At 42.0% G+C, this 121,896-nt stretch overlaps 6 protein-coding genes across 7 annotated transcripts; 4 read left to right on the top strand and 2 right to left on the bottom strand.

Annotated features, from left to right (window-relative positions):
* Positions 1-9,598: 9,598 nt before the first annotated feature.
* On the top strand, positions 9,599-21,359 carry ddx46 (DEAD (Asp-Glu-Ala-Asp) box polypeptide 46). Its single transcript, XM_080508374.1, has 23 exons — positions 9,599-9,704; positions 9,939-10,103; positions 10,229-10,351; positions 10,605-10,692; positions 10,804-10,972; positions 11,165-11,409; positions 11,532-11,642; positions 11,796-11,961; positions 12,138-12,258; positions 12,410-12,585; positions 12,893-13,014; positions 13,720-13,798; positions 14,661-14,743; positions 14,910-15,074; positions 15,175-15,337; positions 16,816-17,009; positions 17,162-17,299; positions 17,548-17,697; positions 17,785-18,012; positions 18,108-18,326; positions 20,029-20,173; positions 20,651-20,724; positions 20,854-21,359. The coding sequence occupies exons 1-23, from the start codon at positions 9,688-9,690 to the stop codon at positions 20,899-20,901; spliced, it is 3,189 nt and encodes a 1,062-aa protein (XP_080364500.1). The 5' UTR covers positions 9,599-9,687; the 3' UTR covers positions 20,902-21,359.
* Positions 21,360-25,478: 4,119 nt separating this feature from the next.
* Positions 25,479-26,102, top strand: cUnh5orf24 (chromosome Un C5orf24 homolog; the record flags this gene model as incomplete). The annotated part of the gene is made up of 1 exon (XM_080508303.1): positions 25,479-26,102. One exon carries the CDS (start codon positions 25,479-25,481, stop codon positions 26,100-26,102), a length of 624 nt encoding a protein of 207 aa, XP_080364429.1.
* Positions 26,103-31,804: 5,702 nt separating this feature from the next.
* Positions 31,805-33,457, bottom strand: LOC308139183 (E3 ubiquitin/ISG15 ligase TRIM25-like; the record flags this gene model as incomplete). The annotated part of the gene is made up of 1 exon (XM_080508530.1): positions 31,805-33,457. One exon carries the CDS (start codon positions 33,455-33,457, stop codon positions 31,805-31,807), a length of 1,653 nt encoding a protein of 550 aa, XP_080364656.1.
* Positions 33,458-34,329: 872 nt separating this feature from the next.
* On the top strand, positions 34,330-40,082 carry txndc15 (thioredoxin domain containing 15). 2 transcript variants are annotated; one of them, XM_080509448.1, is made up of 6 exons: positions 34,330-34,494; positions 35,908-36,215; positions 36,996-37,142; positions 37,964-38,127; positions 38,834-38,964; positions 39,087-40,082. In XM_080509448.1, the coding sequence occupies exons 1-6, from the start codon at positions 34,398-34,400 to the stop codon at positions 39,281-39,283; spliced, it is 1,044 nt and encodes a 347-aa protein (XP_080365574.1). In that variant the 5' UTR covers positions 34,330-34,397; the 3' UTR covers positions 39,284-40,082. The 2 variants fall into 2 exon arrangements, with proteins under 2 accessions (XP_080365574.1, XP_080365573.1); XM_080509447.1 differs by having other exon boundaries at positions 38,831-38,964.
* Positions 40,083-41,361: 1,279 nt separating this feature from the next.
* LOC308139407 (pterin-4-alpha-carbinolamine dehydratase 2) lies at positions 41,362-55,621 on the top strand. Its single transcript, XM_080508849.1, has 4 exons — positions 41,362-41,608; positions 42,517-42,648; positions 53,886-53,966; positions 55,398-55,621. Exons 1-4 carry the CDS (start codon positions 41,504-41,506, stop codon positions 55,491-55,493), a joined length of 414 nt encoding a protein of 137 aa, XP_080364975.1. The 5' UTR covers positions 41,362-41,503; the 3' UTR covers positions 55,494-55,621.
* A 19,575-nt stretch (positions 55,622-75,196) lies between these two features.
* On the bottom strand, positions 75,197-84,480 carry pitx1 (paired-like homeodomain 1; the record flags this gene model as incomplete). The annotated part of the gene is made up of 4 exons (XM_080509472.1): positions 75,197-75,745; positions 78,640-78,842; positions 79,928-80,077; positions 84,435-84,480. The coding sequence occupies 4 exons, from the start codon at positions 84,478-84,480 to the stop codon at positions 75,197-75,199; spliced, it is 948 nt and encodes a 315-aa protein (XP_080365598.1).
* Between the last annotated feature and the right edge of the window lie 37,416 nt (positions 84,481-121,896).

The raw sequence follows: 121,896 nt of genomic DNA, 5'->3' as shown, positions 1-121,896 counted from the left end.
GATCACAGAACTATATGAAGGTGTCTCATGCAGCACTTTAAGTGGGATTTCATTGTTTATTTGACTCCCGATACCTGTCATCTTTTAGCTTTTACCAGCGCATCAATATCAGGCGTCACATTCTGAGTGACAGCCAACTTCAGGATGTGATTCAAGTGGCTGTGCGTGAGCCTTGAGCGCAGCTTTGTTTTATTAATGCTCTTTACAGAGAAAACTTGCTCACAAAGATATGTGGTTCCAAACATGGACAACAGCTTTGCAGCGAGGCTGTCAGGCTGGGGGAACCTGGCAAGACGTTATGATAAAATGTGTCCAAGCTGCGGCAGATTTGCCCTTCACATCCGAATCACACTGTAAGTCAATTATTTCAAGTTGGATGTTGACGGGCAGATCAAAAGGATTCACGGTGAATGGCGAGCAAAAGACTTTGAAGTCTTTCTCAAGTTCATCAAGAATCTGAAAACCTTGCTCAAACTCCTGTAACAGTCCCGTTATTTTATCTTTGAAGTGCTTTAAGTCTGCGACACATTGGTTGGCGCACACATGTTCCAGACAGGAAGTGAGCTGCATCACTACCGGCGAGTGGCGTCTCCCACAATGACAGCTTCAACTTAAAATTTTGTATGCTGTCATAATACTGTGTTACAACTTTGTTGCGCCCCTGCAGTTGTTTGTTCAACGTATTCATGTGCTCGGTAACATCCACCAGAAATGCAAGGTCCTGCATCCATTCTCCGGAATGAAATTCTAACACCTGTTTGCCCTTTTCTTCCATGAACAGTTCAATTTCTTCTCGTAAGTCATAGAAACGTCTCAGCACAGCACCTCGGCTTAGCCACCTTACCTCGGTGTGGTATGGCAAGCCATAGATGTGGTCTTTCTCTCTGAGAAGGCTGTCAAACTGACGGTGATTCAGGCTTCTGGATCGGAAGAAATTCACCGTTTGGATGACCACCTTCATGACGTAATCCATTTTTAATGACTTACAACACAAAGCCTCCTGATGCAAAATGCAGTGAAAAGTCAAAAAATCACGTCCTCCATTTGCAGATCGTACTTTCTCTCTGAACTTTGTCACAACACCTGATTTTTCCCCGATCATTGATGGTGCACCATCCGTAGCCAGGCTGACGGCGCGGGACCAGTCCACTCCGACACTGTCGAGGCCTGAAAATATCAGCGGCTGTCGTCAACATCTGTAATGTTCGTGCTTTCATCGATTGCAACTGAAAAGGCAATAAAGGCGTTTACTTTGTTCTTTAACTGGCTGTCCAGATCCACAGAAAGATCGGAATCCTGTCTGCAATAGTGTTTCTTGTCAGGCTGATATTTGCAAAAGTCTGTGGCTTTTCAGGGCACACGATCTCCGCTGCCTTCACCATGCACGTTTTAATGAATTCACCCTCACTGAATGGTTTTGAAGCAACGGCGATGTCGTTAGCAATGATGTAGCTAGCTTCCACCGCAGCGTCACTGACGTCTCGGCTGTGAGTAAAAACACACTGCTGTTTCTTCAGACCCGACAACAGTTCATCCACCTTCTCTTTTCTCCGCCGTCCTTGAAAGTTGTCATATTTGTCGGCATGAAGACTCATATAGTGGTGACGAAGGTTATATTCTTTCAGCACTGCAACATGCTGTGAACACACCAAACATACTGCTTTCCAGTCACTTCTGTGAAAAAATAGGAGGATGACCATTTTTCTTGGAACTCTGCACTCTGCGTCCACGTTTCTCTTTTTTGACAGTGACATATTGGGACAAGGAGGGTGACAAAGCATATAATGCTAAAAGTAGAAGCCGTAATAATTAGGGCGGGCAAAACACAAAGTAGCTCATCCTGATTGGCTGCGCTTGCTTGACCTTGCTTGCTTGACCTTGCTTGCTTGCTCTGCCCCGGAATACACTGGGGGTGTTTGCTTAACACAATTGCTAGTGCACCACCCAGTGGACGCAATTAGAACAGCAGTTTGTTGAAAAATTGCAGCTCCTTTTTATACTTCACATAAACATCTTGCAGGCCGGATCAAACCCGCTTGTGGGCCGGGTCTGGCCCGCGGGCCGTACGTTTGACACCCCTGCTCTATCTCCTTCTCACTCTTTGATTGGTCAGCGTCTCACAGCGCTCCCCCCTGCAGTAATGACATCTACGGTTCCTGATGTGAGTAAAACTCAGCTGGTAAAACGTTGGAGTTACAGCCAACGGATTGTGGAAATGTTCTGGTGTCGATGGCGAAGAGAATATCTTATGGAACTGAGATCTGCACACATCTCCTCTTCAGTAAAAAACCTTCTGACTAAAAGACTGGAGATGTGTTAATCCACGAAGATAAACTGCCAAAGCATCTCTGGAGAATTGGCAGATTCACAGAAGTTTATTTGAGGAGGGATGGAAAAGTTGGCTCATTCCTTGTTATGCTTCCTTCTAGGACGACTTTGAGAAGACCGGTGCAGCTGCTTTACCCTCTTGAACTCTCTTAGTGATGAACTGACTGTAGTCACTCTCATCTGCCGGGAGTGTGTCGCAGCTTTTCTGGTGTTAAAACAAGCGCACCTTTACTAGGGCCTCAGCAGTTCTCAATGGGCTGATTTCCGGCTGGGGGCGTGGCTAAATCTACAAATGTTTGTCATTCATGTTTTCTGTGTCTGTGTGAAAAGAAAATGAAAAAACCCAAATGAAAAAGGAATCCTCGTCTGATTGTCTTCATTGAGAATTTGAGATATAGAAGTTCTGTCATGCAACACCCCTTCCCTTCAGTGTTCCTTCACATGCTCAGACCAAACTCTCAGGCTGACTCATCTGTCACTACGTTGTTTGGTGTGTCTGGAGACGTCAATAAAAAACTCCTGACAGAAAGACTTAGTTTAACCACTTTATTTTAGTGGACCGGAAGGTTTTTTTATTCTGGCCATTCGATCGTTAGGTTAAAGATGATCTCAGGTTCAACTCCTTCCTCTGTTTCAACATTTTCCTCCTCGAACTCCAGTTCAACTTCGTACCTGTGAACACAAAAGAAAAAGTGTTACTCCCAGGCACAGACACGTTTCTTGTTTTCAGAGGTTCACAGTTGTTTAGTTCCTGGTGTCATACAGAAGGTGGAGGAACCGTTAGACAGAGGAGAGGCTTCAGCTCTCTTTCACCCGACTGCTAACTACATTGAAAGTGAGGCCGGCCTCTAGGTGTCACCACCCTGTTGCATTGTGGGTTAGTCCCACACACTCACCAGCTCAAGAGGCCCACAGGTCACATGACCTGGATGGTGAAATCACATGACTGACAATGTGCCAGTGTGGCGTCGCCACGGTGACATAAAAACCTTTAAAACGACTATATAACTAGTAATGAGGTGTGTAAATACTCCAGTTTACTATATGTGAGACAATCCCACATCAGGAGGATTCTCAGTATGGACACTGATTGCAGAGGCTTCAGTATAGAAAGAAAATCTAAATAGAGTAGCAATTGTCACAATATCCTCAGAAATGTATTTACTAAAAGCCACATTTATTATGTTTGTCTGTTTAACTGTGTGCTAAAGAAAAGAGAATCAATGCGTCAACATCTTTCTCTGAATATTCACTGGTGTACTTACTCTTGGTTTTCAAGTTCGGGGTCAGGGTCAGGGAAGTCATCCTGGCTGTCCAGGATCTCCTGTAGCTTCTCACCAGCATCTGTCAAAACACAACGAGGCAGACATGAGACAACTTCACACACAGCAGCATAAAGATATTTAAATACCACAAGTTTTTTTCTTCCAGCATCTAAAGACACAGAGTGTCTAAAGCCAGGACTTTTGTCTCAAGTACATTTGTGTAAACATGTTTAATTTTCACTGTGATTTGTGCGAATGAGAAAACAACTGGAGCTGTGCAGTACAACTACCAGCTTCTATGTGAGTAAAGCAGTAGAAGGCAGTGGGCCTATGTTACATCAACATTGTTCCTCATTGAACAACTTTTATAGGACGTTATTTCCCTTAAAGAAACTGTGACAAACCAGATGAACAGAGTTGCACAAAGCTTCATAACAATTTTTCACATGTGTTAATTTGGCATATAATTATTGTTGTATAAAGTATTCAGTCTACATGAGGTTACATAACTTGAACAGTCTAATGACTTTACCCTGGAGTCCATGTTAACAAAGTCAAGTTGTTTTTCTTCAACGTTCACCCAGAAGGTTGTGATCTAAGCTCAGAATCAGTAAATGTAGATGGACTCACCAGGGTCTGAGGCCCTGAAGGGAACTCCCTCTTCTGTGTAGAAGATGATTTCATCCTGGAAGGGAAACACTCAGTGACCGATGTTCACAAACCAGGACAGGAAATATGTGGCTGAATTTACTTCAGTTGAGAAAATGTAGTGAACCAAAGTGGATACTGACCAAAAGGGGGTCGGGCTCGTTGGTGGGGGTGTCTTCAGGGTTGATGTCTTGGTTGTTGTCATGGCCGTTTTCAGGCGTAGCATCACTGGAAGCTGCATCAGAAGTGATCCTGCCCCAGTCACTAAAGCGTAACTTAAGCAGTTGCAGCAGCATCTGCCTCACGTCTCTGAGGAGAAAATGAAGCCAAACATTCAATTTGTGACCAACCTGCTGATTTATATGAGCACTTTCAGTGTAGATATTAAAAAACATCCTCATATCTAATTAAAGTCTTTGATATATATTATGATGCTTTTTGATGATAAAGGATCATCAAAACATGTTTTTATGTTCATGTCTCAAATGGACTTACTGTGAAGACAATCTAAAAGATGAATGAGAAGCTTCAGCATCAATCCACACAGACGACCATAGTGACGGACACACCTGCTGCAATCGGCCTCCACCAGGACCTTTTCCAGGGTGTGGACCAGCTGGGTCATGTGTGGTTTCCCTCTCTCTCTCCACACCTCCTCCATCACGGACCCTGTCGCCTAGAAGGTTCAGACACATTGTGCTTTACTGCCCAACCTTCAACAGTCATACAAACATTTTAAAGACATATTTGAATGAGTTTTTGCACCTTGATCAGCTCCAGAGCACACGTGACGTTGGCGTCCCCTGGACTGGACAGAAGGCTGTGGAGCACATCCTTCAGTCCAGTCAGGAGGATGTCTGCCGAGAATAAGTCCCATTGGAGCTCTTCACCTTAAAATAACATCAATACATGTGTTTTTTCATGGGGTATCTTTTTGTGACTTTTCCCTTCAATATGAATACATGTAATGGGAACGGCTATGTATTTACAGTGGTGGAAAATGTTTTTAGACGCCCTTAAAATTTTACATAATCTCAAATATCATCATGAAACATTTGCAGAAAATATTTTTTTGTCTTTCAAGCAACGCTCTCATGCAGCCACACCTCTTGTAGAGGTGAAAGATGATGACAACAGGCTCACATACACGGGGCAACCCAGGTGTATTCTTACCTCCAGATGCAGGTAAAGATCTCCCAGGAAGCGCACAAAGTTGTGAAACTTCTCCTGAGTGGCCGCGTCTCCTCGGACCGCCACATCTTGGCCCTCGTACTCCAGTCTGCACCTACATCAAAATAATAAAGAGATAACAAACTAAATGTAAACATTTCATGCTGATGAGGGGTGTCATCAGTCAAAGGTTCTTCTCTGAATTCAAGATAAGCACAGATCAAATCATTAAATTGAACGTACCTTTTCAGGAGCAGCTGCCTGAAGGTCCCGCTTGGTGGACTGAAGGTGAGGTGACGGGACAGGTGGTTGCACAGCTGTGCTCCAGTGGTGGAGAAGCTGGCAGTGCCAGTACACTGCAATTACAACAACAAAACAACTTTAATAAAAAACGATGAGACCTTGGATGTTTCTGTCGGAGGTGACAGTGGTCCAAAAAGGTTTTAAAGGAGGAGCAAGTGTCTCCCAACATGTGCGTAAATCAGCTCCACCACCTCCTCCAACAACTCCTCCGTGGTGACAAACCCGTTGAGGATGGATGTTAATTCCTCGATGTCGGAGTTGAAGGAGGGGGACGAGGACCTGAGGTGTCCCAGGTAGGAGACGACGATGTCGATGACTGGTGGTCATCTTCATCGTCATCGTCAGACGACTCCTAACACACAAGAAGGACAAGAACATAGAGATTGAAATAAAATAAAATAAAATACAGCATGAACAACAGAAATGACTACTGTGTAAGTGTTAAAGAAAAAATTAAGAAAAACAGTGTATATATTCTTACATCACTGAGACTCCCCCCACAGGGGACAAACTCTGGAGCATTAGCCGAGAGACTGAACGATGCAGTGGAATGTTCAGCCTGCTGCTCCGTCTCCTGCTCGGCCTCCTGCACATCAACAAATAAACAAACCCAAAATACAAGATTAAGCAGAAATAAGGACAATAATACTGGTCTAAATTCTGCCTCGACCTAACATACTTGTCATAAGTTGTATTTCCAGGTATTTATTAAGATTCTAAATGCCACTTACCCAGTACAGAGAGGGCTCCGGGCCCCAGTACTGAGGCCCCCAGTCCAGAGTGGGTTGTAAGACCTATTCCTGAGGCTGGGGGATCCAGTACTGAGGCCCCCAGTCCAGAATGGGATGTGGGACCCAGTACACAGGGACGTAGTACTCGGGCGCCATGTCCTGGACAAACTGTGGCTCTTCGAAAGAAAAAGTCCACTGAGTCGTCATCGTCGAATCGCTGATTGTGATAAAGGAGAGTACTGGAGGGCCGTTTTCTTCGCTCGAGGGCAGACAGGGATGAAGTGACAATAGGCTGTAGGTGTGTTTTTGACTCACTTCTCCTCAGTTTGAGACAGCGGTCCAGCTGTCATCTGGACAGTCTAAGGGAAAAACAGCCGAAAAAAATAGTCTAAAATATGTGTATAATGTCCATCACTACTATCGCCAAATTGCCATCAAATAACCACAACAATCACAGACTACAAGCTCTGGTCGAGCTGCATAAGCTACATACACTAGCAGCAAGACAAGTGTGACAATAGACTTATGGAACTAGTGATATATTTAGGTTTATTTTCAGTATCTACCTATAAATTTCTATGTGGTCTGTCTTCTTCTGTGTTTTTGGTGAGTCACAGCGCTCATAAAGGCCTGACATGTGCACTACATGTCCTGAAGCCTCGTGTTGAGCCGTGTTCATATTGAGGTGTGGACAGAATATTATTTTGAGAAGGCTGGGGAGAAAAAAGACGGTTTTATTCGTCATGTGGATGTGGCCTTAGACACCCAATCTCAGCCGCAATCCATGAGCTGGAGGGCTTTATAACAGGAAGATAATATATCCAAATAGTTTACATGTGTTTACTGTGAAGGGTCTTTGGGAAGAGCAAAGGCGATAAAGGTGATGATGACAAGCCGTCGCCTTGAACACTCTTCCTTCCTGTCTGGCATCATGAAAGAAGCTCTTCAGTCATGTTAAAAATTAAAAAAAATAACAACACACTCCATCCACCATGTCACCCTGAGGGAAATGGAGCAGTCCTCGGTGTGGTTGCAGCTCCCGGAGTGGTTGTTTTGCATTTCTTCTCCTTAAATTTCCTCTCATGATAACCTCAGTGTGAAAATAAAACTCAGCTTTAATTGTAGAAAAAGAACTGCAGGTTAATAACAATATTTCTGTTAAAAGGAGAGATGAAATTAATTTGGGCCAGAGAGAGAGAGAGAGAGAGAGAGAGAGAGAGTCTGTGCTTCTTTAAGTCTGATTCATCTTTCTTTTATGAAACATTTACACAGCAGAGGGGCTGGTGATTTTGACTTGGGTGCTAAAACATGGCAGATTTGCCAGCTGTCATTCGGAGAGAGAGAGAGAGAGAGACGGATGTGGTTCTATAATTAAACATTTAGGTTAGTTGATTGTTTGTGTTCATGTGATTTTATTGGCCTGTATATTTAGCAAAAGGTGCTTTAAAAACAGAAGTATTCTGTGACATCTTTGTCTCTGTGTTGCCGCTGGAACAACACACAGCCTGTGTTCCAGGACCTCATGATTTACAAATGAAGCTCTGTTAATAACATCAAAAAAGGCAAATAGCTCTATTGAAATTCAGCGTATCAATATTTGAATCCCACTGTGATACATTTTTTTGTCATCCAGACTTGAACAAGCACTCGATCGAGCGCAGACCTTTGCCAACGTCACATTTGTCACCATGGAAACCAATAGATTACAACGTTTTTTGATCCACCACATCACTCCATCCATCTTTTGTCATGGCCGTTTGAATTGCTTCATGTTTTCATTGTTTCACACTGATTTTACCATTTCTGTGACCCCCCATGACCTTTGATCCCCAACCGCGAACCATGGGAATGATATCACTGCATCATGTGGTATAATAGAGGATGGGAAACTAAAACGGAAAATTTTAGCTTTAGTTTGAGAGTAATCGAATGAAAACAGAACTTACTATGATGAAAATAAGTTTTTGACCTTTTTTTGATGTATGATCTTAACCTTTGACCCATATGCACTTTTGCCTTTTTTTTAACCAAATCACACAAAGCATAGCAAACACATTATTCTTTCACCCTCACCGTACGCCTGTACAAAGGAGAGGACAGAGAGAGGTGTTAATAGGGTAGAAGTTTCTTTCATGCATGCATACATGTCTTCAAAGTTCTGTTTGTGTGTGTATATATATATATACATATATATATATATATCCCATATATATATATATATATCCCATATATATATTAGATCCCATAATTTAATCAACTGGTCCTTTGATAATAACAAATCATCTCAAAAGATTTCATGCAATTTGGGTGAGTAGTTTATTTTTTCTTTCAAAAAGGTGGTCAAATCCATCCATACTTGCATACAAACCAATAAATAAGTACACACAGCCAAAAACAACCTTCGCCCCTACTTTCGTTGGTGAAGGTAAAAATGCAGAAGTTACCAAATACAGTCACTTGGATGTCAGCGGGTTAAGCAGTAGTTCAAATAATCAAGTCAATAAGGCAAAAGTTACAGTACTGGTTAAACTTTTTTAAATTAAAGTAAAAAGGTACAAGTAACGATTAATTTTGAACATTAGTCTCTCTCCCTCTCTCTCTCTCTTGCTCTCTCTCTCTCTCTCTCTCTCTCTCACGCACAAGCATGCGCACACACACTGGGATTCAATTGTCATATTTGAGTCAAAAATGTTATCTTCTAAAGTAAAACAATATTGTATCCTGGAGAGTCATTATATAAAATGTGGTGATATGATCTCACAGTAACACTCCATTACAGCGCCCATAATTCCAGTTAATCCATAAGATTTGACAAAATGAACACTGGGACACACCATTTAATTGTCTGTACACATATATTTTGTTTCTTTTCCTTTTCAATAATTTTGGAAATCTTTAGCATTCAATTCATTTACACAGCAAAAGTTGAATTTACTGAATATAATGGTATTTTTATCCATGTGGTATTATTATTTATTTAAAATGCTGAAAAAACATGTTTTTTTTCTGCATTTGAAACGAACAATCTTCACTTTCACCACCTGTGGCCATATGTTCTATGGCCTTCTGGAATGCATTTCGACTTCCCGCCGCCAGGTGACGCTCTGGTTTCACCCCACGGGTTCGTGACGTGTCACGTGACCGTCGCAGAGTTCCTACGTACAACTTGAACGACATAAACATCCATTGGAGTCATTTTAATCTGGGAATAATTTCACTTCTCTAAACTCCGTGGAGCCACAATGGGACGCGAGTCAAGGTATGTCCGTATTTGTGAGGTCAGTTTGACCTTCTTCTCCTCGATAGACTGGACTTAAACGTCCTGCTGCTCTTAAGAAACTGCTTTCACTTCACAGGCTAATGTTAGCATGTGAGCTAACGAGGCGTTCAACACGCGTCAGCCTGCAGGAGCTCCATGCAGGAGGAGCGAAACATCGACTCGGCATTTTTCATGTGCAGTTATTAGTCAATTAATGCGCTCTTTGTTTCTCAGACATTACAGGAAACGTTCCGCGTCTCGCGGCCGCTCGGGGAGTCGGTCCAAGAGTCGCTCCCCGGACAAACGCTCCAAAAAAGATGACCGAGACCGAAACAGGAGGGAGAGGTCCCGGAGCCGGGATCGACGCAGGTCCCGGTCCAGAGACAGGAAACGAGCCAGGTGGGCTACCCAGAGAAACCCCTTCTACACGGGCTTAACACAGAGAACCCCAGGTTTTTTTTTTTTTTTTTTCCAGAACACCACAGATCTGTGTCTTATCGTGCGATTTGCTCACCTTTGCCCAGGCGCTCCAGGAGCAGAGAAAGGAGGAGATCCAGGAGTCGAGACAGGAGGAGGTCGGGAAGCCGGAGCCGAGCGCGCAGGTCCCGATCTGGAAGTGCCAGCAAAAGCAGGAGGACGGATGAAAAGTGAGACTTTATGAGTGAACGAGAATTCACCCCATCCTTGAATGCTGGTTTTAAAGTGTATTTATCGCATAAGCACATTAGTTGATATTGACTAAGGTTTGGTGTAAACTGTAAACAAGGGACAGCTGAACCATGGCACAGGCTGGATATACACCCAGGGCTGTGGGACCATGCACTAATCGGTGTATTTTTTTTTTTTGTTATAATAACTAATTACTGGTTTATTTTATTTGTCTTCTAATCATTCCCTTAGGCCGAGGAGCAAAGAGAAAGACAGCGTTGATCCTGTGTCCGAGAAGAAAAAGGTTAAAGAGGAAAAGGAAGATGAGAAGGTTGAGGACGTAAGTCGCAAATATTCTTTCTCCCCTTGCCACAGTTCTGGTGTTCTGCCGTGATGATGACGAGACAAACAGAGGGAGACTGTTTTCAATGTTTCTCTTGTTCCCCTGCAGCAAGACTTTGATCAAAACAAGCTGGAGGAGGAGATGAGGAAGAGGAAGGAGCGAGTTGAAAAATGGAGAGAAGAGCAGCGAAAGAAGGCGATCGAAAACATCGGAGAGATCAAAAAAGAGCTGGAGGAAATGAAACAGGGCAAGAAATGGAGCCTGGAGGATGATGAAGGTGAGGAAGCGTCAGTGATGGCACAAACACTTCTAGCACATCGGGGCTGTTTTAATTGTTAATGTCCGTAATAAATATTATTTATTTAGCGTTTGCGATATCGGCCGACTGACGTTTTGTTCCCTAACTGGTAATATAAACAGGCATGAAGTGTTATTTCTACTTGGTCTTGAAATAATGTGTTTATTTCAGATGATGATGAGGAGGGCTCGGCCGTAATGGACGCCGACGACGACGAAGATGTGGATGGAAAGGGGGAGGTTAAAGACAAGGACATAAAGGAGGAGGAGAAAGACGACGAGGAGGAGAAGGAGAAGGAGGAGCCCATGGAGCCGCAGAGCGAGACCGATGACGTGGATCCTCTGGACGCCTACATGGAAGAGGTCAAACAGGAGGTGAAGAAGTTCAACATGGGCGCCATGAAGGGAAATGACAAGGTGAGAACGAGTGGAAAGCCTTTCGGCCAGTAAACTGATAGTGGCGGCAGTGTACATGTTCATATTGACTATTTTATTTCCTGTGTTCGCTTTTAATGTTTGTTTGATTTTGTTTGAATCAGAAAGGAGCAATGACCGTAACCAAAGTGGTGACCGTTGTTAAAACCAAGAAAGGACCGAACACGCACAAAAAGAAGGGTGAACTGATGGAGAATGACCAAGATGCCATGGAGGTGCGACTCTGAGTACCTGCTTCAGTGATGAAATCAAATGTTAACTCTGCACTTGTAAAATGCTCTCAATTTGTTCCCCCCGTCTTGAAATCAATGCATTTAAGGCGTAATTTAAACAGCTTCCCTCTAAATAATCTGTGATGTGTTTGGCAGTACTCATCCGAGGAGGAGGAGGTGGATCTGCAGACCGCTCTGACGGGCTACCAAACAAAACAGAGGAAAGTCCTGGAGCCTGTCGACCACGGGAAGATCCAGTACGAGTCGTACCGCAAAAACTTCTACGTGGAAGTGCCCGAGCTGGCCAGGATGTCCGCAGAAGGTGCGTGAGCGCGACACAAAAGATCTCCGCTCCACTTTGAATAAAGGGGTTTTAGTCATGCTGTGCAGCAACGCGTGTAACTATAAGTTACTACTGTGAACGTTTACAGTAAAACTGCTACTTGTCTCTGTAATCTTCCACTAAACATGACATTTTTTCACTTTTGACAACTGTAGAAGTCAGTTCGTACAGGCTGGAGCTGGAGGGCATTACAGTGAAGGGGAAGGGCTGCCCCAAACCCATCAAGGCCTGGGTGCAGTGTGGGGTGTCCATGAAGATCCTCAGTGCCCTGAAGAGGTGAGCTTGACTCGTGCCGACTGCAGACATGAAAGATAGTTTAGTTTTAGTGTAAGTATGAGGCAGTTGACTTGTATTGGATAAAAGCTGTGTACCACAACTGGTCTGATGGAAAACCCACGGTGACGTCGAATGTTGTGACTGCGTCCAGGCACAGCTATGAGAAGCCCACACCGATCCAGGCGCAGGCCATCCCTGCCATCATGTCGGGTCGAGACCTCATCGGCATCGCCAAGACGGGAAGTGGAAAAACCATCGCCTTCCTTCTCCCAATGTTCCGACACATCATGGACCAGAGGCCCCTGGAGGAGTCCGAGGGCCCCCTCTGTAAGGAAGAGATGGTTTTTCCTTCTTTATTTAGACATTACCTCAACTACTGGCAAAATGTTGTTTTTATGCTTGTTGACCAAAATCAAAAAAGTAAAAACACTATTTGTTCAATTAGTCAATGTCAAATGAAAATGAAACTTTTATTTATTTTTATTTTTTTAACACACTGACTGCTGAACCCATTTGTAATCTTTATAATACCAAAAAAAAATCATTGAAGGATATGTTACTTCTGTGAAATACTCTTAGTAAAACGTCATGCTGCAAACTGAGACGGCCAATATTTCTTCTGTCCTCCCTGCAGCCGTCATCATGACTCCGACCAGAGAGCTGGCTCTGCAGATCACAAAGGAGTGTAAGAAGTTTTCCAAGCCACTGGGGCTCCGGGTGGTGTGTGTGTATGGAGGCACTGGTATCAGTGAACAGGTAAACTGCACACATTGAAGTTGTGTTTGCATGCTTTGTTGAGCTTGTAAAACTGGACACAATGTCTCTCGCTTATAAGCAGATGATGTGTTTCGAACACCTTCCATTGTTTATAGGCCATTGTTTCTACTGCCAGGGAGTTGCACTGATCCATCAGCAGCCGGAAACACACAAAAAGATTTTATTCCTGTTTTGTGGACATTTAATATCACCACAGCTGCTACTTTATGTATAATGTCAACATTATGGTTGACTACAACCATCAAGTACCATCACCAAGACATTTCTAAACCGAAATGGTATTTTAAATGAAAGTATATTGGCAAACATGAACTTGACTAAACCGTCTTTTACTCAAAAAGTTAGTCATTTTTATTGTTCCTAAAGTTCTAATCTTAATCAAGCTATTACATTTAAAAGAGTAATTGAATCTGCAGTCAAAGCGGAAGGATTGAGGGAAGATGGGAAGGAGGCCTTGTGTGGATATTGACACGTAGGTGAATCTGTATGCAGGTGTGAGGGAAAGGGTGAGTGTGTTCATGTACAGGTTGGGAGGTGTGTTGTCAGGCAGAAGGGCGTGTTAGGATTTCATGAGAAACTAGACGAGTGTAATGAAAAGCATCTCCCGAAGTTGTGTGTCACGTCTGTATATCCAATATAAAAAAAAAAAGAGAAGAATAATTGCATCTGACCGTTACGTTTTAGATCGCTGAGCTGAAGCGAGGAGCCGAGATCATCGTGTGCACGCCAGGAAGAATGATTGACATGTTGGGGGCCAACAGTGGTGAGTTAACCCACAGTAATCGTCTTTGTCGTTTTCACAAGAGCTCTGTCATGACTTTGCCTGGAATTAATGTTGCAGTATGATTAAAGCAGACAATAAACCGGACCCAGTCCCCCTTTACTAAACTCTTGACGTTATTTGATCACTTGTGGGATCAACAAGACAAGTGGTGTGTTTCCTGAAGAACAGGGCCGGTACAGGTAGGTGCATCTGGTGCTGATGTTCCTTCATTCCTGAGCTGGAAATGATCGGATTGATTAATGTGCTTGAGCATGAATGTCGGTCGGTCTCATTTTGTAATTGATCTTAAAACGAGTGACACTAAGCCGTGCCTCTATGTTGCTTCTTGAATACTCTGACCCACTTATCGTGGTCTGTTGGATTAATGATTGAAGACTCTGTTTAGAATTTTAGTGTCTGTGTTTTGGCCAGTGATTGTGTTAAGGGCGGGGGAGGGTGCTTTTGTTTCCACACATGCGAGGTAATCTGTAATATGTTTCCCTTGTAGGTGAAAAGACGCTCGGTCACATAATGCTCGAAGGGGCGTCGTCTCTTGTTTTGTATCTTGAGGCTGTTTTCTGACATTTACAGGTCCCCCATGCCCCTGAGATGGTACGCAAGACCAGAGACGAGCAGAGAAATGAGAAAAAAAGTCTATAAAAATCAAACTGTGGCGAATAGAAAATGTGCAGAATTTTGAATTTCTGTCAGCAATGTCAAGTAGCTTTGTATCCTGAAAAGGTTGTAAAAGTTTGTTAGAGTTGTTAAATGTGTGTTTCTAGAAGTCAGTGTGGTTTTGTAGTGAAATCTTTCTCACAGTTTTCCGATTTCCTCTTGCTCCTTCCTGTATGTTGATTTTCAGGTCGTGTCACTAACCTGCGCAGAGCTACGTATGTGGTGCTGGATGAAGCAGACCGGATGTTTGACATGGGCTTTGAACCACAGGTGGGCGTCTCACAGTTCGTCCGCACTACATTGTGCTTTGTACACAAGTTGGTTTATTAGAGTGTTATGTTTGTAAAACTGCGCGCTAATGTGGATCATCTTAAAACCAGGAGCAAGTGATTAAGGGGCAACAACACTTGACCATGTCGTCTGCATTTTCCACCAGGTGATGCGCATTGTGGACAATGTGAGGCCGGACCGTCAGACGGTCATGTTCTCCGCCACCTTCCCCAGAGCGATGGAGGCCCTGGCTCGGAGGATCCTGGCTAAGCCCATCGAGGTCCAGGTCGGGGGCCGCAGCGTCGTGTGCTCCGACGTGGAGCAACATGTGGTAAACCACCACTTTTAACTTCTGTCTCCACAGAAACGTGTTCCGTTGTTAATTTGTTTTGTCCGGTCTGATATTCTTTTGTGTTCTCTCTGTCCTCCAGCTGGTGATCGACGAGGACAAGAAGTTCCTGAAGCTGCTGGAAATTCTGGGTCACTACCAGGAGAAGGGCTCCGTCATCATCTTCGTGGACAAACAGGAGCACGCAGACGCGTTGCTCAAAGACCTGATGAAAGCCTCGTACCCCTGCATGTCTTTACATGGAGGTACCGGCTCACACACTGAATCTGCTTTTCGAAACTATGACGCTCTACTGGGCCATCAAGTGGACTATTAATGTAAAACGGGCAGAAGGAATATTTCAATGGGGCTTTGGTGCGTGAAGCATTGAATCGACTTAATTAACACAGCCAATGCACAATTAATCATAATCCTTAATCATTGGGGACTTAATGCACTACACATCAACATTTGCATGCTTTATTAGATGAGATCAGCTTGTGAGGCTCACAGACAAAGAAAGATCTCCTTTAGTAGATTGCAGACAAATCCGCATTAAAGTCCCAAATCCCCAAAATTGAAGGGAATGTCCATTGTGTTTTTCTGCTTCTTTATATTCCCTTGAATCAGTTGTGTGATACAGAGAACTGCGAGCCACTAAACGTATAGTGGTAGTACCAAGAGCAAATCAACTCCCTCTCTCACGCGGACACAAAATGGCAAAGTGAAATACATGCACACTTTTCCATATCTGGAATTACAAAAGTGAGGCAAGGCATGGATTTACTCCGTCAACAGGGATAATTTCACCCTCAGCCACACAAATGTGCAGGGACTGTCTGCAAATTGCAAAACCGCTAAAACAGGACAGATTCTACAAACCATTGATCACCATCAAACCAAGCAGCAATACCTAACCAGTCATGATATTAGGTATTGTTGTGGTATCGGTCTTAGTTTGTAGACGGCCCATGCACTCTGGTCACACAGTGGGCTGCTCATAGAAAACAATATTGCTTTGACAACAAGGAGCTTGTAGCATATTGTCTAACTCACACCGATGGGAAAGAGGCGCTATTTGTGTGTCTGACCCTACGTTTCTATAAAACTGCCGGAACTTTACCGAGCTGCTCTCAGCAGGTGTAACTATCTGCTATTAATCCACTAATTAACTCTTTCTTCTTCACATACCTCCACTGTGTGGCTTATCTGAAGTGTCTCTATACCCGAGCTTTTGTTTACTTGCCATTGTATGCTCTAACTAGCCCGACCGGCCAAACATGGCCGAGCATCGGCTGTGGAGTGTGTTAACGCTGTGGCTGGACAGCGCAGAGGATTCTGGTCGTTACTTCCCGGGGCTTTGTTTCTATGTTTAGCGTAGTTATACCAAATGTTTCTGTATTTCTGTTCATTTATGGTCCCTTTATTGTTCGCCCATCGTTATCTTGTTCATGCAGGTTTTGTGTTGACCTGTGTAGCGACGAGAGTGAGAAGGATGTTGCGGCCATCGTGCTGAGTGGTGCATTTAAATACAAAAATCTGAACTCTTGAGTTTCACACGAGAGCTATTAATACTGCAGAGCTGCAGTCCGATGATTTCAGTTATGGATCAAAGAGCCGCGGGTCGGCCACTGCTGAATTACATGATTTTTTCCTGCTCCTTCAATACCATGTACATCGGATATCTGTTGGTGTTATGACATTTTTATCTATTCTCACACTTCTCAAAAATACTGTTTTTCAGGAATTGACCAGTATGACAGGGACAGCATCATAAACGATTTTAAGAACGGAGCTTGCCGTCTGATGGTGGCCACCTCGGTGGCGGCCCGAGGCCTGGACGTCAAGCAGCTGATTCTCGTGATCAACTACAACTGTCCCAACCACTATGAGGACTATGTCCACAGGGCCGGACGTACAGGCAGAGCAGGCAATAAGGTCAGTCACTGAAAAAGAACTCCAAGGAGTTGATTATGCCCCCCCCATCTTAAAGCTGAATTGTGTTCGTCTTGGGGTTCAAACATAATCCTGTATATTTAATAGTATCGGATGGAAAAACCTTAACCACCTGGTGTTGTTTGCGGTCTCAGGGCTTCGCCTACACCTTCATCACAGAGGATCAGGTTCGCTATGCCGGCGACATCATCAAAGCCTTGGAGCTGTCGGGCTCTCCGGTCCCACCTGAACTGGAGCGGCTCTGGGCCTCCTTCAAAGACCAGCAGAAAGCGGTGAGATTTAAAAAAAAAAAAAAGACTTTTTTTTTCCTTTTAAGAAAACGATACCATCGGTCCCAATTTTCAATCTTGAACACTGACATAAGCTCTTTGTTTCTCTTTCTCTTTCTACTTTAGTTAGTTAGCTTCCCATTAAATCTAATTGTGATGCGACATAAACTTTGTGACCAGGTTTAATCTAAACAAACATTGCACTGCTCTCCCCCCCCGCTGTTCTCATTCGGCCTATTTCATCAACGCAGGAGGGCAAGTCCATCAAAAGTAGCAGTGGCTTCTCGGGAAAAGGTTTCAAGTTCGATGAGACGGAGCACGCCCTGGCCAACGAGAGGAAGAAGCTGCAGAAAGCTGCTCTCGGACTGCAGGACTCTGACGATGAGGACGGGGCTCTGGATGTCAGTAGCTTTATTGACCGTTTTTAGTCCCCGAGTGCAGTAACGTAGGCGGTGATTAATTCTGTCCACATTATTTGGACTCTTCAGATCGAAGAGCAAATCGAAAGCATGTTCAACTCCAAGAAGAGGGTGAAGGACCTGTCTGCTCCCGGCTCCGGCTCCGGCTCGGCCGGAGCCGTGGCTGCCGCAGCAGCTGCTCTCGGAGGGCTCCCCGGGTTCGGACCGACGTCTGCAGGGAACATCCAGAAGCTGGAGATGGCCAAGAGGCTGGCACTCAAGATCAACGCTCAGAAGAACCTGGGCGCCGAGGCTCAGGTACAGGCTCGGGGTTTCTAAATGTTTGCTTTAGACAGTCGCTCTTTCATGTGTCGTGTCTCCATGGCGTAAACGTGTGCTTCTCCTCTGTGCAGGACGTGATGCAGCAGGCCACCAACGCCATCCTGCGAGGCGGCACCATCATGACGCCGTCCGTGTCGGCCAAGACCATCGCAGAACAGCTGGCTGAGAAGATCAATGCCAAGCTGAACTACACTCCCGTGGAGAAGCTGGAGGAGGAGCGGCAGGCGGCCGAGCAGGCCGAGACCGTCAAGAGATACGAGGAGGAGCTGGAGATCAACGACTTCCCTCAGGTCAGCAGAACAGAGCCACGCTCAAATATGACTTTGTTCATCTCGGGCACTTTTCACTTTCAGGACATCAAACTCTGATAGCATTATGCATAAAACAATGTTAAAAAATTTAAGACTTCTGTTTTTTGGAGCAGATTTTTACATTGATTCATTAAATATTTATGTTTTTCCGTCCTACATTTTTGTGTTCGGCTGTACTGACCAAACGATCTCAAACTGAAATTCCAATTATTTGGCATAAAGGAAATTATCTTTGTTCCTCAATATGTTCAGATACTTGGGATGTTGAGAACATTGCATTATTGTTTTGCAGCTACTACAGTGGTGACCGTATCTTTGTAATTAGTCTTCCTGGCAGAAGTGGGAGACATGCGTTTCACACCACTGTGTTAAGTCTTGGGAAAAATATCCATTACCGTATTTTCCGCCCTATAAGGCGCACCTAAATACCTAAACTTTTCTCTAAAGCTGCCAGTGCGCCTTAAAGCCCGGTGCACCTTATATATGGAAGATTGCTCTACTTGAGACTGCTATTTGACAGCTGAACAACCAGAAGCTTTTATTTTGACAACTCTAACTTCGCAACGGGATCTTCAGAGCGGACGACACTCCACACAACACCTTCATCACTCATGGTTGCACACCAACATTCTAACAAACCAAAATAAACTAGATGAAATAATTACTCCCTAAACTGGGGAACAAAAACACATAAACACAATCAACACAACACCAAGCCCAACAACAACCCACAATATCCTCCAACAACACAAAACATGAATTTGTCGCCGACAAATTCATTCTGAGCTCCTCAGTGCAGCCGATAGAAACTCCCATAATTCATTGCAGCTGTTTGTGGTGTTTTAAATGCAATTATTGGGGGTTATATTTGGTTTGTGGTGTCGGTAATAATTGTGTTGTGTTGTGTTTTTGTTGCTTAGTTCATGTAGTTTAGTTTATTATTATTATTATTATTATTACCGGTAGTTGTAAGTTGTCAACCAGCAGTGAAGAAGGTTTTGTGTGTAGTGTCCTCCTGGCATAGGCTGCAGGTAGGACTATCAAAATAAAGCGTGTGCACCTCTCTGGGTGTTAGAATCAGTGGAAAATGTAACCTAATGGCTTTGAGCTATAAAGGTTGCTGACCACTGGTCTATTCCATGTGCCTTATAGGGCGGTGCGCCTTATGTATGAACAAAGTTGTAAATTATGTCAATCAATGTAGGTGCGCCTTATAATCTGGTGTGCCTTATAGGGCAGAAAATACGGTACTTTAAAACAGAAAATTCAGAATGCAGGCTGCTTTCTGACATCAGAGGATTGATCTATTAAACTTAAGAACGTTCATATTACTGTACGTGTTGCTCCGTCAATCAATTCGAGAAATCTCAACAAGACATTTCAGTTTAAAGTGATTAATAATCTCATCCAAAAAAATACAGTTTGAGTGGCTTCACTCTCTTGTTTACCTTTTTTGAACAATACTTTACAGTAATCACATGCAGTTAATCTAACATCACCCAGTAATTGTAGTCAAAACTATTTTTCAAACCAAAAATACTTTGAATTCTTTGCATTTCAGACCAGTAGGAAGCTCCAGAAATCAATTAAAATTTGTAGCAAAAAATTAGCAATCTGTGTTTGTACTTTGCAACAAAAAAAAAACCTCCAAACAAAAGCTTTTTTCTGTGTTATCCCCCAGACGGCCAGATGGAAGGTGACCTCTAAAGAAGCTTTGCAGAGGATCGGCGAATACTCTGAAGCCGCCATCACCATCAGAGGAACCTATTTCCCACCAGGCAAAGAGCCCAAAGAGGGAGAGCGCAAGATCTATCTGGCTATTGAGAGTACGTATGAAGAGACGCGTGTCCGTACTTCTGTCGGGAAGCGTTTTGTCATCAGTGATCATCTCCTCATGTCAGCATCCGGTACACTTGGCCTGCGTTCATGGAGAATACAGGCTCTTTGTACTTGACTAAAAAGCAGTAGGATTTTCACACTGCTCTGCTTCCGCGATGTTTTATTCATAGTTCCCCCTGCAATGTTTTGATCAATAAGATCATCGAGCATGTGTGGCGTAATTGAAACTACCAGTGGATTAATCAATAAATGTTCCCGTGGGTGCAGAAGTGTGTGAACTTTGGCTTTTTTTTTTCCTTCGAGGTTTCTTCCTGTGACGGCTTGTATTTCTGAGTGGGAACGTCTTAAACTTGTCAAAGTTAACCCGTATTGAATAGATCTGGACATGAGGAGAAAATGCCAGAGATCATGGCAGGACTGCAACCTCAATGTCTTTTTAAACATCAATTCTGTTTGTTTTCCAGGTGCGAATGAGCTGGCTGTGCAGAAAGCCAAAACAGAGATTACACGCTTAATCAAGGAGGAACTCATTAGATTAGTAAGTTCTCACTGCAACCTGTTAATCATCTCTGACATAATTTTTATTGTTTTTCACAAACTATTCAGTAAATATCGGCATGATCACGGCACTAAGTCATTTCCACCCTTTTTTATTTTTGTCTTTTAGCAAAACTCCTACCAGCCAACGAGCAAGGGCCGATACAAAGTGCTGTAGAGGAGGCTCACAGGAGGACACACCGTCGCCTCTGCAGTTTCATCAGCGCCGTTCAAAATCTTCTTGTGTACATTTTTTAATGTCTTTTAGTTTTTCTTTGTTTTTCCTCCATTCGTTTCCCCCGTGCTCCACTCGCCTTGCCTGTGGTCTTTATACAGTTTTTCTTCAGTCATCAAACCTCTGCAATATTTCTTTAAATAAAGAGACACACTTGCTCTGTTGTTATTTGCATAAGAGAGTCCCGTATGAAACCAGTTTTTACTCCACAATAAAACATGTCACAGTAGAAATGAACTCCAAAACCTGTTGGGATACGTTGTATTTGTACCAACTGCTTATTTTAATTATTCAACAGCCTTTCCTTTGTATATTATTCATTGGTGTTGGGAAGTGTTCAGTAAAAAACTAGATCCTGGATCCATTTCATGACAATAAAGGAAGTTCTTGCAGCTTTATTCCCTCTTGTTTCATGGCAATGAGTATTTATTTTATTTTTTTTAAGGAGTTAAGAGTGAAAACGTGTGGATGTGAAAGTGGTGGAAGAGAAGAACAGCCTCGTCCTCCGTTTGCTGCAGTGCGCATGCTCAGACTGCGCTCCCCGTCTTATTAATTTTTAATGGAAAATGGCTGCGTTTCTTATCCAAACCGCTGGAGCTGCGAATTAAAAGCAAAGCCCCTCCAACTGAGCCCACCTCGCCTCTCTCCTCCGTTTTTTATTTATTTATTTATTTTTTTTTTAAACGCGTTGAAAAAGCGATCCGACGCCGTGATCGTGAAGCGACCTTACCGACGTCCTGCGGTGCGGAGAAACATTTGTGGAAATGGATCGACTCGCGCTTTGAGGGATGAAAGATCATTTTTCTCCTTAACCCTTTCTGCACCCAGATCTGCGAAACAATCGAGGTACAGTAAACCTTCGAGCCAGACCGAAAAAGCTCCCCGGACGCACGCGCCCGCACGCGATATTTGCGCACTTTCCGTGCGTCCTGGAACAAAAAAAACCCCGAGTCTCTCTTTTTTTTTCTCCCCCCCTTAAAGCCTGTTATTTGGGCGAAGTGGAGCGCCAATGCTGCACGTTTACACCGGGGAGGTAAAGTGACACCGGGGGCATCGGGTTTGTTTGGTCGTCTCGACGCACAAGATGCTGAATCCATGTGCATATTTTTTATTTTTATTTTTGTGAATGAGTATTCCTACAGACAGTGTAGAGTATGTGGTAGTAAAAGTCCACACCTCCTGCAATCCAGATTCCCTCTGCAGAAAACAAGGAGAGTCTCGTGTTTTTCAGCTGCAGTCTGCCTCTTTGCTTCAACCATCAATAATAAAACGTATAATTTATAAGGTGGGTTATTTATCAGGGCAGGAATACATCATCTCAGCTGAGTGATGGGTGTTGCTGAATAGCACCTCTTGAAAATCACTTTCCCCACAATATTTGTGTTGCATGAAACATTTAGACTCGCCTCAATTAAAATAACATCTGCACAGTTTGACCTACTTTCATGAAATGCCTCAATGTAAACAAAAGGAGGTTTGGGGAAATCCTGCAAATCAATCCTGCAAATCAAATATGTATTTGACCCCAGAGTGTGTTCAGCAGGCAGCCTCATGTCGAAAACAACTGCAAGGAGAAAACAGTATTAGAAACATGTGAATAGGAAAGATCATATGATCAGTGGTTAATGTCTGTCAGGTGAAGCTGGTGTGTCCAGAAAATGTTATTAGAGGTGCAACGTGGAAGATTTTGGTAATGCCCTTTTTGTACTTCAGGGGGTAACTGTGAGTCAATGTTTAATTCGCTACAGCCTCGGTTGTGTGTTAATAATTCAACTTCCCATTTTTCCCTTTAAACTGTGAAAATTTGAACTAAGAGTGGTTGACTAGTTTAAATTAAGGAAGACACTCAGAAAATAGTCCAAATCTGGCACAATCTATCATTTGGTGGTGTGCTATACTTCACATCTCAGCCCAGTGTATTCAGGCTAGAATGACTTCCCGACGCCATTAACGTCTACTGAGGCCCCATTTACCACAACCTCGTCCAGTGAAAACAGAAAACGTCCGTTGGGTTTCGGGGGGCCGTTGACATGATGGCTTCCAAGGGGGGGACTTTTCAGAGATGCTCCGACTCCGTCTTCATGGAAACGGTGGAAACGCTGTTACTGCATGTCCGCACCATGGCCGTCGTAAATAGTTCTTGAGCACATGCATGAGTAGATTAACAATAAGAACAATGTTTTCTCCAGAGTGTCGTGACTCCCAGTCCAGATTCTCATCGGGCTTGGTAGTTTTGTAGTCAACATTCATCGTAATAACAATCCAACTTCATCATCTGTCCACTAGAATGTCCGTGTTCTCCCACTGTTAATGTTCAGAGCGCATGTGTGTGTGGTTTAATTATTGTTTCACTTGAGACGGAGCCACGTAAACCAGGCCTAAGTTATCTAGACGCATATCAATTCGTGAAGAGCTGAGTTATCGTCTATAACCGTTGCTGTCGGCTTGAGGTGGACTGCCGTCTGACGCATTGTGGCTCCAACTAGTGGTGGGGTGGCACATGACCGTTACTAACTGGCGAGTATTTTTGATTAGGTGGCTGTAGTGAGTCAGTTTGTCTTCAGCTCTTTTAAATTTCGGTCAGTATCTTCATCCGACATCTCCAGCAGTTTATTGTGGGTGTGTCACTCAAAATGCTATCATTTAAGTGAGGACTGACTCAATATTGGACTGGCTGGTTTTGGTCTATTTGACACTACTCCTCATCCTCTAACCTGGACGTACAGCTGGAGAAGCAGTCATGAGCCCTTCACAGTCTGATGAAGACCATTGATTTAGCACTTTTCTTAACTTTTCTGCATCTCTGACACCTCAAAGCGTCACATGATTCATTTCCTTATGAACAAATGATGTTATAGCATGTTGACGCCACAAAATAAACAATTGTAGAATCACTATACGATCATATACGATACGATGATATAACCCAACAAGTAAACTCGTTTTCATATTCAGGTTGTACACATGAGTACATGCATATACATACACTAGATGCATTTAAATGTATTTATTTATGTATTCCTTTTTGACTTGGACTCAAAATTATTCAACAAATTCACCAAAATTGACTGATTTGCACATTTCTTACATTTTGATTTAAACACTGTATTTTAATATTTATATTACAGCCACCCTCTCTTCCCATTAACATTTTCTCTATATTGTTATTTCTGGCTTTGTACATAATTTGTGATGTCTTAAATTTAATCAACACCTTTCAATGTGTTTGATGTCACAAGCAATGGGGGGTTGTGTGTTTTCTCTAATATACATATTGTCTGCAGGGTGTTGGACTGTTCCAGTCACGCATATTACCTGAAATTTGCATGTTTTTGTTCCCCCCATGTGGCCATTGAATTGAACATGCTCTGCAAAAGCAGCTGTATCCAGCAGTGATGTACCTCTCAGTGGTTTCACAGCCCTCCAGCCACAGAGGGGCAGTAATGAGCAGATTGTAGGCGTGATGAAGACTGTTGATATCAGAGACACCATGGATGAGACATTTTATTCTGCTAATGGGCTGCAAGTCTCAGGATGCATGTCGTTGTCAGCTCAAACAGGAAGTCTCATCCTGTCACTTTCCTCACTTTATTCAGCAACATGTATCTTCCAATACCAAGTAATGTCAATACAATACAGACACCTTGTTAAATGTTTAGGGAAGTAAGGTTAAAGCAGTCTATTTTGAATTATATCAATGAAATGACACTGAGACAAAGGCTTAATTATTCTTATTCCACATAGTTGCACAAATAGTGTCTTTTCTGGTTTTAGAACAGAGAAAAAAAGCTCAAAATGTGCACATTTCTGTGCTCTGCCCTCCTCAACCTGCTGCTCAGCCCCAGATTAGACGACTCCAGTGCTCCTAGAAGTCGATCCAGAGATAGCGCCTGTGGATAGTAACAAGAGGAAGTACGTTTGGTTGCTGTGTTACCTTTCATTGCTCCTTCTCGGGGTCACCACGGTGGGGTCATGTGATCTACATGCCTGAATGTCCTCAGTGGTGCGATCTGAGCAGCAGGGGTTTAAGGAACTCGCTCAGGGACAGACAGTGGTGACCGGTTGGTAATAGGACTTGAACTAGTCAATTACAAAATACATTTCATTAACCTTAGCCTGTAATTTCTCTGCATTTTGCAACTGAAGGTTTCATTAAAAGTGGCTTCATGTTGAAATTGTAGAAATTTTCTTTGTAATTGTTTGGTTTTGAGAAAATATAGACATTTTCCTCTCGTATACTCTGCATGATCACAACTTAGCAAAACTTTAAAGTTTATTTCTAAAGGTTATTATGGCACTATTTTATCTCTGTGGCCTGTTCAAGGTGAAATTGTTCTGTTTGTGGCCCCTGAATTAAAAATCCCCCACTGATTTAAAGTAAATCTCAGAACCGTTTGCTGTCAGACATTTATCTCGCAAATCTAACCATCTCTTTTTAGATGAATTATATTTAACTGGCACTCACCAGAAAATCAAATTGACTGACTCATTTGTGTGTGGTGTCCATCCCCCAGCAGAAGATGATGCGCCAGGTGACAAGCAGCGACTTCTGCATGAACAGCAGGCCGTCGTGCCTGGCGGAGGACGGCCACCACCCCGCCTCCCACTTCGACCTGTGCACCTCGCAGGCCAGCAAGTTCTACCCTCCGCCCCCCCCAACGTCCCTGCAGATGACGCTGGCTCCCATGACCTTGCCCACCCAGAGCCACAAGTCCATGCTGTGCCAGAGACCGGAGGTCCTGATGGCCGACCCCCGCTCCGCCGGGAAGCTCCCCAGCCTGAAGGGCGGCGAGCAGACACCGGAGGACGGCAAGAAGAAGAGCAAGGCCGCGGGCAAGTCGGGCCGGCGGGGGAGGCCTCTGGGAACCACCAAGCTGGCCGGATACAGAACCAGCACGGGCCGGCCCCTCGGCACCACCAGGGCCGCCGGGTTCAAGACGAGCCCGGGGAGGCCGCTCGGTACGACCCGGGCGGCGGGGTACAAGGTCAGCCCCGGGCGGCCCCCCGGCAGCATCAAGGGCCTCTCGCGCCTCAACAAACTGGCTTACAGTAGCACCTGCAGCGGAGCGGCCTTCCCCTACCCGCTGCCACACAAAGAACTCCTCTGTGAACCTTCCTGCAAAGAGAAGACCACTGATGAGTGAACGCTTCACTCAGTTTCTACTCCATCCTTCACCGCTGGAATAAGACATGCGTATATACAGGTTTCCTGCCACATGTGGAGGGGCGATCCAGATCTTTCTCTACTCCGCGGCTGCGTGGAAGACATTTTCTATTCGACGTGTTTGTGTCATTTGTGTGCCTGCCACCTCATGTAATCACCGTTGGTTCCTCAGTGCTGTTGCTGGAGCTCCGTAATGTGGGGAAGGTTTCATTGCACATTGCTGTGTAAAAAAATACAACATGTTCGTTGATGGAGGGGCTTTATCTTACTGTAGTGGTAGTTGGATTTTTTTTCGTGTGCTATATGTAGCATTTTTACACCGTCACATAATGGCAACGTGGTAAGAAAGATTATTTCCCGCATAAACGCCGTAAACGAAGAGGAAAGGGTTGCTCATAAGATTCATATATCTGCTTGAATGTTCATCACGCCGCCGTCTTCAGGATTAGGAGAACGAGTAGCAACACTGTCGGGAAGGGTTCGCGAACACATGGTGTTTATTTTTGACACCGATCAGAAGTGACTGGCTCGTGTCTGAGTGCTTGGCCCGTTGGCAGTCTGGAGATTAGCCTCCAGCCCCCAAAACTGAAATCTGACTCTGTGGCTCCAGATAATAACTTTATCCAAAGCATAACTCCTCCGAAATACTTGCTAGTAGGTTTTCATATTCTTTGCATGCAGATGCTGACTCATCTTACTGATTGTTGTGAGAAATGACACTCGTCCCCACTGAACCTTTATTTGTAATGCTATTTTTTTTTTTGTAAAAAAAGCCAACAAAAAACACAAGGACCTTCATCTTTTCTTAAAAGTCCCATTTTATACAGTTTTTCAACAATTTCCACAACAATAAGGGACCTTTAACCTTTGCTAATCATTAGTTAATACACATTTGTTTCGCTCTGATTTATGTCACCTTTTGTTGCACCAAGTGTGATTTAGGAATTCTCAGTTGTTTCTGAAATTAGAATCACTTTAACACATCATCCTTGTTTGATGTATTGTTTTCTTAAAGTAGCAAACCAAGGAGAGAATAGATATAACCTTGGAACTTTCAAGTTGGGCAATTCTCAACAGAAGAAAAGCTAAGGAGTTAGCCCCATGAGTATCTGGTAATGAGGCTGTCTTCAATAATATAACCCAACAAATAATTGTCAACCCAACCAATAGCCTACACTTCTACACTTGGAAACACTGCTGGAAATACAGCTGTTTCCGTGTAGTGAGGAAACTTTATACAAAACTCCTAAATTATGGCAATTTTGGCTTTGACTGTGAGACATACTCTTTCTCATGGAGACACACTCGAAATCACAAAGGCAGCACGACATTGAAACACCCTAAATACGAACAATGTTACTTAGAATCCAGATTTATTGCACCAAAGAACAAATCTGATTTTGTTTTCTTGGAGATTCATTGGCTCAGTTTAACACTCAGCCTTTCATTCTGTTCTCATAAGGTTGTCATCTAAAAATGAGATAGATTTAACCAAAAGGCATTGCTTTAAATTGCAATACTTTCAACAAAATCTGTGACTGTTTCATCATGTTTATGTGTTTCTGCATATTCTTATTCGTTCAGGTTGGGGACGTCTATAATCTATTGAATCAGGCCTTTCAGACCAATATAACCCAGTCCACCTAAGGTGTGTGTGTGTGTGTGTGTGTGTGTGTGTGTGTGTGTGTGTGTGTGTGTGTGTGTGTGTGTGTGTGTGTGTGTGTGTGTGTGTCTAGACCTATCAAAAATGAGCACATTGGGTTCTTTTATACTTTGTAATCTTGTGTCATTGTCACATTGTAGGTAAAATCTGTGACCCAAAGAATAACTGTCACCTTTGTTGAAAACTTGGAGTTGCAGCTTTTGATGGAAACAAAAGATTCAAGATTTTTTTTTTCATTTAATTTTATTTAATTTCTTCTTAAAATATATGTTTTGTATGTTTGTTCCAAGACACTGACCAGGTTGAATATCGTGTTATGACTGTGCTGCTGAGTCCACTCACTTTGGTTGGTGTGGCAGGTACAAAAAGAAAACACCTCCTAAATGTTTTAATTTGATGTGGTATTTTGCATGCCAGGCTTTTATCCAAGACTGAAACATGTTATTTATGAGTTTACATCCTGATCAGCAAATACATAAAATGTTGCATTTTGAAACTTAACAAATGAGGTTTTGGAATCAAATCCACCACAACAGACTTGTTGTTGTCATCTTTTCCATTGGGTTTCACCACCTTTCACGCTTGGCGCTAACGCTGCAGATAGAGGGCGCTCTCGAGTGTGCATCCAATAATCTGCTACAAGGCTTTACCCAGGGTGCACCGGGGCAGGTTGTCAGTCCATCACAAGCCAAACTCAGAGCGAAACCAACCACACAGTCGGAGTCACTTAGGAACATCCAGAGAGTACACATAGTCGAAGATACACAGTAATATTAATATTTGCCTTATTTGTTTGCAGTGATTACAGATCACGTCTTTGTATTTATTTTTTTAAGTTTGGTCTTTGAGTCATTTCCTTGTTATTTTGAATATTACCAACGGTCCAATGATGTTAGCAAACATTGATACAAATGTATTTATTTCTCTTTTGTACTAAATGTTATCCTGTGAGGCTGAATAGTAGTGTAGTGGTAAGTCCTCTTGCCTCATGGTGAGACGATCCTCTGAGTTTGCATGTTCTCCATGTGCATGTCTGGGGTTTCCTCCTGGACTCTATGAATCACGTTTGGACTTAGTTCTTGACTCTAAATTGCCCAAAAATCCTCCATAGTCACCCTGAGTTGGATGAAGTGGTGTAGAAGATAGATGGATGTAACGTTTTTTTTTTTCTTCCTTTTTTACCAAATAACCACGTGAAGCACTTGAACCTGACACGTAGGGAACTGATGTTCTGTACAACTGTCTATGAAAATGACTGGTTCTTTAATTATTTGACAACCTGCTCCTCAAATGCAACACAGATCAAATATATTTCATGATGATCCAACAGAAAATACCTGCCAACAGCAGACTTGTTGTTCATGATTGACTCAGATTACGGTCATTGGTCGTCGTCACCCGGAGAGGAGAGAAACAGTCTCATGACAAAACTATGAAACGGCTCGATTTGGTGCAATAATCTGTTGTACGTATCGTACTGTGGAGACTTTGATACTATCACTTTCTATTCTCGTCGTATTTTTAAACACGTGTACAAGGCCTTTTGTCACTTGCTTTTGTTGTGTCGTGTTACCCGAGGTACTTAAAATGTCACACACAGACATCGATTTCACCCTCTTTTACCAAAGATTACACACTTATCTAACCATCAAACACTCCCACATGTCACAGAATAACCAGAGCACGGCAGTTATTGTGCAAAACGTTAAACGAATGGAACAAAAACCAAACCTGCTGTCCAAAGACTGATTTAATTTTTAAACACGTTTCATGGAATTATTGGTTAAAACGACAGCCTCTTAAATGCATTGTAAATGACTTTACACTGACTACTTTCTCAGATCTGATCATTTTTCTACCCATCCGTTACCCTGATTTTAAAGTCGTGTCCTTCTTCACTATGTAGAACTCTGATGTAGCTGCGTTTGATGTTTTTGCTGTCTGACATGGTGCCTGGTCGTCTCTCATTCAGATTCCTTTTTTTTTTGTGTTGGTGATACAAGGTTTATAAAGTTGGTTCTGTTTGTTTTTGTGAAATTATAACTGCGAGCAGGATGTTTTCTCTCTCTTCTTTTATTTTATAACCCACGTCTTCATACGACACTATACGAAAAGTCTAAATAGAAACGATCATAGCTGTTGTGCACATGCTCAGACAAGCAGCTGTATTGACTTTGAATGGTACTATTATGAATTAGTTTTGTTTTTTTTAAATCACAAACTACATGTCTTTTTCTCATATTGGTCCCTCTCATATAAAAGGCGTCAGTTCAGCTTAACACCTAATTGAGGTTGTCGAAAGTTGAAACCCATACAGCAGTGATTTTCTTTTGAAAAACTTAAATCATTTTCAACATGTGAATTTCTTCCCAAGCACATTTGAGACAGTTAAGCTTGTTTAATAGCTTTGAATTACAGAGAACATAAAATGTGATTCTAATGATTTGATTTACCCGAATCCACCAATTTAATCTGTTTGGTACATCATGTAGTGGAACAGTAATGGGCTTTTACACACTCCAGCAATACTGATAATGTATGATAAACGTCTGTTGTAAAACCTGCAATCGTCCAAAAGACCATTTAAAAATTTGGCGGGTTGCGACTTTTATGCAGAAAATTCGTCATGAAGCAAATAATTGACGAAAGTGCAGTTTCAGCCCATTGGTGTGGTTAAGTAGGACTACAAGACCTTGTGGTTTCTTCACTGTGACAGATTATAACCTTCTGTTTCAGATGGAGCCTCAGTTCTTCAGTTCTACATTTCAAAATGTTGGAAACTTATACTTTAGTAAAAACAAATTAGGAATTGTGTTTTTTAACTGACAGGCTTTATTAAGTTGTAATATGTACTACAGTTATTGGTAGATTATTAATTTATCTTAATCCTTATTTATTTTTGAGGGGTTTCCTTTCACTTCATTCAGTCCACACACAGTGTTTCACCAGTGAATTATGATTCAGTGATAATATTACCTCACATCTGAGTGTTTTTGAGAAGACGTGAATCTCAGTTATTCCTGCAGTGTGACTGGCCAAGCCTTCGAAGCTTTGTATAATTCCCATTTTATTCCTGCATGATTGTTGTGGAATGTTCAAACGTTGTGTAATAAATCTGAAAGTAACACTGTTTGACAATGTCTTCATTTGGCGGCTGGAAAGCAATTTATTATGTCTAATTTTCCTGTTTAAATCATGCCATGCTTCACTGTAAAGTTGTGCTCTGTTCAAGGCAGAAGGTAGTAATCTGCCTTTATATGATAATATTTAGAATTATGATGCCAAAACCTTTGCAATGCAGATTCAGTCAGAAAAATATCACATTAATTGGAGACAAACAATGCACATTTATTGGAGTGCAACAGTGAAATATTGTATCGATAAAACCTTGAAAAATGATATGATGTCAGATGATATGAATAACATTATAATCACAAAAGCTTTACAGACCACATACAGACAAGCTTCTTCCCTCAGTCAATTCATCATTTTGTCATGAACAAAGAAAAATTCTTCTGCACATTCCAAAATATTAAGAACAAATCCCAAGCTTCAGAACTTCAGTTTCATACATGACATGACATTTTGCATAAGCAATATTCTATATGGACAATTAATGATGAGCAATTCATAAAGCATATGTTCAGTAAGAATAGAATAGAATAGAATAGAAATACTTTTGTAACATTGCTCCACACAGAATTTAATATTAATATTTATTGGTTAATATCAGTAAATATTTACTAGATGTATACATCATATGCAGCACCTCAACACAGCTGTATTGTACAAATTATTTAACAATGCAAAAATATCACTGATAAGGAATGAAAACGAATGATTATCTGCTTGTAACAAAGGATTTTCCGACAAACGTCGCAATTGTTATTTCTGCCTTCAACTATACCACACATCCCACACAATTAAATTAAATGTGGTGTAATTCCATTCTGTCATGATGAGAAGATCCACTTATCTTTAAGCGGTAGCTTTAGCTTCTCTGGTACCGCCACACGAAGTTAAGCTGAGAATGTGAATTTGGCAGAATCTCCAGTGTCAAGAAGCCAAAAGCCTGGATAGAGAGGCTGCGTGAACTGGGTCTGGACTCTGTGGAGGAGAGTCGTGGTTTCAGTGAGGCTGTAGAAAGACAGAGTCCCTGCACTGTGATCCAGATACACCCCGACTCGGGAGGAATGAGGACCTGAGAGTGGAGTGATGGTGTTTTTATGGTGGAATGAATAGCCACTGCTGACACACCGCAACGCCCAGGATTTTTCAGAATGTCCAAATGCACAATCAGACGCGTTGCCTGCTCTGCCGATGTCTTTGTAGGCCACCGCAATGGAAACCCGGCCGCTCCACTTCACCTCCCAGTAACAACGCCCAGTCAGGCCGTCTGGTCCCAGCACCTGCCACCACTTCAGGAACGTTTCAGGGTAACAAAAAAAGGACTGTTGATTTTTCATTAATGTTGCCTTTCTGTTGTTAGCAGACAGAGCCAGAAATGGGTTTGCAGTCATTGGATCCAGCGAGAGTTGCCAAGCATACTTCAGAAACCCATATCTTGTTTTGGGTTCTTGAACACTCACTTTAGAGGCCCTCTGTCCGTACTTCACCAAATCTTTACCCAGAGTCGCCTGCAGTTCATCTCTCAGGGTCAACACAGCCGGCATCATTCCTTCAATGTTTGGAGATTTTACGCCTTTGCTTGGTACGTGTGAAGAAGCACTCTGAAGTGACAGTGATTGGTAGCTGTTGATGAAATGAAGGTGATCTTCTGTTAATGAGAGCCGTTCTAGTTCAAAGTCTTTCTTCTTCAGCTCCTCAATCTCCTGCCGCACCGTCTCCTGAAGCTTTTTCAACTCACCCACTTCAGTTTTCTGCTGGTTAATGATCTTCTCTGTCACATTGGAGCTTTTTTTCTCAATGAAACCGATCAAATCTTTGAAAACCTTCTTACTGTCCGTCACAGTTTTATCAGCACAACAATTGACAGCTGTTATTTTATTCTGAAGTTTCTTCATGTCTTCCTCTCTGTCCTGGATTGTCTGTCGAATAATTTCCCGATTCCCTGCGAGATCAGTCTGCCTCTCTGCCCTCTCTGCCTCGGCCGAGACAGTCTTGTGACTCTTGTGCTGATCAAGGGAGCAGAGATAGCAGATGCACTTTTGATCAGTGCGGCAGTAGATCTTCATCACCTCGTTGTGGTGAGGGCAGATGTTCTCCTGAAGCTTCGAGGTGGCTTCAACAAGTTTATGCTTCTTTAACGGGGCTACATCATGGTGAGGCTGCAGGTGCCGCTCACAGTAAGAAGCCAAACATACCAAGCAGGACTTGAACGCTTTCAGCTTCCTCCCAGTGCAGAAATCGCAGGCCACATCTTCAGGTCCAGCGTAGAAATGATCAGGTGAGGCAGTGGGAAGCCCCACTTTCTTTAGGTCCTCCACTATCTCTGCTAACATGGTGTTTTTCACCAACACAGGCCTCGGTGTGAAATCCTGTCTGCACTGAGGGCATCTAGTCGTTTTCTTTTCATCCGTGTCCCAGTAGTCTTTGATACAGCTCATGCAGTAGCTGTGTCCACAGGGAATAGTGACCGGATCCTTCAGAAACTCCAGACAGATTGAACAACTCAGTTTTTCTTGCTCCAGCTGAATTACTTGCTGCGCCATCTCTCTTCTTGGTGCCGGTGAATTGATCTAAAAGTTTCCTTTCTGTTTACAGAGAAACGCCTCTCAGTCTTTCCATGACGTGTATGTATAATCTTTATACTCACAGTTCTGTGAATGTGACAAACTGATATGTGAGGGTGGGTTATCTCATCCTGCAGCATCCCTGGAAGAAAAGCAGCTTTAAAGCAGAAGTCTTTTTTGGGTTGTTTTTTTTGTAACATTACACTTTTCCATCTCACCAAACTCTTGGATCATCATATGTGTCTTTTTTGGGTTTTTTACATTTTAGTGACCATCGCCAGCCCTCTGGAATGATTTTCACCCATGCGGGTGGGGCTACCAGAATAGTGCTAAATTCTGGTCCTGGCGTGAGGGAGCCCCACAGACCGACACCAGCCCAAGTCACGGGCCACAGGATGTGACACTGAAGGGTTAATAAAGCAGATAAGTTAACCAGGCTAATATTTATATATGTGTTCCCAATAAAGTATAGCACAATGATGACAGCAATTGATGACTACAATACATTTTGTAACATAATCAATTAGCACAAGCTTCTCACAATATTCAATACACATTATGAATCTAAAGCGCGCACACACACACACACACACACACACACACACACACACACACACACACACACACACACACACACACACACACACACACACACACACACACACACGAATCATAATCACTTCAAGATTTTATTTATTTGTTTATGTTGTTGTTGTTGTTGTTGTTGTTGTTGTTGTTGTTGTTGTTGTAAACGAAACTTGTTCTGTTCTTGGGCGGAAGCAGTCTTTGCTCTGTGTCACATTTGGTTTCGTCCGCCGCGCCTCCTCCTGTTCTTTAGTTCCGAGGACAGAAACAACTAACATCTCATCATGGTGTGACCAACGACAATACTTTTTCCTCAAAAACTATAAAACGAAACATGACGAAGATCGTGACTAAACTCCACGTTCCGTTCGCGTTGGTATTTATCTTACAATGTAGTGATTTGTGGAGGTTTTCGTGCGTCGCTGCTCGAGGTAAGAAACCGGCCGCTGCTCGCTAGCTGAGCTCTGCTAACGTGACAACATCTCTCGAGCTCAAATCATGTTATTGTTTATAGTCGCTGTTTACGTCGTAATATCCATGTATTCGCACACGTTTACAGTCAGCTTGTCATTATTCAAAGGTTTGACAATAAAACCAATTTTCTTCAGGCTGGTTGAAGCGGTTGGTATTGTAGGTGTGCAATTCTGTATTTTTGCAGTTGCAGGTCAGTGTTTTGACAAATGTATGAATGGTTTCAGTTAAAATCCCATTATTGTCACTGTAAAACACAGTAAAACCAGATCTTCATGTACAGTGTCGCAAGACACTATATGTAGCATGATAACAAATAAGGTTAATTGTGTCACAGTAACCTTTCAAAAACGTGAACCAAATCAGAAAAACATCAGGTAATATGGTTCAGTGATCAAATCCAGCTTCAATATCAGATAATCTTGTTCAGGGTCCAATTCCAGCAAACTGTGGGCGAGTGTGGGGTATCAGATACCCATCAGATCACCGGTCTGTCACAGGGCAAAGGCACAGAGACAGAGGACCAATGACATTCTCACCTTGGGGCAAGTTAAGGTCACCAGTCATCCTCACATTCATGCCTTTGGACCGTGGGAGCAAATAGTACCTGGAGGAACACATGGGGGGAACATGCAAACTCCACTCGGAAAGGATCGGCCGGCATTTCAACCCATAACCTTCTTGCTGTGAGGCGGTAGCACTAACCACTACCCAATTGTCCTCAACCATCAAAAACTTTGGAGGACAAAACTGATGTTGTAGTCCTCTTGAAATAAAACCTTAATATAATCTATAGATTGTTTCAAAGCAGTCAATATTGTGTGTGCTGCTATAACGAGCACCATTATCAGACATTTCTTTTTGAAAAACAAAAGAGTTGCATTTACACTGAAATGTTATTTTGCAGTAAATCAGAAAGAATGTAGTCCTGTGGTAATAACGACCTACATGGAAATATAAGATTCCTTTCTCCTGTGAGCGAAACAGTAAAAACAACCACATTTATTCCAAATTACAAACTTTTCTGCCTGGGCAAGGTGAACTATGTAGCTGTTGGAAGCTGAATTCTGATTCATTCATTCATAAATAGACTTATTGACGATATAAATTGCACGTCAGAAGTCTGGAGTCAGTGCAGATCAATGTGGTTGTTGCCACACGCGATGACCACAGAGCATATTTCAAGTAACTTTGAAGACACTGCAATGCTGATGATTCTTTTTTTTTGTGGTCACATTTTTAAATCATTGTATAGAAAATGGCAAAAATTTTATTATTAGCACAGTGATTATATCTATGAAAAGGTAAACATGGAGGAAAATTAGAGAAATGCTTCATATTGAGTTTAACATGCTTTAATTTCCTTCTTTCAGAAAATGATGAATCCATGGAGGTCATCATGTCGGAGGATTTGGAGAACAGCCCAAAGTTTGTGGACTCCGACGACCTGGACTCTCGGCCAAAGAGGCAGTTCAAGACTGCTGAGATCGCGGACGCGGTGATGGGGACGGAAACCCCCATCGACCCGTCTGACATTGAATCCCTTTTCCCCAAAAATGTGAAGGACTACCTGTCGGGCTTCTCGCCGTTCTGCGATGAAAACAGCGAGCGGTGCGGCTCGCCTGCCGTGGCCGATGGCGGAGAATCGGGAGAGGACGGTGATGCCGAAACGTCACAGCAGGTTCGTCGTCACAAACCAGAATCTGTTTTTCTTTTTCTTTTTAATTCACTGCTTTAAGCACTTTAAACATAAATACATTATTAACCAATTCACAAAGAAAATATTAAGTAAGAGTTTAGCCTGACAGCTACTTTTAGCTTTGAGTTTCCTTCAGCACTTTACCATTTGATTGTAAAGAGTGTAACAATACACTATAGTCGTAAGATATGAAGCAGAAACTAAAGCTGCGAGGGCTGCACAATATGTTGAATATTTATGTGAATATTTAGACTGACTGAAATGTGGATTATGCTTCCATGCACCGTTTTGCACATTCAAAATGACAGACTTTTAAATGTGAAAGAAAAATCTGATTAAATGAGAAGTTGTCCAAAAAATGTGCAATTAACTAATTAAGAAAAATAAGTAAAGATTTATTGGCCGCGGAGCTGAAGCCAGAAGCTGAAAAGCACAAATCAAGGATGGAAAATTAACTGATGATGAAAAAAACCCCAGCAGGTGTAAATTATGAGAAAAAGAAAGCATAAAGACACACATCATCTACTTTTTAATCGGGAATCGTGTTATTATTTCAGTCTTCAACATTTTTGCATATTGCACACTAAAACATTTTCATATGGAAGGATTCCATGCGTATCTTTGTTTTAGCAATAACGACATAAAGTTTGGTGTTTTGGTGCATTAATTTATATTGGATGTTTTCACAGACATACTTACTATGATACTATAAAAGTAACTGGCGTGATTCTGGCGACTTCTCACCGGGCTTTTCCCTCCCAGGTCACTCTGGACATCGTGCGCGCCGACTCGGGGGCGACGGACGAGCTGAACGCCACCGACACCGCCAAGCCGTTCAAGGTGAACTGTGACCGCAGGAACGTCACAGGGATGGACGGCTTCACCGTGCAGGTCCTGAACGCCTCGCAGGTACTCGCACCGCCTCAGACGCTCACATGCAACAACTCCCAACTGAGTTTTGCGGGTTTGTGCGCACTTATAATACTTTGTTGTAATAGGACATTAAAGTTCCAATTAGACATGGACCGATATGGTTTTTTAAAGCCGATCTTGATACCGACTATTAGTAGTCAAGGAGGCCGATAACCGATATTAGGAGCTGATTATTTGCTGTAAAAGTGAAAAAAAAAAAAATACAAACTACAACACTTAAATGTGTTTACATGCCTTTGAGCAAATGCTTATTAAACAACTTTTCAGGTTTGCAACATGTTATCGATTTAATTTTTAATCTTAGACAATGGGCGCCTTTGTTTTAACATTCTAATAAAAAGGGCAAGAAGCTCCCAGGCTCAGCAACATGTTCTATAAAGTTAAATGAAAACTTAAACAAATAAATATCTCTCTTAGGTTTTCTACAGTATTTATTGTTTTCTAAAATTTCAGTGTATGAATGTGTATCAATGCTTGAGATCAGAAGTTCGCAGGTTCAATCCCCACGGCCGGGGGGTCAATGTGGAAAAGGAAATTCCCCAAAGAAATTAATATAGTACTATTAGTTCGGGCTTAAGGTCTCCTCTGATGCCTGTATGCGAAAACAATGTGTACTTACTTTCAAACATAATTGGCACAATACAACTAAATTAGCTCAAATACTGGTTCAAGCAAACGATGATCCTCTGGCAGACAGGATTTCTCCACTGTCACCAGCGTCGTGTCAAAGTTCACCGCAGTCTTGTTCTTCTTCTCTCACTGAATCCCGGTCGTCACGTGTTCCTCTCGCCTCCCAGGACTTAATGGAGTTCCTCAACGCCAACAGCACGGAGTGCTCCGTGGTGCTGTTCTTCACTGCCTGGTGCCAGTTCTCAGCCAGCCTGGCTCCTCATTTCAACGCCCTGCCAAGGGTGTTTCCCAGCATGCATTTCCTGGCCCTGGACGCCTCGCAGCACAGCAGGTAGGGGGCATTGGGACGCATCGTGTCGCCAACTTTGGAGGCTCTTCTAAAGTTACACTGTAACTGATCTTACTTGTAGCAGTTAAATTATCATTAGTGATTACTTTGAGGGTATGACACTGTTTTGTATATTAGTTTCACAGTCCTGACTCAGGGGGACGTAGTGGAAAACAAAAGCTGTATGCACTGTAACACTGCCCCCTTGCTCTTCATGCCGACGTATGTTTGTCAGACAGCTTTTCTGTTGCTTTCGTGGGGTGGTTGTGAAAGTATTCTTCATCAAATGTTATCCCAGGTTTTAAAGCAATGCCTCTTGTCTGTAAGTTCTATTATAATATATCATAATGTAGGATGAAAAATGAAGCAAATTTTCCTTTGAGACTCCAGGAAAGTCCCAGTTTGCAAGTTTTTTGGGGGGGGGGAATCAGTGAGACTATTACATATATCGTTGATAAATGATCCGTGTGGCGAGAACGCTGGTTACAGCAAAACGTTGCATTATTCAGCAGAATATCTGAACAGCCACGAGGTCCTGAGGTGGCTCCACAAAGCCATCATTATTACCCAGTGACATGAGTGTTTCACCTCGTCTTCGACTTAAAGCAAGTAAATGAAACCGTATTAGAGCGGATGAGACGGATCTGAATCTCTTGCCACACGCCATCCGTCACCCTCATGTCCCGCCCCTGTCTCGGTCCTCCAGCAGCCTCTCCACCAGGTTCGGCACGGTGGCGGTGCCGAACATCCTGCTGTTCCAGGGGGCCAAACCCATGGCCCGCTTCAACCACACCGACCGGACGCTGGAGACGCTCACCTCCTTCATCTCCAACCAGACAGGTACCCAAGACCACAGCCTGCGGCTTCGCTTGTGCTGAAGACATCCAGCCCCCGAGATTAAAAACTCCCGACTTCCAATCGAAAGCCACCGAAAACCCTTCCTCCTCTCTGCTGTGTTGCAGGGTTTGAGGCTGGCGCCGACGGAAACGTGACGGAGGCGGACCTCCTGGGGCCGCTGCCCAGCGTCCCCGTGAAGGGCATCGACTGGCTGCTGGTCTTCTCCATCCTCTTCATCACCAGCTTCACGATTTACGCCATTCTGCGGACAGACAGCATCCGCTGGCTCATACCCGGACAGGAGCACGAGCATCAGGACTGAAAAAACAAAACAAAACACACAAACTGCAATCGAACCCTTTTCCCCAAAAAAAAGTTGGTACGTGGTGTAAATTATAATAATAATTAAAAAAAAGCAAGGATTTAACAACATGCAATTCTCATGAACCCATGTTTTGTTTTTTTTCTTCTTCATCTTTACAGGAAAACTAAAACAACGTCCTGGTTGTTGAAAATATAACATTTGAGCTCATTTTGAATTTGATGACGGCAAAATGTTTTAAAAAAGTTTGCCCGGGGCAATGTTTACCATTATGTAGGTTAGACTTTACATCAGTCGACTTTAAAATGAGCTCAGTTCCTACGAATAATAACTGATAATGTTCAGGTTCAGCTTCTTGCATCCAGTCGTCACATCACAACACAGTCTTTCTGTCCCCAGTCCTGATTTGATGGGTTTGTTTCAGTGTTCCATGCTCGTCCTGGTTTCTGTTGCCTCTTCCAAATTTTCCGAACATGTGCATCTCCCAGATGTTTTACTTTCTGTTTCTGAGGTGGTTTTTTTGTTTGTTTTCGATCAGCTATGAAATATGGGTCTGTCAATATTGCATGCTGTTTATAATTTAGTCGCTTGAAAATCAGGGTTGTGTGTTTGAATGATTCTAAAGATTTGAGCCAATGTGATTTAAAAAAAAATAAAAATACTAAAGGTTTATTTGTTTAGATGAAGCATTTCAGATCGTGACATGCTGCGTTAGAGAAGAGGGAACTCTCAACACAACAATCCTCCCCCAAAATTTTGCAGCTTAAGTCAAAAATAATTGTAATAAATCATGTGTTTTAAATGTTCCCAAATCTGTGAATAGGTTAAATTTCTTTTCCTGAATAGTAAGTTAACCGAGCCAAAATGGAGACTATGTGGCCATATGATTCTAACCACGGCTTTAATGGCTCATCAACCTCATTTAAAGTGAACTTCATCTGCCAAGCAGGTGGGATTTGAACCATCACCCTGCCCATACCAAAAAAAACACATACTAATGATAGTCACATATATTTTTCTCAAGTAGGGTAGTGCCACCATTTCAATATCAGTTGTAGCCATTGGCTGGTAGAATTTAATGAGCCGTGAGACTCGGACATTAATTAACTGTGTGACGACTCGTGCGAGAAATATGACCTGTTATTAGTTACTAATCTCACAAATTAATAAATCATTACCTACATTTTAAATGTGCTCTGCAGAACAATTCACATTGGACTCACTTTTAGAAATTGTATTTTCATAGGTTATAATTACATCCAGATAACACTATGAGTGTAAGTTATGTAATAGTCTCAATCTGATCTTGATTGAGCACGCTTCACTTGAATATTGTTTTTGCGATGCCCTTAAAACAGGCATATCCAACATAAGGCCCGTGGGTCAAAATCGATGCACTCGATCCAATCTGGCCAAGCCACGGAGCAAATTGTACACATTTCAAAGAAAACACATTTTTTTAGAAACACATTTAGTGGCGACACAACGCTGAGACCCTGCCATCGTTGCAGAAATACAAATGAACATTAACCTCAGTCATTCTGTCAGGTTGACTTTGTAAAAACATGCATAATGCAACAGCTATCGAAGAAGCTTGTTGGACATTTCACTGTGTTTTGCACATTCAAATTGGCTTTATGTTGAGATTGTTGTAATTTTTCGTCGTAATTGAAAATATAGACATTTCAAATATGTTTCCTCTGCAGCACAACAAAGAAAGGTTGGCATTTAAAGGGTTATTGTGGCAGTATTTCACCAGTCCTGCACACTCGAGATGATATTGTGTTGTATGTGGCCCCTGAACTAAAATGTGTTTACTGACTTCAATGTTTCAGGTTGATGTAACTTGTCAACAAAAGGGAGCATCAATTGGGGTCAACTGGAGTCAAACTCACTTAAATCACTTGAACCCATTTAGTTTAAATGAAAAGTGCCGGTTATCTTCAATGTGTGGGATAAAAGTGAACTTTATTTGATTGTATTTCCACGATCGGAGCAGACGCTTCCGGCCTGCAGGTTTGGTTTCACCTCCCCATGACCTCCTCAGGCATTTTAATCAGGCACTAAACTAACCAGCCATGGCGGCATGTGAGCGAGAGGGAAGGTGTGAGTGAGTGAGTGAGTGAGTGAGTGGAGGTCGGATTTGACACGAGCACCAGGGAGTAAAGTGTGTGTGTGTGTGGTGGGGGGGTCACACCGGACGGAAAACAACATTCATTCATGTCTGCGTTAATGTTTAGCCTGCGAACAGGCGGCTCGTGGCCGTGCAGCCTGCTGCCCCGGCTGTGGTCACCTCTTCTCTCCAGGAGCTGCTCCTCCAACATGGTGAGTGTTATTACACCTTTAGCATTAACATCTATAAGCATATTATTGCACTGAAGTGTGTTTCGTGCAATGCACGTGGGGAGTCGTCTCACGAGCCGAGCACCGTGCAAAACACGTCGGCTCCAGATGAGCGCGCGCTTGGGGGAAAAACACGAGCCGAACTCCATTGGAAAAGAGTCCAAATTAATCAAATGTGCTTATATGTTGATTGACACTCGTGAATATCAAAGCGTTTGACTATTTTGTGATTGTTTATGTTGCATTTTTTAATGCGGCGTTAATGTTTTTTTTTATATCGGGATTTATGAGCTCAAATAACAGATCCTTGTTGTGGTCTTATTTCCACGACAGTGTTGTCAACATGACTGACTTTACCTCGTGTTTCCTGTTTAGAATGAAACAAAATGTGAGGTTTTGTAATAACGTTATCTTCTTTTTTTTTTTTTTAAAGCCTTGCCGTATTTCAAAGTGGGCTGCTAAAACTTAAGCTGTAGTCTCTTAATCGTTTATTAGGAGTTACTACACCTGTTACTATAAAAAAGAAGCAATATATTAAATAGCTGTTAGGCATATCTCCATAAAAACGCATGTTTCTGGAATCATGTAGTGCTTGTGGATAATTGCAATCGTGCAGGATTTAGTTTTTGCTTCGTCCTTGTCTTGAATTTTTAAAATTCTCAAGTGGCAGTCATGTTTGGTAGTAGACTGCCTCCTCGTGGGTGAGATGTGTACAACACCCGGTATTTACCATGGCATTTGGAGTTATTCTAGAGAAGAGCATTAAACTGACAATGAAAGGGCTGAATCAGCACCGAAGCACCAAGAGTTGTGAAATCAGATGTGATCTGTCTGTTAAACTGCTAGTTTTTGAGGTGTGATGTTATTAAATGAGGATGATTTTCATGCAGTCGTCAGACTCCCACTGGCTCTCTGCTGCAGACCGAGATCAGCAGCTGACGGAGCTCCGGGCCACAGGCTGGATGGAGGTGGACGACCGAGATGCCATTTTCAAAGAGCTTCACTTTAAAACCTTTAATCAGGTGGGTGATGTTTGTGCGTTTGTTTACAGCCGACTATTGAACTCCATGTTCCTGCTGCTGTGCCCTGTTGAAGCTCTCTGTTAACCGATCACACACTTCAACAAGCACAGATCTACACAGATAAAATGCTCTTGAAGTCTGTGGATAATCAGCTACAGTTAAGTCTGTCTCACTGTGTAGACGTCAACGTCCATGTTTGGTTGTGTGGATTTAGGGCAGAGGGTTGAAAGAAGTGATACTGCATTAATATTGTTATTTGGCCATTCCTTTAACTGGTGTTTGGAGCATGTAAAAATAGATGGTATATTCTTTTTAGCGGAGGTTCTCCAGTGAAATCTAAAGTGCAATGCTGTATTTTCTAATGTGGAGTTGGTGGTTTCATCTTGTCTGTGGGTTAATGTTTCATTTTGTTCAGCTTGGTTGGTTGAACAAAGCACTTGTGAAAGACAATATCAACAATAAATAAAAGGTACTGTGAGATCTGATTGTGCTTTTGTCTGCACACAGAGCCATCCACTTCAATCTCTGTAACGTTTGACTGCACCAAATCTTTAATTCTCTTCCATTATTGTAATAGTGGAAAGTTGCTGCTCTTCCAAGGATGATTATAACTGCATGTTTTCAAACAAAATCAGAGTGAACATTTTCTTGTTGGTTCATCCTGCAGTGAAAGTGGCACAAACATAGATCAGAATTAATGCAGTTAACGAAAAAAAAAGAAGAGTGAAAAACATGACTGAATGCATCCTACTGACTGTATCTTTTCTGTATGTGTGCGTGTGCGTGTGCGTGTGTGTGTGTGTGTGTGTGTGTGTGTGTGTGTGTGTGTGTGTGTGTGTGTGTGTGTGTGTGTGTGTGTGTGTGTGTGTGTGTGTGTGTGTGTGTGTGTGTGTGTGTGTGTGTGACCTGTGTCCTCTACTGCTGTGTGTACTGTATTACTTTAAGAATAACCAGACGGTTTATATCTTTGATTCCCAAAACGAAACTCTCCGTCACTTTCAACCGGTACAACTCCAGCCCCTCTGAGCAAACTCAACCACTAAATCACTTTCACAATCTCCATTTCTAGCCCTTCCATATCAAATTCCACAAGATAATAGTTCATATTATTTATGTTCAGTCTGAGAAGCAAAGTCTGACCATAGATTAAGGCAAAGTGGGGCCCATCCATTTTTTTTTTTTTTTTTGAATGCTGAATTCAGCAACTCAGTGGGCTGCTTCGAGAAGTGAGCTTTTAACTGCAGGTTTGAATCCCACTAAGAACAGGTCACCACTGTGGCACCTTGACGAAGCCCGTTGACCCCAAACTGCTCCGTGAAAAAATACAACACGTAATGTAAAGCTAAATAAACTTTACGTCAGTTCATGTAGAGCTTACCTTCTTACATGTAATACACATGAAACAAAGAAATATACAAATTATTGCATTTCTGCCAAAAAAATGATTGTCATAGAACTACTTGTTATATATGGAACATAACTATGATCACTATTGGGGTATTTTCAAATATCAAATGTAAATATCAAGCATAAAGCCACCCCCCTGATAGAACAAAGGATACTGTAAATTAGACATTTACATCAATGAAATTAAAATGTCGCGTATAAACAGTTGAGATGAACCATGTTTATTTTTTGGGATCCAAAAGACTTTAAGAAGGTTGCATCGGAGTTCCTAAATAAATACAATTTAATGTGAATCTGTGGCAGGGAAAATGATGCGAGGCACAACAATTACCCGTGTACTGCTAATTTAATTTCACGTTTTATCTTATGTTGACCAGATGATGGGAGTTAATTTGGGGGTTTATTATAAAATAATATAACATTCATGTCTAAGATACATTTGTTATTTTGACTCAAGTAAAAAGCAATGGCGCATAACTGTATGTTGTCAACGCCCTGAAATAGTCAAGTATGACCAAATGCTATTCAGAGGAAGTGTTGTACATCTCTGGATTTGATATCACACTTTTTGGAGAAAATTGTGGACACTGTAAAATAAACACAGTCAATGTCCGTTGCCGATGTTTCCAGGTAAAAACTATCATTTATCCTGTCGTACAAAGCTGCCTGGCCCTGTTCTGTTGGATTGTCGGGGGTAAAATTGAACCGAAAAAGTCAATGTAAATGTTTCTTTGTGCAACTTTAGTGCAACGTCTCAAGGCCACTTAGCGGACTTCCTCTAATCCCGTCGTTAGTTGTTTTATCCCCTAGAATAGCCTGTTTTTACACTTCCACGTGTTTGAAGTCGGAGGGCGAGCGCTGACCTCCCCCATCTGCTCGTCCCGGCTCTAAAGCCTCTCCTCTTACCCCGACACGTCAGGCTGCATTACCCTGAGACGCGCCAGGCGGCCCAGTTGGCAGCAATTGGGGTTTTGATCAGAATGATTTCTTTCACAAACAATCAAATTGGTTAAAATGTTTCATCTGGTTCACAAACCACTAACAACCCCATCATTCCTTCTGGTAGATCTACTTTACTCTTTTTTTTTTTCCTTTTCCCCCCTGCTTCTTCTGCTTGTTGCCACCCTCCTTTTTTCTATCTCTGCCTTGCTCTTTGTCTGTCTCTCATTCCCAGTCTGTGCCCCATGTTATTGGGGAATGAGCTCACGTTGTTCCAATTTCGCATGTCGGCCATTCTTTCTGTCCGTCTCCCTGTCGTTCTCCTTCACTCTTTTATTCTCTGTCCAGAAACCCCCCCCCCTCCCTCCCCGGCCAATTCTCTGATGCATTTTCACATACTCGTAGCTCGTTTTTCATGGCTGCTCTTAAAGGGATTTTACAGGAGAGGGAATGGAGATGAGGAGCGACATGCTGGCTGATTTCCATCCCCCACTTATCTGCAAGTGATGGGCTTGGGGAAATCAGATCCCCAGGATTTTTTAATGACAATAACAAAAAAAAAAAAAGAAAGAAAAGCCTGTTGACGCTTCCTCCTGCTTCCTCCAGGGGGCGGCAGAGCTGCACCGACGGCTGCGGGCATCCACTGTTTGTATTGGAGCTGAGAACATGAAGGAGAAGCAGCCACTCAGAGCTGCAAATTAACTTAAAAAGGAACATGACAGCTGGACTTGCTTCTTTGAGTTTATTTTTCTTTGATTACAGCAAGTGGAAAGTGTTATGATGCTGTTGTAACCAGCTCGGTAATCTATCTGTGGTGTGTGGGTACACAGCTTGTTGTTAGTGGCAGTAGTCTGAGAAGTAACTGTGAGTTATTTTCCTTGTCAAGTCTGGGAGATTTAATCAGGTTTGAGAGGTGAAATCCTCTCTCTGGGGCTGCTCTGGTCAGTGAGAATCCCTGCAATCACATGTGGAAACTTCTCTGTATGTGGGTGTGTGTGTGTGTGTGTGTGTGTGTGTGTCTTTAATACTGTAAATTCTGGCCACAGCAGTGCATGTTCTTTAAGTCACTGATATTGTTTACGCGCATGAGCTTTATGCCGTGTATGTTTACGGATGACCATCTGCTCCACATTTTGCTGGATGGAGTGGAAACATCTATGCGACACTAGCGAAATTGGTGGCTTTAGCATGCAGCTCGTGGAAGAGAGGCGAACTGTGCACGCTCAACTGTTGAGCTGCCTCCGCCGAGGATCACAACAACGGCAGGAATCCTTCTGGCCATAAATATTCAGTCCTTAAAATCCCTAAAAATATCCTGTAAAAAGATGCATTTGGGATGGAATCATGTCCAGTTTTAATCCAGTCTATGAGTTAGGCCCGTTTTATTAAAAGAAGGGAAGGTCTATAATGATAAATGTCTGCAACCAGAAGTTAGGTGATTATTATTGGTTGAAGTAAACAAATCTCCACTGAGAGAAGCACTCAATCCAGGTCGTTTACTGACCTTTATTAAAAATGTAAGTTATAAATTGAATACGTGTTGCACGGCTTCATAAGTCAAGCCCTTCCCAAACAACCTGAGTAAACAGGTCACCCCCGGAAAAACCAAAAGCATTTGATCTGATACCTCCCATGTACGGAATGTGTGTTGTTGAACCCGGGCAGAAGGTGGAAGTATTAATTTATCTCTCTTTAATGAGCAGTTCAGAAGCGAACGGGTCAGACTGTGATGTGTTTGAGGTGGCGGATGTTTATTGAGAAAAAAAAAAACTTTTTAACCAAATTTGCCTTCTTGGGATTATTTCTGACTTGCTATTTAGATGAAAGGATGAATTAATTTAAGAATAAGTTTGTTTATATAGCAACATTCAGACACAAGACAATTCACTGTGCTTTACAAAGCAAGAAAAGAAATGCATTACAACAAAGTGAAAAATAAACTCTGAAATAAATGCAAACTATTGGTTGATGGAAAGCTATGGAATGTGCTATTTAATGATAAAATATAAAATATCATCTAAATTACATTAGTGATGAACCAAAGTGTTTACATCAAATTGGCCTGATTGAATATTTTTAGTGTCGTCTGATGAAATCAGTTCCTATGATCAATGAAATACTGTATTTAACTACATGCTGCCATATTTTAACATTATTAGTATATTTCATACATTCAATGATTCTTCTCTGCACTTTCAAATTGGCAAAACATGTGGCAGTAAAACAACTCAAACTTTCAGAAGCGCCCAATGGCATTATTGTAGAAAGATACTTAAAAATAAAGTCTCAAATGTTTACAGTATTCTTAAAATTCTGAACAATCGGCAATTTTTTTTTTTGTGCTGAAAAGAAAATGTCACAAACTTGAGACAAACAACATGCCCAACCGGCGGCTCACCACAGACAATAACCGCATTACAAGCTCCCAGACTGAAGTTCCAGGTTGGAGAGGGAGGCAGCTTGTATGGTTTCTGGAGGAGGCCGTCGCTGTGCTGCCATCGCCGTCTCTGCTCCCACTGCTGCGCCCCCCCCACCCCCACCCACCCACCCCCACCTCCACCCCTCCTTGTGTTTTAAATTCAGTGGGGGTGTTCCCTCTCCTTCAAATCTCCTCGAAGCCTCTGCCTCTCGTTATGGGCCTTGGTCTGCTTGTGTTAAATAAGATGTCCTACAACTAAAACTGAGCCCCTTGGTAAACCACCCCCCCCCCCCCCCCCCCGAGCTTTCCTCCTCCTTCATCATGCCCACGGTACCAGAGCACGAGGACCGGCCCGATAAGCTGCTGGCATTGCTCCCTTTTCATCGTTTTCCCGTCTCATGCAGACGGTCCGCTGTTAATTCTTCCGTTAAGTTTTGATGCCGTCTGTGAATCGTCTGCTCTGCACTTTGGAGTGTCTCTGACTCGTTGACGATGAACGATGTGCTGTGATGAAAGTTGGCCTGCAAACACTCGACGTTAGACAAAAAAATAAGAGCGAAAACAAACAATCTTCCATCGAGAAAATGTTCCAACGGCTCCAAAATTGTTTCACACGAACGTCGGCCAACTCTAATCTGAGCCCTGGTCTGTGTGTGTGTGTGTGTGTGTGTGGGTGTGTGTGTGTGTGTGTGTGTACACACTCTGCTCGCCATATAGAGGTGCTTAGACTGTATCCTCCACTCAGGACGAGACGCCGGTCGAATGGCTCAGAGGTGTTCAGTTCCCACCTCCGTCTCCAAAGCGGAGCTTTCCCTGGGAACTGGAGGCATCCAGCATTCATCCCGGGCCTGTGAAGGACAAAAAAAAAAAAAAAAAAAAAGAAAGGAGGCCGGAGGGACGCGGCGAGGTGTGGCTGCAGAGCGGAGGTGGTTAGATAATCTGGCCATCAGACCTCGGCGAGGCTCAGATGGCCCTGACGTCTGCCGCCTTTCGACGGGCCCGATGTGTCTCTAAGCCCTCGCTGGTCGCCCCGCAGTTAATGAGGGGGTTTGCGTGAGTTGGCCTCAACACCATTACATGACACTTGTTACATAAATAGGGGCTGACGTGCGTGAAGAGGTGCTCCGCACACGCCTCGGTCGCCCAGCGGGTGTTCCCCAGGTGGCAGGGCCCGGGTCTCTGTCAGGGTGTCAAGTTGAAGCTGTTCAATATGTTTCTCGGCTTTAAGAATGTTAATTTGGGAAGATTAATACTCGCTATGTTTGACGTGCCGTCGGTGCCCCCCCCCTACACACACACACACACACACACACACACACATATGAAAGGAGCTCAGTGTTGGCAGCTTCGCTTCATAATTATCGTCAACGTAGTGGGCAGCCCGGTCCGGCCAACTGGAAGCTTGTGAGGAGCTCTTTGGGAAAGAAAAGAAATGAGACATGAGAGGTGTGGTCATCATCATCATCATCATCATCATCATCATCATCACCACAACCACCATCATTCAAATCACAGCAGTGAAGGTTTTCCAGGGGGTGATGATGGAGCTTGCAGGGTAATCATTGGGTGGTAATGGAGGGAGTCTTCAAGTGTGCGTCGGCGGGGAGGTCGCATGTGTTCGTTCGCAATCGGCGCGAACACGTTTCTGTCGGAGGCCAGTAAGCGTAGGCACAATCTGCATGCACTTAGTCCTGGCAAGGCAGAGCAGGCGTTTTTTAAGCCCTTGGACTGCACGGCGGTGGAAAGCCGATCTGTAAATAACAGACACATGTGTTTGAAACTGAGTCCTGTACTCCAGCCCACAGCCGCAATGAGAGAGAGGGGGGGGGTGGGAGTGAGTGAGAGAGAGAGAGAGAGAGGGAGAGAGAGAGAGAGAGAGAGCACCACTCTGCTCCAACGTCAAATTGTCTCATCCAGTGTTGTATGACAATCATGCCGTAATAGCACCAAAATGGCTCCTCAGAAGCGGGTGTGTGTGTGTGTGTGTGTGTGTGTGTGTGTGTGTGGGAGGGGGCGTAGTGGGGGTCTGCCGTCGGGTGTTTCTGATTATTTGAGACGGGGGGGCCTGCGCAATGTCATGTCAAATTATCCGACTCTGACAGCAACAGCTTGTTGGGCCAGTTGGATCGGCCGGCTGAGCGGACGGATATGTTGACTGTCTGGCCGACCCGCCGCGCCGGAGAAGTGTGGCCCGCACAATGCAAATGGTTCAACAAAGCGCTTGGGGAGAGAGAGAGAGAGAGAAAGAGAGAGAGAGCCCTTGACCTCTGCTGACACCAGACCTCGGCAGGGAGTGGAGTGGCTGGTTTCATTTTCTGTCTGGCCCAAGTGGAGGATGTCAAGATGACCCGTGGGTGACGGACACGCCACTTGGCCTGCTTTGTGTCCTGCCGCTTTGCTTACTGCCCCCCAGGGACCACCGCCTGACGCCGGTCCAGAGAGCTCAGGCCTTTTTGGACGTCCAACCCCATTTCACTTGTAGTTGTTAGAGGATGACAGCTCATCTTCTCGTTCTTTTTCTTTTCTTTTCTTTTTTTTTTTAAGTAAAGTCTTTAGTCCGGGTTCAAGTTGCATATCTATCATCTTGTGTTCCACATTCCTCTCTCCTCCTAATAATCACATTCTGCTCTGTGGTTCGTTTATGCATCAGTGAGGTCCAAATGGGCACATACATAATTGTTCTGGAAGTGTGACACTACTCGTGATAAAAGCCGAACAGCCCGCATAATATACAGCACTTTGAAGCTCGGATAACGAGCGTAAGCTCCGTTTGGGGTTTCGACTGGTGCTCTGTCAATTCAACTGATTGAAAATGCAAATGGAAAACACGCTCATTTGGATGCTAATTCAACATTTGTTCTTAATCACCCCCCCCCCGTAAAAACTCCCATCGTGCCACGGGTTGGCTTTTGGAAGAGAAATCTGCTTCTTGAATTAAAAGTGACTTAAAGTGACCAATTACTGGTCCCGCCGAGCTGCTGCCAAACCGTGGAGCTCTGCGGAGACGTATCACGCAGATGTGACCGCACATGTTTGTAGTCGGCGGACCTGTCGCAATGTCAGCGAGTCTGTAAAAGTGTTATTGTGATGCCGCTTGAAAGTGGCGCGACCCAGCTGGCGGTCATGTGGCGTTAAGGGGATCCTCCCCCGCGTTAAACACGGAGCAACACGCGCTTTTCAAAAAAAAAATCTAATGCAACTTTTTGTTTCTTTTACAGTAAGGAAGTCCAGTGGAATGTTGCCAATATATTTTTCCTGCTCATTAAGGTGTGTTGTTCATGTCACTTAAGGGCAGAAGTTTAACAAAACTGACCCGTGATCAGTACAGCACTACGTGTTGTGAAATAAATTACTGCTTTTATGCCACCAATTATTACAAAATGTGTGCTTATAGATATGAACGTTATGTTTGCTTGTATTGTCGTTTGAAAACTTTTCAAATTGCTATTTCTTTCTCTGGCTTCTCGAAGCAGATTGACAATTACAATTTCACTCGACTCCTGTTTCCTGGAGTACTCATTAATGTTAAGTTAATTGAAGTAACTCCGTTCTCCCGGAAAATGAAGGGTTATTCACGTAATGTTAAACCGTATCCATCGTCCCCGTGAGGCATTCGCTGCATTAATTATTTGCTGACTGCTTGTTGTATAAACCCTTTTTCACTTCCACATTTTACATTTTGTAAAACTACTTTGTTCTTATTCAAATGCAAAATGCTCATGATACAATATTGTTTGATTTATAATTTTGGTCAAAGGCAAATTTTGGTTGAGATTGTTTTTCTTTTTAAATAATAAAATGTATTTTACTTTATTATTGCTACTTTATTCAAATTTTTCCAACAATATTAATTTCAAGATTGAACTTGGGACACATGTAAATAAATTGTTATGGGGGTTACCATGGTAACTAAGCATTTGGAGAATCATTGACTGAAACTTATAAATTGTATTGATGTTCTTACCTTTCAAAATGCTAACAGCTCCCTATGAATGTTTTTATTGCCTTCGTTACGAGCTTCCTACGTCTGATTGTCTGCCGACATGTGTTGCTGTGGTAACAGCACACAGAATTTGTTGTACCTGCTACGTTTCCCCCGTAGAGATCTTGAAGGTCTCGAGGAGAATATCTGGTTCCTGCCACTGCACAGTCGCAGCCAAAGGCTGTGGAATTACCTTTTGTTCAGGTTTGAAAGAAAGAAGGACACAAAAAAAAAAATGGTGTTTTGGGAAAAAAGGAACAATGTGCAGGAACCTTCACACACACAGAGAAGCTTTTACCTGTTTTCCTCAGCTGCAAGGCGAGGGTGGGGGAGAAAGAGGACATGTTTGGACAACACCTGACATGACAGGCTGCTTAACCATCCCCATTAGAGCCAATGAAAAGGGAGAAAAAGCAGACCGCCTCAGCCTCCAAATTGGTGCCAGCAGGGTCAAGTTGCAGGAATATGCCAATTACTTAAATTGATCAGGAGACGGTTTCCTTGATAACCAATTTGATCAAGCTGCCGATCGTGTTACACGCGTCGCGCTGCACCGGGAACCCGCCTGCCCCACGGAGAAATTGGCTGCAACTCCACCAAAAAAGGCTAAATGCAATTTCCGCGGAGAGTAATTCTGTTTCGTCATGTCAGGTGGTGGAGGGGGCCGCAGCCACGGCCTGTAAACAATGGCATTTCAGTTGATTTAATTAGGCAGAGAGGAAGCATTTAGGGGCTTAATTGAGATTGCAGTGGGAAATTGCTCTGAAATAGGTCTACCTGATTTTTTTTTTTTTTTTCACTTTGTTCAACAGTGAGCATGACGAGGGATTTCACTCTCCTCTTTGTAGATAATTAGAATAACCGTAATCACTCCCTGTATGGCGCGTGATTGGAGAGAGCCACATGCCCCACTCGCAATATGAAGAGTGTGTGTTGTGCTCAGTGTGTGTGTGTGTGTGTGTGTGTGTGTGTGTGTGTGTGTGCAATACACTGGCCCTTCTGTGGGTGTGCAAGTATGTACAATGTACACGTGCAGTCCAGGGAGTTTTCTGCATGCACAGGGACGCCGCCGCTCCTCAGATGGCAGCATTGAGCCTTGTGCTGTGTGCACATCTGCGGAAACATGGTCTTACTCTTTTATTTGAACCACTTTTACAAGAACTGCTTGCAAGTTTCAATTGATTTTTAAAGCTTTTTTTTTTTTTAATCACACACACACACACACACACGCACGCCCACGCACACGGAGTGGGGGAGTTTTGGTTATGCACAAATATCCATAGATTTTGAATTTTTCATGTTTTATGAATCACGTAAATATTTGATTAACCTTATTAAACATTGTTTTTCTGACATATTAGATTGTGTCCATTATAAGTAATGCTTTGAATAATGATTGACTTTTTGATTTCACACAAAAAAAAAAACAATGTGACATGTCCAAAAAGTTGTAATAAGAGTAGTTGTGTTTTTGTTTGACCCATTTCTCCATTACTCGTCACACAGTAGTCTTCCATGCGGTGTCATATACTGTCCGTTACATATATTAAAATACCTATGTAGTATACATAGTTATATTATTCTTTGTAGAAATTCCACACGGGATACACACATTTACAATTATTCATATCTACTCACAAATGTACGTTTGGCTATTAAGAATCTAAACAAACAACTAAAAAAAGCATGGAAAACTGGAATGACCTCTTTCTTTCAACTTAGTTTTAAATTGTTTGTTCATAGTTCACAGCACCATAAATACTTTAAAGAAGAATCAGACATGAAAACATTAGAAAATGTTTTTGTGTCCAGTGTGAGATTGAATGATTTTGTATCTTGACAATTGGTAAAATATATATTGCAATGTCATTTCTCAGTGGTGCCAGTTATAACACAACCAAAGCACTTTAACATTTTAATGAAATGAAGACAAATTTATTTTAAAGTAAAGAAGATCAACTTCCTTTTACTGAAAAGGAACTTCCAGTAGGTTTCACAGTTTTGCAAACCTAAAGCAGCTCAACCAAGAAAACATAGGTTTTCAACATTCATGGTGAAGGTAAAGTTTTTGATTTGTCCTCCAGAACTGAAACTTCTCGTAAGAGAGGAGAAAACTCTGGAAACTGTAGCAAACTCCAATGAGGCGGCAGTCTTGAGAACAAAATGTGCTGCTGGCAGCTCTTTGAGGTGTGATGCAGCTTGGCGGTTTAAGAATTCTGTGCATTGTGAGGAGAATCTAAGATTCTCTTCCGGATTTTACAAGCCGATATTGAAGAAATGTGATCTTTGTAGCAAATGCTGCCAGTGTGTTCGCTGCTTTTCATCTCAAAACGTCCCGAACTGCTTGTCTCTTTAAGAAGTTAATCATTCTAACAGGTGTTGGTGTACCCACACTTTTATTTAAATGACGCTAAAGACACATTTTCTAGGTCTGCTGTCGCTTCCTGTCGATGTTTAATAACCGAGAGCCGACTGTTTCTCCCCCAACAGGCGTTTGGCTTCATGTCACGTGTGGCCCTGCAGGCGGAGAAGATGAACCACCACCCAGAGTGGTTCAACGTTTACAACAAGGTAACGGCTCCCTCCGCCTTGTTGCTCACACCTTGTCGCCGAGATCCGAGGCGTAATCTGCATGTGTTTAGCATCGATTACAGAAATCACAGCTTGCGGAATCAAACGGCGTTATCCCGGCCACGCGTTTTGATTTACTTCCATATTGACAATGCTACGCCTGGTTTGAAACAAATTGCAGACACGCCGAGATCAATCGACCCCCGGATAAAGTCAGATTTTTTCATGTCAAACAATCATCGCCGGGTCTGGAGAGCTCCCGGCTCCAAAGCCTGAAACGCACTCCGGCTCCGTCGGAGCGACCAGAAGAACTCAATAGCTTCACGCCGTAATCCCGTCGTTTTTCTTGCGAAAAGCTCTGCAAATATCTCCGCCTCCCCCTCCGCGGCCCCACATGCTCTCTCACTTTCTCTGCCTCAAGAATAAAGTAGTGGTTGATATGACAAACCCAGTCCCTGAAAATCTCCGGGCATTAGGCTGCAGCCACTGAGTTACTGTGTGGTGGACCGGGCAGCTCTGAGAGGAATGCTGCTCCTAATCCACTCTTTATTAAAGTGGCTGTAGAACGGTGCTACAGGTCTCTGGGCCCCCGCAGCACTTTCCACCAGACACTTGCACATAAATCCCACACCGACTGAGGTTCAGCCTCGACAAAGTAGATGCTGTATACTGAGCTACTGCTAATGTTCTCTTAAATTCTGTCATTTTCTTGGATGCAAGTTAAATCTGCAAGTTTACAAACATTTTTTTTCTTCCTCGACTTGAGTGGAGCAACACCATTGGCTGATTAAACATTCGTGGGCAGAGATGAAGAAAAGTCACTTCGAACATCAGAGGACATTCTTTACTGTCAAATTACGTATTGATAATAAACACTGCAAAAAAAAAACCAGTTCTCTACGTAATTTTAATGCTATTTTAGGCTTTTCGTTTTCAAGAAAATTACTTTTCTGAAAGTGCTCGGGCTTCCATCCCATTGTGAACGACAGAATTGCTGCTGCTGGACATGTGCACCAAGGTCGTACTAGATGGTTCTTGTGCTCATACACTAGATGGACAATGAGAAGAATGTTTACCTCCAGAGTGTCCATGTTCTCCTGGTTCTTGGTAGTTTAGCTTGGTAGAGTCACCGTAACAACAATCCAACTTGTTCTCCCATTGTTAATGTTTATAGAGTATACCCTGCCCACGTGTCTTTATAGTTTCATTACAAAAACAACCAACAGCACCAGCTAGTGGCCTGGCATGCCATCTACACTGTTTCTAGTGTAAACGGACATCATTTTCAAAACGTTGCCATGCAAAACCTTCCTGAAACGAAAACACAAAAAGGATGCATTTTCACTTGAATGGTCGTGTGGACGAGGCTTAAATCAGTATTGTTCTTTCCATTGTTTCAAATATGCTTTTGTTTGACGTGTTTCCACACAGGTACACGTTACGCTGACCACGCACGATTGTGGAGGGCTCTCCAAACGAGACATCAAAATGGCCAAGTTTATCGACAAGATTGCTGCCTATGCCTAATTGTTGTGCATATATATCAAATTTGAACCTTTTCTAGTGTCCCTGCTTTCATTTTCCACACTGCTGTCAGGAATATATTTGTTCTTTTACATGTATATACACTGTCTCCGTTTTTTCCTTGGAAAATAAAGTCTTTATCACACATTTTGTTGCTTTTTATTGTATTTGTTTTTCATTGTTTCTTTAACAAAGGACTGGCGTTTCAATCACATGGATCTTATAGTGGTGTTTTTGTTGTTTTCAGCCGTGTTTATTAAGTTAAAACGAAGGTGAACGACTCGCCGGTGATCCAGAAGACACTTTACCCCCACAGGCCTCCTCCGGACCACATGTTCCTGTTTTTGGCTTTGGAGAGTGGAGTGAAATGAGGAAGAGGTCAAACTCAGTAGGAAGGGGATTTATTGTGATTTACGATTTGGTAAGGGATGAGTCACATCGGGCTTCTGTGTTTCCCTGACTGCTCTGCAAGCAGGAGAGGAGAAAAACCGTATAAAAGCCAAATCAGTTGGACTGCATCACAAATGGCTTTTGTGTTGGTGCTTTCTTCTAAATACGCTAATTATGCTCTGCAGCACATGTTGAATACCTGAAATGCAGGTTGAGCAGTACAGTCACAATTCAAATGGTGAATAATTATAATTCATTTAAGTTTTCTTAACCTCAAGTGCAGAAAATCCCATAATTAGCGGGCTATCATTACACTTAACAGTTTGGCACTTTTGTAAAATGGACGCATTCACTTTTTAACAACTTGTGGAGTTGTGTCTGATATTGTGTCAGAAACATTTGTAATGAAGACTCTTAAAGCAGAGTCCCATTGAAATATGGACTGTGGAGTTTGAAAGTTAACTTTGCCTTCATTTTGACATATTAATGATGAGAAGCACCAGAATAATTCACTTTAAGAGATGTTTTATATATATATATACATGGAGAAGTTGCTCCTGATTTAGCATTTTATCTTTTTATCATATTAATTTGTCTCCATCCTCTTTTCCAGTTCTAAAAAAAACGTTTTTAAACACAAAAACTCTTTGAAAAACACACATAAATAAGTTTTACAGAACATTTCCCACAGAATCAATACAAACGCAGCCATCGTAGAAAAGGTTTCGCGCTCGAGACAATTCAAGAATAGGTTAAAGAATAAAGAGATTTGCATGTTTATAGGTAGTTTCTGGGCAAATACATTCTGCAGTGGACTGCTAAACTTGACTCCTCATGCTTCTGGTTGGGTTACAAAAAGAACCTTGAAAATCGAGGGTGTGAACAAGCAACCAGCAGAAACTGAAACATTAAGTCGCTCGTCCGTGAAGCAGAAAGTTTCTTCTCTGTTGGTACCTGACCTCAACCTGTAATATATACTCAGTCCAGTGACGGGGGGGAATGATTAAATGGACAGAAAACACCATTCAAAAGAGAAATATACTTTTAACACGCCTGTATTTGTGTTCTTGTCAAATTCTGAAGAATTTATTGTGGTTAATTCCAGTTGGTGTGAAATGTGAAATAAAATGAGAGACTATGTGAGGATGGTGAAGCGGGCATGGGAAATGTACACGTTTCATGGAAAATGTTCCAATACCAGCAACTACTGAACAGTCAAGGCTACTAAAAATACTGCAATGTTTTGCAGTTACTATAATAGTGTTGTTTAATTATTTTGCAGATGGCATTGGAACCCTATACCAACAGAGACATTTAATCTCTAAACTTCTATTGCGTTGTATAATTTGTAAAATGCTCACATTATTTTACTTGTTCAGAGTGAAGGCCATCCAGGCCCACACACACACAAACACACACACACACACACACACACACATTTCCTGCATGTGCTCAAAGTTATACATGTATCATATTGCGAAGACGATTTGTGAGCACTTGACCCCCTGTCCCATCCACCCCATGTGATCGTTCGTCTGTACGGTCAAGTCCACACGTGAATTAGACAACCATCGCATCTGCTGTGTTTCAAATTGTACGCTGAGCCACGCTGCCGACCCTCAGACTGATTTCTGTACAGGAAGATAACAGCAAGGCTGGAAACAATAGTGGTGAATTCAAGTATGGACTGACAGAAACCACATTGCTTCTGAATACACGCTGAACTGCACATGTATCGTCTCGGAGGTAGAGGGTTGTTTAAACTCGTGTATTAAGAGGTGAATCGTCCAGTGTTTGCCAACTGAGGTGGTGGGAAGTGTGTATATTGGTAAGATAGTTAGAAAAAGGTTTATAATAATGTGTCGCCGTTCAGACATAAATAAATGCATTGGGAAATATATAGCATATTGAAAGTTTGGAAGTGTTCTGTGATCCTCTGAAAGCAGTCAGGTTGATCTGAGAGCAGCATGATGGTTCTGCTTCGGGCCAGAGCTCAGAGAGAAACGCCAGAGTGGCCATTTTGGCTCATAAAATATGAGCTACTCTGAGGGGTGGTCTGGTGCAAAGGCATTAAGCACCTTGTAAACCAACCATCCATCCAGTGGTCGCAGCTACTGAAATCCCAACTTTTAGAGAATGTGGAACTTTTTGAAAACAGTCATCATGTAAATGCATGATGGTTGTAGTAAATAGTTCTTCTGCACATGCTCAGTAGATGGACAATAACAACAATGTGCCTTCAGAGTGTCCTGACCCCCAGTCCATAGTCTCCTGGTACTTTGTTGTTTCATAGTTGACAGTCGCCGTAATAACAGTCCAGTTCAGTCATGTGTCCATACGAATGTACTTGAACTCTCATTGTTAATGTTTTTAGCGTGTTTTCCTCTGTTGGCTGTGGTTTCATTACAAAAACGAACAAGTGTGCCCACAAGTGGCCTACCATGAAAACTACATTGTTTTGAGCATTTCTGCCTTCCTCGTGTAAACAGACATCATTTTCAAAACATTGCTGTTCAAGCGCGAGAATTCTCTGAAATGCAAATGCAAAAAATATGCGTTTTGCCGTGAAACGTCGTGTAAAAGGGGGCTGAGAGATGCAGGGAAAAACAATCCAAGAAAACCCTCTGAAGCACAGGGAGAACATGAAGACGCTAAGCAAAGAGGCTGCTGGTTTGATTTTGGTACCGTCCCCTGTAACCACCATGCTGCTTCCTCAAAAACTACTCATAGAAATTGTAAATCAGCACAGAAACTAAGTATTCTCTCTTTTCAGTCATGCAGTTGAAATTCAAATCAACTATTTGGCCAAGTGTCATTAAAAATGTGCTTTTGTCTCTTTGTCTGGATTTTTACATGACACAGTTCAGTAAATGTGACACATTTGGATCGACTGATCTTTATTCATGTACACTGTGTCTCCTCTCAACCGAGAGCACCAACTGATCCTTTCAGAAATCATGTTAAAGACAAGGCAAAAATGCACAAATATTTCTTGTTTCACAACAAGAATTTCGAATGTATGAAAACTTTGATGGCCAATCGATGTTTAATGAAGTCTGATTAATTGATTATTCTCCACGCCAGCAGTAATTATTTGATCAGTACAAGTATCTAATTGCAAAGCAGCGAGTGGAAGCTTTCTTAAGTGACCAGAAAGTGGTTCCTCTGTGCCGAGCCGGGGGCCAGACTGGGCCAGACCGGGCCAGATGTGGCCCCGTCGTATAATTGGCCTCAGCTGATGGCCAGAAGCAGCAGGCAGCCCAGCCAGCCCTCCCATTAGGGAACTCTCTGGATCCTGGCTCCTTAATCCGTTTCCAGCTTCACCTACTAATTCTGCACCGCCAGCAGCCCAGCTTGCACACACACACACACACACACACACACACACACACACACACACACACACACACACACACACACACAGCAGTAGAAGAAGACAGACAGAGAGACCAGCAGGACTAGGAATGGGGGGGGGGGGGGGGGGGGGGGTGCAGAGGTAGTGGGGAGGGCAGCAGATAGAGGAGCGGGGGGGGGGGGGGGCGATTACAGAGGTGGAGGAGAGTAAATGACAAACAGGGAGGAAAGAGTGGGATGAGTCAGGTGGTGGATACCTTCTTTTTTTTTTCGTACAGACAGAGATGGAAAAATAATAATTCTCTTCAGCATAAACGTCTGGAGCCCCCGAGACTAACAAAGGCAGAACGAGAGCAATGGAGTGGCGTTTTAATCAGTGGCGGAGAAAAGAAACCACAAGCATGAGAGAGGCTTTTTGGGATTTTTCCAAGCAGCTGATATTGGTCCGTATTTCTACTGTAGCGTGTGAACTGCAGTTTCCCTCTCCGGCCACGAGGGGCTGAGGTGGAGGGCAGGCTGGTAGTTGCAATCCGATACCAGCAAATAAAGATAACAAGGTCATCGAAAGTCAATCTGGACTTAAGTCTGCTTCGGGAGCCTCCAGGGTTGAGAATATGAGAGCAGGGGCCACTGTTTAGCATGTGAGCGGGTCTGTGCCGGGACTCGCTGCAGACTCACTGCTGATAGTAATCACAGCGTGAGCTCAACGCCAAGAAAGCCACTGGGAGCTTAACATTTGCAGAGACATTTGTATGGCATTCGTTATGTGATCAAATGCGCACCGTCTCTCCATTTCCCATGTGGCTCAGCGGCAGCAACCGGACCATTACTGCCTGTTTTCATCTGTGTGAACAGAAACATATTGTCTGTTTTACCGATAAATGGTGGTGTCACGCTGTCTTACTCCATTCATAAGGCAGGTTGTTGCTACTGTTTTTTGTGCATTTCGAAGACAAGATGGATCGCAGCGAGGGCTGTGGCGTCGACTCCAGACTGATGGAAAGCATCAACAGCAGAAGCTTCCTGATGCTGACGTCCAGTACAAACGCTGCTGTCTTGCGAAAATCATCCACCTCAAAAAGCTGAAAAAAAAGTATTTTATGAGCTGACAGAAACCTTGCTTTTTTAACCTTGCTCTTGTGGATGGACTTTTTAGACAGCTGAGTGGGTTTTAATGCTTTCTGGAAGATCCGAAGTAGAAGAATGTAGTTATTATATATATATTGGGCACCTTCGACCATGTTAGACTGAACATCTTATATTTCTGCTTCATCCAAGTTAAAGTCTCAGGGGCGGAATGCACCTTGTACAGATAGAGAGCCCATTACAGCATCCACACAAAAGATACAGAACACATTCTCTCCTACAGCTCACAAATCCACATTATCGGAGGTAACTAGAGTACGCATAGAAAGAAATAGGGATAGGAAGAAGGAGCAAACCCAACAAAGAGTACAGAACTAACGTTACAACCTAATGTGGCTACCTGAACAAACCCTCCACTCCCAGCCTTTCATGACTTGTATGTTTTATCCACTTATAGTTGTGTTAAGTTCCACAGTGATATGGTTTAAGTTCTGTGTTTCACGTTTCGCCTGAGCATATTTCACGTCTGGTTCTGTTCATGTGTGTGGCGTGCTGGATGGTGCGTTGTTGCGCGACCCTCCATGTCGTCAGTCGTGTCTCGTTCCCTGTGTTTATTTAAGTTCTCACACTTGCCTGTTGATTGTTTGCCTTACTATGTTCCGGGAACAATGCTGGAAGTCGATCCAGTTCTATCTACAGTAGGTCTTACCTTTCTAAGATTGTTTTGTATTGACTTTGCTTGGTTTTGCTTTTAGATTACGCTCTTTGTGCATCGATTAATCGTTTGACTCATTTGTGTATCGAACCCTGCCTGCTTGATTTAGACTGTCACAACTGAAGACCGGTTTGTTGACATGTCAACAATTTCGAGTGAAAAAGCAAAACTTCTGTTTGGTTTATAGGACGATGGTACTTGGAGCCACTGAAAATGCAATTTTCTGAAAATGCTGCCACTGCGCATGCTAACCACAGCTGGAGTAAATAGTTCTTCCGCACATGCGAGAGTCGATGAACAATAACAACAAAAATGTTGGCATCCAGGATCAAACGACTCCCAGTCCATATTCTCCTGAAATGTTGTCTTTTTACAGTTGAGAGTCAACAAAATACCAACTGAACTTCATCGTCTTGGTCTGTTTTCTGCCTCCCATGTTTTATAACACAAACTCATAATTGGTGTTCCTGTTCGTAAAGGGAAGTTTATTGAAGGTGATGGATGATGTAAAGTACTTTGGGACTGCTTAAATGGTGGAATTCACAAAATGAGTAAAATCCATTTACAGCTGTATCCTGTCTATGAATTGTTTTTTTATCGTTCAGCCTTTACATATGCTTCAAATATTTGCTCTTTTTTGCCTTTGGCACAATTTCTCATTGACTCAATGCAAATGCGGATTCAGGTAGGGCCACGGCTTTGTTCAGGAATTTTCTTTTTGATCGGTATCACTGACAGTCACTGCGCCCACACTGCTTTTAAGGACTTAGATGAGTTAAGAAGTCAGATAATTGATTGTCTTTAAAATAAATACAGTCAACTTCATTCTTTACTCAGCCACCCACAGCTTCCTTTTAGTGTGTCTTAGGCGCGCGCGCACACACACACACACACACACACACACACACACACACACACACACACACACACACACACACACACACACACACACACACACACACACACACACACACACAGGCTGTGAAGTCCCTGCAGCTCGACTCAGCACGGCCACTAATCCCAAAATGACTGTCATGTGTCAGCTTTGTCAGAATTACTGCGGCACAGAGGCAGAGTCTTGGCGGTAATAACATCATTTTCTCTGGACACATATAATTAAAGTAATTCATGCTGTTGTACTTGGGCTTGCAACAGCACACACTTATTGGCCAAATGCTCTTCAGGCTGAGTGATACAGTTTTTCATAATAAATCTTCAGCTCCATAAATCAAAGTGTAATTTGCCACACAGCATAAATGGTGGCTCATTATATCACTTATTAGGATCGTCATGTTGACTTTGGAGCGATCAAATCAAAATCTGGGCGTGTGCTAAATGTGGCTGTACAGAACTCATCAGATCTAATCTCCAGTGTTGATGTGGAAAATGCACCGAAATATTCCAGGAGGGAGGAGGTCAGATGAGTTGTCACTGAGCCATTTCAGATATTTGGCTTATCCTCCCTGGAAGTATTGATGGCTTGTTCAAGGTCGCTCAGCTGGAGTCATAATGGGAATTATACAAATTACTACTGTGAGCTTCCACATCCACCCTGCAATCCATATGTCAGCCGTTCTATAGGCAGTATCCCTACATATAGGCCTTGTGTGTTTATATACATCTTTGCTATATTTGACCATTCCCAGTCAAGGGACATTTAACTCACCAAAATAGTCAAAAAACACATTCAAAAAGCCTTCATTGTCCCACTACTTTCAGACTTCCCATACATGCTTGTGGCTCCTTGCCACTAAACATGCAAATCAGTACATACAGCAATAAAATGTATAATTAATTTTTTTCTGAACAGAGGAAACCATTTCCGAGAATGATGTAAAGTATTTAAAGTTTCTTAAATAACTGTATCTCCGATTAATGCCTTTCGGCCTCTGGTGAGCATTTATGGAAGCAGGTGGGATCAGCTCCAAATAGTGTTCTCAAGTTTTTAACATTGATAAAGAAAAATGTCACTCAAGCAGTTATTCTTGACTTGGTTAACATGACTCAATAAAGCAAATATTGCCACTATTGGATGTCCCCATTAATAATGTCAATCATATCATAGCTCTTGAAACAACCTTTTCTGGTGAGCGTATTACCTGAACTGGAGACTATACCACCAGTAGGGGAACTCAACACTACAACACAAACATTATGGGCACATAATTCAAAATTTACATTTTATTTAAAGGTCCCATTCCACAAGAAATACAAGTCGTAAACATCTCTGCAACCACAAGTCTAAAAAGTCCCATTTGATAAACAACAGAACCCCCCCCCCTCTCCCCCAGGAGTGGTTGAAGCAGGAAATGTCAAAACAAAACGAGTGACGCTCATGTGTTTTTATAAGAGGCTCAGAAATAAGTTCAAGGTAAGAGTGTTTCATAGAGAAAACAAGTTTCACTATGCAAAGATATTGACTTTCTTCCATATTTTCCACGAGTCAAAAATCTTCCTGTGTAACACAAACAACATCTCGTCTGCACTGAAAGTGTTCCACGTTTCACATTTCACACTCTGGGAATGTTTGCGTAGATAAAGGTTTATAAAGCTTCGGGGGATGGGGGGGGGGGGGTGCAGTACACCCGTTTACTACAATGTAAAGTAGTCAGTGTGCAGCTTGTATAAGGGGAAATTTACTGTCCCTTCAAAATAATTCAATACACAGCCATTAATGTCTAAACCTCTGGCAACAAAAGTGAATACACCCCTAAGAGAAAATGTCCAAATAGGGCCCAAAGTGTCAATATTTTGTGTGGCCACCAATATTTTCCATCACTGCCTTCACCCTCTTTTGGCCTGGAGTTCAACAGAGCTTTGCAGGTTGCCACTGGAATCCTCTTCCACTCCTCCATGACGACATCATGGTGGAGGTTAGAGACCTTGTACTCCTCCACCTTCCGTCTGAGGCTTCCCCCCACTGAGGCTCAATAGGGTTTAGGTCTGGAGACATGCTTGGCCAGTCCATCACCGTCACCCTCAACCTCTTTGGCAAGGCAGTGGTTGCCTTGGAGGAGTGTTTGGGGTCGTTATCATGTTGGAATACTCCCCTGCGGCCCAGATTCCATCGGGAGGGGATCATGCTCTGCTTCAGGATGTCACAGTACATGTTGGCATTCATGGTTCCCTCAATGAACTGGACCTCTACAGTGTCTGCAGCTCATGCAGCCCCAGACCATGACACTCCCTCCACCATGTTTGACTGTAGACAAGACACATTTGTCTTTGTACTCCTCACCTGGCTACCACTACATACGCTTGACGTGATCTGAATAAAATAAGTTTATCTTGATCTCATCAGACCGCAAGACATGGTTCCAGCAATCCATGTCCTTAGTCTGCTTGTTTTCAGCAAACTGTTTGCGGAGGTTGACTGCATGCTGAGCAACGTGCACTCAACTTCTTTGGACGACCATGGCGAGGCCTGGTCTGAGTGGATTCTGTCCTGTTCAACTACTGTATGGTCTTGGCCACTGTGCTGCTGCTCAGTTTCAGAGTGTTGGCAAACCTCTTCTACTCGAGGCCATCTTTATGAAGAGCAATTATTCGTCTTTTCAGATCCTCAGATGAGTTTTTTGCCATGAGGTGCCATGTTGAACTTCCAGTGACCAGTATGAGAGTGTGTGAGAGTGATAACACCAACATTTAAAACACCTGCTCCCCATTCAAACTTGAGACCTTGTCACACTAACGTGTCACATAACACCAGGGAGGATAAATGGCTATTTGGGCCCAATTTGGACATTTTCTCTTCGGGGTGTATTCACTCCAGTTGCCAACAGTTTAGACATTAATGGCTGTGTATTGAGTTATTTTGAGTGGACACTGTTATACTAGCTGAACACTGACTACTTTACATTGTCCATTGAAAAGATATGATAAAATATTTGCAGAAATGTGAGGGGTGTACTCACATTTGTGACTATCTATCTATCTATCTATCTATCTATCTATCTATCTATCTATCTATCTATCTATCTATCTATCTATCTATCTATCTATCTATCTATCTATCTATCTATCTATCTATCTATCTAGCTAGCTATCTATCTATCTATCTCAAGAAGTATACAAAATAAATAATAAATAAAATTTTACTTCAGAAGCCAGATACATTCCAGTTTAATCATGAGTAGCTGGACTTGTAAAAAAAAATGCTATAATAACCTTTGAATTTACACTTGAAAGTGTTTCTTTGTTGTGGCCACAGTGTACGGGATGAATTTTGTAAGATCACAGAATTAGTACGAGATATCCTATAAATCCTACAGAACCACATTGCTTGGTGGTTTGTGGCGCTGGATTGGAGCTGGTTGTGGCCGGTTTTGGTCCACAGTTTGGTCCAGTCTGGGACTGTTGTGAAGGTGGAGACTTTCAGTGGTGGTGGATTTGCGTCAATTAAAAAAAAAAAGATTTAAGCTTTAACCCATATTAAGCAAAAGTGCAACAGCAACAACAATTTGTAGAACAGAATGCGAAAAATGCCGAAAAACTGATAACAATCATTGTGATATCAAAAGTGTGACAGTATATTCATTTGACCTGCAGTGGAAAAGACAAGAATCTGATCTGGATGCAGCAAAGATGAAGAGGCAGAGATATTCATTGGAGGTCACGGGTGTCAAACTCACTTTAGTTCAGGTGCCACATGCAGCCTATTGTCATTTCAAGCCGACCTCACTGGAAAAAAAGTGCCATAATTGCCTTTAAATGTAAACTTTAAAGTTTTTCTTTGTTGTTGTTCAGTTGAAAATGATTTCATCAAACCAAAGAATTTCTACTGAAAATGACTTCAATCTCAACATAAAGCCAAGTTTAATGGTACAGTGAAATGTACCAGTTATTTCTTCTACAACTGTTGCACTATGTGTGTTTTTACAGACTCACCCTGACAGCATGGCTTTGAGGTCAGTTTAAGAGCAATGAGGTGTCCAGCTTTCACGGCTGCATCACTGTTATCTCAGCTCGGGTCTCATTGTTGTGTTGTGTCCACTATTAAGAAATGAGTAAAAACAAAAAAGGGGTTTTCTTTGGAATCTTTACAATTTGCTTGGTGGCTTGGCAAACCGACCTGGAGCCTCTTGTGGTTTGGTTTTGGCCCACAAACCTTATGTTTGACAATCCTGGGTTAAATGATTGAAATATTGGATGAAGGATGTTGGAAATGTTGCTTCCATGCAGGAGGAGGGGAAGAAGAAGAAGACCTCAGTAAAGATTTGTGGATTCAGTGGATGAGGACAGGGAGATGGTTGGTGTAATAGTAGAGGGTGAGATGGAGGGAGATGATTTGCTGAAGTGACCCCTGAAGGGTCGAGCCGAAAGACGAACAACAGGTTTACAGTGTTCCCATGTGATGACTCAGCAGAAAGTTGCTCTGGATGTTCATTACACATCAAACCACTTGGGTTGAGTGTCGGGACGGGGCCGATCCCATCCAGTATCGGTCTCGGGTTCCGATATGAACGTACTTCCCAGACCGGAAATTTCTGGCTGCTCTGTTCTGCTTGTTGCAAAATGTGGAATGGATGTCCTGAATGGAGGCGGGTCTCAATGAGACGCCGGGTAATGCGTCAGAAAATCCTTTCCACAGTTTGCAGCCAGCTTAGCATGCTAGAGAAGTAGCGCTATCCATGTGATCCAACTTTTCATGACAACATGTCGCTGTTTGGACGGATTTTACACTCAAACACTGCAAAGTATCGACATGAATCTTTGTAAAGGCGTTGTACAGCAAGGCGGAGGCTCGGCAGCCCGACGTCACTGTTTTAAAACGCCAGCTCACAGAAGAGAACAGCTCATTCCTCTGCGCTAGCAGGCAACTCACACCTCCGTGAAACTGCACCCTCCTCCACGCTAAACTCACTGAAAATAGTCCCAATAATTCATGTTGTGTTAGAGCTGGGGAAAAATGCTGCGTTGATAAAGAATTTCTCCAGGGATTAATAAAGTGATTCTGAGGTTTTAAAGATAGAATTACTTTATTATGAGATGATGCCATCATGCAGACCACCACATTGTCCACATGGAACAAAAATAGTTTGTACTCTTTCCTTTTCTGACCTTATACTGACCTCAAGTTGTCTTTTGAGAGAAAACATGCATACATTCATACATTTCATATTTTACTGTAGAGAGGAGTTTATTACTGCCTCATATAAAATCGACAATAATGAGAATAATAATACTAAAGTAAATACAGCTCTGGTATCGGAATAGTATCGGTATCGGCAGATATTCAAATTTGGGTATCGGGATCGGATTAGAAGTGAAAAAACCTGGATCTGCGCTTCCCGAGTTGAATGTGTTAAATACCATCATGTTAGCAATATTATTCAGCAAACACCAAAGATGACTCCACTTCTAGCTATTATCAAATAAACCAGTTTACATTATTAAAAAAATCTTCCCAAATCATTCTAAGGGCAGGCAGTTCACATCAACTCAAAGTGATGTCATTCAAATCATATGAAACAATTCTAGATTTCAGGTTTCAGTCCTAAAGAAAGGCTTTATTCTATTATTAGGAATAACTCCAGTGCAATCCATGCGAGGGATTTTGATGAATTAACCTGTTTGTAACTGGAACAACGGGGCTTTGTCATCTTATAGTTCTTGATGCTGGAGGTGTTCCTACATCTGAGCTTCTAACAGTTGGTTAAACGGAATATGCATGGATGAATGGATGTTAAATCAACTATTTAATACGGTTTAAAGACACAACTTTAGATCTGTATCAGTTTAGATATTAACCAGTCTTCTCTTCAGTGTAGAAATAAACCACGTCAAATTCTTGACAGGTACATTTTGTTTAGTACTGGCAGAGCTTGAGTTGGCTTGTGTGACACCGAAACACAACAGTGCCCGAAAGCTAAACAACTGCTTGAAGGGTCAGTGATTTAATGGCTGCTCTGTCCTTTCAAAACCAACGAGGAAGATGTAATGAAGTGTAAGAATCACAGAGCTATCAGCGGTAAGTCCGCCTGTTGCTTTATTTTGCTCTTAACACATGTTTCTTTCCTCAGGGTCTGACATGTTAAAAACTTCACGTCCTTTAAGTGTATGGAAACACATTATACTGACACAAAAGCTTTTAGATATTTGACTGCACCTGATCGACTGAAGGGTTGCGCATTTATCTATTCTTTGCACACATATTTCAATATTCCGATCTACTGACAGGAGGCAATGACGATTACGTCTGACAGACAAAATAACACATAGTGACCATTTTGCCACTTTTGCCTCCTTGATTATGGAATATTCAGCATGTCTCTCAGATTTGGGGGAAAATTATTCTAATAGATGAAAGGACAATGTGCAGTTTGATTTATTTCCTCAATTGGCTTATTTATTAATGTGTCTGTTTTTAATAAGTTGATTTTAATGATTAAATGACTATTACTGGAAAACTGGGAGCAGGTGTTGCTCTACATGAGTGTTTTATCTTTGCAGGGTGCCTCAGATTCTTCTACCAATGGCAACACACCTTTGTAGAATCTCGAATTTGTTAAAATATTACAGTGAAGCCAACTGCTGGAGGACACATCCACTCTCACCTTCTAAAGCCTCAGAAGTCTGTAACGTCCAGCTCCTGAACCAGAGGTTGAGAACCGATGTTCGATGTCCTGCAGGTCTATGAGCATCCAGTACAATAATGAGACTGCCATAGCATTACATTGTGGAATCAATAGCCCAGTGACAGCATATTTTTAGCCCTAAGGGCCCCATAAGAGGCTCATGTGACTCGAGTGGGAGGGAGAGTGTAGAGGAAAGCTCAAGAGTCACACGAGGTTTGCAGAAATGATTAATGGGAGCAAAAATAAGGAATTGAGTATACACATTCTCCAACATTTCATTCTGGCGGCAATTCAAAATGAGTTACATATAAGTGCAGATTTTACAACAAGGGGACTAAACTTGACTCGACGATTGAAAACCAAAGCTGGTCCATTTAGTATATTTTGAATAAAACTCCATTATGAACCAAGGTCTTCCAACGTTGCCCCACTTCCGTTTGTTTTCTGCCACCTGGTCCCTGCAGCCGCTGAGACCGTCCTGAACCTGAGCGACAGCTGCCGCATCGTATAAACACACCGAGTCCCCACTTTGGATCATAACCCATAGTCTACTTAAAAGCACGGCACCGACTCCACTATAATAAAGCTGACCCTCTCATCCAATAATGGCAGCAAGGGTCCACGGGACAACACGGCAGCACCGGCCGCCGGCGCAAAAAACCAACACGATGTTTATCTCTGAATGCATTGCGACTGGAAAAACAAAACAGCTGTGCACGTAAATTATCTGCTTGAGATCCCCGCTCACTATTCCCCACAAAAGAACACAGGTTTCAAACATTATGAATGCTGAGCGCTCTTGTGGGAGGCCATTAGTTTGGTCTGGAAAAAAAAAAGAAATAAAAACAAAACAAAAAAACCAAAACTGCAAATACCTGAAACATGAGTGAGATGGATCCATTACAATGAACATCTGGCCTCAACATATCAGCAGGCTGTTGACAACAATGAGCTTCCCATCAGTCACTTAAAGCAGATAGATTTTGATGGGCCACACAGTGATGGAGTGCAGAGGTGTCCAAACTAAAACCCGGGGGCCGGCCTCAGCCATTAGTCCGAGCTGAACCGGCCCTGATGTGGCCCACAGGGGATTATAGCTCTTGACAGTATTTTACTTTTCAGTTTTAACACTATCTTTATAAAAGAAGCTTCACAAAAATGTGTTTTTGTGCATTTCTTCCCACGAGAACTCCAGTTTATTACCACATTCCCAAAATGTGCATTTGAGGCTAATTAGCTCCATTTACACATCAACAAAGACTGGAAACCGCATCATTTCATCATTTCATCATTTCATGTGCACATCATGGCGTCGTACATGTTAGTAACCGTGTACTTTGTGAGAGACGTGCTGTTGGATTCAAAAGTAAATCATTACATCCAGTAGGAGGCAGTGCACATTATTGGTTTCATGTAGGAATAATTAAAAAAAAAATCCATGAAACAGGTTCTAAAATACCCCCCCCCCACACACACACACACACATTTACAGTCTTTTCTCGAAGGAATCCTGATTTCTGTTGTCTTTTCTGTCGCTTTCGCTAATCATACATGCGTTATCTGGCTCAACACTGCCCCCACAGGCCAGCAGCTGTATTAGTCAGCTGCTATACATCCGCAAACTCCCTGAAAATGCACCACATTACACATGCAGAAGACGAACAGAAGACGATCCATCTGTGTATTTAGCACAGAGCATATTTGGGCCTCAGCATTTATGACTAAAAAAACTAATAGAAATAAAAATTATTAAAAAAATACAATATGTTAGGCAACCTAGTATAAAGAAAAAAATGTTAGACAACACAGCACTTTTGATAAAATTGTGAAACAAAAGTCTTAACAAGCCAGCAGAGGAAATGACTCCTCTCACAATAATGCGGTATCAGTATCAGTATCAGTATCTCTGAATCGGCTTACATCACCATTTCATACTTTAAGAATAGTGCAATCTAAGAGAATCATCATGATTTTGAAAAGTTTCATTTTGACAGGTGCATATTGAAATAATTTGCAAAACATTAACAATTCAATATTTATAATGTTGTTGCATGTTGAATTGATTTGAGATGTTATTCTTATATGTCACATATGATGAAATCACAGGCGGCGCTCCCTTTGTGCATTACTATAATGTCTAACAAAATAGATAAATTATACTAGTACGACAAATCATAAGGTAACATGAAACATGCATGTATGTAAAGACTTCCATTTTTACTTTTGCGTCTTTAAAATGTCAGTAACCCATCCTAGAATGACCAAGATGAAATCTGTGTCATTTTTGTTCCAGCTTATGAATTTCTCAGGGGATTTATTTAAAAGCCTATACAATCCTGTTGTCATCTCCTATCATATTACAACAACTTAGATTAAAATAAACCCTCTCAATGAGACATCCAATCAGAATGAGCCTACTGTCATGTGTATTTGCTCTATGTACTTGACAAACAAGCGCTACATTTCAATGTTTTTCTATATTTACAATATAAAAGTGTAAATATGGAGCACCAACTCATGTTAAAAATTGCTTTTTCAAAGTAAAATGGCAAAACAATTGTGTTTATATATCATGACGTGAAAAGCAAAGCCAGAGTGGATTCATTTCCATATTTTTTTTAAAAACTTTCTATAAATACTATGTGAACAAATATAAAATTCCAAAGTACATTTTTTTTTTGCCTGATGAGGGGTTAAAGATCATGCACATTTGTTCTCTGTAAGATTTATGTGGATTAAGGATAAACTGCAAGCTTCAATAAAGCACTTGTGTATATTTTCTCTTTTTAACAAGCTGCTGTTGCTTTGACTCTGTGAATAGATTGCTTCAGTGAGAAATACATTATTATTATTATTATTATTATTATTATTATTATTATTATTATTACTACTACATATCCACTTTTGTTTTTAGATTTTCTTGACAGTGTTGCAATAATTGAGATGTGTGTAGTGTTTGTTTGTTTTCTGGAGGGTGTGCACTGGTGGGCCTTATATGAATCGACAAAAGTGCATTTGCATCAAAAACTGGGTCATCCAGTCCCGTTTACTCATTGGGAGGTGAGAAAGATCCTGTTTTTAACATGGTCAGACATGAAGAACTCTCATTGGTGTCTGAGCTATTAAAAGTAAAACTTGGCTCTCCGTGTGATAAAGAGCATTTTCACTGCTATATTACCGAGCACATGGAGGCCATTCAGAGCTCGGCTGGGGTTTGTATGCAAATACATATATTGCAGGTATACACAGTCTGGTATGAGCAATTGCCTGGAGCGTTGAAGTAATCGTAATTCTATTAAAAAGACAGATATGACATTTTGACTTATGTATGCAGTATAATGTGAAAGGATTGTGGATGTTGCTATAATAAATGATCTCGTGTCAGAGTTGGGCTCCTTGCTGATAAATGTCTTGTCCATGGCTTGCCATAAGTGCAGGTTTGACACAATGTGGTAAATTGTTGCACACAGATTGTGATTCCTCTACCTGTGGAAATGTGCACGCGCACTGTCTCAATTAAGGTATTTCTGTGACCCACAATCTACTCAACCCATTCTCTTTCATTCTGTTGTATTTATTCGTCCTATCAATAATACTTAAGGGGCAGAGGGGAATCCCTCACCACAGCAACACGAGTTCAAATATTTACTGACTGTTGAACTTTGCCCCCCCCCCCCCCCCCCCCCCCCCCCCCCCCCCCCCACACACACACACACACACACACACACACCACCATATGCGCTCACGTCGGGTGCATTTTCGTAATTACACTTTTAAATGGGTGTTATCGACAACTCTTACATTGCATATTTTGATTTTGTTATGAAGGCCACTAGCTGTGTGCAATATTTTCAAATCGCAGCGGATTTCTGCAACTCCAGAGCCAGTGCGCATGCCCGCTCCGAGCAAGGGCGCGCTGCCCCGCTGCTGTGCGCGCGGCCGCGCCCAAGGAAAGAATTTGAAGCGGCGCGCTCGTTGTGACTTGTTGTGAATGAAACCTCGACGACCAAATAGCTTCAATAGAGCTGTGACCGAGCAGCAGAGAAACAACGTTCTATTCTATTGTATTCTATTGTATTCTATTGTATTCTATTCTATTCTATTCTATTCTATTCTATTCTATTCTATTCTAAGCAACAGAGCGTGACAATCTGTTCGAACTCTTAGATTTTTCTGAATTATTGCGGTGAGTGCTTCAATGAATATTGATCAAATAGCTACAAATATAAGAATATGAGAATGTGAATGTTAAAGGGAAGTCATTTATTAGTGTGAAACACATGCATGCTCACAGCGTGAGACATTTGCTTAGAACGTTTAATTTCTAATTCTAATTCTAAGAGGAATTCTAGGCACTTCAGTTTAAATAATGACTTGAAATTTAGATGATGAGAATAATACTACAAGATATACACTTCTATAACATTTTGAGTTATATCTTGGAGCATACTGTATTTTTTTATGAATATCAAATAACGTTATGAGTGCTATAAAATATACTTTTGGAATATGTAACATTAAAATTAAAATCTCAGTATCTTGACTAAAGTCCAACACAATGGGACAACAAGCATTTAGTGAGCATGAGAAAATAGCACTAGGGTTTACGTTTAAGTGTGTATTTTTTTTCTCCCTTTAGCTTTCAGATTGTGTAATTAATCTGTTTTACTAGGCCTGTTTTATGTTTGATGGTTTAATAAAGTGTCGCTTCTTAATCCTCGCATTGCGCGCGCACAGACCGCTATCAGATTAAACACACAGTCCTCGGTGCTCCAGTGGGGCAGCACACTAATATCAGTCTAATGGTGAGTAATATAGATATGGGGATTCGTGCAGGTGTCAGAAAACGAGATATGGCGTCGATTGAATTCATTCTGCGCGCACATGTTTTGGAGTTGCGCTGAATCGTGACCTAAAGTGTAAAAAACCTGCCTTTTTTAATCTCGTGAGTGCTATCACTGAAGCAGAAACAAACCCAGGAGATGAATGACTTCAGCTGACACGTGATCCGCGTTTTATCCTCATGTAAATCGTGAGAGAAAATATGCAAGTCGGATATAATTATCAAAAATTGACGCACACCAAACCGCCTGTTTTACGATTCCCTGCAGGCACGTTCACAGAAGCGAATATGTATGCTTTCAATGATACTGCTACTAATAATAGTGATGAATGAAAATGCTATTACCCTGTTATAAATTAGTAAAATGTCGCATTAATTCTTGGAGCGTTTGGACCATTAGAGGGGTGCAGGTACACTTCCGCGCAGGCTTTGGCTCATTTTTAAAATAATCTGTTTGGTGTTACATCATTCTGCGCAGTGAGACTCAAACACCCAAGAAAAGCATTAACAAAAGACGAAAACGCACTTTGCGCTTCAGGGGGAAGTCTATAAGCTTGTGGAAAAGGTGCGCACCTTGCCAAATCGGCCTGAGAGCGCACCTCCTTCCAGACACAAAGTGGAAAATGCAAACGATCAGAGACGTGTTTGTTTTGTTTCCTTCTCTCTCTCTCTTTTTTTAGCTGTTCATTTAAATAAACGAGTCTCCTACAATTCCTAGATATCCTGCAAATCCGAAAGTTTTGAAAAAGTGGAAACACGCTTCAAAATAACCAAAACAAATGAAAAAGTTAAAATAATCCTTAAAATCATTATGTATTTTTTTTTTAGTAGTCCAGTCGTATTTCTCTTCTTGAGGGGGAGCTGGATCTCTGCGGCTTGTCTCCTCACACACAGACTACTCTAAAGTATATACTTGAAATAAACCTCTCTTTTCCTGGAGTTTATTCAAACAAACATGTTACCATAAACACATGAGGACTTTGAATCACCTTTTGTATACAGTTTAGGCTAATGAACGTACTTCTGCAAACTCTTACATTATCGTACAAAACACGTTGCACTCAAGTTTTAAACATGCGGGATTTTTTTTTTTTTCTATTTCAGCAAACAAAGTGAGGAAAAACATTTGAAACTCGAGGCATCATGGAGGCAAAACGGGCCGGTGGCACCCTGCGTAACGCGGTAAATAGAAAGCACACAGAAGCAGTATAAAATATGTACAGTATGGACTAGACGTCTTCCGTTTTTTTTTTTTTTCTCATTGAGTCTCAATACATTATGCTCGACACTTTAATTATTTTTTTTCTTGCTTCTCCTTGTTTTTGGTCGAGTCAATCTTCACATAGCAAGCAAGCGAAAAGAAAAGAAATCGTCTGGTTCTTATGTTTACACCTGTATATATTTACATTCAGATATGTACAATGCAGCAATGTAACACGTCTTCATTATTAAAAAAAAAAAAAAAAAAAAATCCAAAAAACCTGGACCATTTAAATTGCTGTGCAAGTTCATTGGTAAACACATGTAACCCGCATAATCCATTTTTCTTTTTTTTGTGTGTGTTTTTTTTTTTTGAAAAGTGATTGCAACTAATCCAGTTTAGTTGTCTTTGATTTTTTTTTTTTTTTTTTTTACCATCCGCAGGTAGCCCATAAGCCCTGACACCGTGTCCGTTTATCAATTATATATTCAATCTCTATATATTTATTTATCTATATACTTGTAACGTTTGCGTGCGCGGTCAGCTGTTGTACTGACACGCGTTCAGGCTGGACCCGGGGCTCTGCAGGCCGCTGTATCCAAATGTGGGATGCTGTTTGGATTTGAGTCTGAGGGTCGCCAGACTCGAGTTGCAAGTGTCCCGGTAAACGCTGTACGGGGATCCGGGGGGGCCGTACGGACACGCGGTGGACGACATGGCCGAGTTGATGCCGGACGTCCCGATCCCGTTCAGGTTGCTGATGTTGTTGAGGCCCGGGGTGGGCATGCCCGGCACGGCTGAGTGGCCCATCCCGGACGCCATGGTCATGGAGGAGATGGAGTTGGGGGCCGAGAACATGGACTGCGAGGTGAGGGGGCTCATGGAGTTGAAGAAGGTGAAGTTCTTGGTGGTGAGCGGCGCCGGGGTGAGCCCCTTGTTGGTCCAGTTGTTGTAGGTGTACGCCGGGTACATGTCGTCGTACGGCTGCATGAGGCCGCTGAACTGCGGCAGGTAGCTGTTTTTGCACAGGTCCATCTGCTGGTTGCGCTCCCGCTTCCTCCACTTGGCGCGGCGGTTTTTAAACCACACCTGGAGGAGAGACACGCACGTTAAACCACAGCTTGACATAAAGTGTTTCAGCGGTCCAAACACCGCCACAGAACAGTTTAGATTCGCAGCTTCAGCTTCTAATTACCAAATGTTACAAATACACCGTGCGTAAATCGTGTTAGACGTTGATGCCAGGTTAAAAATAAAAAACACAAATTATTTTTTAAATTCGATTCTGATTAGTTTGAGGGCTAATTTCCTTTCAATTCATTTTTTATTTAATAATTGAACATTCCTAAATGTACTAAAAAAAAAACCTTCTATATCGCTACGTGAGTTTTACTTCCACAGAACAATGTTTTTAATGGAATTTTAACATGCGTAACATGCGTATTATATTGGACAAGATACGATCGGTTAAAGCCTTTTTAAAATATTGATTTTGGAGTAGCCAGGTCATTATTGTGGATCTGTTTGGGAACATACTTTTCCTAGGCAAAAACAATAATCTGGATTTGGTGTTGAGGTAACAAAATCCACAAAAATCAGTTTTCTGTATCAAGAGAAGCTGCAGAAATTCATAAAATAAAACATATTAATTAATATAACTACGGAAGCTGAAAAAGTAGCAGATGCTGTATATTATGTATGTTTTATTTAAAAAAAAACATTGATTAGAATTATGGCTGAAGTGAAATAGGACTAAAACACAAACTTAATTAAAAGATCTTCATTATATATATTTTATTAAAAATGTTAATTATTTAGATTTAGGTAAATCTCGTATTTAACTCCATAAATAAAACAAAACTATAATGTTTAATATAAATGTCCTCCGCCTGGTATTAACGTTGATTTTTATTGTTGCACTCAGTGACAAGATGAGGGTGATTTCTGCCTCGTCAGTGTTGTAAACGTGACGCCGGTCTGCATGAGGCTCAAAACCCTTCCCGTTTACACCGGGAAACAAACATCACGGGAGGGATGACTGCAAACGAATCTGGTAATCCTCACGCCTAATCGAAACCTGACAAAATATCCGTTCGTCTTCACTCTGCGCGTCATTTTTAATTCATAGTAGAAACAGTTTACAAGTGGTAACTGCGCGCGGGCGGGAGGAGGCTATTTATAGGCGCACAGGGAGCAGAGTGCTGCAGACAAATTGCCCACAAAGACGTGAAAGATTTGACGGAGGAAACACGGAGTGTCTCTCTGAGGTTCCTGTAATGCGCAATGAGTGTATACTTTGGCTTTTAATGTCACGTTAACAAGACAAAAAACCCCATTAAAACTAATTAAACCATAGACCGTGTCAAAATAGCAAAGCGCGCGAATGTCATTTAATTAAACACGATTCCTGACATGTTTAATTAAACACTTGAGGGTTTGAAATGTCACAGTTCGGTATTTACGCCGCTCCGAGTCCAGCAACTCTCTTTACAAGGTTTCTCTTTTCATCCCGTCTCTTTAAAAGGCTGCACTGTCTGTAGTGCACTTTAGTCCCAGAGATGAAAACCCTGCACTCTAAACTTGTTTTTAACTTCTCCCTCTGCCCTTTAAAAGGCTGTATGCATTTTTTATGCAATTTGAGACGGTGGATTTTCTTTTTTCTTTTTTTTTTTTTTTGCGAGGACAGGCTGTCAGGCGCCAGCTGTAAATGAAAACCAACTGCAATTGTTTTTTGCCCAGCGCACATTTCTTGCGACCCGTTTTCTGAGAGAAAGGAGCAGGAGGCGTCAATACCTGTTTCATTAACGCGGAGGGGAAATTCAAAACGTCGGGAAATATTCAAACTACAACATAAAGTATCAATTTTCCTTCCTGGACAAGCTTTTAGGTCTTAAAGCAGATATTGTTGAAATATCTCCTTTAAGACACAAAACACACACACACACACACACACACACCGCTGAATGAATTCTGAAGTATCCTTAAATAGCTGCAGGTAAATTTGGCGACGTGAGGAGAAACCTCCACGGTGTGAAACAAGGATGCAGAGTGGAAGTGATGCCATCATGAGAAGAAAAAAAAATCCCTGCAATGTCCACACACTCTTTATAAAACATGTCCAATTACCAGGAAGTTTGGAATATTAATTTCAATGTGAAAGTATTGCTATATTATTGCTCAAATGCCTCAATATGTATTAACACAGCTTGTGTTTTTTTTTTTAACGTAATTAAAATTCTTAACTGAGGTGGGAATTATATCTGATTTAATTTCTGACCTATGATGCAGTTCCGGGTTAGATTTCAGTATGTCAGATGAACACCTCTGTAGTTGTTCTATTTTCCAATAGGGAAATAGTATTTATCAAATTGGCAACACACTTTTCAAAACTAGGTACAAATGTAAAACGGTATATTAGGCGTAGGCTACACATCGGTGCCATGTAAAGCGGCCAGTTATCACATGTGGTGATCTCACTATATTCAAAAAGAAGCCTAACTTTAAAAAAAAAAAAAATTATATATATATATATATATATATATATATATATATATATATATATATATATATATATATATATATATATATATATATAGTCTAGAATCTAATTTATTATTCAATTTTATTTGCATACTAGTTTTAAATTTAAAATGTCAATTTTTGTTTTTCTTTGAAATATACATCAACTGCAGTTTTAGTTTAACTTATTAATATTTGCTTATCTTCTGATATTTACCTTAAGATGCCATTTATTTATTTTACGTGTCCTTGCATTATTATTATTATTATTATTATTATTATTATTATTATTATTATTATTATTATTATTATTATTATTATTATTATTATTATTATTATCTCCTCTGCATTATTTGATTGGTCGTCCACAAGCGGAAACGACCCAGAAAATGCCGTTGGTCACAGATTACGCACATATTACGCGCATTTTACGCACGGTCTGTATGCATAGTTTCTCGCCTTACCCGGACTCTGGCCTCGGTCAGATTGGTCCACACTGCGATCTCCTCCCTGGTGCTCATGTCCGGATAGCGGTTCCTCTGGAAAGTGGCTTCCAGCTCCTGCAGCTGCTGGCTGGTGAAGTGAGTCCGCTGCCGTCGCTGCTTCTTCTTCTTGGGGTCGTCGGCGTTTCCGTCATCGCTCCTGTGCTCAGCGGTCCTCTCTTTCTCTGTGGATCACAACTCGTGGTGAAATGACTGTATACAGAAACGTCTACTTTGAATGCTATATGCAAATAAGCAAGTGTTTTGTGTTGAATACCGAAAAATGCAAATCTTTTTCTCACTAGAAAAGAAATTACCCAAAGTCAAAACAAATGCAAAGCAAATTAATGTTTTACTACCCCCTCCCAAAAAAAAAAATCCTTGACCAAAGAGAAGTGACAAATTTAAGCCAAATATTTACAAACATGTCTGCACGTATTACAACGGTTCTTTCAAACAGTGAAATCCCCCTGGGTTTTCAAAGCTAGATCAATATTACTTTCTTTACTACGAGATCAGCATACTGTTATCTCCCAGCGCCTATCGTGTATTCAAGCACTGACAAGATTCTCCCATTAAACTGAAGAGGCCACACGTGCAAAGGTCAGTCACTAAAAGTAACAATATATTAACGGTTAACCCTAAAATAAATGTAATAAAATATCAAAACACTGCGCATGTGAACTAATGCGCCGTAAATGTTGTCGTGTTGAATAAACAAATCCATTACTTTTATCTGCACTTGTTATTTTTCCACATGTGGACAAGTCCATTAAAAAGTGGCGAGGTGAAAGGACAAAAAGCCTCTCCGCGAAATGTTAACACAGACCTTCTGGCTTTTAGTTTAGATAGTTGGACGCAGCCGATATTTATAGTTTGCTTAATGCATTCACTGACTGCAGGCCAGGCTGCTCTGCACATTTTTTCCTGACAGCTCACAGGATCCTGCCAAATGTTTGGTTCAAACCAGCGTAATAAACACAAAAAGTTGTGCAACTGCGCCAAAAAACTCAGGATTTCTTCACATGAACACAGAGAAGACTCAAATAAAAGTTTCTCTTAATGTGTTCTGTTGTGTTTTATCCAGGCGCATGACGGAAGTAAATCGGGCAAACGACGGGGCAAGCAAATCAAATGTTACGTCTCCTTTTTGTATCGTTAAACTGTCGGGGATGCCTGTCTGACAGTCCGCGTGTGTAAACGCAGTAAAAAATAAACGTTTATTGCACTTAGGAGGAATCGAGGTGCGAGAAGCAATCTGACCGTGTACCTGCCAGCTCTGTGTCTGAAGACTCGCTGCTTGAGTTCTCTAAAGTTTCTCGGCTGCTGTTTGAAGTTCTCTGTAAATGAAACGCGGGGGCCGCGTCGCGGGCCGGCGGTGCCCTCACTGCCTCTGCGATTCTGTCCAAATTCATCCCACCTTGAAGAGAAGGATGCGTAAAAAGAGGAAAGTGGGTGAATCCCGGGGCGCACAAAGCTTTCCTCGGCAACTACGCTACAAAACGTCCAACCGCTGTCAGACACCCACGGCGACATGAGAGGATGAAGCGCACATGGAGAACTTCCTCGAGAGTTTTTGTTCTTCCACGGTAAAGTCACTTGAGGCGGGTTAAACACCCCCACCAAAAACAAAAAAGATCTCCCAGCCCAGTTCCCCTCCTCTGCTGCAGTGACAGCACAGCGCGCTCCGCTTCTATCCGCTGCTGGGAAAAGCTTGTGACCGCTGTGAACTGGAGGAGCTCCGACTCCCCAATCCACAACGGAGCCCCTCCCATCTGCTGTCTTAAACCTCCCACCAGCGAGCCAGTCCCACCTACCAAAAGCGCTCCACTACAAGAAAACACCCACTCGGAGTGACGTCAAGCTGAAAAGACAGTCAATCACACATTCAGCCTATGTTCCCTGCACACCAAGAAGCGTCTTACACAAGCGGAGAATAAAATATGAAAAGGAACCAATTTGATCAAATTTAGTCTCCGTAACATTTGAATCTCTGGCAGTGACAGCTTCTTCGTTTTTTCGTTGACTTATTTTTAACAATGTATTTGGATGAGAAACTGCTCACGATATTTTTTTTTGCAGCGTTTTGACCCTCCCGGAGCGCGCAATGAGAGAAACTCGCAATGTAGCGAGCAATTTGCTCTTCTGGAATGAAATGAGCCTTTTATCCGTGAAGGCATGTTTGAAATGTGTCAAGCGCGAGGCAGCTATGTGTACACACTCACGCGCGCGCACACTATATATGTACCGAGCTGGATAAACATTTGCCACATAACAGCGGCCTGTCCAGTTACCGTCTCCCTCTTCATGGTTTTATCGAGCTTATTGTGCGTTTGAAAGAGGAGTAGTGTCAATTAAAGAGAATCACCCTGTCATGCGGCCTATTGAATCCCTTTCACTTCGTGACACACGAACAAAAGAATAGTACATAGGATGCATTTTATGAAGCAAGGCCAACATCACGCAATGAACTGCTGACATGCTGCTGATTTGAATCCGACATGTAATCCAAATTGAACAACCATTGGATTTTGACTAAACGATTAAAATTGTGATTCGAATTTCATCACAGCCAAGCGATCGGCCATCACCTTGACACACACACACAGTCGCCTTCAGTCCGTTTGGTCCTGCGGAGTCTGCAAATGGCAGCCAGCTGTGGCCTGCGTGTTGTCGACGCACGAGCGTCACAGAGTAGGCGGACTTGAACGCGCCGTGTCCGTTAATGCAGCGCGGGGTCCCTGAATTGGTCTTCTGGGATGCAAATTGTTCAGCATGAGTGCGATAAAGGATCGGCTCATGAGAGCAAAACAGTGATGGGATTTCAATGTCACCTCGCACGCACACACAGAGCGCTCGAGCAAAAATCGTTTGAACGTGTGCCTGAGTGAATGGCTGAGTTTCATCCAGATGTGGATTCGCTGAATTCGGTGTGTGCTATGCTGGACTGACATGCCTCGAAGGCTGCAGCTGCAGAAGTTCTGCGTCTGTTGACCTTCAGTGTAGCTGTGCATGCCCGAGGGTTTGAGTATATGGTGCATTTAGTCAAGAGGGGATTAAGATGTATTTTTGTTATATTTTGGACCAAAATAAGCCGCCGTCTCTTTGAGCCTCTTTTTACGCACTACTGTTCAAAGTGGCTCCTCTCAAACACTTAAAATGTTTGACGCTTCATAATGAACTTGGTGCGCTGGTCTCCGTTCAGTTCGACTGGTCAGTAGCTGTTGTTAATGAAATATAGCTAGTGGTTACAATAAATATAAATTTTCCTTTTTGAACTACGACATTGGAAAACAAAATGCCCCCAGGATCTAATTTGCTGGTCAGAAGGCAAGAACAAAAAAAAAAAAAGAAAACGTCCGTTGTGTCTATGCGCAATTACGCAAAGAGTAATTTACCAGCTGAACAAAATCGAGCTTCCCAATTTCATTTTCTCAGGTGATTATTGGATCTTAGTCTTCAGTATCTGCTGCAATATGAGATCCGCTGACCTGCTGACTTGTGGTGGGTCGGTCTCTGATCTACCTGTGTCAGATGAACGCATCGGCTCAGGCCTCGCTGTCTGAGACCTGGACTGTCACCGGCGCCAGTCTCGAGCATTTTCGGCCATTGTATTGCAGTGACTTCTGACATGAGATCCCCGTCCGACCGGAAAACCCCCCCGAAGGCCTTTTCAAAAAGACAATTGTGCAAGCTCCTTAGAATCACTTGGCTTTCCCCCCCCCCCCCCCCCCCCCCCCCCACCTATATGTTCAGCCCATCGGAGCAAAAGGCGGATCACTTTTAGACAGCATGTATTTAAATAAATACACATGGACACACATGGACCGATCAACACGGTGATTTTAAATATGTATAGCAGTGTTGTATCAAGATATGTGATGTTATTATTATTAGATTGTCAAGCTCCATCCCTCACGGAGGCCTGCTGCTGTCATTGTTTACCCGCAGTGGTTTTCTGTGTGCAGTAAACCACCGTCCTCTCCCCACTTTTTTTGCGGACTAAACAGTCACAAAAACGGATGACTCACAGATAAATGATGAGCGATGTTGATCAGCAGGTGGTAATTACTATGCATAGTCCGAAGGTTAAATACACTTTAGGGTCATTGGGTCTCAGCGCTGAAGTGGAACTGAGTTTAGCGTCGCTTTAAATTCCTTTAAAATATATTACAAATATATTAGGTTGTGTTTTATCAAACAAACTGGTTCTTGAAAGTCAATTATAGAACAATAACTACTCACAATAATAATAAACTAACTATAAAAGCCATTTTAGAAATATTTTGTGGCACGTGGAGGTTGTAGCGGTGAAGTCCTGGTGATTTCAGCCGTCTGTTGCCCCGGTACTATACAGCCTGATAGATGGGGGTAATCTAAATACCCAGTCTCCTCAGCCTCCATCCTTTGCCCGCATGATGCTCCTCCTCTGCTCTGGAGGACACTTGCGTGTGATGGATGAGTTAAAAAGCCTTTCCATCCGGCAGGACAGGTTAAAGGCCAGTGGCAATGCAAACACTCATATTTTTCCTCCAAGAAGTGAAAATAAACTCGGCGAGCACCATTAATCAGGCACCAAACACACACGAGAATACAGTCTGGCTGTATTGTTTTCTCCACAAGCACAGCCAGAGCGAACCACGGGGCGAAAAACAAAGCATCTAGAAAATTAAAGCTGGCCAGCAGATTCAAAGGCAGGAGGGCAGAGGAGACGTAACAGGACCCGGTGAGTAACTGGAGAAGGACAGAGCTGATTATTGCCTTGGTGATGGTTTCCCTGCCTGATCCAAGGCCTGTTTGACCTGGAGTCTGACAACCAACAAACAACCGTCCAGAGGGAATGCAGGTGTAAATAAAACATCCTCAGTGGACCAGTTCAAACAATCTGAATGGATTTGAAGCCTTTACAAGAAAGTAAGTGTTGATAATTGAACTGAAATCGGGATGATCCATAAGTGTGAAGACAGAAAGTAAAACAAAATGAGTTTTCCAAAACAAGCAGAAGTCATTTTTATAAATGATGAATAAAGAAGCTCCTCCTTGGGCTAATAAACTATAGGAACAAAGACTGCTGGGCAATTCAAACCGTATGCCACACTGTTTGGAGTCTGACCTTTTAGGCTGAAGCTGGTTTGTTATTATAAATGGTTGTTTCCTGAGTGAAAATTAGGTTAAAATGGATTGCACACAATCAGTCTCAGCCTGACACGCATGTCTGGCATTTAACGTGCCAGAAGCCTCGGATATTTTCAAAAGTTGTCACGTCTCCAATTTAAGGCATTGGCCTTTTTGTTTTGGTCGGATGATTGCATCCAGAAAACGTTGATTTGATCTATTTGTGTAAAAAAAATCTGTCGTTTAAAAAACCCCATAAGATAACATATTCTTTCTATAGCATGCGTCTTGCGTGATTCTTTTATTGTCGTCAGAGGGAAACACAAACATTAAAAACCTGAGAAGGAAGCCATTGACACTGGAAATCAAACAACCAAACTCAAACAAATACACAAATGAATACATTGCCGAATATGTATTTTATTCGAAATTGTACTGCTTTATAAGGTGGCACATTATTTGTGCCACAACCTCAAATTTGCTCCGCATTACGCATAAAACATTGTTTTCATGCGCACGCAGAAAAATGCGAAATATTCAAACAACAGGATCGGACTTTACTCCAAACCAAAACTGTGGCATAATTATACGCCCCACTTGATTTATGTGGTAGTTTTGTCACGAACGGATCAGAAAATTCACATTTCATACAGAGGTCTTACCCGAGTCTCCACAAGAAATCACATTTTTCGTCAGATTCAGTTCCATTCCAGCAGCCTGAAAACCAAGAAGATTCACATCAGAAGAACATTTTCTCAGAAAGTCAATATTTCTAAAAACCGAGCAGAGCTAATTTCTTTTAAATAACACGTTTAGTACTACAATTCTAGTTTAAGTCATATGCTGAACACACAGGAAAAATGTACATTACAATGATACAAGAAAAAAAAAACACTCAAAGGAATGTTCAAGGATAACGAAGCAAATTGAAAGCAAAGAAATAAAAAACAAGTTTCATTGTACAAAACCCCTTCATCCAAGATGTTGTCTTAATTGCGTCACACATATATTTCATATATTTGGTTTATGATCTGAATAACTTCTGCTCCTGTTTTCATGTTGAGGCCCCAGTGCCTCCCTTAACCCATTTATCCGTTTACCTTTGCCGTGACACACACACACACACACACACACACACACACACACACACACACACACACACACACACACACACACACACACACACACACACACACACACACACACACACACACACACACACACACACACACACACACACACACACCTCTTATCTGCAGGAATCCTTTGCTGTGCTGTTTTTACGTCCTCGGTAAATCTTCACTCAGCACCTTTTGGTCACGGTGTGCTTCAGTCTGCACAGAATCCACCACTTATATTAATTTAAGGGTCGGTCCCAGTTCAAAGGACACACTCACTCTAATACGGCATGCTTCATCTGTGTTACATTAATGCTCAGACACTCTGAATAACAGTGATAACGGAGATTAATGAAGGCACGGTTAAATCCGGAGCGCGCAGCTGTGCGTAAAGCTTCTTCAACACAATCTTCGGCCTCTGTACGGCCACTAAAGCCTCTCTGACCATCATCTCACGTGCGTCTACGAATCATTAACGAAGCTACCTTGCAAATATTTAATACCTATTTCACTTGGAACATATGGGGCATGCATAGTTCACATCCACAGATCCCGACACTTAAAACAGCCAAAAAGGAAGACGCGAGATGACCTTCTGCGGATGAAACCCCGCCGAACCCACGGAGAAGGTGCGTATTCTACTCACCAGACGTGTCCCAGCCGACGACAGAAAAAAAAAAGAATGTAGCCTCACAGTTTCCCCATGCAGGTGTTCAGTAAATCCACACTAGCGTCGGCTGCGCGTAAAACGCTGCGTCCGCGGTAATCTGCGCTTTGGTTGTGTCCGATGTGCAGCCTTCGCTTTTCTTCTGCCTCGCTCCGCTGCACGCCTCGGGATGACGTCACGCCACCGCAACCCCCCCCCAGCAGCCGCCAACACCTCCCATCTTCAGTCTGTCAGTCTCCTCATCCTCGTCACCCAGAAACTTCATCACCCACATGAGTCTCTGTTACTGTCTCTTCTCTTATACCCCGCACATTTCTTATCATCGTTTTCAGATAAATTCACCATCCATGGCCGACTTATTTCTGCTTTTCCCTTTGGATCTGTTAATGTTTACATACACTGTTTCTATATTCTTAATTTCACGACACAGATAAATTAAGAATCAGTTGTACTAACTTACTGGATACTTACGTACTTAATAATAGTAATAATAATAATAATAATAATAATAATAATAATAATAATAATAATAATAATAATAATAATAATAATAATAATAATAATAATAATAATAATGGAAATGTTGTTGGCCTGTAATATATTTAAAAAATGGAATTGTTTAATGCGCATGAATACGCAGAAAATTACGTTTACGTTGCTTCAATCCAGGTTTGTCATAACAAGTCATGGGATCCACATCGTTTGATTTGGTACAAGTTTTACAAAGAATTGCCCTTCTTGACGCAACTTCACTAATATTTGCTATTATTAATGATACAGAATATAACAATTTTAAACATAAATACACATGCGTGAAATTATTTCTATATTATTGCATGCGATGTCATCTGGCTGTTGTAAGTCTCCATCAATCCCGCAAAGTTTCATCTGGCTAATGAAACATTTTTTTGAATCCTTAAAACGAGTGTGAACGAGTAGCGTCTCCTTTTTTTTTTTTTTTTTTTTAAATAGTACTTTGGTTAATATTTCCTGAGAAACCCAGACGCACAGAGGAGAACAAAGAGAAAGGACGCAGAGGAAAAACTATGACAACTAAGCAATCCTCAGGCTAAAGCAAATACTCTGCTGGTTTGGATCAGGTAAGCTGTGGCGCTGTTGGACTAATGGAGAGAAGAAAAAAAAAAAAGGCCTAAAAAGGCAAAGTAGCGCCTGGCCGCACAAAACTCAGATTAAAGGATTTAGACTGGAAGATGAGGGCCGATTGCATCTCTGATTAAAACTTAATTAAAGCATTAAAGTCTCAATAAAATCAAAACAAGGCATTAAAAAAATAATTCAATTTAGATTTAAGATATCTTGCGAGTTGTTGGCGTTCTTATCATTGTTGTTGCACAAAACTCGCTTCAGACCTGATTTCAATACAAAGCGGAGACACCAAACCACCGCTGCCACACACACACACACACACACACACACACACACACACACACACACACACACACACACACACACACACACACACACACACACACACACACACACACACACACACACACACACACACACACACACACACACACACACACACACAAAAGAATAATTTCCAGCTCCACATATTCGATTTACAAGCTCCTTCTTTTGGCCTGAGACATGGGAGAAAGTGTGAAATTTGTCCCACCCTTTACACTTTCCTTTTTAACTGGGCCAAGAGCTGCGCACAAAGCAAAGCCGGGCTCTGCGAGCTGAGAGAGGGATCCTGCGGGGATTAGAGGGGAGCTGCGGGCCTCCCTCCAGGACACGGAGCGACAGACCTCCTTCTTCTCAGACTTCCATCACCTCTCCTCACGTCAGCTATTTCTTCTCTTCTCTTCTTTCTTTCTTTCTTTCTTTCTTTCTTTCTTTCTTTCTTTCCTGGTTGGGAGAGCACACCAGGTGAGCTTCGAGTTAAACTGAACTTTTCAATATTTGAACAAAGAAGACTGAGTGATGTGCAGGAAAAAAAAAACAACCCCAATAGATAATTTGGACTTTTACTTCTTCAAGGTGCTTAAACGTAACCCAAACGGAAACATAAAGAGCAGATTTGGTCTAAAACGTGTGTTTAATTTAAGTTTTGTTAGGATAATATCCTCCAAATTAATTTGCATGAAAGTGCATTAATGTCATTGGAATGTCATTAAATGCACTTTCATGCAAATTAATTTACTATTAGGATGGATGGATGAGTTCTTTATGTTAAACATGAGGATTCATGCAAAAATGTTAAAACTGCACCTTTTTTCTTATCAATCAACCAGTATCATTGTATATATATATATATATATATATATATATATATATATATATATATATATATATATATATATATATATATATATATATATATATATAAAAAATATATATATATAAGTATATATACACACACACATATGTGTGTGTGTGTGTGTGTGTGTGTGTGTGTGTGTGTGTGTGTGTGTGTGTGTGTGTGTGTGTGTGTGTGTGTGTGATAGTAATATATTCTTGTTAGATGATTAAATATCAAATTTGCATGTTTTTCTGTTTTGTTGGAGTTACAATATGAGTTCTGGCTCCCGTTGGGGTTCTACAGTGACCCCGGCTAGTCTGTGTGCAACTGTGTACACAAAATAATAATATTCCCTATCAGCCTGTGCAATTGTCAACTTGTGAGGCCTGCATTGTTAAATAATGAGTCTTTCACACTCACACACACACACACACACACATGCACACACACACACACACACACACACACACACACACACACACACACACACACACACACACACACACACACACACACACACACACACACACACACACACGGACACACACTGTAATTAGGCAGTAGGCAGGCAGCAGAATGCTGTGATTACTCAACGAGTGACTCGAGGAGTTAAGTAGCACCCTGAAGGTGAGGCCGAGACCTCTTCTCTCCTGTGCAAATAGGTGGAGGGATTATTTATCCCTTTCAGTGTGTGTGTGTGTGCGTGTGTGTGTGTGTGTGTGTGTGTGTGTGTGTGTGTGTGTGTGTGTATCTGTGGCCAGGGCCTGTCTGATGGTCACCTCCGCAGTGTAAATAGTTATTCCTAAATAACAGAATGGCAGATACAAGCTTGGAAGATGGTAAACAAGCCCACACCCCATCAGGCGAGGGTTTGATTCTGTCAGAGCTCAATGTGTAAGTCAGACTTGGGCAACTGGTGGCTTGTGGCCCACATATGTCTTCATCATATGTGGGCAAACGACCGAGAGAATTAATGTCAATTATATTCTTTAAATACATGCATTGTAAATTGAAAAACATCAACACGTTTTTTCTTAATACAAATATAGACAGTGTTGGTAGTTGTTTGTATTAAGTAGCTGTAATTCTAATTTATCCTTGTGCTGGAGAAGCTCGGTCACAAGTTGGCCTCCCAGTGAAGATGACATAATTGCGGCTCTTTGCTGTGACCGAAGTGTGTATTTAAAGTCGAAATGACCACACGCCCACACGAGTATGTCACATTTGCAGAGTTGGTGTATTTTTATGAATCATGTTTCAGGCTCCTCAAATCTAATTAAACCTCCAAGAAAATGTCTTATTTTTTCTTTGTGTGTGTGTGTGTGTCCTCTTTGCTGTGGGGCTTTCTCTAGTGACTCCCCATGCAGGACAGTCATAATAAGGCAGGGCTGGAGGCTTTAGTGTTTGAGGCCTATTTCCGCTGAGCGAAGAGCAAAAGAAGTGCCATGTTATGAATGTGGTGTCGCCCAGACTCTGTGGAATCAATCAGGAGGGTTTCACGAGCTCCACGTCTGGCGGCCCGACAGGATGGAAACCCTTCGGCTGCTGAGCAGTTCACGAGAGTCTTTCTGCACGTCAGTGAGCCGAACACCCATCCACCCGGCTTCCCCAGATGCTCAGGAAGAGACACAACAACCTGCTGGACAGACGCGGTGCAGGAATATTTACTGCATAAAGTTTCCACTCCTATGGATATCTATCAACTTGAAAACATGTGAGCGGACAAGGATGAAGTCATCTTCTCATCACTGGGGCTATTATGAGGAATGATGCTTCCCAGTAGAGTTTTTTTTTTTTTTTTTTTGTCGTCTTCTTCTTCTTTGAAGCCATCCCCCTTGAAGTGTGTCGAAAACACAGATGTCACAGTTTCCAATCGGCAGTGAAATTAGTGATGTTTTGATTACGCCGGGCTCGGAGATTACCAGCGTAAACAGGGCCGATGCACAGATCATCATTTCAGAAGGAGGCAGCGTCGCTTTTTTTCCACTTTGTCCAAACTCGGCAGCCCTCTTTGGCTTACTGCTGATGAGAGTCGGACATCTCACTTCCAGTTTTTCATCTGAGCATGATCCCGGTGCTGGCTAAAGTGAGATTTCCTCTCTGTGCTCTGTTTAAATGGCCGACCACCAAAACTGGTAGCTCCACCGTCCTGCTGTCTGCACTTTAACTGAACTCCTTCAAGAAATCTTTCCTCTAAAGGCACGCAGCTCTTCAGCTGCTTTGGGATTCTTTTAGAAGGATTTGGTGCAACAGGATGTGATTATTTGCTATTAAGTGCGACTATCTGGTCTTGGAGCCTCTTGTTGTAGTTTGCATGTTTTTCCTTTGCGTTCATTTTGACCAGGAGCTGAGATTTTGTCCCACAGCCCAGAAACGTGCATCTGAGGTTAATTAGTGGCTCTAACTTGCCCTTAGGCGTGTGATTCTGTGTTTGACCTGTGATGGACTGATTCGACAGCAAAGCCCCACAACCCTCAATTATTTAAAGCTCTATGCAAAACCTTTAACAATTCAATTGTAAATGTCAGTAGTATTCAAGAAATGTTTTACAATTTTAACAAATAGTACCTTGTTATCTATTTAAAATTCATATTTTCATCCTCTGCATTGTGACACCTAAATAAAAAAGTTGGAATTATTTAACTTTCTTGTTTTGTTCCAGGAAAGTCTGGTTGAGACAGTTTCCATTTGTGAGAATTGGAAAACTACTAGCAAAGACCAGTGTGATATTTCAAAATAAAGGTTCAATTACAGGTTTACTTTAAGTCAATCACAGTTGACTAAGAATGAGGCTGTAGGAAAAGCTTTTTGCCGAATGCTGCTATTTAAAAATGTCTTCTTTTTTTTTCATATTCAGTGATCTGATTCCCTTTGTGCGGTTGTATTTTAGAATGTACCTGAATTAGGTGTGTATAAATATCGTGGAAGAGCAGCGTTGTAGTTTTTTCAAGAGTTTTCATTTTTAACAGAAGCTCCAAATCCCTAAATGCTATTATTCCTCTGTGGAACATCAGAGGCAATCATGAACCGATCAAGATGTTTTGTTGCAGTCTGAGTCGTCTGCTGTCTTTATTTTGTTTATTGAGGCAACTGAAAGCAGAGAAAAGGCTCAACGGCGGCAACAAGGACATGGGATACAAATGGGTCCCGCACCAGCGGGAGTTCATGTCCAGAGGCAAAGGTCTTAAACAATAAACCATCGCTGTGCTCTGCACAGTAAGATTTTAAGCCTCAGACATTTATTCTACAATGAGGTTCCCATATCTGTTTATCCCTTCAATCCACCTGCATCTATAAATGATAAAAACTAATCCAGAGGAACAGGCCTGTTTTGTATTCAGGAACACCTTGAGCTACAATGAGCCGATGGTGCTATAATATCTGAGCAGCTCCGAATGGGATTAAAGTACTGATTTCAATCACTCAGGGAGCTTCTGTTGGATATAATGTGAATTTTCTTTGTGCTGCACATTGGCTTATATTAATAATCATTAAAGACATGTAGAGAAAGTGCACTCTTCCATCAAGAAGCTTTTGAAGACAAAGTTTTTCTCTCAATTAAAAAAAAAAAAAAAAAAGTAAGAAATTGTTTTATTTACCATCTCTGTGTCTCACATCTGGATTCTGGCCTTTGGCGCAGCACAAAGCACTGAACAAGTTTGGCTCTGGTCGAGCTCTGAGATTTATGGTTCGGGCTTACAGCACTCTGCTGGGTTTGGGACTGCGTTGCCCTGCGCCGTCTCGCCAAGATCGCCGTCCTCTCCCCTCTCCCGCTTCCCCAGCTTCCAACCCAGCCCCTCGCTCAGCAGGCCAACCTGTCCGCCCCCTCTTTCCCCCTCCGTCTGCTTCTGTCCCCAGCGCGGGATGATAAAATCCTCTAGGTCATGTAACTGCTCCAGTTACAGACTGTTAGGTATAAAGTGAAGTGGCTGAACGAGACTTCATTGATTTTTCTTTGTGATTTGACAGATTCCTGAACCGCGCTGTACAAGTTTTGCTGAATAGATGTTGAGAAGCCAAAAACACACTGATGTCAACGAAAACAAAGATGTACCGAAGTTGCTGGTGTGAAATTAATATTGTTTTACAATAGTTTACCGACTTCTTAAGGACGTATCTGGCTCTCTACAAAATGTTGTTTTCATCTGTTGGTTGCTTAGGACTTATAATCTTATGTAGTTGATTGAAATGCTCCCCACGGCTCAGCACTGCAACTTGAAACATGAGCTTAATTTTGTACAGCAGACCATCTTCAAACTATCTTAATCACAGAAATAGGAAAGAAGTAGTAAATCTGAGAGAAAATGGATTCTTTGGTTCAGCTTTCTCATCATATCCACTGATTCTGGAGCCAAACAAATTTGAAAGATGAAACAGAAATGTACACAACTTGAACCCGTATCAATAAAATACTTCCATCTTCTGCGACACTTTAGCTAACTTAGGGTTGCAGGGTGCCGCGGCAATTCTGGGTCCCATTGACATGGGAAAGCTTCAAGTGAAAACACATAGTTTTGGCATTTTCGTTTCTCAGAAAAGGATCTCATTTACACGTTTCGAAAAGGACATTGTTTACCTGTGTTGTTGTTGTTTTGTGATGAAAACACAAACACATGCATACAAAGAACAATACCACCTTGTGGATAGCTGATCCCATCAGATCTGGGAAGCTATAAACTATAAAACTACCAAGTCCCAGGAGAACATGGACTGGCAGTGACGACACTCTGGAGGAAACATTGTTCTTATTGTCCATCTACTGAGCGTGTGCAGAAGAACGTTTTACTACAGCTGTGGTGTGCATGTGCAGTAGTAGTGTTTCTGCTGTCGACCTGGAGCTGGAGCATTTTCAAACAGTTGTATTTCCCTCCGTTTACACAAAGACAGAGAATTTCCAAAAAGTTCCATTTCGGCATTTTCAAAAAGTTGTATTTTCAGTGTCTCAGAGTCGTGCAAACGGACACCTCAAACCCAACAAAGGCTTTATGTTTTCTCTTGTCATGTGAACAGGTCCCCCTTGAGTCCTAAATTAACCTGAGACACGTGTTTGGACCGAGAGAAGAAATGGGAGAAAAAAACTCCCACATGCACAGGGAGAACATGAAAACATGGAAAAACCTCTAAACCCAATCCAGGTTTAAACCTGAGATTATTTCACTGTTATACAAGAATGCCAACTGCTATAATACCCCAGCAATCAAATCCATTTCTGGAGGGTGAAGTGATATTTAACAGTTATTTTCACAATTTTGAACTTGCCTCTAAAAATGACTTTGAGATGCATCACTTTTTACTTTTCATGCACATGCTTGCTGATCAGTTTGGTTTTTATACATTATCCTCTCATCTCTCCATGTGTCCATTTATCATCTACACATACAACCAGCGCTTGGATCATGTGCTACACTTGTGGGGAAGCGGCACGTTTGTATCTCGTCTCTGCTTCATGTTGTATATTTCTGCGGATCCTCAGCACCTTGCGGTGTCTGGTCATGTGAGGGAAGCAAAACCCGGGGCATGAGAACGACCAAAGGTTAGTCAGAAGAAGAAACTGATGCGTCTCCAAAAAAACCTACTGAAAGACGGCAGGCTGGAAAAACAACCTGGCAGAGCGAGAGAATGGAAAGTATAGCAGAGTGTGTGTGTGTGTGTGAGACCCGCCCAGGTTCTGACCTATAGCTCTCTTTGTTCTCCCCTGACACAAAGATTTATTATGCAAACATTACCAATCCCAAAAATACATATTGAAACAATTTTTGGACAAACAGGAGAGACAAAGTGAGCGTCCTGTGCAGTCACGGCAGTTTGGAGCTCAGGGTGGGCCGGCGAGGCGGCGAAAAGAGCAGCAAGTGCATTAGTAGTCTCGCTTCAGGAGCCCTGAAAGGGGAAGCAGGCCGGGGCGGCGATGTGGGCCGTCACACAAGAGCGAAGGACTGTCAGAGGAGAAACAAAAAGGGGGGAGGAATGATTAAGAAGCTGCCACAGCCTCCCTGCCTGTTGCTGCGTACCTGTTCGCTCGGGGGGGGGGGGGGGGGGGGGGGGGGGGGGGAAACACACCAGGCCGAGCGAAGGCTCGAACACGAGTATAAACAGTTATAAACACACTCCCATGTGCACACACACTCACACACACACACCGCTGTTACGAGCTCACTCGTGGCTGGTGATCGATCTTGATTTCCCCCCAATATAATGACTTATTCTGATGCCTGTTCCCTTTTCGCTCAGTGAGTCTGACAGTGAACTTCTCAGTGATGCTGTTTCACAGACAGGTTCGTCAAGCTCACACTGACAGGAAAAAGACAAGCTGCACTGCAAAAAGTCTGCGCTCACCCTGGTCTTTGGTTAAGTATGTAAAAACACTTCATATAAGATAGAATTTCAGTGAAATCAAAATAGTGATTCGTTTGTTTCTAGATTCTGTGGATTTGTTTTTAAACACATACAGTAAATATATAAAGTAAATCTGGACAAATCCACATATTTCACTGAAGTTGTGCTTCTTAAATGAGTCACACCAAATAAAAATAAAAAGCTACACAAATATACATGGTCACCAGATAAGGATCCTTGCAGGACATTTTGCAGTGTAGCTGCACACTCCCAAAAACTAAAAACCCATGCAAGTGTACACAGTTCTCACGAGATGCTGTCATGACTCACTGCAGACCTTTACAGAGTCTTTGACATGGTGCGTTTTATTATCCGCCACAGAGTAAACTGTGATAAGGAACGAGCACAGCTTCAGCTGGTTCGGGTTCCACAGTGACATTCCTCTGCTGCAGGGTTCAATGTTGCAGGAGGATGACTGAGCTTGCTCACTTTTCACACCTTTTGGTAGATAATTGAATTGGTAGAAAACCTCTGCAATGTTTCCATTAGATCCCATCATGTTTTGTCCACCACATGAACTGAACTTGGAGTAAAATGTCTCTTTTTGTGTCTCCATGTACCAAATAGTGCATTTCAAATGAGCCCTGTTCATCCCAACATCGATGATTTGAAGAAATAATCTCTTTTTTTCAAAGAAAAAGGGTGTCTAGACCCTCTGTGTCTTCATAAACCTTGCTATATGATCCATTTTCCCGTCACCCTGACGTGGCGGTCACAGGAGATCCCCGCACGGAGGCATTAGATGCTGCAAGGGGCAAATATTTAGACGTGCACATTACCGTGATAAGATTTGTCCACCAGTATTTAGCTTCACTTTAATGTTTTGACAAATCAGAGATTATTAAGGGGCTCCACAGCTTTTCTAACCTGGTGAAACATTGAAAAACTGTTTGGATTCAGGCCCCGTTCACACGACAGCCCTTCAAGTGAAAACGCATGAAGTTTTCATTCTGGGCCACGATTGTGTGTCGTTGTTTGTGTTTGTATGTGAACCACACGTGCGAGGCAGAGAACAACACGCTACAAACATGGGAGCTGATGTTTTCCGGCTACACACGCATGTATAGAAGAACTATTTACGACGCCCATGGTGTGCGGCAGCAGCTTTTCCACTTTCTACATGTAGACGAAGCGCGAGCGTTTTCAAAAACTTTAAGCACTCTTCCCCGTTTGCACAACAAACACAGTCGTGTAAATGATGAGGTGAGGTAAGGTGAGGTGAGGTGAAATGAGGTGAAGTGAGGTAAGGTAAGGTAAGGTAAGATAGTCCATAATATGTCCTGCAAAGGGGAAATGTACAGCTTTACAGCAGTGGACAGTAAATAAAGACAAGTAAAACAAGAGAGTATGAAAGACAATATCAACAGTAACAATAATATTTTTTCAAGATAATAACTGTGACATTAATGGCATCCTTCTGAAAAATAATGTTGGTATTGATAGATATTATACCAGAGATCATGTTATTAAACGAATAATACATGTATATTGCACAGGAGAACAATACAGGACATTAACAAGTGCAGTGTGTCAAATTCATCATTAACAACTATGTCAGGTACACAACAGATTCAGTGGCGTGCGTCACCTCCTGGGCGAAGCTCACATCAAATACCTACGATTCCCGGGAATGTTTCTGATCTGATCAATAGAATATTTGTGCTCAATAGTCAAATCTGACCCTTGTCAGATATTCACATTTGTTGGGGCTTTGCCATATGTTTGCTTGAATTATGATGATTGAGAAACCTGCAACAACTTTGGAAGGCTAGACGTCTTTTTTTTTTTTTTGTTTCTTTTTGTTCAGAGTTTTAGGGTCACTGAAGACATAAAATTTCAAGTGACTGCTGAAACGGGTCTGAAAGTCATAAACAACGTCAAACGTAGGTCTCGGGTCCAGTAACGATCGCACGCAGCTCTGAGTTACACCTTCTCTTCCAGACCGTGGCGTTGTTTTTTTAAACACGCACCTGCGTATTTGACTCCTTTCCGAGACGTTGATGCATCAGAAGAGCGTCACGGTGGTGACGTGCTCCTGGCACGGTTTGGGCTTCACTTATTGATCTAGTGAAACCGCCGAGGTTGATTAAGCCGATTCCATATTTGCCGTCGGACCTCTGCAGTGTTTGTCCACCAACAAAAGGTCAACCGCACATTTGATTTGTCACAATAGCGCCACGCCGCCTATTCATCTCGTCCTCGACTTTGTTGCATCTGAGAAAGTAGTGCACATATTTACACGCACGCACGTGCTGCTCCACCTCAGACTCACATCCTCCCCTTAAAAGAAGAAAAAAAAAGAAAGAAAGAAATACAAGAAAAAGAGAAAAGTGATGTATGTGTTTTTCAGAAAAAACACGTAGGTGAAACTCAACATGCCTCCTCTCTTGTCTCTCTCTCTCTCAGAGTGAAAGGTATTCAGGAGGGAGAGGACAACGTCGCCCCGCCGGACAATTTACTGCCCTTCTCTGGGAACTCTACATGATCCAGGTATGGGAACGGAGCGAGGGAGAAGCTGCAGGGGCGAACTCACTCTGGCAGTTTTATCTTGATTGCCAGATAAAACAGTATCTGCCGCCCTAAAGCTGCACACCAGAGTCTTTAGCGAGAACCACTTTAGCTCCTTCTCACGATCAGCTTTCTGATTAAAAAAAAAGAAAGAAAATCACAAAAACACTGTCATTAACAAGGCCGGGGGAGTGTGCACGAGGACTGGAGATTCTTTTGAAGACTGCTATTTAAAGCAGCGGCGTACCTTTCTTTAAAGGGCAACAATCAGAAGCTCAAACGCAGAAGGGGTTAAAACGAGCAAAAAATTGAGGATTAAGTAAATATTTAGGGGAATGTAAAAACACCAAAACTAGTCGGCTCATTGTTTTCAAAAGGAGAAACTCGTTCTCCTTGCCTCCATGTTTTTCCCACGGCGGCTCGCCTGAGCCAGACACACAAATGCAGGCGCTGATCGGAACAGGTACAAACACACTAATACACAAGCACACATACAGTAGCCTGACCCGGCAGGCCAGGTTAAAGAGGAGCCGGGGGGGAGGAGGAGGAGGAGGAGGATGAACTGCCGGGACTCTGGTTATCTTCACTCAGTAAAGAGAGTTTTCCCACAGCAGCACACGCAATCGGAGCTTCACATGCTTTTCTCGTGTAACACAGAGTTTAAGTCGGCCGGGTTTTATTGCCCTCCCACTGACAGTTTTATCGAGCGATTGTAGGTTTAAATGAAACGTCGACCTTTGACTTTTACTAATAACAAATACCTCATCTTGAAAAAATGCGCCGTGTTCAAACTGGGTTAAAACACACAGGGATTGGCTAAATGAGTTCACTAATTGATAACCGGGTGCATCACTGTGCTGTAGTTTGACTTGTCGCGGTTCATAGTGACGTCAATACGACATTTGAACCCTTTTGATGTATCACAGAGGTCCCATTGTATTTTCAGGTATTTGAATATTCTTGTTTTATTTACTTGTCTGATCATCATTAGGTTGTATTAGCAGTTTTTCCTGTGCATAGATATACTCTTTTTTTTTTTTTTTAAGTTATTTAACTTCAAATCTTCCTAATCAAACCTTCTAATTTGCCACAACCAAACTAAGCATTGAAAAAACATAAACAAATGTAAAATAATTTTTTTATATAATTTACATTTTGTCCTCCAACAGACTGCAGTTTCCCTGCTCTGAATCTCAACCTCCTCCTCTAACATTGATCAAAGAGTGCATTGATATTTTACGGCTTGTAGACGATCATGTTTTGACCTGAAAATGTTCACATCAGTGCTGCATAGACTGAACAAGCACAACGAAGATCAATATTATCTTAACCCAATGCACATTATCTCCCAATGTTTGCCTTCGTGAACTTATTTTGATCCTGTTTTTGTTCATAGACATATTATCCAAAAGTAGTACCATTCAAGTACATTCAAACTTGTATTTCTTTTCCCAACAAAGAAATGTCACTAAAACCCCACAAAAGTTAATAAAATCAACCATAGTGTCCTAATTGTACATTTGTTTCAGTGTCAACTGAATTCCTCACTGTGTGTTAACCCTGGTGTGCTAAAGACAGTTGGTCATTACACACATATCAAACCACACAATGTCGTCCTCTTGTTGAAATTATTTGTTAATGATGTGATTATTGTTAAAGCTGTGCTTGTGGAGCATGATTCCAACATAAAAGAAAAACCAAAACATTTTACTGGGTCTGCTTCAAATCATTCAGCGTCGCACTGAGAATATCGTTCTTGGGAAGTAAAAAGAAAAAGAAGAAAAATCTCTGAGAGAGAGAAAGAGAATTCCTGGTTTGTTTCATGTGAGACTTCCCCATTAGCTCCAGATGAGCTCTGTGTTTCTGTTCAGATTTATGAAGTACACCAGGACGTTAAGTCAACCGCTGGATGGTTTAAGACACAAAGAGGAGACCCAGGTAGGAGGCCAAACCGCAGACTGGAGCCTGAGATGGTGGGAGGAGGGAGTTCCTGGGTGAGGCTGAGAAGGGCGAGAGCCTTTCTCAGGTAGGTCTGCCCAAACATGACGGCTTGTTTACCTGTCAGGTTGTTGCTTTTGTCTGGGCCTCCCACGGGAGACAAAAGAAAAGAAGCTTTAGCTCTTCCCCAAGCGGGACCACCAGTGTAGCGTCGGTGTGTGTGTGTGTGTGTGTGTGTGTGTGTGTGTGTGTGTGTGTGTGTGTGTGTGTGTGTGTGTGTGTGTGTGTGTGTGTGTGTGTGTGTGTGTGTGTGTGTGCGTTTGAATTGCAGAAGCGTGAATGCGCTCATGTTGGCGTGTTTGTCTTCGGGTGTGTTCCCTTTAACGTCCTCACGTGTTCCACTGACTGCCGCGGTGCACATGCGCGTGAGATGCGAGTGTCTACGTTTGCACATGCGCGTACGACGGCGAAGTCCCTGTTGTGATTGTTGCCGGGGTGTATGTATGTGCAAAAGTCAAAAATGTGTGACTAATTCGTTTTTCAGGACCGACCAGGAGCAAACAAGGTGACGAGTTGGGTCTGGGGTTAGGGGTGTGTGTGTTTGTGCGCGCACGGACTTTAGTTTCATTGTGAGATGTAAAACTTAAGGCATTATTTGGGATTTGTGAACAAAACAAACGGGCGGACTACGCTTTGTTTTAAATGTATACATGGTTAGGGGTTGCAGTTAGTTTAAGGTTAGAGTTAAGATTAGGCACAACGTTATGAGGTCAAAGGCCAAGGAATGCATCGTGTAAGCTTGTGTGTGTGTGTGTGTGTGTGTGTGTGTGTTATGGTCCATGTATGTACCGTAATTTGATCACTGCCATTCAGATACTCACATTTTGATTTCTTAATAAAACCCCTCTATAGAAAGTAATATACATGCCATGAGGATGTGATAAAGAAGGTCATCCACTGTCTTCTTATGAAAACTTAATTTATATCATATCCAATATTCTCCTGCTTCTAGTGTAACTTTAACACATTTGGGAAATAAGAATGTAAATATTTTGTAGTGTTTCAATCATGAAGAATGGGCCTTTAAATGCTGCTGAAGTCAGAATCATCCAGGTGAATCATGCCTCTGATTCACAATGATTGTTATGTTCAGTTTTATTTCAATCAAATGTTAGTTTTTAAGAGTTGGCCTGTATTATTTATGACTTTTCCTAATATTCTGTCCACTTCTTAAATATTCAAGAGAGTATCAGAATTTAAGGGTTTAAGAATAAGAATTTCATCACATTAAATTGTATGAGTGTCTGATAAAGTGGCCTATGAGTGTAAACTTTTAGTTATATATTAAACACACACACACACACACACACACACACACACACACACACACACACACACACACACACACACACACACACACACACACACACTATCTCTCCATTCCCCGCTGATTTTTTCCATTATTGCCTTCATTGATTTTCTTTCTTAATCTGATATAATTACATTTCTCATAGTATGACTTATTTGCAACAAGTATATTTTACAGTCAATCATTTTAATTCAAATATAATCTGTGTTTTTTCCGTTTCTTACATAAAACTTCAAAGTATTTAAAATTATTTCCATGCTTCAAACTCGACACAATGTATATCACCATTAATATGACTTATTTTTTCCTCTCATTCTCCCATTCTGTCACATAAAAGCCATAAAAACACTTATAAAATAAGTTTCAATAATGATGTCTCATTTCCAGACAATAGACTCATATCATAGGCAGAATAACAGAATTCTCCGAGAGGCTCACACGGATGAAATCTACTCATTTATAATAGAATCAATTAAATTCTGCTTCTCTGAATAACCTAACCGGTGAAAATAAATATGTCAAGTAGTCAACAGGTAGTTCTGTTTACTCAAAATGTATATTGTCTGGGAGGCAGTTAAGACTGAACCAACACCGGGATAATCTCAGGACACTTAAAGTCTCAATTTAAAATCCAGACTCATAAAAATCTTGTCGGTGAAGCAGAGTGACCCCACTTCTCCAATAAGAGCAGGAAGGCGGCTGTGAATGAAGACATAACCAACAAGACATTACTCAGCGGTGAAAGAATGAATTAAATGTGAATTATAACGTCGTCGGGCTTCACCGCCTGTTTTCATAAATGTGGTGGAACTTAAATGACACGTTGTATTGCCAGAAAGAAAGAAAAAAACGCCTATGTTTTAGCTTTTCTTCCCTTATTACAGAGATTACATTTTTTAATAATGATTTCCTCTCTAACTGCAGGATGGCTGTTTGCTTAAGTGTTCGGATCATCATTTATGTGGATATAATATGATAATATTAGAGATATTCAACATAGTTTTGGACTCATTTGACTTAAATGGAAGTTTATTGAGTTTGTTAAAAGGAAAAAGGCCAATAAAATCAAGTTTTTTGTCTGTAAGAAACTCTAATAGAGCTTTAAATATTGTAAGATGTTAAAATACATTGTGTCTGTAAATTACCAAAATATCTGGAATGTCAATGTTTTTAATTATACAATGACTAAAGTGATTTCTGACAAAATTTGTAACATCTGTGGTTGGTACACTGCAGTGTTCTGACTCGGCCTTGTGCAATATCTTCTCATATGCAACTGGATAATTTTGATACAGCATTTTAGTGATGCTCGTTTTGAAATTTGAAATGTAATCCTCTTACTCAAGCTGCATATTTAACTTGAAAACCACATATTGGTAAATGCAGTCATGGGACGATGAGATAATACTTTTCATTGATGAGTCTTTGGACGTAACACAGAGGGTTTTTTTTTTAAAGTAGGATTTAAATAGGCTTTAACGCTAAAATGTGAAAATGTAATCAGTAAAACCAAGAATTTAAGTTCTTATTTGTTCGTTAAAACTCCAGTTTAAAATCTCAACATTAGATCTCGGAGCAACGAGTGATCATCATTTCTCTGAGTGATGAAAGTGAGTAAAAAATGGAACTGAGACAAAACCATTGTGGGAAATAACACATTATTATAGGGTGAGTGGGGATTGACACGTAAAAGACACGACGCAACAAGACAAGAAGCAAACACAAACTGATTGTAGTTTTCAGTGGAAATGAAAAGGGAAGTGCACTGGCCGCCAGAAACCTGGAGACTCCACCAATTAACAGTAAAACGAGAAAAAGGAACCAAGACTGCACAAACACTAACGTGATGGACCGTAAAAGACGGACGGCGTCAGTTGAGGTCAACCGTTCCACAACCACGTGTGCCGAATGAAACTGCTTCGTCATGCGATTCATCGGATAGACATGCACGACAAACCGTCACCTTGATGTTGCCCGGCCCAGCGAGGACCTGCAGGTCCAGATGCCCGCCCCGCGTCACAGGAGCACCGAAGGTGCGGCCGCCCTACGCGTCAACCACCGCGGCGCCATGGGCGCTAAGGGCTGGGGGGGTTAAAAAAAAAAAAAAAAGTTACCTTTCTTTTTTCTTTTATGTCAAAAGTCGGCGGCAGTTCAGTAATTGCAACAGTGCAGGATTTGTTTTCGGGCTTTTGGTGCTTGTGCTTAATTGTGTGTATCTTAAGGCTTCAGCCACTGTCTGCCTCTGCGAGTGTGTGTCCTCGAAAGTCCGCGAGTGTGTGTTTGAAAGAGCGTCTACCTGTGTGGCAGCAGTTAAGCTCGGTAATCTCTGTTTGTCTCAGTCTGAGGAGCATAATGCAGTGAGTCATTCCCACAGCGGGCGTGCTAAAACCCAAAGCACTCTATCGATCATCGAAATCAACAGTCGCCTCTGTAATTTAGGAAACTAATCCTCAAATGCCAAATTAATATGTTAAGTATATGTGAGATTGAATGATGTGAAAGGTGCCTGTGTCGACTCCGAGCATTCCCATCTGAGACGAGTGGGGGTGAGTTTGCAGTGGTAATCCTCCAGATCTCGGCTTCTTCTTTCATTCGGGACTGCGTGGGTGATGTCGTTGTGTCTTTTATGTCATGGAATTCACGATGATGAAACGCAGTGCTTTTTGTCTTCGGACTACGTGGTGGTAGTTGTTGTTGTTGGCGACGAGAGTGGAAATCCCATTTTATGGGTGAAGTCACAAAAACGATCGAAATCAAGATGTGAGAAACTTTATACTTGAAGTTTTATAGCTTTTGGTGAAATTTCATTTTTTTTTTTTTTAAATGAATGAAGAGTGAATCCAAATCATAGATCTCGCTCACACACGCCAACACCGTAGTTTGAATGCCGGCCCACGAGTCATTGCTGCGTTTTTCTGTAATACAATCACACCGAGAACAATACAATGTAAACAGTCAACCTTCTTTAATCGGTCTTTTTTTGTTGTATAATCTGACTCTTTAGCGAGTGAATGTGAGAAATGTGTCCGATCCAGATGATGGTGCGTTGAATGACAGTAGAATTGTTTTTCTTTGTTCAAGCGATCTTAATTTGAAAAGACTGAGAAGCACAAAAACACTGTGAAATCCTGCACTGTCATTGTTGTGGCTCGACTCCGTCTTGTGCTCTTCATGGGTGAAGTCATCGTGGACACCAACGGTCAAAACTGAGACAGAAGTTTGCAACTTTTACTTAAAAATGTTGTGTAAATTGGGCCTTATGAGCGACTATTAAGTCTCAAATGAGAGAGAGAGAGAGAGAGAGAGAGAGAGATAGAGAGAGAATTACCCATTACACCACCTTAAATGGGCAGTTGTGGTCTTAAATGTTTTCAGAAATATAGGCATAACAATCTTGAAAATCCAAAGTAACTCAGTAAAACAACCAAAAATGTAGTTTTGTTAATTAGCATACCATAATTGTAATCGAGCTAACTGGTTCCATGTGTATAGTGACAGTATGATCTGCAGTTAATAGAACGACTTGTTCAGGAGAGTCGATGTAAAGTGGGTCTTCACCGCCACTCTGACACACTTCCACTGATCTGCAAACAGCAAAATGGCCTAAACCATCGTTAGAAAGATGAGCAGGGAGGATAATTGTATGTTTGAAAGTTTAAATGCTCTTTTCTTGATGCAATCATGATCTGATGTAAGTTTTCATTAATCTGGACTCGAGATGTGCCGTGTTTACTTTCATATACTTGGAGAGCACAGTAAATGGGTTTCTGCCTACAATTGGCATCACTTGAACTAAAATCTGCATCTTGAACACTTATCTTTATCATGTTTAAGTATTGCTGTCAATATCATGCATATTCTAACCTCTTTTTCCTCTTTGGAGGCCACCTTGGCACACAAACTAAAGACAATCTGGAAAAGCAAGCTTAAAGTTATTCAGTTTCAATCAAATACCAGGACAACAGTAATCAAAGACAAAAGAAAACGAGATTCACTCATGCATGCAGAGAGTCTCCGATCATTTGTAGCAACAAACCATAGAGACACTGTTTATTGGAAATATGGATATATCTGAATGTTTGAACTGGTTAGTGGCCATACGATGCTCTGCAAATGTGAACCATGAGGCTGATTTCAGCCACATGTTGTGTTTGTTGATTCTCCTCTGATTCAGACTGAAGTCTCTCAGCAACTGTCAAGGATCTGTTTAGTCTCCGCAGACAGAGCATGTTGCTATAGACTTATGTTGTGGTGTCACCATGGTGATTATGTGTTATATAAGTCAAATCTATTTAAATTGCTTATAATTATTGCCTTTGTTTGTACCTGAGATCTCGGTCTGACTACTCACTCAATGACAAGACACTTGGAAAATGGTGATTTAAATAGTTTTTCTTGTATTTTGTTGTTAATGTTTTGGCATCAAATTCCCATTCTGCTCCCTGCTCTTCGCCATCAGTCCATCCACAGTTATAAAACAGCCTTCCCAATATTTGAACCTGTAAAATAGCAACAACAACATAGCCGTATAATCGTTGCCAATATTTAAGACTTTGACCCATGACCAGAGGCTACAGTGCTTTTACGTGTAGCCTTTGTTGTCATGTACGTCATACTGGAAAACGCACCTTTAAAAAGGTGAATACGCATCTCACACCGAGCTGACTGAGGCTCAGGTGGTAATCTTCCAATTGTGTGGTTGACAGTTTGATCCCCATCTCCGACTGTTTCCATGCCAAAATGTCTTTAGGCGAGAGTTTAAAGAAGTTGCTCCCAATGGTGATCATATAAAATACTTTGAGACTGCCGAAATGGTGAAAATGCAGAAAAAGTTAACGTATTCAACTGGCAGTATTTCTTCCAAATGTAGGACCATAGCTGTTTCCTGGACATCTTCTTTAAGTTTTCTGCCTCAGTTGGTTTTGTCTTTCATTTAGATAACAGTTAAACTGAAAATAAAATGGCACCTGTCAGTTGGAGGGATATACAGCGCAGGAAGTTCTTGAATCTGAAAAACGGGCAAACGGGAAAATTCCAACCTGCATTATTCAATAATAATCAGAACTGGTCCAACAGAAGGAAATTAGTGATACCAGAAGAGGGTTATAAGAGGTCCACGTTGTTAACTGAGGGTGTCAAACATATGGCCCGTGAGCCAAAACCGGCCTGACATGGCTGAGGTATCGACATGACGGCTCGCAACCTCGTTGTGGAAATGCAAATGAACATTTGTCAGGGTGGGTTTGTAAAAACATAAATAATACAAGAGTCTTTTTGGACATTTCTCTGCATGTTGCACCAGAAAGTATCATTAAAATAGATTTTATGTTGAGATTGGTGTCATTTTCAGTAGAAATTGTTTGATTTTACAGATATAGAGATATTTATCATCACTTATACTCTGTGCCACAATAAAGAAAAACTTTAAATTTGAAGTTTAAAGGGTATTATGGCAGTATTTCACCATTCTGGCCTACTCAAGATGAAATTGGGCTGCATGTGAACCCCTGAACTAAAATGAGTTTGACACCCCTGCTTCCTTAAAACGGAACATTGGAGCCTGGTGTAACACACTGAAGAAGACCCTGAGCTCCTGTCTGAATCTAAATCTCCCTGTTGTAACAGTTGCGTATTTCCTGCATGTGTAGTTTTCTCTCAGTCCCTCTCTCACCCACTGTCACAGTCTCCCGTGTTCTCCCATCTCCCACGCCCCATATCTCTTTCTCCATCTACATCCTCTCCTGTGTAAAACCAGCTGCTTCTGCTTCGCTCTCCTGGAAAAGGCGAGCTGAGAGCTGAGGAGGAAGGAGGAAAGAGCTGAATCCGGCAGCACATATTTCACAGGGACAGACGAAAGGTCGGGGGGGCTGAAATAGGGAGAGGAAACCTGGGAGGACACCTCAGAATTGTGGGGACGGAGGAGATGTCAAGAACCGACTGAGAAATCCCCGAAACCGTGGACAAAAGAGAGCCGGGCACCGAGGCCCGGAGACAAAGTTCAGGCTGCAGCGGGGGTCTGCAGAGGCTGTCAGGCTTTGATCTGGCCTACACATTGTTTTCTAAGTGTGTGTTTGTGTGTGTCTCGTCTGCCAGAGGACTGCCAGAGGCCAGGGCTGCAGAATTAGGGAGCAGTTCTCCTCCTCCGGCTCCAAAAATCAAGAAAAACAGCTCCCTTTCTGGTTTTCTTCCACCTCGCGTTGGTCCGACTCCTCGAAACTTAACAATACAGTTGAAACTGTAAGCAAAAGAGACAAAATGGGTTTTTGGCTCTAACTCATTTATTCAATCAGGCATTTGATCAGGCAGTATACTGCTTATTGTAAAGCTAAAATCATGTTCACAACTCAAATCATCAGCCCATAAAACAGTTTTCATGTTCAGGTTGGTTTACTCATGTTCCTTAATGCTCAGGTTGAATAAACTATTGCACAAGAGCTCATTTGGAATTAGAGGAGCTTTGTGAAGTCTGAAAAAAAAGAATCCCCATTAGGCTGGTTTACATTGTGCTGTTCCTCGTCATTATGGAAAATAAAGGATCCATTGTTTTTTGGGCTAAAAGTCAAGACATGAGCCATCAGTTCAGTTCAGGCTGCTGCAGAGACATTTCCTCTTCACAGCACAGTGACAGACCCGACAACAAGATGGACAGTTGTCGCACACATATCCCAAAAGGAATGTAAAGACGTTTGGTAGAGTCGTACCTGTTGGCGTGAGGTGATGCTGGGCCTCAGTATCTCATGATTTCAGTGACTTCATTTTCAATTCCCTACAAAATCAAACTGCACTATCCCCCAAAATGATTTTTTTTTTTTATAATTCCCCAGACAAATGCGGAAACACAGACAACTTTGTAGTCAGTGACAAGAACAGGCTTTAAATGATTGAGGAACACATCACATAGTAACTGAGATATAGAAGAAGAAGTAGGATCAAACAAGCTTCGCTTCCTCCTTTTCACACATAATTACTATTTGTGGGCAGTTTATGAACAGTATCACTGTAGAGATGATACATAGATTGCGTTATAGTTGTGTATATATTGTATGTACATATGGTTTTAATGACAGTTATGATTTATATGTCTGAAATACAAACATTGCCATTCATTCAATATCTTAGCTTAAGAGAACTATAACATTTTCTTTGAGGCTGCAGCAAATGAATTAATAGAATATAAAATCATTCCTATTTTATTACTATTTATTGTAAACAGCTAAAGAGCCAGCGAGAGAAAAAACTCAGCTAAAAAAGAATGATCACAGCATTTTAGTTGACAGAAGACAGAGGCAGTATTTACACGTATTTAGCTTTCCTGTTCAGTTTATGTTTGGAGGATATTTGTGTTAAACAATATTCTTTTTAAGATATTTATCTCTGAATCCCTCATCCGTTGAACTTTTGCTTTTTGTCTGTTTTTCCACAAAATTCCAAGTTAAATATTTGATTCTTCAATATAATTTGATCTTGAGCCCTTTTTGGCATCCATCCGTCCATCCATCCATCCATCCATTCATCCATCCATCCATCCATCCATCCATCTATCCATCCATCCATCCATCCATCCATCCATCCATCCATCCATCCATCGTCTAATCTCACTCCCTAACATTAGGTAACAACAATCCCTTGTAATCTGAATTGACAACCACAGTGGAAGAAACCCAAAGTTGTTTTTTGCGCGCTTTATGGATTGAGGTGTTTTCATCAAAAAATTGAAAGTTTTTGACAAGTTAGAATTATTTTAGTAAATTTTTGTGCACGAAAACACATTTGTGTTAAAAACAAAAAGGCTGAAGTTGTGCAAGTGATCAATTTAGACTTTAATTAAAATGGAGCTGATTGGGCATAAAAGGGGGATTATTTACTTCCTACATTATCGTTCATCATTAAACTTGTTTTTCTGTTGTATTACCACACTGTGATACTTAACCTGCTATCTTGAGTGCAAACTGCAGCTTTTCTTTAATCCAATAAATGAACGAAAGGAAGGTTTTTCTGGATTTGCGTCTCAGATCATCATTAAGTGGCGACGATGTGTCCCAAACATAGAAAAAGCCACACATACAGGTAATTAAAATTTACAAATGAACCTCATTTGCATGTGTTTTTGGACTGTGGGAGGAAATGAGAGTTCCCATAGAAAAGTGAGGGTTTTTTTTCTTTTCACTTTTGCTTGAGTAAGAATGTTGTTTATTTTTTTTTTACTCTGTGAAAGTACCAAGAGATTAGAATATTTGGTTTTATATAAATAAATCCAGCCAGTAAAGTATAAAGCTCTTCCACATGACAAGTTGATGGATAAGAAGTCCAACAAGAAAGTAAACTGGAAAAGCAAAAACAGTAGCGACGAGACAATGCAAATGAGGAAATTCAAACATACCAGAAGAAATTATTACAAAAAGAAGAAGAAGAAAGCAGAAAGAGTAAAGCAGAAGTACTTAACATACATAGTAGTTAACGAAGAAGAAAAAAAAATAAAGACAAATTGTCAAAATTCCAACTGGGCAGTGAAGAAATAATTCTAAAAATGATAGATAAGGAGGTTGTGGACTTGCAAATGCCAAAAGCCAAATGCACTTCAGTCCACCACAGTGGCAACAAAGCAGAACTTGTGGCACATTCAATGTAAATCCGCTTTTTAACCCTGTAAACATTAGCACTGTGGACAGAAAATTCCCGAGAGTACATCGGAACATGGGCACTTTGTGCTCCTCCACAGGGATGACATGCAAACTGCACCCACATGGTACCAGCCAGTGTGGCAAGGAAAGGGTTAAACAACTGATGTCCTCATCCCATTTCAAAACACCTCAAATATTTCACAACTTGAAAGAAGCACAAAGATGTTACTGTTGGTCTGTTTGGGGGTAATTAATGTTCCTCCAGGTGTTTTCCTCACCAACATCTGTGTGTCCTGGCTGTTCGCTGGCTCTAACCTCTGCTCTGTTTTAATCAGGTAAAGTAGTGCGGCAGTAATCCGCGCCGTGGCGAGTGTGTCTGTGAACGCCTGCTAGTCGGACTCAGGTAGTGTGCAGATTGGAGTGGCCTTGAGGTCAAAGGTCAGATAAACACAGCTGGCACTCTCCTCCTGGCTGGCTTAAAAAAAAAAAGAAAAAAAGCTGTTTTCTCCTGTTTTTCTCCCCTCCCCTCCCCTCCCGTCTCTCTCCTTTATCTTTCGCTTCACTTTTTCTTTCGGATCTTCCTTTCCTTTCCCCCTCTGTCTCTCCTTTCGCTCACTTCAGCGACTCTATCTGACCTCTCCTCATTTCCTTTTGTAATCCCGTCTCTGTTTTGTCAGTTTTCCCCGTTTTCAGCCTCTTATCCTTTTTCTTTGCCCTTTTTAACACACACACACACACACACACACACACACACACACACACACACACACACACACACACACACACACACACACACACACACACACACACACACACACACACACACACACACACACACACACACACACACACACACAACATATATATAATTTCTTTATCGCGTTGATGATCCTCTTTCTTGTTCTTCTCACTTTGACACATTTGCTCGTTGTTTGCTCCGATTCTCCTCCCTCTCTTTTGCTCGACCCCATCGCCACATCTGTTCTCTTTTTGTTTCTCTCTCTGCCTCTTTATCGCGTCTGCTCAGTGAGGAATGCTCCCTCGATGGCCAGATCCATCACATCTCCACGCCGTTGCCAATAAATCAGTCTTTTCCTTCTTTCTATCTCGTTTGTGGAACTGGTCTGCTCTTTCATCTGTGACCTTGTGAAAGGTCTGTCTATCTGGCCCCGCAGTACACAGACACATGAACTTTAAACCGACATTTGATTGCTGAATGTCTCCTTTAAAATCCACTGGTTACGAAAAGTGACTGCAGGGATTTGCTGACAGTATCGGTGAACTTGGCCACTGAATTTGAGGGTCACAGGTGAAGATCCAGTTCATCCTCCAATGCTCTGATCTGATAATTTTCCTGCAGCCAAAGTCACAAAGTCATTATGATTTGCGAGCAGATACATGGAGCAGCGTTCACAGAGTGTGCATCTCTTCAGAAAAGGAGCAAGGCTGTTGTTGCACTGGCTTTTGAAGCTTCATTTGTGAAGAATTCTTCATCAATTAAGGATCCATGAGAAGTTAATAGCGGCAGTGACTTTTTAATCGCAGTTACACAAGTTACTGTCAGTGCAAATAAATATATGCAACATACACACGAGGTTTTAATGTAATACGATCTATTTTTTGACGAAAGGCATTTTATGCATCCATCAGAGACAGCCCAGCACAACGCTAGTATATGTGAACAAAATCTGTCTCATTATCTGTCTTTACAAGCTTTTTGTGGGTAATGTTTTTACAATACCTATTAGTTCCATGCTCAGTGGAAAAGAAGAAGAAGAAGAAGAAGAAACCCCAAATGATCAATCCATCAAGCCATAGTGGAGATCATGTAGTATATTTATGCATCAACTGCTGTAAAAAGATTCGCATTTTTACCATTATCACAGACAACCTTGAAGAAGCTGTTGTTCCAGTAATATCCAGTAATATAGAAGCCAGGACTGAAGTTTGGACCAATATTGTTATATCCTTCTGAGCCTAAGATAAATACAGATTTTCCATGTGTTTACCAGTAGACTTCTTTTACGGTTTACTGAAAACACATGCGCATATGGTCTAATATTAATTTATTTCATTCTCCTGCACCAGTAGCTCCATTTAACTCTTCTGTCATTCAGACTCAGATTTCACTCCTGCATGATAATAGATCCCAAAGTCCTTAATTTACCCATAAATCTTTGTTCTCAGGATCCAACTAAGAATAGACAGCCCGTCATCGTGCTCTTTTGAAGGCTTCACTCTGCATTCAAGAAGATTATGATGTCAGCGCACATGATTTATGCGTCTACGCTCTCCTGTCTCTGCGTGCATGGACATATGGGCAGTAAGAACCTATTTGCTCTTGTATTTGTTTGTGTTCATCGTCTGCAGTGTGTTTAAAGTATCTGTGTAATCTAAACTCCACACACTCTGGTGGAGTTTGCCGAGGGGAGTCGAGTTATCCACTTTGGTGTCTCCTTCCCTCGTCCAGTCAAACGCCTCCTCCGGTTGACAAAAGAGCCTCCACTAGAGTATCTTCCTGGGTTTTGTCAGTTGTTCTGAGTCCATCCATCACTGCGTCTAGTGTGAGAGGCTGGCTCGTCTCATCTCGCGATGAACGAATCATTCACTTGTACATGCGAGAAGGTGTCATGCTTAATATCTCTGCTCTGTTTCATCTGACCAGCTGGGGGACCAGAGACATCCTGACTGCGGTTTGAAGACTGGAGGCTCGAGCGTGCGTACGAAAGTGTAAATCTTTCTCCTTCTTTTAGCAAACAGCATGAAGGCGCCTTTGAACAAAGCCTGACCGGGCCAGCTGCTCCGCAGTCAGCTGCGTACAGTTGCGGTATTCATTCACGTGACGTACACAAGTGAGAAAATATCAACACAAAACGGCGGCGCGCCGCAGATCTCAACAACATGTGTTTGCATTTTATAAATGCTGAAGTGGGGTTAAAGGGAGGCTGCGGCAGCGAGACACTTTCTGCTGTCAGACGCTGACTGACGTTCTTTTCACTGCTGTTGTGGTCTGAAAGGCTGCGGTCTGCGCGGATGTGGTGGTTGTTCTCGGATACATTTCTACAGTAGGTGTGCGCTTTGTCCTCATCTGGGCGTTTTCAACATCTGCTGTAATGAATTGCCGCTCCATTGTCAGCTTTTCAAGCATTTGCTGATGCTTTTTAAGCACAGGATGTGTCACCTGAATGCAATTTTTTTTCCTGTCTCGGGAGGTGCGCCCGGTGTTCGGCACTTCCAGTGGCATTCGTTCCAAGTTTCCCACCTGCCCGTCTTGCCTCGGCTTGGTCTGATGGCGTCGGCGTATGCAGATGTCAACAGCATTCACAAGCATGGTCTGATTAATTCATGTTCACCCCTCCTTTCTGGATCCCTCCACCTCCACCCACGCCTCCGCTACTGATTGTTTTCAACCAGCTCGACCTGCTTAATACGAAGGCTGGCCTGCTTTAAAAGGTATGCTGGCACATCCGCATCGCATGCAAAGGAACTGGTTAGCTCCTGACAAGAGGCCACAGCTGCCAAATGAGAAACAACTTCATCATTGTCTTCATGTTACAGATGGATGGCAGCGCTGACAGACAGGCTGAATAAATTGGCCGGGATATCAAGGAGAGACAAGCTTACGTTTCAGGGCTCTTTTTGCTCCCCACTCCCTTTTGTTCTTGAAGCGTCAAGGTGTATTTTTATTCAAATGCGGAGAGAGGATGTGAAAGACCGTTGGCATGGCGTATATGTTTCATTACGGTGATCGAATGCAAAGCAAGGCATTTGCCTGAACCAGTTCCCTGTGTATACAAGACATCGCCCTCTGCATAACTGGCCTGCAAGTGTTCAGGTGGCTCGCCCTGCTCAGCAGAAAACATGAATTAATATAATGTGCAAAGCTCAAATTTTGCATCACAAATTCATATCTCACATAGGAAGTAATAAATACGTCAATAAAAGACATCCACATATTTCTTTTTATTTTATTTTATTGCTGAATCAGCTGTTTTCTCTTTCATACCAAAACAATGAATGCCTCCAGAAGGATTTCCAAATCTGTATTATACATGCAGAGATTTACAAATATAATTGTCAGTGTGCACAGATGTATGCATGTACAATCAGCAAAAACAAAATCCACATTTGAAAAACTTGATTTTGTACCTGAAAGATTTCTTGTTTCACTGACCTCTATGGTAGAAAAATGTTCCTGGGTTACTTCCAGTGTATTTCTGTACGTCACAAGATGCGACCTGGAAAACCCCTCGTAGCCAATCAGATGCCCCTGCACACTTTCAGCCAATCACAGGAGCACAGGGTGATGGATCAGTTCCAACTTGTCATTTTTCATTACTTCTTTCAGCCACATAGCTGTGGGTTTCTGGGACTAGTTTTCTGTGCTTCAAGCTATTTTTCCTTGGTTCCATGCTTTTATTGTTCAATCCATCACAGAGGACATCGAGTGTTATCGAGTTATTATTGTCATCCAAGTTGCAGTGATAGTTGAAGTCTGTTTGCAGTTCCTCAAAATGAGCCATGAAAAAAAAAAGGGTTAGGGTTAGTTTTTAAAGTTCTACCTTGTTGGTAGACATATATCCATCCATCCATCAATCCAGGTAATTAACTTCAAATGCGTACTTCTGGACTGTGGGAGGAAAATTGAGAAAACCATGTACAGGTAGAACATGCAAACATGATATAAAAAGGAATTTGTAGTGGATATCTTGTTGTTATTGTGCATCTACTCTCCTTTTATAATGAACTCTGAGTTTATTAACTCTTAAATCTAGATTGAATTCTTGCAACACGTGATGAATTCTTCTTGACACGTACTGTAGAAAACCTGACAGGGCAACTGTTGCTCAGCGTGTTATAGCATTGTTCTGTCTTCTGGAATCAGTCCACATGGATTCTTTAGAAAAGCCGCAATCACATGACATTCTTTCCATCATCACAGCTCTGACACTGCAAGATATCACATTATATGTTTATACCCAGCGAGGAACTTTGGTGTCATCTTATATTTCCTGACAATGACAGTGGAGTGTGGCATGAAAGATTAATAGAGTTTTTATCTACTCTCCATCAAGGCTAAATGGTGGATTACAGTATTACAAGAGCTGTTTTGTCAGCTCTGACACCTGTTTTTGTCTATGCGTGCACACTGCAGACAATGTGGTTCGCTACGAAACAAGTTTCCTGTGTATCTTTTATCTATTCAGGCATCCTGTAAACTTCATCTGAGTGGAGGTGAGCCTGTCCCTGCTGGACACATTCCCACATACAACTGATTTAGACTCCCCAGTTAACCAAAGAAAGCCAGATAAATCCACACAGGTAGAACGTTTGCCAGAACATCAACGGCACATCAAAGCCACTGGAAGAAATGTAATTCCAGATCATCTGCCCTCCCGTCCTCCGACTGGGACACTTTCACATGCATCCTTGCACTCGTTGCTGACACATCACATTCCTCAGCCAGACATCAGTCAATCACCTTTAATGTTGAGTTATTTTTCCCAAACTCTCTTTGTCCCCCATACCGAGAGACAGAAAGGACAAGCAGTATATTAAGTCCAATTTCCATAAGCTGGGTCTTAAATTAGACATTTGGTGGTGTTTTAAGTTAAACCTGACTGAGCAGAGGCCCGAGAGGAGCCGGAGAGATCAGGAAGATAAATGGAGACATCAAAGCTGGTCTTAGCACTCGACTCTAGAACCTCAGCAGAATCACAAAATTCCACCGAAGTAGAAAAAAGGTACATGAATTGTCTTTTCCCTATTTCATTAGATTTATTCCTCCAAGCTTTTAGTTTCACCGCGACAAAGGAACGTGTTGATGCACAGAGATGAGAAACACATTGGGGTGTGTTGATGCTTACAGCTCAGTGTGTGTGTGTGTGTGTGTGTGTGTGTGTGCATGCGTGTGGCAGTAGTGAAATGATCCCGATACAGTTACAGTTGTGAGCTAATTATTCTCTCTCTTTAGAGAAATTAATTCTTCAGAGAAAGAAGAGTGTCTGCACCCATTCTGCAGAGTTTCCTTTGAGCCATTTGGCATAAAGGTATAAACATGTCTGCGAGAGATGTGTGTACAGCATATGTCAGGTTGCACCCGTCAAGCTCAGAACCCAACATGCGGTTTTGCAACAGGTCTGGCTTGGTGAGGAGAATAAAAGCTTAATAGCCGCAGAGGTTTTGAGAAGTGAAAGACTTGACATTGGACATGGAGGAAAATAAAAGCTTTGTTTTCTTCACAGCTTACAAAAATTAGAAAGAGGTTCTTTCCATCGCATGGCACCTCAAATTACCTTTGTCAGAATCTTACAGGTGATCCGGGCCTTTTCGGTTACACTGTATTTATGTGCCATTGAGGAACGATAACTCTAAACCTGTTTTCAAAACCACGACGTCATGCGCAGATTATACTTTGATTTCCTGTGCCAATGCTGGCAGTTCTTGGACTGCGGGAGATTGTTGCCCCAAGACAATCGTTTCCTGCCACACATATAATTAAAAGTGATTATATACCGGTATCATTAGCTCTGCCATTCCCTCTGACTTCTTGCTTACTTTTGATGTTACACTGCAGAGGCTTTTGAGAACCATCAGTGTGTGACTTGATCTTGCTTTCGTCTCCTAAAGAGAAAATTGCATGTTATTAAGGAGAAATGTCAGCATTTGTTGCCAGCAGATAACCCTGTGCCACTCTGATACTCTAATAAAAACAGAAATTATGAAGACGCCTCTACAACATAAATTACATTTAAAATGCATCTAAACAAGATTTTATGCGATCAAGACCTGAGAATCCTGCTCTTAAGAAATCTGATGGAAGCTTTATGAACCATTTGGACGAGCTCCAGATTGCTGCTTCTTGCAGTTTTGAGACACTTTTTTTTCAAAAATAATTTATGTAGAAAACATTACATTTCATTAAAGTTGTGCACATTTTCATTCATCCTCTATACCAGTGGTGTCAAACACATTTTAGGTCAGGACCCTAATGGACCGGTAAAAGAGTGCCATAATAACCTTTAAATTTAAACGGAAATGTTTTTCTTTATTGTGGAGGAGAGTATATGTGATGAAAAATTCTATATTTTCATTTGCGAGCTTTTATGGCAGCATCACCCATATCTCAGCTCAGGTCTTCGTGTTGTTTCGTTTCTGCAGATCTTAAGAAATTGGTTAAATAAAAAAAGAATCACTTTTCTTTCAAACATTTTGAATTTACTTGGTGGTTTGTCGGGCCGGATTGGAACCTGCTTTAGATCATCCACAGGGCGAACACAGAGTTACAAATGTGCACAAACACGGTTAGTAAATGGTAATTTCACTTATATAGCTTCGTTATACACTACTAGGTCCTTAGGCTCGTTCACCCATTCACACTCCAGTGGAGACAGTCGCCATGCCAGGCACTCAAGTGTCTTGCTCAAGGACGGTTCGACATGAGAACAGGCAGAGATGGGTATCAAACCTGCAACCCTCCGATTGGGAGACAATCGCTCTACCAACCGAGCCGCCCCCTTGCACATGTATGTCCGATTGAGACCCAGAACTCTTTGGATTCCAGAGGAATTCATAGTACCTGGAGTAAACCTTCACAGGCAAATTGAGAACATGCAAACGTCCTTTCAAACCCTAAATGATGTTTTCTTCTCAAAAACACCCACAAAATGTTGAAGGTAGTAAAGATAGTTTATTAGCTTATCGTTGGAAGTTTATTTATAAAAATGACATTTATTCTTGCAAATTATTTTTTTTGCAGTAGTGTCTATTCGGGTGTTCTCGTTCACATTAGTCTCGACAGCAGGTCATTGCTGCTGGCAGCCCCTCGAGCCCTCCACCGTCTGGATTTGAACCCTCACATTCAAGATCGAGGCTGAACCCGACGCGGTCGATGTGAATCTGCTGGAAAAGTTTCCTCTACTCCCTCTTCTTATTTCAGATCAAACTCAAGTATGTTGTGACAGAATGACTGTAAAGTAAATCTGTGGAGGGATACAGGTGTGGCGACGATCCCATTGTTTTGACAGCGTTTTAGGTTTAAAGTCCTGAATTATTCAGAGATGGAGACTGAAGTCATTGAACACTGACCCCGTGTGAGCCCTATGGACGCGAGGGCGGATAAACGAAGGGGGTGAGAATAAATATGGATGAGTGCATAGAAAATATCATGAAACAAAGAGGCATAAATTGTGAGAAATGACAGGAAGTCTCACGAAAAGCAAACAAAGAAATAGAGAGAGAAGGGGAGAGAAGAGAGAGCGGGAGAGAGACAGTGAGAGAGCAAAGACTTACCAAGGACTTACTCTAAGTCCTCACCCTGTCACTCTGCTATCTAAGCCTAATGCCGACACCTAAGTGGCCCTCATTTAGTCCGTTAGGAGCCACCCTGGTCATCACATGTGAGCGAGGTGCAAGCAGATACGGCGAGGGGGGAGATGCGTGGGTTAAGGTGGGGATTGGCTGGATTTGGGGCGGCACGGATATAATCCTGTCTCCCTGCCACTTCAGATTCGACCTCTGTTTACGAACCTGTGTGCCGAGATCTGGCTCCCAGACCTGGAAAGGCTCCATCTTTGAATTTCTGTCAAGAAAAACTGAGTTGCCAATTTGCCACAGGACGGTGACAGAGTGCGCTGCGGAAGAGAGAGTTTACATCCGTGTCCCTGTCAAATCCTGCTAACCCCCTCTGGGGACATAACCGGTCATTTTGGTTCCCTCACCGCTCGGCTTGAGGTCCTGGCTGTGTGTGTTTAAGGCAGCGGCAGCAGAGAACACACAGCTCCACTGTCTTAGCAGCCTTCACAGAGGCTTCACACACAAAATGCAGACAAAAGTCTGAGCTTACACCTGTAAACGTGCCTCACTGATACTGACTGTTATAATCCCGTGAGCCTCCAAAATCCACCAGTACAAAGGGAATTGATGATAGGGTATTATGGCAGTATAGTAAATATGACCCACCCTTAGAAGTGCCTAAGACGATATATTAACACTGTTTCCCTAAATGCAACTGTGCCAATACTGAGCTGCTTTTTAGTTTGTAATTAGATGATGGATTTTTAGATCAATCGCCGGATGAGCCAACAATGTGATTAAAGTTAACTGTTCAGATTGGAACAGCTTAAAGAATGATTATTGTTTAGCCCAGATTGTTGTGATTCATTTTTTTTTTTTTTATTATTATGCAGTGCCATTAAGATAATGATGTTCTGCAAAATCTGAATACCTAAAGAGTGCAGTAATGATGCAAAGTTTTTCACTTTCATACCTTCTCATCGTTTCTGCAAGCTTTTTGAATATAGGCTTTGACGGGACGATTACTGCAATCACCGATGTGAAACGTCTTTCCTCAAATTGTGAGAATCATCCAGTTGAAGACAGGATGGTGAATTAAGAGGCGATTTGAGGAAAATAGTGACTTAGGCTCATTTTTCTCTGTAAACCTTTCTTTGAAATGACACCCTGCGACTTGTTCTGAGCTCAGGCTACACTGGTAAGTGTACGTAAGGAAGCACAGGCAACTGATTTCTCATCAACGCACGCCCGTTATGTGAATGTCAAACAGAACTTTAAAAATAACCATACATGAAGCATATAGTTTACACTGTGTAGAGGCTCTTACAGTACCTTCGTATTCGGTGAAGACCAGTACCAAAGATTAACAACTTGATCCTGTACGTCATCAGATTATGCTGCTGTCATGAGGAAAATAGCAAATAAAGCTAGAATGGAGGCATGGTTCTACTGAAGAAATAGAGGAAATTGACATTTTCTTGCATTGTACGCCTTTGGGAATCTACAACACATCAGTTTGATCCTTGGGTCATTTTCTGTTGCATTTCCATTGGTTGCGCTTTGCAGTGATGGACTCTCATCCGCCCTGTTCATCTGGGATCACATTCATGCCAGGTTCCAGGCAGTAATCTTCATTTTCTTCTTCCACATTTAGGTCAAAGTACAACCTTTACACGGTCAGGGAATGCTTTAAATTAAAAGTTTTTCCATTCATCATCTGACAAAAATGCTTTCATGTTTGGCTGTACGACGAGTATTTATGCTTCATAAGGTCACTACCGGCATTCTTAAACACTTTGAGGCTTTAATAGAATGTAAGTAATTTCAAGAGTGGATTTGTTAAAGATCAACAATCAAACAGGACAACTGAGGGTAATGTTATTTTAATTCAGGTGCTCTCAGTGGGAGATGAGCTGGCCTGAGATTTGCTTTGTTTTTCTAACGTTCCCCGAAAGGACTGCAACAGAATAAGCAGAGTTTCATTACAACCGGTGCAACATCAAACTGGTCCTGTTGGTTCTCGTTTGCATCAGCGGAGCTCAACTGAGGTTTAATAATGACAACAACAACAACACAACTCCGGGCTGTAATAACTTCCCAGCCTATTTGGTACGAGTTCAGTGCGTAAGAATGGCAGGCAAATCTGAGCTCCGCCAGAAACAATGGAGGCTTCGCTCAGCCACGCTACAGCCTCAAGTCAAATGTTTCGCCTGTCATAGAGTCGCATCGACAAAGATGGATGCTGAAACACAAAAATCACATGCAGACTATACAGCGACACGTCACAGTCACTCAGGTAACCAAGCACAAAGGAATAGCACTGCGGTACACACACACACACACACACACACACACACACACACACACACACACACACACACACACACACACACACACACACACACACACTACTTTTCTCGCCACAATTGGTGTGTCAAAATGTCAGAGGAGCATTTGAATAGCATGTAGTAATAACAGTTAAGGCGGGGCATGAGTGCAATGCAAGAGTGACACTCTTAACCTGCCTCCATCAACACACGTGAACTGCTTCAGTGAAAAGGGAACAATTCTCTCACGGCTCTAGTCAAAACAAAACACTGTTCACACACACAACACACACACACACACACACACACTCGCCGGCCAGAAAGCTTGGCTCTTCCACACACACACACACACACACACACACACACACACAATGCTCATTTTGTTGTATCCACACAGAGAGCTCAGAAACATGCTGTTCTCATGAAATCAAAAGACTCCCTGAATCCAGGTGAAAGCCCTCATTTCCTATTGATTTCACCTGTGAAATCCGCCGTCGGCATAAAGGGAAGGAGACAACAAAAACAGCGAGTTTACAGAAGGATTTTGAAGTCCCGAGAAGATTTGGAAGCTGATTATGAATAGTCCGCAACTCAATATTGAAAAGATTGTCTTAATAGTTTGTAAATTGACAAGAGAGTGCAGCCATGTTTGGCGAAATCTGGGCTGAGTCCCAGAGGTGAGTCAATGCCAGATTAAACTGGACTTTCTGCATCAGTCTAGGGGAAATATTATAACAAAATATTGGCTGAATGATGCTGGCAAAGCAGTTTAGATCCTTTCCGGGTGTACAAAACACTGGATAAGGTGTCATGCCATAAAATTGGGTGGAAGTAATCCTCAATAAGTTTCCACGGTTTCTGGCTCGTAGCAGAAAAAACAAGGATTTAGACGGATGGAGAAAGTTACAATTCATCTGTTAGTTTTCTTCTATTTCAAAGGACCAACTACTAGTTAAATGAAGACATCTTCCTCACAGACGGCTTCCATAATTTCCACTCTGAAACATTTATAGGGACATTTTACACCCTCATTGTGCTCCTATTAGGAAAGAAGGTGTGAATGTACAATGCTGGTGAATGTTTCATGAATCTATATCCCTGCGGTGAGCTGCACGTGGTAAACGACACGCTGCCAGGATGTAATGAGGGATTGTGATAGCCCGGACAAGTCAGAGGAGCGTAATGAGGGCTGGCTTAAGAGTAGGGAAGGTGCAACTCTACACAGATCTGGCAGTATTAACATGGGTGTGATAGTGTAAGATGCTGCACAAAGTCTAAACCGTTGAAATGGTTTGAACATGTGTCTAGGTTTTGTAAAGTTGATGTTAAACAAGTTAAACTCACTTTTACCTTGTTGGGTGAGACTGTAATTGATTGTGAGCATGTTGGGGGACCTAAAACGTGCAAAGAAAAAAAAAAAAATAGAAATCTTGGATTTTTTTTTTTAAAGGTGGAAGTTCAGTTAAACTTTGATCTGTATTTATTGTGTCTTCATTTCCTTAATTGTCTTAACAACGGATCAAACACAGTTGTTGTTCTTGAAAGTTGATTGATCCACATCCACATGTGAGGAAATGGACAAACACACTTCTATTCACTGTCATGACCATTTCTGCTGCCCATTTCTGTTAAACCCATGGGTCAGTTTCTCTGTGATAATTTAGTACTTAGCCATCATTACTCGACAGAAAATGCTTCCTGCAGAGGGACAGGAATGATTCTGATCTTACGTCGTGTTGAGGTTAAGTGGAGGAGGTGAAGGACGGTGTAATTATCATTGTGCAGATTTTCCCTCGAGTCCTTTTCACTGTCTCTCCGCTGTCTGTGTTTCCTTTCTCAGCGTGACATTAAAGGCCCTGCGGGGTGGCCTGTCAGTCACCGCTGTCACAGGAGCATGCACATACAACACACCCAGGGAAGCCAAGTGTACGTAGAAGCGTGCACACGTGACCGGTCGCAGAAAAAAGGTGGGAAAAATGTAGATCACACAGTGGAGTCGATGTTCAGTAACACTTGGACACAAAATTTACATCTGTATCCGACAAAGAAGTTTGCAATTTCGATTTGTTTGTCATCATTCTCACGTGCACACATAGAAACATGCGTGACCATGCATGTTGCAGCACTTGACTTTGAACTTTGTGTGTGTGCATGTGTGTGTGTGTGTGCGCACGTGCGTGCGTGTGTGAAAGAACTACACTCCCCAGTGACTCATGATCATTTCGTTGTACAGGGAAACGCTTTGTCGATATGATGCTTCTGGATGTGATCGTACTTGCAGACAGAAATTAAAGATGAAAAAGCAGATAACCAGTAAGGCTTGACTGATGTTCAACGGTTTCCTAACATCTGCCATGCCCCTCCCCCATGTAAATGACACAAATCAGCTGCTTTTCTCATTTAACGAGGCGGGTAGAGCACTGTGAGGTTGAGGTGATGGAAAGTTTAAACCAAAGAGGGATCGTGCACGGTGGCGGGCTAATTAGCGTTCTCTCCTGAGAGTGAAAGGGTCGTGGGGTCAAATCTGGACGCGGAGTTTGCATGTTGTCCAAGGAAACATACGGGTTTTTCTCCCACAGTCCAAAAACATGCATGTGAGGTTACGTAGTTGGTGACCTTAAA

The sequence above is a fragment of the Blennius ocellaris genome (assembly GCF_963422515.1).
Source record: "Blennius ocellaris genome assembly, chromosome: 14".
Classification (NCBI taxonomy): domain Eukaryota; kingdom Metazoa; phylum Chordata; class Actinopteri; order Blenniiformes; family Blenniidae; genus Blennius; species Blennius ocellaris.
This window is presented reverse-complemented; position numbering and strand designations above follow the sequence as displayed.

Bases quoted from the DNA above. Each gene is read 5' to 3' on its own strand.
- txndc15 (XM_080509447.1), top strand. From the start codon at position 34,398: ATGACGAAGATCGTGACTAAACTCCACGTTCCGTTCGCGTTGGTATTT. The intron at 34,495-35,907 runs GTAAGAAACCGG...TCCTTCTTTCAG, and splicing joins TTCGTGCGTCGCTGCTCGAG to AAAATGATGAATCCATGGAG. The intron at 38,965-39,086 runs GTACCCAAGACC...GCTGTGTTGCAG, and splicing joins CTTCATCTCCAACCAGACAG to GGTTTGAGGCTGGCGCCGAC.
- ddx46 (XM_080508374.1), top strand. The intron at 10,352-10,604 runs GTGAGACTTTAT...TCATTCCCTTAG, and splicing joins AGCAGGAGGACGGATGAAAA to GCCGAGGAGCAAAGAGAAAG. The intron at 12,259-12,409 runs GTGAGCTTGACT...GACTGCGTCCAG, and splicing joins ATCCTCAGTGCCCTGAAGAG to GCACAGCTATGAGAAGCCCA.
- LOC308139407 (XM_080508849.1), top strand. From the start codon at position 41,504: ATGTCTGCGTTAATGTTTAGCCTGCGAACAGGCGGCTCGTGGCCGTGC. The intron at 41,609-42,516 runs GTGAGTGTTATT...ATTTTCATGCAG, and splicing joins GGAGCTGCTCCTCCAACATG to TCGTCAGACTCCCACTGGCT. The intron at 42,649-53,885 runs GTGGGTGATGTT...CTCCCCCAACAG, and splicing joins ACTTTAAAACCTTTAATCAG to GCGTTTGGCTTCATGTCACG.